The following is a 144,179-nucleotide window of genomic DNA, read 5'->3' on the forward strand; positions in this document are numbered from 1 at the left end:
GGAGTTGGTTGACAGACAATCGATATCAAAGAATAATGTGCATCATTTTATTAAGGAAAATGATATCGTAAACTCAAAATGACACAAAGTTTCATAAGCTCCCAATGCAATGACTCTTATAGGAATCAACCCTTGCATTTTCTTTTTCTTATGCGAGTTTATGAGTGCTTTTGTGCCACATCTCTTCTTTGGCAGTGACACCTTTCAATATGTGTTTTACCACGCCCCCCCCCCCCAAAAAAAAAAAAAAAAAAAAACCATTGATAGCAAGAATTTCTATAAATAAGCATGTCTAAAAAACAAGTTTTGATGAATGGGATCTACTAGTGTAACATTTTACATGCCACAAATTGTGTTTTTACTCAACCTCTTCGCTATACTTTTGTGGTAATCATATCTCCCTATCCTTGTCTATCATGTGTAGGACACTTTGGCCGCTTACCATTCCATGGTTTCATGACCATTGTCTGAATGAAACTACTGGTTGTATACATGCTTATCATCAGTAAATCCAATCCTTACCATAAAAAAAAGTAATCATATCTCCCTATGAAGGGTTTCTATGAACGAGCATTTCCCCATAAAGCTTCAATTTATTAACTATGAAAAGTACAAAGAGAAAAAATGGATAAATGTTGGAGCTGGATAGTTTAATGGATTTGAAAATTGACATGTTAGACAATTAATGGGTTGTTTTATCTATCCTCCACCAATCGAATTGATCCATGCCAGCTCTCCATGTGCTGGAATCATACTAAACATATATTTTTTTTTCAGTTACCGAGCTCTACATTATTTGTATCAATATATATACATATATTTTTTTTTCAAAATCATATCTTTTGTATCTGTTATTGGGATTAAAATGGCTACTCTTTGCCTTTGTAACCATGTACCTTGTGAACTTCAATGCTATAATATTTTATTTGGGATAAGGGTAAAAGATCGCTATCTGGCACCAATGTTGGTTACCATATCTTTTAAGGTGATCCAAAGGCTGCACACATAGTCATATATGAATATGATCAACACTTCAGTCGTAGCTATCAACTTCATTTGGGCCCCACAAGGAGGCAACGAGGACCCACCTACTTCTTGGAAAACAAATAAATGTGGACTAGATGTCGCTAATGAGACTTGAACCATCGATCAAACTCCTAACGTAGGTCTCCCAAGGGAATAGCGAACCACCAGGGCAAACCCTGAATCGACTCATGCACCTATTCGATGGCTAAAGTATTGATCATGTTTCTTATGCAACTATGTATGGAAACATTTCTCATAATTTTATTTGGATTTTTGGATTTTTTTAATTTTTTGGTAAATTGGACTTTCGAGTTAGGTGTGACAAATCTTCCCCGTTTGGATCACCGCATGCGCCTCACACAATGGCATGCATGATGCAACCTCAAATTGCAAGTCAACCTCAAATATTAATTCATTTAATCGAGGAGGACACCAAGTCTGGGAAGTTTCAACTGCAAAAAGAATAATATAAATATCACTATATTATATGAATGGATCTTTCTAGATGTAATTATGCCTAGTGAATTATAAAGTTTTACTATTGTTATTTGGTAGTACAAGGGTTAGTCCATGTGATAAAGAATTGATAGGGAGAAGCAGAGGGTTCTTGAGGGATCTAATGTTACTGCTTCTACCAAAGGACAATGAGAGCACCGACAATTTTAGGATTATGGAGGCCAAAGGAGAGAAGCGAGGGTTCTTGAGGGATCTACTGCTAAACTTTTTTTTCTTGGCCTCCTGATTGTTGGTTTGTCTTTGTTTCTTGAGCCATTGACTTAGCTGTTGGTATGAATAATAGAGATGAGAAGTAGAGGATCTTGCCCTAGGCCCCATCATCGTTACAAATGGAAACCCAGATTAGACCGACAAACATAATGAGAGATGGGACGAATGAGTTCTTGCATTTTTTGCAAAGTGTTCCCCCCCCCCTCCCAAAAAAAAATAATTCTACTTCTGCTCTTTTGAGTTCCAGATATCTAATTCATGTCATAAAAACACATGGACATTGCCAAACATAATTTTTTGGCAAAATTTTTCATTCACATATAGAGTAGGGTTCAGCCACTCTGCCACTATAAAGTATACAGTGATACCCCTTACTACTCTCCTTATTGTATGTAGTTGATAACATAGTTTGAGAACTGGCGAGATCTCGTCGAGTTTCTTGATTTTTGGAAAAATCAAGACGAGACTGCCTACAAGTCTCAAAAGTGTAATATCTCGGCGAGATCTCGGATCTCGGTTTCGACCCATTATTTTAACCCACCTACCACTTAAATACCTTATCTAATTGGACAAAACTCGACATATCTCGGCGAGATCTCGGATCTCGGGTTGACCCAAAGTTGAGGCTTTGAGTTGAAAAAAAAAATGCACCAACTCGACGAGATCTCAACTCGTCTCGATTTTTCCAAGAGTCGAGTTGGTACTGAGACCCAAGTTTTAGTACCTTGGTTGATAATACTCCCACTATAAAGTGATATCTTTTTCACACGATCGAAACCCCTTATCAAGGGATTCACCCACCCTTGGGCCTGGACCGTAGTTGAAGGAAATTTCAAGTGTTTTTTTTTCAAGGCAATAGAAGAGCAAGACAATTGAAGTAAATCTTAATCAAAAGTGCGTATTCGATCTGTGTTCATATCCATTTAGAAGAATTCATATTTAAAAAATAACTATTCGAAAGCTATTCGAATCTGTCCAAATATAAACAGATACGAATACGATAATATCAATATCCGATCGAATTCGATCCGTTTACATCTATAGATTAGTCCACATGAGATTTGGAGTTCGAGATCCCCTGTCCCTCATCTGAGTTTAGGTCCTCAGGATCCCTAAGCCCAAAAACAAATCAGCCTTGGCCATGGAACCAAAATATTCCCTTGGAAAGAATACGATAGTTAGACCTTGGAAGAATACGAAGATGAAGACACGTGGCAAAACCGACAGACGCGATTAAGATGGCAGAAACGGTCGTCCCGGGAACCGACTTCCTGAGGGACTCCCGCTAACGTTCAAAACGGAACTTTGACTAACCCCCTTCAAAAATTTAAAATTTTTCCTTAAATTTATGGAATTTGCCTTTTTTTTTTAATTTTAAACTTTACACAAACCGCCTTTCCATGTGGACCATGTCCCACTAAACTCTTCCAAATTTTCGTTCGAAAGCAACGGCAAAGTCGGTGGGTATGGACTTGTAATTTTGTCTAAGCTCCATGGGTAAAGTAGTATTTTCAAATTGACTGCGCAATCAACTTTCAACCAAGACTTTCATAACCCTCCTCGTTCTGCATTCCTTAACAAGACAACGTTACAAATCTCAAGGTTAATCTCGTCATAAGGTGTAAGAAACCGGTAATGATTTGACTTTTATTAGCTTAAAGACTAAAATGGGTAAAACAAAAAGGATAAACTCAGAAACTTAAGAGGGTAACAATGTACTTAAATAAAGATCGAGGCTTATTTAGTAAATGTGTATATGAAGGATTTCTCAACTATTGAGTTTTTTACTTTTTATAAAGCGTTAAAGGCATATAAGATAACGACTATTAGGGAAATATAATTTTATAAAGGCGCAATGGGAAATAAAAAAAGTATAAACGACTAATTAGAGAGAGAGAGATATATAGAGAGAGAAAGCTTTCTTGAGAAGGAAAAGCAAGAAGAAACCCCAAGAAAACCAAGAAAACCAAGAAAAAGAAAGGATGGGAAAAGATAAAGAGAGTGAGAAACACTAACTAGGCAAACGCACAACTACCCATGGTCCCCATCTCTATCTCTCTCCTATCCCAAGACTGAAACCCTAATCCTAACCTTCGAAACCAATCTTCTTTTTTCCGCCTTCTTCGAACTCTCTTCGTTTTTTTTTTTTCCCGTTTTTCTAAAGAAACCTAAAGACCTCAAGATCAATCTTTTGTTAAAGATCGACAACAAAGATCGAACTATCCTTATCATCTCAGATCCCGGCGAAGATCGGCGAACTAATAACCAGATCTGAGGCACAGAAAGCTTTGATCTGACATCAACTCATCTCAGAATCTTCTTCATCGTCGAGTCGATCATCATCATCATGGTTGTGAACGGCAGGCCTTTGAAGCGGATGAAGAGAAGAGTTACGGCAGATCTATACGACTTCCTGACCTTCCCTGCCTGCTCTGGAGACGAGATCTCCGGTGGTGATCATCCCGACGGGCCGTTCAGGTTGAACGTACGGTCGTTTCTCTCGAAGCACGCACAACTACCACCACCTTCTTCTCTGTTCCCGCACCTCCTCACATGGCAGATCGTGTTCCGGATCGGTGATTTGGTAGGCGGACCTGACTCGTCCCCTGCGGTCGTCGCTCTCGACGTCGTCGAAGAGGACGTCACCAGATCTAGGTCCGTCTACTGCGATCAATGCCGTGTTGTTGGTGAGTATCATTAGTAAATCCTGAACCATAAAACATAAGACCATGGTTTCTGTCTTACATTTACTCTCTAGACTCTTCGCCGGATTCCGGTGCCGGAATTTTACCCAAATTCTAAGCGATGATGCCTTACTATCGTGCTGACGTGGCGATATTTTGGTTGTTTATATCGCGATACATAACTCCCAGGGAACAAGGAGCGCCTTTTTTTTTATTGATTTTCGGCCTTCTCGGGTTTTAGTTATTTGTTTTGGGCCTTTTGTTACCAGAGACGTGTCGGAAGCAGCAATCCCAGTTGTCAATTCTATAGGAGTTGCGATATTTTGAATTTTTCGCGATATCTTAGGTTGGATTGATTCATTTTCTCGCCAGTATCTCTGACTTATTATGCAATTGATGTCGACCGTTCTAGAGTTTATTGGGTCCACCATGTCCACGCCGCGAATAATGACAACCACCGAAGAGTGGTTGCATTGCTTACGATTCGAACACGTGTCCAAACTGTAGTGGTGGGGCCCATATTGGATTTCTTCTACCTAAAATGAGTGGTTGTATTCAGGACTGGTTGAGAGTGAATTTATTATATTATTGGGTGGGGACACGTGTACGGTTGGAAGGCGGGAGGGCTAATTATTTTTTATGACACACTTTTAAATCTGATGGTCCTGAGTGGCATTTCCGCTCCTGATTGTGGACTTCGATGTGGCCATTGCGTATACTGTGTCATCTCTCAATATCAAAGCTGCTCATTTTGTCAACATCTGCTTTTTGGTTTTATTTTTTCCTACTATTTAAACATATGGCTAAGGGTTTCTATCATTCTTTTAGCCGCCAGGGCTACCTACTGCCGCTCATAGAAAATAATTTTTTTATTTGTTCGAGAAAAGAAAAAAATAAAATTAAAATTTTCAATTAAAGGCGTAGGTTACGCCGGTGACTCATACATTCTTCCTTTTATTCAAAAACCCGAATGGGAAAAACCCGAATCCAGAAATTCAATCCCCGAACCCAGGGATTGAGTTGTTTTGGCGCCTACTGTGTTGTGAGCTTTGGTTGCTTTTCTGAACATGGGTTGATCATTTAGTAATGGAAATTGGGCATTTTTGGGTTTTAATTGTTTTTTTTCCTTCTATAATTTGTAATTGGTTGAAGGTTGAAGGTTGAAGGTTGGAGGTGATATGATTTTCTTCTCCTTATACTTTTTGTGATTTTTTTCTGGTTTGCTTATTAGGATGGAGTGGTCATCCTGTATGTGGGAAACGTTACCACTTCATAATACGAGCAGACAATAATTCCATCGACGGATATTACAAGCCCTGTACCAGCTGTGGGGACTTGGTTCATTTGTCAGATCCGAGGTGAGAAATCTTCTGTTCCCATTTGTGGGATTGCTGCTATTTGCAACCATGGCTTAAACTTCTCAGTCCTGCATTTTATCTTTTCTATATTGGTTTTAATCCATTCAACCTGTACACAGCTACTGTTTGACGAAGTAGTTTGTTTTCATGATTTTTGAAGTTGGAATATTTTTTGCTTGGTCAGTTGTCAATGTGTGTAGTGACCAGAGTTATTCCGACCCTTGGCTTCTTTTCATTTAATTACCATTTTCCGCATAGAATCATGGCAGGGATGGAATTTGATGATCGAAAGGTTTTATTTTATTTTCATCTCATTCTGTTAATTTATATTTCTTACTCTTCTGGTTGTAACTGTGATTTTGCTTTGCTAGCTTTATAAATATTTTCATAAGGATGATGTGGTCACTGCTTATTTTTATGGCCGTTTTTAATTTATTTTTTTTGGAAGTTGATTTTGATTTTCTATTTTCTAATGGTAATGTCAGGAAGGGGTTAACAATTATCTAAAAAGCTCGTATCTCTTTCTTGCTTCCTTGCAACAAGGGAGCGGAAGGGGAGTTTGTGGTTAGGAAGTGTCTGTTTCAAACATCTTAGGGCAGTCCCTAAGCTGCATCTGTCTATAAGCTTGGCGATTCAGCCTTGATATTTCATTTTACTATCTAGGGTCTTCCCTGTTTGCTTTTCCAGGGCATTTACCATAACTTCATTTAGTCTATTCCGCCATCGTTTACTTGAAATGTAAAAACAATAGTCATCTTACTTGCAAGTTTTTGGAGGGAATTCCATTTCTTGGCTACGGAACCAGAGGGAAAAGTATTTAGCATCCAATGTTAAGGAACATCCTAGGCTGCCCATTTCTGACCTCTCAGTGGTCTTCTGTTTTTCTTCAGATGAAAAGGTTTCTTTACGACTGCATACTTTTTCATAGGATAGAATTGGTCAAGGTACTAAAACTCGGGTCTCGGGACCAACTCGACTCTTGGAAAAACCGAGACGAGTCGAGATCTCGCCGAGTTGGTGCATTTTTTTTTTTCCAACTCGAAGCCTGAACTTTGGGTCAACCCAAGATCTGGACCCGAGATCTGAGATCTCGCCGAGATATGTCGAGTTTTGTCCAATTAGGTAAGGTATTTAAGTGGTAGGTGGGTTAAAATAATGGGTCGAAACCGAGATCCAACCGAGATCCGAGATCTCGCCGAGATCTCACCGAGATATTGCACTTTTCAGTTTCGGATGCCGTCTCGACTTGGTATTACAAAAAACCGAGAATCTCGGCGAGATTTCGGACTATGGAATTGTTTGAATCACTTAAGTTCACTCAGAACTTGATAGATCCTACAACTACCACATGGGCTTTGTGAATCCCACGAGCCTTAACATAGTTTACACTGACTAATTTTCTTGTATGTTTATGTTCACTTAGGTGCACTAGTTTTCGATATTGATGTGTGGGATATTTCTATTATCACTAGTCTTAATTTTGTTGCTACATTGTCGTAATTGCAGCTGAATTTGAATTGTTGTGTCTGTAATTGCAAGCTCGGGGTCTATTTGGTTGTGGTTAGAACTAGAGCAGCCTATCTATGGAGTGGAGCTTCATGAGTCAATCATGTCTATTGTTGCAAACATTCAGAGAATTGTCTTAGGGTGTTATCAGTGATAAGACTTACAGAATCGCAGAAAACCATTATAATATGTATAAACAAAATATTTCTTAGAAGTCACTGTTATTGGCTAGTCTTGTTAGCCATGTATCTATAGACATGCTTTTCAATTGGGTGCTCATTGCTACTGTGTTTGGCCTTTATTTTACAAGTCACATTTGGTTTTCACTTCGATATTTTTGATATCGATGATTGAAAGTGATGGCAAAGTTTTAGCTCCATGTCTTCTGCCTATAATATTTATTGAAGTTGTCAATAGACTTTTATGCAATTTTTTTCTTGAGATGTTGGGCATCTAAGAACATGGACAGAAGATTCTAGGAGAGTACCCCAATTTTGGTGAATGAAATGGCATAAAGTATTTCTTTGCTAGATGCTAGGAAGTTTTGAAGAACCTAGTTGTACTGTTTGATTTCGTCCACTATTGATGTAACAGTGGCATGTTGTTTATCTTTATATCCTTTACATGAACCTCTATTTGTATTTTTCAGGTGCAAGTCGTGCAACTATGTGATGACTGCAGATGATCTGGAAGACTGGGTCTATCTTCAGTTGGAGGACACCAGTCATCTATTGCATGGTGTTGTTCATTCCAATGGTTATGGCCACCTTCTCAGAGTAAATGGTAGAGAAGGTGGCTCCAGATTTCTCTCAGGATGTGACATCATGAATTTCTGGGATCGGCTGTGTCGTACACTTGGCGTAAGGTGGGGACTCTTTCTTGTTCTGATCTACTTGATGGTTTTTCTTTGTTCATTGAATTTAAAATACTTTGAAGCAAAATCTACAAGTACTGTTACCCAACATCCACGATTTTTTACTTCCATAGTTCTGTTGGTAAAACAGCTATATTATTTTTCTGTATCTTTGCTTCCTGGGAAATGCAGCATTAGTTGAAATTTTGGATTCTCTCGGAAACTTTTTGAACCAACAATTCCTATTTTCTTATTCAGTGTTGACATAAAATTCTCATTAACTTGTACTGAATACCTATTCAAAACTTGGGGAGGGGAGGGGAGGGGAGGGGAGGGGGGTGGGGAGGGGAACAAATCGGCTATGAAGCAGTAGTTGCACTACTGGCAATATAAATTGGTCCTCATATTAAGACACTGTGCTTTGAAGAACTATTGGAGTTGTGGTATTATTCAAATTAAAGGGGGGGGGGGGGGAGGGATAAAAGAAGAAAGCATGTTTATCAAGAACAGTGTGCTTTGAAGAGTTCAGTTTGTCAAGAACATTTTGAGTGACCTTGTGGTGTTGTGGTTTGGCTGTGGAGAACTGTGGGTGTTGCAACCAAAGACCCACTTTGAGCTGGGTCTGTTTGCTTTCCATCCTTCGAACTATATATTGCTTGTTGGTATACATGTCTTTAATTAAAAGAAATAGGAATGAGTTTCCCCAAAATATTCTCCCACCTGAACTACCTCGATTCCCATTCTCACTGTGGCTGAAGGGAATTTGGTCCGATGAAATATGTACTTTTTTGGCCTAGGACTCTGCCCTGCTTTTCCCCAAAGTTTTGTTTACTCTGCATATGCTTGCATAAATATTTTTGCTAGTCTTTGTAAGATATCCATTTTATTGTATTGATCGCATTTTTTATTGCCACTTTTCCCTTAAATTAGGAAGGTGAGTGTGATGGATGTGTCAAAGAAATATGGGTTGGAGTACCGCCTTCTTCATGCCATAACAAATGGCCGTCCATGGTATGGTGATTGGGGCTTTGAGTTTGGAGCTGGAAGCTTTGCTCTAACTGTGGATGCCTACCGGAAAGCAGTTGATACTTTATCTAATTTGCCCCTCAACCTCTTTCTCTCCCAAGCAAGGAAACCTCGCACACGGCTTCAGGATCTAATTTCATTCTACCAAGCCATTTCAGAAAGTGAGCTTGTAACAATTCGAGATCTCTTCCGTTTTTTGACGAAGTTGATTCATGATGCCCACAAGCAGAGAGTGTATGGCACAACCTGTAAGAAGAATGGATCTTCTAGTTCAACGGTGTTATGTGTATGGACAGTTGCTGATATTGAGCGTGTTGAACAAGCCATGATTAAGGTGCTCAGAGCAGTTGGAGCAGGTGGTAATTCTCGCTGGGTGACATGGAATACTCTCAGGGGTGCTGTGAGTAAAGTAGGCCCACCTGAACTCCTTGATTACTGTCTCAAGAATCTTGGTGGGAAATTGTCACGAGATAACATGGCTGTATGTTCCCGGTGCAACCCTGATACAGATGCTATCGAATATAGGTAAGCTATTGGCTCATAGTTTCCCTAAGAGGTTTGAAGGTTCTGGTTATGGTTGTTATTGGATACATTTGGGTACTGACCTTTGTTTCCGTGATTTCCATCTTGCAGGCTAGAACCAGGAAATGTCTTAACAAGTATTCCTGGGGATTCAAACTCTTTGAGCTTAAACCGCCCATCTGAAGAGCATCTTCACCGTGACCTGAAATTTTTATTTGATTCCATTCTCCACCCACAGACCATGGCCATCTATGGACCTCAAATAGTAAGTGACCTTGCACTCAGTTCAGCAGCAAAACTACTCGACTGTAAGCAGTTTGTCAAGGACTATTCCAAGTGCAATAAGACTGCTATTGTGAATCCATTTGTAATTCGCCTATCATGCATAGTGGACCTACTAGATCAGCCTAAAGATTACACAGCGCCACCCCCTGAACTAATTGTATTATCTCTTAATGCAACTGTTGCTGATCTAAAGGTTGAAACCATGAAAGTCTTCCAAGAAGTTTATGTCTTGTTCAGGAGATTCCAAGCAGAACAGTTGCTCGACTATGGTGGTGTTGATGATTCGACCCGAGTCAAGTTCTTAGTTGGAATAAATGGATCTGTTAGGATCCGAGGGAGATGCTTGGCTAATCATGGGCTCCATCGTTTTCGCGTGGAGAGGGGTGTCGAGAACTGGACTGTTGAGTGCACGTGTGGTGCTAAGGATGATGATGGTGAAAGGATGTTGGCCTGTGATACATGTGGTGTATGGCAGCACACGAGATGTGCAGGCATTGATGACTCTGTTGCAGTACCCGCAAAGTTTGTATGTGGAAGATGCGATGTTACCAATTACACTAGTTCTCCCACCCATTCCAAAGGTGGTGGTAGACAATGCAAAGATGAGACCGTCACAGTTGCAAACGTTGGATTTGATAATAAGCTCTCTTCCAGTGTACGATGAATTGGATCTTTTTAATGTACAGTTTTTTGTTTTGGGTCGGTGTCCCAGCCCAAGCTTTTGTGTACAGTACTAGCATGGATTAATGACAAACTCTTATCTTTTTGGACATAACCCTTTTCTGTATGAACCTCAATTGAAAAATAAGATATTTGGTCTCATCAGTTCTTCCTCAAGTCATGTGATTTTCTACTTTCTACAACTTCAGGAACCTCAATTAGTATTGTATGTCGTAACCCCTAAAAAAAAATGTGTTGTATGGTGTCAATCACCATATCGATATCGGTAACAGCTCCGATCTTGAAGGGTGAGAGAATGTCTCTGACGGATAGTTGAGATTCCATCCATATGGGTTCCAATATAGTTGAGATTCCATCCATATGGGTTCCAATTCTACCAATCATGCATCACCGTGTATGGTGCTAAGACTTTACACAAACCGGTTACATAAAGAAAAACTAAATATCATAACAGCAATAAAGAAAGAACTCACAAACCGGTTACTCGGGTCAGGCATCCGGTGTCTGTTGCTGCTGGTGCTCAGGTTGATGATGTTGATGTTCCTGTTGTCCCTCAGGATGTTGATGTTCAGGTTGATCAGGCTGATGATGCTTGACATCTCCCAGATGTGGCAACACAGATGGTTCCTTCGAGAGGGTGAGGCTTCTCACGGACCTGCATAGACTTGAATACTTTTTGACAACATCCTTGTACAAGCTATGCAATCTCTCAACATCCCCAACAGTTAAATCTTCAGGAACTGTTTCCATGAAAGGATAATCTCCTCCATCTGAAATATACGGGCCAAAAAAGTACGCTCTGGTAAGCATTCACAAAATAGGAAAACCATGTAATCAAGCACCTGACTGTCGGCAGGCTGACTGGAATCCATATTAACACCCAGAGCCACTCCAACTAACAACTATAATGCATCTTGAGGTTGTTTCTTTTTTAGTGAAATTATATTATATTCTCTGAACTACTCTTCAAAATATCGAAAATATTCTTTCCTCGACTAACAGACAGAGACTCTCCTATCCTGAAACCTGACAATGGTTTTCCGTTGGACCAACAAACTGAAGATGATGTCTAGGAGATGTTCTGTGAAAACAGGTAATGTTTGACCATAAGCCACTTACAAATGGAAAGAGAAAATATGATTATGGGTCAAGCAACATTCCTGACATTCTAAGATGAAACAATACATGCATATGTTGTGGTTTAGTACTCACCTAGAGTGCTGATCTCCTGACAAAGCTTTCTTGAGAAAAAACCATGATCAGTGGGCTTAGCCGTCACCTGTCTGGGGCACAGATCTATTTGTGTCCGACCTTTAGCCAACCTTTCTGGAAGCATGTTCATCTGGAATTCCAACCTTGCTGCGAGCATTTTCTCTTGAAATTCTGATTCATCTATGGAAAGAGACTTGCCATCCAAATCAATGATAAACGATTTGACAGACATAAGATTTGTAAAGTAATAAGCAACTTCTGAGATCAGTTTTGATTGCCGCCTGAACAGTTGGATGAATTTGAGGTTGGAATGCAACTGCGGGGGATTGGCCTGTCAATTATGCATTTCAGTTGTTAATAATGCTTCAGAATGCATATTAAAAGATAAATAAACAAGTGGCTCTACTTCTGAAAATACAGTGGCAATGACATCTCAAACTTAAAGCGTCTTTTAAGTAAAATTCCAAATGAAATAAAACTTCTTCAAGAAGTAATCCTGCCACAAACTGAGTCACTTGGTAGCATAATGAATAAATCACGGGATCACAAGCTGAACTCATTTGAAGGTTACTGATATTTACCCAGAAATGTACCATTACCATAAAAACGAAGGTTGACCTTCCAAAAAGACCTTTTAGAAAAAGTGAGAAATAAAACATAGGGGAAGGGATTCGTGCACGGGAGGCTCTCTCCCATCAACAATTTGTAAAATAGGGGGGGGGGGGGTTGGGTATTTTGTCCCCATCCAATATTTTGAAAGCCTTTAGCCTAAATATATAATGAATCGATGTTCAAAAGAAAATCTTGCTATATCCCATAAACACATGACTTCCCTTGAATTGTATGGGTAGATATATTTCAGAATTATGGTTATTCAATACAAAAGAACCAAAAGGGAGGTGAAAGAAATTGTAACTTGTGAGAAAGGATAATTTTCCCAAAAAACTTCCTACCTGCAAGGAAAAATATTAGCCCAAATATGCCACATATGAATCAGTAACAGCATATCGAGGTAACAGTTGACCTCCAAATAAACAGATTCAACCAGCAATTAACTAGTACACTTACAACACACAAAGTTTTTTTTTTTGGGGGGGTCAATAGTTCATAAGCAGTTCCAATGGAAGTCTAACAGAGAGCCTACATCAAGGATTACCAACTAGTTAATAGGCCAAAACTACAAAAGATTACAAATGAATCACTTATTACCAAGAAGAGCTTGCCTTGATGGTAACATAAATAAGAACTGGAAGGAAGTCGTCAGCCCCTGCTAGTACATGATTTTCTGACATAGAGACATTGAGAAGCAAATTGCTGATGACCCTGCAACAACTCAAAATGCAGAGAAGCTTCTCACGAGGAACTTTGAAGGCATTCATTTTCTGCAGTTCTTTCTCTGCAAGCTGTGAAAAAGAGAGAATGCTTTCAGGGAAAGGAGATAGTATAATCCTACAAATCATTCTAGACAATAAGATTATAGTAAGTTCACAATCTTGCTGATGTGAAAATTCTGTTTTCATATATATATATATATATATATATATATATATATATATATATATAGAGAGAGAGAGAGAGAGAGAGAGAGAGAGAGAGAGGTGTAATATGGCCCCACGTACAATAACCTCTTGTCAATTGCCCAAGGTCCTCATTTGTCCCATCATTTGATCATTTCATAAACGAGAGTACTTTCAAAGTTTCTTTCATGATTTGGTATGTGTTTAGGGTCATGACTGTAGTATTAGAATTACTTTGTGGTCTTTCTAATTAGTCAAGCATCGTTCAGAACCACTTGTATCCTAACCCAAACTGATTTTACAGAATCTGAGTATGGAACCACAACCAATCCAAGGTACATATCCATCAGAACTATGGGTTAGAAAGGGATACGTATGCAGTTATGCTTCATTTTGAGCATTACCATACAGGTCCCCTCTCATTGGGCCAGTGGTGGTACCACCCTTTTTTTTTTTTTTTTGGGGGGGGGGGGGGTGGGGGTAGTGGTGGGACGTGGGGTGAGGATAAATGAATGATGTCTTAGTTGTTAAAAATGTTTTAAAAATATGCTGGAGCTTGGATCATTCAGGCCAGCAGCTGGCAGCCCAAACAGTCTGAAGGTATAGCAGCATGTCAAGTCCAAGGCCCATTCCAAGATCCGCCCATTGAACAATGGGGTGACCAGGCCAAAACCATGTAACAGCCCATTTATTAGTTGAGCTGTGTTTGGGCAGGCAGAAAACTGCCACTACTACTACAACACAGAATTTTTCCTCTTTTTTTTTTTTAATTTTTAATTTTCCTGTCTTGGGTCATGTTCAATTTAGTTCAGGTTGGCTCTTTTCTATTCTTGTTTGGGTCATATTTATAATGAACTGGGCCAACTACATAGGATCTATTGATTATTTTGGGTATTTGAATTTTAAATCTGCATCTTGCTCTTCGTGCCCCAGCAAGTTTATTACAGTCTGTTCATGGGTACTGCTCATATATACCCATACTCATTCTTAAAAAATGTTCCATGAACCTTACTTCAACTCTACCCTGAACCATGATTTTTTCAACTTTAGTCCTAGTGCTCAATTCACAATGCTAATTACCTTGTCCTTTTCCCCTGGACAGGAGTATATCATCAATTTTGAAGTGCACTCAGACCCTAACCCTTTGCCCTCAAATTGTAGCTACACCTTCTCCACAGACGTATACCATATCCTATTTATTGTACACTTCAACTTCCACTGAGCCGTTTCTTTATCACACCATTTCATTCCACTGTTTTGGCCCACCTTTTTTGAAAACAAACCCGCCAATTATCTTCTTCAGTAAAATGTCCCAGACAGATTCGCTTTGCTTGTTAATAATTCATCCCAGATCAAAATTAAGAACACTCGTCAAACCAAGAACTGAACTAAATTTCAGGAATGATCTTATTTTAGGGTCCAACACCAGTAACGATGGACACAAGCAAGTTAGAGTTATGGGTACAATGGAATTTTTTTTGGGGGGGGGGTGTTTTCACCCGTGCACTTGAGAAGCAGATTGTGGAGTAATGAATATTCTGAAGTAAATAGAAGCCACATTTTACCCAGAAGTTAAGTACAAGATGAGGCATATAAACTACAACTTTACACCTGATTTGAGCAATATTAGTCAGATATAGAAGGGACTAATTACCTAGTTGTATTGCTAATTTAGTGCTAATTCTCCTAACTTTAATATCCGATTTGTTACAAACTGATACCTAATCGTCTTATAAGCTGAACTCTAAATTTCAGGCACTGATAACTACAAAGCTGCTGTTATAGTACTTTTAAGTCTGTTCAATTTCACAAAGTTTCACTCTCGATCCACCCCTACCTAATCAATAACCACAGGCCTTAATTCAGTCTTCATAAACCTGTACTGAAGCTTACAATTCCTTAGACCTAAATACTGCCCGAAAACCACAATCCTATACCTTTCTTTTGGTTTTAAGGAATAAGGATACAGGCATACAGCCATCCTTAGCTGCAAGATCTTGGTTAACAAAACCATCTCACAACATCATGAGTCACTGAAGCTGGTAGAAAACCTCAAACAATGACAGTAAATGAGTGTCTGACGGGTGAAAATACCTGTTAATATGTACATAAGTGAAGGAATAGAGACAGGACTTCTCTGGAATAGTTCAATTTACAACAGCACATGAGATGAAACATACCAAGTTCAATTTGAAAACTAATATAAAGTTAACAAGCTAAGGATCGCAAAAGAAAGATTTTTTTTGGGGGGAGGGGGGGGGGGGAGAGAGGAGGGCAATCAATGGAATAAATAAAATGTAAAATATAATAAAGAGAGAGATAATGCATACCAGCCATGAAGCTTCATTATGAAGAGCTTCAGGTATATCCAAATGTTTAGGTCTAACAAACTTTTGCAACAAATGTATTTTCTCCGATATCTCTTGATCAACCTTAGCATCCTCTTGAGATGAAGCAAATGTACGGGCGTACAATTTTGTCATGACATACTTCTCCAACCCCTCCAAGACACATGGAAAAACATTAACCAAATGAAAAAATAATACATAAAAAGATCAAGGAGGGGGGGGGGGGGGACATCCATAACTTCAAAACAACTTAAGAACAATAAAATAAGTCTAGTTCAAAAAGAAAAAATCTAAAGTACCGGGATGGGACGGGGGTGGGGAGGGGAATTTTGGCACCTTTTTTCCTTTATAAGTTAGTAAGGTTTATAATTAGGACAGAGGCTAAGGTCCACACGAAGACTGGATACAAGTTTCTTTGAGAAACTACATGATTATATGTATTGGAACATCAAAGAACATGGAAGTGTTTATGATGAAAGGACATACAGTCAAACAGCTTATGTTCAGTGCATGAGCAAGCAAGGGGTACAAATCGCTACCAAAAAAGCCAAAAATCAAATTAAACGAATGGGTAGGGACTAGGGAGGACATAAATGCCATATCTAAGGGTGCTAATCAGCTCAATTTCTATTTATCAGTTCGGTTTCTAATTGGTTCCAGCTTTAATGGGCCCAAACTGAAACCGAGGGATTAAATAATCGGTTACAGTTTCTGCAACTAACCCCGATTATCAATCGGTGCCGTTTACATGAGCTTTAATTGGTCCCCAACAACCCTCCACAGCCTCATCCAGATCGTCCAGCCAACCTAGGATAGTTTTGGGCCATGGTGCTCCATACATTTGGAAGAATCGACAGACAGGCATCCGTGACTTCTTGTATTGGTGAAGCAATCCACAGGCATCGCCTTAATACAGAGACCTAGAAGCCAGCGCCGACATATTGCCTACTGGAAACTTTGCCACCTGGGGAGACCCCAGCCACTGGCTCTGCAGCGGCTGGAGCAACAGAGACTGCAGTGGAGACTGGAGAGATCAATGGGGATCAAAGGTACAGAAGCAGGATTTGTGTATCCATTTTTTGAGGCTGCCTTAGAAGTCGAAGCTGAGAGCTCCTTCGTTGTCGTCCATTACTTCACCCTGCCCCGAAGAATTCTTAATTAGGGTTTTCTGAAACCGTGTGTTTAGGTTTTGTGGATTTGCATAGCCATAGAGAGAGAGAGAGAGAGACACGACCAACAAAAGGCTCCACAGACTCTGGTGGAAGTTACAAGGCGTTCTCTGGCAGTTTATGTGGGATCAGAGCACTGGCAATGAGGCATAGATAAGATCATGGAGTCACCATCCACCCCAAAGGCAACCAAGGCCACAGCACCACCGCCGACAGCACCATTGGGAAATGCTTCGGTTCCCTGTCCAAGATCATATATTTCACCAGAGAATCTGACAACAACCACAGGTTCATCACCAAGACAAACAATAATATCCCCGTCATCGTTAGCATTCTTCACAGTGACACCACCTCCTTTTTTTGGACCAGGATAAACCGGTTATAGTTGGTTTTGTCGGTCCTTTAACTGTTCCATTTTTCTCGGACCTTGTTGGTCTGGACCCGAAGGTTTATTAGAGTTCCAACCAAACCGGATACAGTTTTTTTTTACTAAACCCCAAACCAAAACACCTAATAATCAATTGGTTGGTTCTGGTCGGTTTTTTGTTCTGGTTCATAATTCACACCTTACCCATACTTGTACCCAGATTTCACCCGGCCAATACAGGCGCGTTCACTTAAATGCGAGGTACAGTTACCACGATGTAAAATTTCAGGTGGAATTTTGTGGACAAGTAGCATGTTGAATAATACAATTAAACCATTCTCCCAATAATTTTTTCCATCTTATATTACTTGGCTACAAAGGGTAACTGTTGGAATATGCAATCCAGAATACCGTGAGGGTATTCTGGTCCTTTTGGGGTTAGTTTATTTATTATGTTATTAGGTACAGTCGGCAATGTTGGTTTTAGTCCCACATCGCCTAGTTTAGTCTCTTTGTAATTTCCCCTCTATTATAAATAGAGGGACTTACCTATCAATTAATGAATTCAAGTATTTTACAATTTCCATCTTCTCTTTTCTCTTTTCTTCTCTCTAGAGTTACTGGTTACAGGTCCTAGGTTTTCTACATTGTATCAAAGCTGTTGTAACCAGTGATTGATTCTCTTCTGGTTTGCAGTTTTGAGAGTCATTTCAAAGTTCTCCAATTTATGGAGAAACCCTAGTTCATAGAAAGAAAAGAAGAACTAGGGTTTCCTGCCCATTTAATCTTTATCGATTTGTTTTAAATCTTTCACGGTCGTTTGTTGGTCTTTACGGGTTCACGCTGAAGATTTATTCAGTGGATATTTCTGGAATCCTTTCTGGTATTGCTACTGCTATCGTTTCTGGTTTTCTGGAGTCGATTGGATTCCTGGTATGATGGCTTGATCGGGAGGTGTTTACAAATAGGATTTCGGCCTGGTTATCCCCTTGGTTTTCGCCGGATTTCCCTCCAGTTTTTGAAAGTGGGTTGGTATAAACCCTCTTCTCTGATGATATTTTTCTGCCATTGATCGAGTTTGGGGCAGAAGACGACACTGCAGGTGGTGTGGAATTATTTTTCTCCTTATGCGATTCAGCAGATTTGTGATATTATTGCCCTGGTTTGCTGCTGTGCAATTTCCGTCTGGTTGAAGAATCCTACTGTTGATTTCTGATATTTGTGGAATCAAATTCTGCTTTGATTGCTGCTGTCGATTTGTTTCTGTTTCCCTGTTTTCGACTGCTAGTCTGCGAAGGAAGAAGACCCATCGCTGGTTTTGTGAGGAAACTGCTTCTCTTTTCTCACAAAGGGGGTGCTGATTGCGTGAAGAGGAGATCCAATATTTCAGAATGGGTTTCCTTTTATGAGTTGGTATCGATTTGAACTACCAAAGCCTTCTGAAGTGATATTGGTATGGTCAATCCCCAGGTTCTGCCTCTGGTTCAAGCTGAAGATGGGAGACCACTGCTATTCTTCGATTTTCAGGTTTTTTATTACGAATGGGTTTCTTTTTGAGTTGGTTTTCCTGCCATTTGTTTGCTTTGCTGGTTCCGTGACTGTCAAGGAGAAGAAGACAGTCACGTTACCTTCTTGTCTCCTTATGTCCATATCTTTTTAAAGTTAGTTTTCCTCTTTAGCCCCTCACTTCTTAACTTAATCTCCTTATGTCCATATTTTACCATGCCTTCCAAGTATGTCCCCCATCTATAAATATTAATTCCCTCTATGTCCTTTGCTTTTATATATCACATTATCCCTTACTTTTTTATTTACCAAGGGCCCCTTGCAAAATTCTGGTTATTTACGAACTGCCATTACTTTTTAATACATTCCCCTATTTGACTACCCAATTGACCCTTGAAAATTCTTGTTTATTACCAGTTTGCCCTTTGGCTTGGTTTGTATTTAAAAATGGATTTCCACCAAATTACAGCCATGCCATCCTTTTTTTCCAACACCGTTCCCTTTCAATAATTCTAATTCCCTTCATATCCCATACCTTTGGCATATACCCATAAGCCCTTTGGAAGTTAATGGTATTCTCTAATTTGCCATTTCTTCCTCTTTTTTTTCCATTATCCTTAGCACCTCTTAGAAAAATCTAGAATATTATGTTTTTGCCCTATCTCTTACATCATCTCTGTTATGTCTACGTGTACTACACGTGAGGAGGGGATTATGTACAGTACACCTGCAGACATTGTAGAACGCAGAACTTGCAGGAACATTGGTGCAAAACATAGAACATCAGTTTTCTCCACCATTGCCATTAGGTATCCTTCGTTATTGGATTGAGTTTGCCGTAAGGGGGAGATTGAAGTATTGAAGAGTATTGAAGATATTAGGTTGTTGCCTATTTGAGGACTTTCAGTTGGGTTGATATAGTTTTTTCCGCTGCCTGATTCAGTTTGTTTCCGCTGCTTGCTGCTCTAGTTATTTCACTTCAAGATTCTGTGTCACTATGACAATCTGAGATTCATCACTGGATAGCTATTGAAGATCGTTGAAAGCTGTCTTTTTTGGAAGACATTCCAGTCCCGGTTTGCTAATCATGCCTGTCCAAGTTTTGAATATCTATTTTTTCAAGTTCTTGAAGGTTTATTTGGGAGCTGCATTCATATGTCAAGCTAGATTCTGTTGCACCTTAGTTTTTTTCCCATTTTGTTCAAGTTGGGCATTAGTACATTGTATGCGCCAACTTGAGGGGGAGTGTTAGCATTATTAGGAGTTCTTTTTTTCTTTAGTTCAAGTTGGATCTTATTTTTTTATTTATTTGTATAATCCAGCTTGAGGGGGAGTGTTGGAATATGCAATCCAGAATACCGTGAGGGTATTCTGGTCCTTTTGGGGTTAGTTTATTTATTATGTTATTAGGTACAGTCGGCAATGTTGGTTTTAGTCCCACATCGCCTAGCTTAGTCTCTTTGTAATTTCCCCTCTATTATAAATAGAGGGACTTACCTATCAATTAATGAATTCAAGTATTTTACAATTTCCATCTTCTCTTCTCTCTAGAGTTACTGGTTATAGGTCCTAGGTTTTCTGCAGTAACAATTCAACCAATTGATTGAACAATAAACTAACCAAAATAAGCCTCAACATGAAAATCCACTACAATGGTAATCGAAGATCCAAGACTCGACAAGCAAAAAATGGAAGTGTGAAGTGAATACCCAAAAAGAAATATATAATGCAAAGTATGTGAGATGAGTAATCTTATATGTGAAGGCATAGCATCACTTACCTCAATGGCACAGTCAATTTCTTCTTCAGAGGCACCAGACCATAATGGATGATCCCTAATAGAAGTCTCCATTGTTGAAAGGAAGTCTTGTAGCCTTTTGCCATCATTTTCAGAGTTGACAGCATGAAATGAAAAGGATACAATAAAGCTGCAATAAAAATGCCACTTAAGTAATACAAAATCCAATTCACGATGAATAAACAAGTCCAAGAAAATTACGTTATGAAATAGAAAGACACTGCTGAAACATCACCAAAATGTGTACCAAGACACTGAAATGTCAATAGAGATGGGTAAGATGGCAATAAATCAAAATTTTCAGTATATATATATATATATTCTAAATGCAAAAAATCAGACTTGATATCCTAAATAAACTGCAACTTTCGGAAAGGAAGTAAAAATCAATCCAGAGAGCCAGCTCAAAGATTATTTGTCTTAAACAATGAATATAATTACAAGGGGGCCATTTCTGCTACCATGGAAGCAAGAGGTCTTCATGGTGGATAAAAACGCCCATAAACCACTCAAGCCCAATTTCCTAGGGCCACAAACCAATATCCACAATGCCCATGCCTGAGGCTGCTAAAGGATCTTCTATCCTCTTTTCTTTTTCCCCTCTTTATTTTCGGATAGATGATCTTCTTTCAAATTTCAGCTTTGGCTCACACATCTGGGAGAAATCTAATGGGAAGAGAGTTTAGAATAACTAGTAGGTCATTCAAGGTACCTACTCCAGAAACCTAGGCTAGACTCTTGAGCAAACAGAAACACCTAAAGGAGATACTGATCCACCACCAACTTGTTGGTACCTAAAACATCTCAAGAAACTGATACTTTCCATCAAAGACAATTGCTTTATGTTAAGCCATATTTATCATCATTTTCATAGATCGTAGTTTGCTCATAGAGTAAACGTAGACCAGATTTCCATCATCATGCAGTTTTATCCTCCGGCTGCTTGTACATATAAATATTCTTCCAAGAGAAGTACAGGCCAACATTAGCTTTTCAGAATAGAAAGATGATAAAACTTTCTAAAAGGTAGCAATTAGTTTGATCTAATAAGCAGTAATATTAGGCAAAGAAAAATAAAAACTTTCATGTATAGACCACATGTCACTAGGAGTCTATAAACTCAAATCCCTAGTTCCCAGATGATAAAGTGACAGCATCATATCAGTGAGTAGGTACTGGCTGCAAATGATTGTTTCAGCTTAGAAAATGATGAAATGACAAATCTCAATTCTCAACCAAGTTGGGAAGTTCATGACTGCAAATATTTTTTACTTACAGTTTTTTTTTTAATTGAATTACAGATTTTACTAATAATAGAAGAGGACAAGTAGATTAAAACCAATAAGAGAATATACTAGTATAACAACAACAAACACAACAAACTAAACTTGAACACAAAAGAATCCATAGCCAGACTTGTATGTGGAATTTCCATGGGCCCACAAGGATGCTCAAATCAAGGGGATAATGGCAAAACAGAAAAAGTTTCTAATAGAGTGGCAATATGGTAATATTGGAAGTGTAATGGAGAAACACAAGGGAATAAAATTTTAGAAGGGGGCAGGGGTATTATAGGGAGTAACAGAAAATAAGGTGCGAGACGAGAAAAGGGTGGGGTATAATGGGAAATAAGACTTTAACTAGTAAACACACTACGTGAGCGATATAGGAGGGAGGGGTTAATTCTGGCAACAAAAGAAAATAGGCCTAAAAGAGATAAGAGTTAAAAGGGAGGGGCATAATGGGAAAAATAAGAAAAAAAAAGGCTTTAATGATGGAATGGGGTTTGGATGCAAGTTCGATCAGGACTTCAATTCTCTCAGCGGATGGAGTGGGGAGTCAACCATGAAGACGAAAATCAGGTACGCCCAATCTCATCTCTGAAACTCTTTTCCCACCTCTTTTTTGGTTCTGCCTCTCGTTTTTTTCACTCATTCAACCCTAGGGGGTTGAGCGAAGTCACAGGGGAAAAGAAAGAAGCGGTAGGGAAAGTAGTTGGCTGGGGATTGAAGGGATGGGCTGGGATAGGGTTCTCGACTTCTCTGTTTTCGAAAGAGTTTTTTTTTTTTTTTTTTTGCTGTTATAGCGAGGAAGAAGGGAAAGGGAAGGTGGGGTGTCGGGAAGGTTAGGGTTGCTGTGGGTTGGGGTTTCAGTGGAGTTTGAAGGAAAAGGGTAAGTGTCTGAGAGAATAGTAGGGATTTTTATTTAATGGCAATCTAGAAGGGAGTTTGGTACCGCTGGGTGAGTTTACTCAGGGAAGAAAAGAGAAACAATAACGCATTTAGAGAGGAAAGAGAGATTGATGGGGGATAGATTCGGCTCTGATACCAAATTGGTGGAGGGCCGGTAGGGAAGAAGGGAAAACCCTAAGAAGAAATCAGAGTTGCAGAATAGAGAGGAGATCTCAATAGAAAGAGGGGGGGGGGGGGGAAGAAGATCATACATGCAGGCTCTTCACACACACATTAATTTTCCATTCTTCAAATCAGTGATTTCATCCTAATACAAGCTATTTAAAAGAAGAAAACCCAACTAGCAAAGGAAACCTAGTAAACTTGGAAACAAACTTTAACAAGGAAACAACATCCTAAGATTCCTAACCAAAGGAAACCTAGTAAACTTGGAAACTACCTTTAACAAGGAAACAACATCCTAAGATTCCTAACAAACTTTTAACACTTGCAAACGCATCCCACTTTCTAAAATTGACTCAATAAAATATTATTTACCTAAATAAAATGAATTCCTAATATCTTACGAGACCCAATACTCAAACTGGACCCGGTCATCTTCGTCTGGATACCCAACTGGGTTTGGGTCGGTCCAAGGTAGTGTATCTGCATCACCTAGTCCTACATTTTCTTCTGATGGGGACTTTAATTACATTCCTCCTTTCAAGAGAATAAAGAGGTCCAGCTATAAACAATCATGATCATATCAGTCACAATGAGATTCAAAGCTTCACTCTGGAAGAGTTAAGCAGTGAATGGAAAATCAGTAATTTCTGTTAAGCTCGCAAAACACTACAAAAACTCCAATTTAATGGATCAGCAAATTTCTATGGTGGGTTTCTATTTTGGGTATTTTATTTTCTTCTATTTCTTTTTTTGGAGGGGATCTGTTATTTAGTAGGCTAATAGAATAAGTATGTTGATTTGTATCTATAAAAGTAGTTTCTCATTCGTACAAGTAGCCTCTGTTTTGACACTCCTATTGACACTCCTAGAGTATAGAATTGAGTTTTCCTTGGAGAAGGCTTCTTGCTCTCTCTTGCTCTTGTAGTTGTTGCTTTGGAGATCCACACTTCAGTCATAGCTGACAAGAAGGTTACTTGGTTGCAGCTGACTCATTAGGTCCTTGTTTCCATTGAATCCCTCCCTCCCTCTTTCAGATTTCAGTTTCCAAATGTAAGGTTTTGAACCTATAAAAACTAGATGTGCTACAGAAAAACGGATTTATTAGTTGTTTTTGGATTTGAAAGATCAGTTTTGGTTCAATTTCTGACTCTGATGCTTTATTTTATCTTATTTTTGTGAAGAAAGGTAAGAAAATTTTTAAATATTTTCTGACTCTTTTGGGGTCAAAGTTGGAAAATTGTTAAGAGAAGCTAGGGTTAGAACTAAACCCTAAAATTTCATCATGTTTGGACTAACACAAAATTTTCAGCAATTTTTTATTGAACTTTGGTCTGTCAGAGTTGCTGTTAATCAGGGGCAATTCTTACAACTGAAGTCACTGTTCTTTGAATTTTGTGGGCCCACTACCCACAGGATAGTTGTGTTATTTAAAAAGGTCCTGCATCAGTAGGGCTGACAAAGCAATTTGAGAAGGCCCTGTGCATAGCAATCACTACTTAAATATTCCTCCCTTGCAATCTCATCCATTGAGCAATTCCTAGACTTGTTCCTCCACTGGAATGATACATCCAAACCTTTAAATAGAGTTATGGCCTGCCTAATCAGATGGCTGTCCGTATGGTGAAGGGATTCCTTTTCAGTCCTTCCTGACAGCTGCTTGTGATTTGCAACCGTAGCCAAAATTTATAATCCAACAACCCTCCCTCAAAGAGAGAGAGAGAGAGAGTTTCTCCCAAGATGTACCTTTGAAAAGGTTATTGTCCTTGGCTTTCTAAGTATGCTATAATATCTCCTCTTCCAGGTAGAGTCGAGGAAACATCAGAACATGGAAAATTTTACATGCTGAATTCTCCAAATCAGCATTAAACTGTCAATGAAACCTAAACTAAAATCATTAGAATGATATTACGATGCGACATCAAATTTTCCATTTAAAATGGAGATATCTTAGGAGTGGTCATAGAAAGTGTGAATGAGTTCATTTATTGAAAATGATAAAGTCAGTTCATCTTCAATTACGCATATACCAACAATAAATCCCAAGTGTATGTTGACACAGTTCACATACCATTCCTCTGTGGAGACATTAGGAAATGCTAAAAACCTTTGTGAAGGTCTCATAGGAGGAATATATACAAGCTGCAATCATTTCTACAGCCAGAAAGAAAGTTACTGAACAAAATAAAACAATTTAAAGGGGAGGTGACTAATTGGTCCTGAGTCATCTTTGCCATTAACAGTAGAATGCAAAGCAGAGCTACAAGCTAGAAGAATTTGATGAGACAAATACATGTAATGAGGTTTCAATATTTTATAGTATGATCTGGAGGAAAGTATTGAACGTGAAGAACATACATTCTATTAACATCAGAAAAAATTTAAGAGAATTAATCCTTCCAAATCCATCAATGTTAAAGAAACTACCAAGGAAACCTCAACCGAGATCTTTCTTCAGAATGATTGTTTTTCTCCAACATTTAAGCCAGTGATCCAGCCAACCAAAATATTTCTACTTCCTTGGTCTCAATGCAATCAGAGAAGCTATCGCAAGCAGCATGATTCGGTTATTAACACATTTAAAGCAATGAAGCTTCTGTAGCTTCGAACCAATAGAAATCAACTGGCCTTTCTATATTGATATCGTTAAACCCTAAAATACACTCAAATCAAATCCTACTTGTAGCCTCTATCAAATTCCAGAACCGGACACTGTCCGCAATTTACGTTCATGTTGGCATATCTTCATCTCCCCATTAAAACAACGCCTTCCAAAATTTAAAATCATGTCAACTCTGAATTGGACGAACTCAAAATCAATAGACGATCGATTCGTCAACAAGACTGAATTGGACGAACCTGAACTTTTCGAAACCTTTGAAATCAAACACCAACTCCACATACACCAAAAACAAGAATAAACAAACCAACAAACTCGGACCAGATCGACTTCGCACAGAACATAAATGCAAAATCACCACATCTTAAGTAAGGGGGGAAAAAAAAAAAGACGAAGAGAAAGCTCAGACAACGGAATGAAGAGATAAAACGAGTCTCAAGCTCCATCGAATTTAAAATAAAGAAAGAGATAGAGAATTGGAGTACCTTTTGATAGAGCGAACGAGATCGACCGAAGCAGGATGGCGCATTCGATCGAGGAAATCATAGAACGGGAGCGAACGAGAAGAAGAATCCATACAGCTTAGCTTGCCCTAGAATTAAGACAAAACCAGAACCAGAGCCAAAACCACCATATTAGTCTCTTTCTCTGTCTCAAATTAGGGAAACAACAGAGGCTGAGTCTCCATTTATATAATTGAAATAACTCTCCCATGGAGAGGAGGGTTTAGACTTTAAGAGTACAAAGCGAACACAGGAAAACAACGAGAACGAGAGAAAGGGAGAGAGGTCTTCGGTTGGAATGTTAGGTTTGCGCGCGTGTGAGAAGAGCGCAGCAGTACGCCCTACCGCACGAAGAACAAACAGAGGAGCTCAGCCTCAGCCTCAGGAGTCAGGAGTCAGGACATCAATCATCATAAAAATACACAAGACTCGTTCCTTTTTCTTGCTCAAGGGACAAATAGTCTGTTAAAAATCACTTGTTACGTTACAGTTTAGTTTAACAGTTCGCTCGCGCCAATTTATCCTGTTTCTCTAGATTTGCGCTTAGAAATGGACTAAGTCTGTCAATCTGGGACTAAGCCAGCAATCGGATCGAACCAGAACCAGTTATATAAGGGTGTCAATTGGTCTGAAACCGAGTATTCGGTTTGGATCAGGTTCGGTTTCCAAAGAGACTTGGTGTGATCTAGAACCGAATCGGTTTTGAAAATTCGTACTCAAACCGAACCTGTTCGGTTCTGTTTTTGTTCTTATTCAGTTGCGAAAATTTGTTTTGGGTTTGGGCTCTTGCACTTGGTTCATATAATATATTATAGGGAAAATTACAGCACCACCCCCTGTGTTTTCAAATCATACAGCTACACCCCTTTAGTTTTGATGATTTGTTACAGTCAGTCCCATTCCGTTACGTCATTCTCGTTATGTTGCAAGGAGATGGTAATTCATGACCTAAAATGACTCATTTACCCCTAATAGTTATTTGAGTTTCCCACACCCATTCCTGTCCTGTTATTCGAACTAAGGATCTTCTCTCCCGTTTTGATTTTGTGCAACTTCAGAAGAGGGAGATGTATACAGGGAGGGTTCATCGCCATCCCATCCCTGCTACATGATTTGAGAAGTGTGCGACCACAACCTGCGACCACAACCTGAGAACTGCAACGTTGGAAAGCCATCACCGAGATCTGCAACCTGCGACGATAAGGAGGTAATCCCTTCCCTTTTTTCATTTCTGATGCTTCATGGCAGCAAGAAATTTTTAAGGTTCTTATTTGTTGCATCCAAGTATGTCGATTTAGTGTTTTGAATCCAAACATTTAGGGTTTTTTCACAGAACAGAAGAATCGCATAGCACTTCTCCCCCCCCCCCCCTTCCAATCCTCTCCTTACTCCATCTCGGTGGTAGAACAAAGAATTCCTTTGCATCATGTTTTTATACCAATGACTGGTATATGCTTGGTGGGACCATTGCAATTACCAATGTTGTTGACCATTGCAATTTTTGAATTTAAATTCATTATCTTATTTGATGAATTCGACAAAAAATCTTACCCTTATATGGCTCTATTACTGAAATTGTTTGTTTCCCTAGCCAACTACATATAAACACAAATGGTGGGTCCATTGCAATTAAGAATGTAGTTATGTGTAACCCAGATGCAAACTATGATGAATGATTAATGGTGGACCACTTCAAATTCTCTCTTTCTTATTCACATTATAGGCTTGCACTGGACCCCTCTTGGAGTTTGATCCAACTTTTAGCAATTTGTTTTGTTTAATACACATTGTCTTTCTAGATTATGGATTCTAACTAAGTGGTCCACACCTTTCCACATGGGGGAATCAAATTAGAGTTTTTTAGTTCATTCTTTTTGCTGAAACTTATTAAATCTGACCTCCATGAACACTTTATGACAAGAAGGATGAAAGATTTAGGATTTTGATGTTCTAAAGAGCTGAAGCAAGCAGCCTGTACCACCTTATGCTCATCCCAAGGAAATCAATGCAGCCTGTACCACCTTCATTTCATTGGTTTCATCGAACTCAGCTTCATATACCTCCTGGGCTTTCTTTTCTTGCTGTAATGGTTGCATCTCTTCCTGCCTTGGAGGCTCAAAGGGTTCAACACCACAAGCACCCCACATGAGATTCTCATCTAATAACCCGAACCCAGATGGAATTATTTTAGCTGATGAGCCACATGCTTGATGGGTGATGACATAAGGGGAAAAATTAAGGGGTTTAACTGGTTTGAGGTTGCAGGGCTGCAAGGTGTGGAAAGAGTTGCAGACTGAGATGGATTAACTACCTAAGATCATAACTGAAAAGGGGTTCTTTTTCTGAACAAGAAGTAAGAACCATCATTGATGTTCATAGAATTCTAGGCAACTGGTTTGTTTGTGTGATCAAATTCTTTAAAATCCCAACCCATCAAATTTCTCAGCATTTCCGATTTCTCATCACATGGAGTTCCTTCCCTTAATTTATTTATTTTTCACAGATGGGCCCAGATAGCAATGCATCTATCAGGAAGAACAGATATGAGGTGAAGAATTTCTGGAACTCAAGCATTAAGACAAAACTGATTGCACAAGGATTGGATCCAAAAACTCACAATCTCCTCCCTTCTCATCAGTTTACCAGCAATTAAAATATCCCTAAAAATAACAATGGATGCAATAATCTTCATATCTACCAAGAACCCACTTCAAGTTTCTCAATAAATTCACATATGAGAGATGGACCAATGAACACAAGTTCACTTTTTATCAAATTTTGAAATTCGCCTATTTTAGGGTTAATAGCAAATGAGAAAGGAAAAAAAATCCGAGATGGAGTTGCAGTTGCAGGGAGAATAGATGAGGGAGAGAAATAGATGTATACCTGTACGATGGAGTTGTAGTTCACCAATGGAGTCGCAGGTCAGTGATGGAGTTGCAGTTGCAGGTCAGATTGAGGGCCAGCGATGGAGGCAACTTCACATTTGGGAAGAAAACGGTAAAAAGGGTTTTGGGTTATATAATCTTACATCAGGGCAAATATGAAATTTCCACTAAGTTTAAACAATATATTAGACAAGGGCAAAGTTGGTATATAAAATGTATAAATTAACACCATCCACTTACCGTCAGCTGAGGGGGTGTAGCTGCATGATTTGAAAACACAGGGGGTGGCATTGTAATTGATACAAATCTCAGGGGGTGGCGCTGTAATTTACCCTATATTATATTAATCTATACGATTTCTATTCGGTTTGGCTTGAACCGACAATTCCTAGGTTGGATCTAGAACCAAATTGATCGAATTAAAATACCATGTTTAAGAACCGTTAATTCGGGCTGGTTTGGTTTTGGTTTTCGATTCTGATTTCAAATTCACAACCGTAATTATTAATGTCGATCACGACCTAGTTTGACTGAATTGATTAATCAGGCAAAACCATTTATGGGGCGGTAAGGGTGTCAATCTAGAACTGAACCGATTATTTAAAACCGAGACAAACCAAAGAAGAATCAGTTTATTTTGGTTTCAAAACAAGAGATATTTTCTCTATTCGGCTCGTTCCATTTGAAGGGTGCAATTTTTTTGTTAGAACTAAATATAATCTAATTTACTCTAAATTGTATTAGTAATTTAGAGTTGAGGTTTATAGACCGCCACCAAAAGCACTTCGAAAGCCAAGAAAACCACTAGTGCACAAAGGAAAGTTCTGATGAACAATCCCAATTACAATTTCTTCAGATATGATAAAGGAAAGAACCAAATGAGTTTTCAAAGAAAAAGACATAAAGCATTATTAAGTAACATAGGAGCTCATCTTGTTCAAATATGATGAAGGAAAGAACCATTTGCATTAAGAAAGCGTTTAAAACTCATTCGTAATTCCTTTATTGGCCCCTATCAGAGTGCTTTTATACACACCCTTACCATTTATGATAATATGTATATTGCCCAAGAAATGTTACACCAAATGCATACTTTTAAAGGGGAAAAGGGACTCGTGGCATTAAAGTTCGATCTTTGTAAAGCAAATGATAAGTTAGAATGGCCTTTTTGTCGAACGGCTTTTTATTAAAATTAGGCTTTACAGGTCAATGGGTAAATAGGATTATACAATGTGTCTCCACAATAGAGTTCTACATCAAAGTAAATGATAACAGTATCGACTACCACAATGTGGACTCTAGAAGGGCTGTCCTCTTAGGATATGTATGGTAATTTTTCAAAAAATTGATTTTGGTATTTTTTTATTTATTTTGGGGTAGAATTGAAACAAATTATGTATGTGTTGTTCGGTCCGTCTATGTGATTTTTTGAAATGGACTAGGTGATATAATAGATTCTGACAGGGTTTTGACACCGAAATGGTGTTTCTCAAATTTGAGAATCAATTTTACGAAAAATCGATGAAAGAACGTCGACTTAGGTGGCTCAGGGGCATTGATAGAATTTATCATAAAAACATAACATTTCACTCAAACGTCAAACATAAACCCAATTTTATTCTTTGCAATCACACCAGAGCTTCGACTGACCTTTGCAACTCTCAAGTTCTCTTGCAAGGACTCATTGGAATCGGTGACCTATCAAACAATGGAGCAAACTCGAACACAAAAGCGACGTCCGGTGAAGCTACTCCAGAAGGTGAAGTCAGTGGTTCGATATCTGAGTTAGGGCATTTCAAAGAAAAAGAAGAAGAGAAAATCGATCTTCATAGGCCATCGACGGTGAAGGAAGGGAAGAGCAGAGCAAGCGAATTACAACATTTTGGAGAGGACGAGGAGGTAGATGCCAAGGCTGACGATTTTGTCAACAAGTTCAAGCAACAGTTGAAATTGCTGAAGCTCGACTCGTTTAGGCGATACAAGGAAATGCTTACTAGAGGAGCTAAGTGAAGTAGAAATTAAATCTTTTCTTTTTTAGAATCTTAGTTAGGTTCCTAAAGCTGATTTGAACCCTTTTTTCTTCTTCTTCTTCTATTTTGTGTATTATTATGGTTGTAGATCCACCATCATCCATCGCCATTAATGAAGTAATATAGTACAGCTTTTCTCTTAGAATTTGAGGAGGAAAAAGGAAAAAAATCATTTGGGTTATTCAAGTCATACATTTTTCTGTTTCTCTGTAATAGCAGAAACAATTTTTTACCAGTTTTACCATACAACATTTGTTGGTACACAATTACTCCAAAAATCCAGAAACAGAAAAAATCGATTCTGACTCAGAATCAATTTTTTTAAACAGAATGGTTGACATACAGATCCTTAGCATCTACATCTTCATTCTTCGTTAGGAAGCTCTATCATGCAACAACCTTCACCAAACTGAGAAATTACAGACCTTCACTAGTTACCAATTAGTCGTGGTAGCCCTTGCCTGTTGTACCTACTGTTTGTATATGAATCCCAATTCTCTTAGGTTGGGATTTCGAAAGGCCGAGCCCTATTATTTATCACAATCATGATAAATATTTAAAGTTTTCAAAGTGAAATATTCCGGCGCACCTCTTGTTTTTGAAGCCAATAGGCATTCTAATTGATATTTATGGTTATGTATGGGTCACAACTCACAACTCTGCACTTAGGGCACATTACTAGTTCACCAAGGCTCCCTCATATTTGCAAGGTCTCAGATCTTTTCTACAATAGAACCTCTTAGTGGGTGGATCTAGGCCTCTTGGTGGAATATTTCACTACTTCACTCCCTTTTTTCACCCGCTAAGGTTCAAGCCATAACCAACATTCTTCTTTGTTTCACTGCCTGTTAGATCTGTGAATCTGGACTCCTTAGAAAAATGGGAGATTTTCTGTGAGGTCTGCCAATTATACAGCCTTAGATGTTATTATTACCATCACATTTAGGTTGTACTTGGTTTCGCATCCTCGAATGATAAAAATAGTTGTTTTTTATAGTCTGAGAATGTGAAATCGACTTAGAATGCATACCAAACACAGCCTTAGTTTCATTGTTTCTTGATCGGACAGCAAGACTAGATTCTTCATTATTACCACATTTAGCTTCCTTGTATCTTGATCTCACCCTGAATTTTCTTTGATGTTTTGTGCATAATTCAATACACCATCACCCATTTCACTTCAATTCTCTAGTCATAATAATTAGATAAAAATTTTGGATTGAGACCTCAGAGCTATCAAATGCAATGAAAAAAACCTCGCCCCCCGGCCCCCACCCAAAAAATCAGTCTTTCCTCCAAATCAAAATTGTTGGGACCTACAATCCCCGTTTTAAACTATTCCCCTCTAAATTTTAGAGTAGAAATATTATGTAGTTGGCACCTATTTGTGCAATGTCGAAAAGATGATATGTCAATTCTAACCATTATATGCATATAAAATGTTCCACGTACATTACTTGTCAAATTTCATACTCAAATTCAAACAAATACTTTCTTCGGCTTTTTTTTCATAATTCAATACACCATCGCCCGCTTCACTTTAATTCTCTAGTGATAATAATTAGATAAAAAATTTGGATTGACACCTCAAAGCTATCAAATGCCATGAAAAAAACTCCCCCCCCCCCACCCCCCCCCCAAAAAAATCAATCTTCCCCCAAATCAAAATTGTTGGGACTTGCAATCCACATTTTAAACTATTCCCCTCTAAATTTTAGAGTAGAAATATTACGTAGTTGACACCTATTTGTGTCATGTCAATTATCGAAAAGAAGATGCGTCAATTCGAACCATTATATATATATATATATATATATATATATATATATATATATATATATATATATATGTGTGTGTGTGTGTGTGTGTGTGTGTTAGAAAAACATTGATATCAAAAGAAGAGGACAAAGAGATAGCCTGAGTCGAACGAGAACGTTGCTTAAGACAGTATTTACACCCTATTACTACACTAGGTTGCAGCAAATCTGCCTCCCAAGATAAAACATGCTAGATTGATTACTGATTTGTAGAGACAGCAATCACTTGAAACTATCAGAGAATTGAGAATTTGTTAATGCTTAACTGACTGAAATCGTACCACAAAAATTGAATGATTTGGACTGTCCATTTCACCTCTATTTATAGTGGTGGATGTATCCCTTCAAGACACCTCATGGAATGGGTGTGTCCGTTGACATGAGTGGATAGGATTAAAAGATTCTAATCTAAGCACTTACATGTAAGTGTCTCTTGAAAATACCCCATGATGTAGGTGTGTCTCTTGAAGATACCTCATGATGTAGGTGTGTCTCTTGGTTCAATGGATTATATTTAAAAGATTCCAATCAAAGTGCTATGAATGCACCTATACTAAATGGATATTTATCTTTGAAGATAAATGTCCCTTGGATATGTCTCTTTGAAGATACATGTCCCTTAGTCAAAAAATCAAGCCAACATTGAACCCAAGAATGACCCAAAACCGCCCACACAATTATTGAAAAAATTTCAATAATATGCATATAAAATGTTCCGCATACATTACTTGTCAAATTTCATACTCAAATTCAAACAAGTACTTTCTTGTGTATCATGAATTATCCTTAGTTTGAAAGGAAAGAGATCAGACCATTAACAACCGGGCTTGAAACAGCATCACTGAAAAAGAGCTCATTTTAAGGATGTGTCCGCTGAGGTGTCGAATGGTACAGTCAAACACCTCGTATCTCACCATGTACAGTGATTCGAGTACACAGTTGAATAATCCCTCCAAAACATAGTATATTATGTTAACATTCAGTGTGATTCTATGCTTCAGGAGTTTTTTTTTTTGGGTACAAGATAATTTTTTATTAGGACGAAAGGGACACAAGAAAATGGAGATACAAAGCTCTTGAATCCAAGGAGTGGAGATAGGCCAACCCATCTGCCTTAGCAAGCATAGAGTCTTCCTGACCAAAGAGTCAACGGCGCTATTAATTTCTTTAATTTCTCTGGAATGTAAGCAAAAGAAATTGACCTAAACTAAGTACAGAATTGGTGTGATATCATTAACCAATCTCTCGATACAAAATGTAAGTATCAAAGGTTTAGAGGTAGCAAAGATTGGCCAGCCCAGCTGATCTTTGACAATGAAACCCAACCGATAAAGAGCTTTGTCAGAAACTAAAGAAGCATCACAATTCAGGTTGACGAATGCAGGTTTGGGGGATTACCATGTCTCTGGATCTGGTGAAGAAGGTCTATAAGTGTTATCTAGAAACACAATGGTAGATGAAACCTCCAGGAATTCTGTGCAAACTTTTCGGGCGTGAAATAGAATCTCAGATGGACTCCATGAAAATGCACTTGAAATGGGCAGGATGGAAGGATGTGATTAACCAATTCCAATGCATCTCCAAATCTCAGGCATTAAGGATCAATGGAACGAGACGCCGGAGGAGAGCGGAACCTAATATTAAAAAAGAAAGTGAAATATTAAGGTTCAAAATGAATGACCTGATAATGGATGGTTTTGGTCTAGAATTTATTAGTTAGTATAACCGCAGGAATACGTAGGAGAAAACCGCTTCAAAATAGGGGGTGGTATCAGTTTAGTTGGAGACAAATCACACAACTCATCACATCAAAATAATTACCAGGATTCATCATCCCTTGTAGCAAAATCTACACGTTTTGAGAATCAAAAACTCAAAATAACAGACTTGTTAAAAATTTTGCTACGTCCAAATTCCATTCTCTAGAGTTGTAACGGATTCCAGGTTTTTAATTCTTGCATAAGTATGGCTATGTCAACACGCAACCAAGGCAATTCCGGTTGACAAAGCTACAGGTAGACAAGCACTTCTTGAGCAAAGACAAAATTGAACCAAAGAAGCATCAAAAGATCATAGTGTAAAATACACAACTGTTTGATTTGTTAGAAGTTCTGTATTAGGGTTTTACACAACATGGACATGCACTACAAAAGCATAAGTAAACCAACGACCCTTTTTTCCAGGCGCCAAGTGATTCATCCTCTCTGTTTTGCTCAAAGACTTTTTCTGCAATCAGATGGAGATTTGGAGAAAATGGTGGTGCAATCACAATGTCTAATAGAGAAACACATTAATGAAGCACTCTACTCTTCTGATTCAACAGTTCCACCCTTGAGATGCAAGTGCTTTTCCCTCTTCTGGAAGTCCGTCAATCCCTTCCCACTGCCAGTCACACCAACCTTCCCTTTTGGATCCTCCGGAGACTTGAAGATGCTTTCACGCTTGCGTCCCGAGAAGAACCCAACCTTTAAAAATGATTATGCATACAAAATGAAGAGCAGTCAAACATATTAATTGTTTCGAAGAAGAATCAACAACTTAAAATTTACGCCAGAAATGACAGTACTGAGAATGGGGAAGTAATCTTTGTTTTCATATAAAAATCAAGCAGCATGATGAATGCATATGTAGCTCTTTAAGGTACCTTCTTAGCATGGCCTTTGGTTGTCTGGAATTGCTGCCATGCATTCTGTCGCTTATTTTGTGTGACTTCCAATTGCTCAAACCTGTTCTTCGACTTGAAAGCATGTATCTTCTTTTTCTTCGCAGCTTTCTGTAAACATAACAGTTAGTTATGCACAAACATGCTCTCCCATTGCCAGCAAAGAAGCATTAATTCCTCATCTATATCATTCGGGAAATCTATTTTTTAGGGGGGAACTCATACAGTAAGTTGGAACTTCTCTTTTCCTTATTTTTACTCATTCTGGATGGATAAGCCTTTAATGTATCATAGGTAATCTAATAAGATGAAAATGATCAAAAACAGATAAGTTGAGTAAAGAAAGTGCCACATATCCCTTTCCCCAGAAGAAACCAGCAAACAATAGTTCATCAAACATTCAAACCGATGAAATGCCATACTAAGCTTTACATTAGTCCTGAGGTCATAAAGCCAACCACGAAGAATATAGAATAAAGAAGGCATAGTTTAGGACCAAAAAATATCTCCCTCTTTTCCTAGGATCAGTTCCATAAGTGACAAGTTCACTTTAAGAAAACAGTTGTCCGAGAAAGCAACCCAATCCACAGGCTACCCAGGTGTGAAATTTATAGCCTATAGCCTACAGTTTGCAGTTCCCAAAGAAAATGGACTCTGTCCCATCCAAAAAGACAATGAAAATGCCCACCTATTAATGCTATTATGCTACTCACCACATCTTCAGGATCATCAGGATCTATACGAAGCTTTGCTGGTAAAGTTCGTGATTGGAAGTCAGTGGTAGCTGCTTGTGCAATCTTCCGCTTGATGGCCTGTTTTGTGGCTTCAGCTACTCTCTCAGCTTCCACCAAAGCATTGATCACTCCTTCTTGGATTGGCCTTATATTGCTAGGATCCACCTGGAAATCATAAACCAAGAAAAAATAAATCATGCTTGTGACGTTTCAAAGAAGGAAATGAAAAAACAAGAGGCAAGACAAACTTTAGTAGTACCCTCATTCAATACAATATTGAAGCTGTGGATATTACCACATGGCAGCCTGCCCAGCAAGAAAAATTAAAAATAATAACAGTACCACCATAACATACTTGATTTTAATGTTCGAAAACACGCAACATTTCCCACCAACACTTCTATACACATGTTAGCTTGATGATAAGCTTCATATGTTCAGAAAGCAAAAAAAAAAAAAAAATGTAATATTATTCCTACGTCAAATGTTTCATCTACACTCTTTTGAAATGAAGTTTGGGTGGAAGTTGGGAGACAGAAAATATTTCTAGGTTGCTATAAATGCTGGTGCATATTGCAAAGAAGTTGGATCTTGTACAGTTCAATAAAAATTTCTATTCTTATAGCCAGCTCCTTAGGTAATATGTTTGTGCAGTACCTGATAAGTCCAAATTTTATTTAAGCAGTCTAGGTTACCAGGTTAAGGATTGGATTAGGTCTTTCCTTTTTAGTGTAGGAGTCTATTTTTGAGTCTTTTATATAAGGTTGTAAGGGAAGCAAGTATTGGACACAAACTTTGATTAATGAAAAGCTTTTTGCTGCTCTTCTTCTCCATTGAAGATTTTTGTCTTGTGTTTGATCATAGCTGGTGGGATTGGTGTTAGATCCAATCAACACCTTGTGGTGTGAAGCCCATGTGGTTAGTTCTAGCTCGCTTGTTACTCAACACTGTTCACTCTGGTGTTTATTCAAAGACCTACATTCAAACAAGCTACTGCCCAAGAAAGTTTGCACCACAGTATGTTTGAATCATCCCAAACCCCATCCATTCTTCTTCTAATCCTCTAAGCATCCAAACCCTAGAATCCCCTCCATCTTTATACCTTTTTCCCACATCCCATTCACTGCCCAGATTAGCCCATCCATAGGAACAGCCCCATTCTTTGATCGAATCTACCTCTCACCCATTGGGAAAATAAATCCTAGTTTGGACATATTCTGTCCAGCCAAACCCTAGAAATTCTTACTTTTCCCTCCTTCCAAAAACCTAACCCTAGACGCTAAACCTGCTGCCGGTTCAATTCAGCAGTCCTAGACTAATAAAACTTTAACAAGACCTTCACTGGAAGACTTCCCTACATCAACTTACCATAATCCTACCACCAAACCCTAGACCCTACTAAACCCCAACCCTAATTTGACCAAAATCACCTATTTTGACCTAACCGATTTACTGTTCAGATTAGACCCTGGTTATTTGGCTCCTAGTTTAATTATTCAAACCTAGGACTACATTACCCTAAGTCGTATAGTTTCGGCAAATATTCGACAGAGTATTATAAATACCCTGTTTCGAATGTGGCTGGTCCAAATTTCGACCAAACTTGAGCTATTTCGCCTGTTTCGCCCTTTTTCCCCGCAGGAAGAAGGAAAACCTACATTTCAGCCTGAATTTTGCCACCACACCTACATATTACTGGAATACGGTGCTGGAGGTTGCCACGTCGCTCCAATAACATCGTTTGTTGCATATTGGTGAACTTCTTCCCAAAAATGAAAAAGGGCACACACAGTGCACAAGAGGAGGGTCATACTAGGTTGCAATGGAGAAACCTTACCGTTTGCGCAGAGGCCCACCCTCTATTCTTTCCAAAAAATGAACTTTTGCAACAAAAAAAAAAATGACACATACCCGAAAGTTGGTGATGACATTTTTATATGTCAGAAATTGGAGCCCAATCTACGGCCTCACAGTGTCATTTTTTTCTGGTATATATATATATAGGGAAAATGCTCTCTACACTATGGGGGATGGGCAAATGACCGCCCAGCCCCCCCTGAATGACCAAAATGACTGTCCAGTCCCGCCCCATGTGTCTGGGCACAGCCTGCACCCCTGTACGCTCCTGGGCAGAGAACATTGCCCCCATATATATAGAGTGGACCATAAACCAAAACATTTGTAGGATGAAAAATTCTAACTATATTTAAAGAGTCGAAATATATTTAGCTATCAATATCAAAATTGCCGATCCCATTTAGTTGGACTAAGGCTCTGTTGAGTTGAGTTGTATCTATATTGAAATAAGGGAAATGATGAAAGTCAAGAAAGGACCAAGTGGTCACGGGTTCGAGTCTGGAAACAGCCTCTGCGAAAACAGGGGTTATATATATATATATATATATACATATACACTCATGTTTTTAAAAAAATGTATTTTTCTACAACAAAAATGTGAAAAAATTAGTGCTACTATCAACCAAATGGGACTCAATTTTATATATGTTAGACACCGTAGGCCAATCTACGGCCTCACGCAGCCGGATGGCCTGAGGGGGACCACTTTGTACTCATGAATCACCACACAGTATTGTATTGTTGGGATTTGGCTCATTTGGGTCTTATGAGTCTATGTTACATGTACTTTGTACTATATCATAATTAATCAATACTACGTTTCTTTATTCATGGTGCATAATTTAAAGGTTTTACACATGTTTATATACACTAAAATAAGGTTTCCCTGAAGTACCAGAGCTTAATATGGCTGTTTGCCCTCCGAAATGGCCAACCGAAACTCACTGGCATAAAAATGCAATATTTCAGCGAAATTTTGGCCATTTCGGTCGAACTTTTGGATTTCAGTCAAGCCGAAACAATACCGAAACCCGAGTTTTCGAACCTTGGGAGAGAGAGAGAGAGAACTTGAATACATGAAAACAAGAATGAGGAATCCAATTTCTAAGATTCAAGAGCATGGACAAAGAAACCATACCTCTTCTTTATTCCCCCACCCATCATATGAAACATAGTATCCATTTGGAGTATGTGCATCAATCATTGCATCGTACCTGGACATTCAACTAATCAAACATATAAAAGGACAAACTGTAAAACAAATGAAAGATAAAGGAAACAGAAACCCTACAATTTGGATTTCTTTGCACAATACATACCATTCCCCATCTTCACTCCAAACAGCTTGAACTTTTGAGCCAATAGGAAGCTTCTCAAATGGCTCCGAGATGTTGTCTGATGCCTAAAGAGACGCATGATACAAGCAAATAGCAAGGAAAGGTTGAGAACATATTAAAGTAATGCAATCAACAGAATTATTAAAACTAGAGTTCAGCATTTTATTTCATTTTATTTTCAGAATGTACATCTATCTGCACAAGGTCCTTTTCTTTTAATAAGCTTATCTACATAAGCTGCCTTCATACGAGTCCTGCCAAACATGCAATGTATCTGTTCAAACCCTCATCCCATGGGGAGAGAGACAGAGAAAGGATAGATTGAAAGAGAAAAAATTACCATATCATAACCAGAAGTCCCCACAGACTGCTGACCATGTGAAGGCACATTAGCATCATCAATACCAACTTCTGATCCAGAAATCTCACTTTGCTTAGCTGTTGCAAAGAGCTCCTCTGTCAGTGCAATCACCTGCATGCCAAGATGTCTCACTCATGTAAGCAAAGAAAGATCCCAAACCAAATCAATCCACTTGCATTGGAAAAAAAACCCAAACATTGATTTGAATTTCCGACTTCGAAAACTCATCGTGAACATCTGAAATGAGAGGTGAGAAGCAAGTAAGCAGGCCATCACGGAACATGCACCTGCAAAGGAACCAAAGATACTAGTGATGGGCATCTCTCATAGACAGCTCTTATTTTAATTTTTAAATTCTAAATCCCCCTATAACACCTTTCAGAGGAATTCATGGCCTATGTTTTTAACATAACACCATCCTCACCTTTTCAAGAAACAAAAATAATAACAAAAACCTCCATGAGAATTCTCCAGCCATTGTGCAGCCAAATCATGCTGGCCTGCTCGAACAACATAATGATTCCTTGAAAAAGAAAGGATAAAAGAAAATAGCATCCAAACCAAAAAATAATTGCACATACTACAGGTTACACAATCTTGTTATGCACAAGATCAATCAGTATCTGCCTAGAACTCGAACCTCATATATACCATTAAATTATACATAAGAGAACCCAACGTATAGCTTTGATGTAACTGGAAGAAGTAAAAGTATGAAAAAGGACTTTAATAGATTAGCACACCTCTTGAAGCTCTTTTTCCATGTCTGCATACTCAGAGTTTCTTGGGTCATCGGCCAATAATTTTCTCACCTGATTAAAACAAGGGTATAGGTCATTATAAAAGAGGAAAACTTCATAATAGGGTTCTACACAAAACGCATAAACAGGTGCTAAAATACATACTAAGCATGGAAGCAACAATAGATGTCTATAATAGCAAACGCAAAATACTGAGGGTAAGTGCACACCACCCAGAATCTTATGACAATCTGATAAGTAGCCAGCAAGCTCTTTGGATTTATTACCCACCCTGAAGTACAGTAGGTAGTAGAAAGAAAGTACTAAAAAAAAAAAGTAGCAAATATAAAGGGAAGCAACGAAGAAGAAGTTTAGAAAGAGGAAGCAAACATGTAGAAGAAGCTAAAGAAAGAGTTCGGATCTCAGAAAATAGAACCTGAGAGTAGAGTAGCTTGATCGAACAGGGGATGGTGAAGAGGAAGTAGTTTGGTACATGAAGCCAAGCCGGAAGGAACCAGTACTCACGACCAGCAACCAGCAGGTAAGCCTAATCATCAAATTCAGTTCCAATCTGAATAATTGGATGGTTACACAAAATTCTATAAAGATTCAACTAACCCCTAATCATACTCTGAAATAGACTTTGAACCTACTTTGGACTCTAACTTGGACTCAAAAACTGAAAACAAGTTTGAATGCAGCTAAGACTCTATCTTCTACTTGCTATTAACAAATATAATTATCCCTACACCTAACTGCATCAGGGAGGGTCTGAGGTTGTGGTTGTGGTCGTGCTCAGCCTTGTTGGAGGCTGTGGAGCTAATGAGGATGGAGCTGTTGCAGCCCTCGACCATGAAGTCGTCAAAGAAGAGGTAGATAGTGGCAATGGCAATGGTTGGGCTGGTGATCTGTTTGGTGGTGACGATGTCCTGAATGGTCTGCTCCATCTGCAGGCATGTCATCTAGTAGTAGTTTGAGATGGGCTTCACTTCCAACAGGAAGGATGATGGGGAGATGCACATAACTAAGGAGCCAACTCGAGAATGAAAGCGGCAGGGGAAGAGATGGGAGCAGATCAATTCCCATTGCAAGGTAAGACCGATTACTTGTCTGATCCTATAGTTGAAGATCCAAGTAGAGGAAGATCTGAAGGGAACGATGAGTATGAAAAAGACCACAGAGGGTAGCTGACGATGGAGCAGATGATCATTTTTTCACCTGATCCACTTCTTTTTATCGGTTGAAGGGAATTGGCTGATTCCTGCCGACTCTGTCCAATCAGCATCAGGATTGGATCAGAATAGGCAGGAACCGATTCTGTCCTAATTCGAACTCTTTAACCTTGACTGTGACTCTATTCTTGTAATGCTGAAGTGGTGTTGTCAAGTGATTCCACAATATAGAAATGGATTAATCAATATTCTTTCCCATTTTGAGCACTCTTTCTGGGTGAGCTTGGATTATAGAACTGTGACAAAATGTTGCAATGCAAGCGATTAACCAATTAACGTATAAGTTTGAGCAGATTCATTGGCAATGCATCACCCGAGATGCCCAGCCTAAATAAAATCTCCACACTCTATAATCTTTTAAAACTCCAACTTCACTCGGAAAGTACAAAAAGTGGTTACAGTTGTACGTGAGAGATAAGCAGAATAGACCAAAAAGTAGTTGAGATTTCACAACTGACACATATAGCCACCCATTTCGTCAAAAAACCCAGCATAATCATATCAAAACACGAACCCTAGAAAATCCCAACTTATAAATTCATACTGAAAGATCCACACTAAAACGCACTCTATTAATCGACCAGAAAAACCCTTATTCCGCCATTAATTTAACCAAAAACTCAAAAAGATAAGTGTATATAGAAGGGGGGGAAAAAACGCACATAACAACCTAACCAGAAGGTATTCAAATATTTCGAGAAACCAAAAGCTATAATACAAAATTAACATGAAAAAAAGGGATAACCCTATTTCAAGTTAGGGCAAAGAAATCTCAGGAAATGCGTTAACCAAATTCACACAAGATCAGAACAAAACAATTCATAGAAGAAAAAAATATATACATATTGAGAATGATAGCTTAATCGGAAAGGAATCGGGAAAACTAAAAATAAATATTGTAATGATACCTGCTGAAGCTGTTCTTTATAGGTTGACAGATTCGAAGCGAGCTCATCGATGCTAAGTTCGTCGCCTCCTTGCATCTTCTCGGCCTTCTGTCCGTTTCAAGCAGAAGAACAAAAGGTTCGCGTTTAAATCATGATTCTCTTGATATGGTTTTATGGTATGGAAGAGAGTAAACTACAGTCGGCCTGAGAGGCAAATGAGATTTTTTGAGGGATCGATAATCCGATTTCTACTTTCCGATTTAGTTATATGGAAACCCTTTATTTTCATGAATTTGTATAGAAGCCCTTCTATTCTATAATTTTGTTATCTCACCCATGATTTCGGTATTGGGATTGCTATTGGTATCGATCTCAACCGACACCCATATGGGTTGGTCGTATCTAGGCTTGCAAGTTAGACCCTGTCGGCCCGAGCTCATCCTGAGCCTGAATATGGTTTGGGATGAGAAATCTTGGTCTTGAGGGCGGGTCAAGGCCAATAATTTCTGGCCCTGAGTTAGGGTTGGGTCCCGACCTTGTCTTCTTCTTCTTCTTCTCCATGGCCTGGTCCAACCCCTAGATCTCCCTTCCCCATTCCCTGAAAAAGCTAGACCAAAAATTCATATTTCATCCTCCATCAATGTCATCATGCATAATGTTGAAGGCTGACAAGGAACTACGTCATGGGTGTCCACTATGCAGTGCCTTTTAATTTCAATTTCAACTGTTCTTGTTGAATTCTGATATGATATCTCACAGCTTATGATGTTCTATACATATTTCTAGTCCCAAGGGTGGGCATGAGGTGCGTAAAGCTTTTTAGCAGATGTTTGAGTGCCGATACTTTTTCATTTGTAATTGATAAATCCTTTAGGGGGAAGTTTTCATACATGGCCGTGTAAGCATGCACGGTCGTATCCCATCGCACAAAGAGTTGGAAAAGTCATAAACCCCCACCCATTAATTAATGCCTTGAAACGCCCACCCTCTCACATACACGGCTTACACAGACGTGTATGAAAACTTTCTCCAATCCTTTATTTGAGTCCACAAGTTCTAATCAACCAACAAATATGGCGGTTTAGCCAATTCAAAAGGCCTAGATCAATACTCCTTATGCCTAAGGTTGTTTATTGTCAGGGTCAATAAGGGTCATCCTAGCCCAACCCCAAGGGTGGGTTAGGTTGGGTTTTTCATGCCCTAAGGTAGCGCCAAGCTGGGATTGGGCCCAACTAAGGGGATTTAGCGCTGGACTAAGGTTTTATAAACCTGGCCCACCCCGACCCTTTTTTTTTATGAAAGAAATAAAAAGATTGAATTAAGATGACAAATTAGTACAACTGTCATCTACCCAAGGTAAATTAGTAATCAAAGTTTGTTGAGTTAGGGATTTATACCAACTTAAAAGAGCAGTATCCGTCAGATGTTTGAACAAAATGCCTTCCGAACGATCCAAAATCTGCCGAAAATATTCCAATACTTCAAAAGGCCAAGGAGAATGGGATGGAGTTGGAAGAAGTCCAGGTAGCGCCTTGTTAGAGCACCAAACTTCTTTCAGCTTCAAACCTCTCGATTTAGCCGAATCAAAGCCGTTGAGAATGGTTAACAGTTCTGGTTCCATTTCATGTTTGCTTTTAACTCTTCCTGCATTTGACAAAATGAATTTGCCATGTAACAAAATGCCAAAAGTCCATCCGGAACAGCCTGACGTTGTTGCAACCCTAGTTGAATCAAATGATTTTTTTTTTTTCCTCTCTCTCAAATAAATAAGTTTTTGAAGGATTTTGCTCATATTACAAACTGTTATGTTGATACAATCAATCCGGTACCGATATTTGAAACATGATCTGGAGTTTAATCCCTCCAAAATTTCTGAAAAGTAATTTGTTTATCTTCTACTATGTTATGAATATAATTTTAAGGGTTACACCGTCCATAAAAGAACAAAAAATGCACAAAGGTTTAATGAATATTGAGTGGGAATTTTTTTAGATAACTATGTTTTTTATTTTAGATTTATGTTATAGTTTTTTGGTACTTTCATTTTCCATTGGTTATCAACATTGTCAATCATAAATGTGTGAAGAGTTTCTCACACGTAGCATATTTTGAAAAATCTTTACAATTAATGAATGGGAAGCAGTTCTCTGTCCGGTTACGCCAGCACTCCCATGTGTCTATCTCTCTCCTCCTTAAAATAAGGGGACAAAGGTGTCTTTTCACATGGGGAGGAAAGAGATAGACTCATGGGAGTGCTGGCGTAGGCCACACTCCCGGACAGAAAACTTTTTCCCTTAATGAATAGTCAATAAATTTGTTGAGGTCTTGGTTCCACCATATTAAAAAAATGATAACTCTAATAATTAAATTAGGGAAAAGTTTTGTACGACGATAGTGTACTATTGCCCTCACATGGGATATTTTTATTGTTTTCTCCCACCCAACTTGACCATTTAGGTTCATGTAAATGATACATTCTCTACCACCCTTGGTATAATGTGGGAAATTTCTCATACTGGCGTCATGAGAAATTCTTCCCTTAAATTAATGAGAGATAATTCTTTGGGCAAACATCATAATGGAGTGCATTGAGTAGAGCTAATTCTCTGAGCAAACAGCATAGAGGAATGCACCAATTTTCAATCAATTTGCATTTTAAAGAAATCTAGGGATGGCAACCTTAGTAGTTAATGACTTAGCTTTAAAACTATAATAGATAAGGTGAAATGCAACCATATGGACTATGTTGACTCCCTTATTTTTTCAATATTGGTTGTTTATCATAAAAGGAAAAGAGGAAGATTTTTGTCCACGACCATTTTTGTGCTTTTGGTCAATTCGACTAATCGATTGTCACAATCCACGACCTCGTGCACAAAAGCTTTTGCTTGGAAACATGTATATTCTATTCTTCTATAATCCCAGTTGAAGCTACGATACGACTGAGTTATGAGATATAGCTAAACATGCACAAGATTGCACTCACCCTCACAGTGAAAATGATGAAACCGTTTACCAAACGACAAAGATTTCGGTTTTAGCTGAAAATTCTTGCATCAAATCGAATTTAATACAAACTAACCCCAAGGGGCAGCGCAGCTAACAAGGGACGAGGCCTGAGAAAGCTAAAGATCCTGAGTTCGACTCCATCTCCACCCTTGGGTCACCCGCTTGAGAGAAAACTCCCTTGTGAACATGGGGGTGTGGTATCCCCCTATTCGTGTGTGTTGCGGGGTCGCACACAAGCCTTGGGGATTTAATCGGCCTAAAGCCGAATACCTCTTGTGACAAAAAATAAACAAATAAATATTTAATAAATAATAAATAAATAAAAAACAAAATAAAACAAAACAAAAAAATAAAAAAAGAGTCTAATCGAGTCGAACCGTTTAACACTCTTACGCTCAGTTTCCTACTACTCCGGCACGACTGACCTACTGAAACCGCACTTGGTATGCGACTTTTGCAATTTTTCGATTAGACACGACGATTTAACAGTTTAACTAGTACTCTAAAAAATTGCGATTTTGCGACTTTGCACTCGATCTTCTAACGAATATCAAATCCGTTTACTTGGTTTTGGTTTTCATGTAGACGAAGAAGAAGAGCTGGTGCTGGAAATTGATGTCTGAAGATGGCAAATTATGCACAGATTCCGACGAGTTTTGGGCACGAGCTCCGGGCTTGCCTTCGCTGCAGGCTCGTCAAAACTTACGATCAAGTACTTACACTTTTCCTCTGGGATTAGGGTTAACTATCTTCTGTTATTAAATTTAATCGACTTTCGATTGGAACCCTGAAGCTTGTTCACTTATTCCCTTCTGATGGAGGAGTGAGTGTGGACCATCTGATGGCGCTTCTTCTTCGTTAAGTTACAGCATATGAAAGTATTCATACAATTGTTTAACGGAGACTCTCTTGAACTTATTGTTTAACAATGTAGTCTCATGATTGCTCACTTATTCCCTTCTGATGGAGGAGTGAGTGTGGACCATCTGATGGCGCTTCTTCTTCGTTAAGTTACAGCATATGAAAGTATTCATATAACGGAGACTCTCTTGAACTTATTGTTTAACAATGTAGTCTCATGATTGCTGTGTTTATGTTATTTAAACTTATTCTTAAATCTAATTGCTTTTATTTTTTTTCAATTTTTGTTCGTGGTTTCTTTCATTGAGTCTCTCTCTTCTTTTTTTTCGTGGTGATTTTTCAGTTCAGAGAATCAGGCTGTGAAAACTGCTCCTTTTTCGGCATGGACAAAGATCAAGAGCGCGTAGTGGAATGCACCACTCCTAATTTTACTGGGTAAATTTTGTTTTCTTTGTTGTCTGATCCTGTCTTATTCCTGGTTCTCTGCGATCATTATTTCATTTAAATTGTCTAAGGGCCTCTGAATGTGTTTGATGTCGACAATGTTGGCGGATTTCATCGTATGGCTCAAATTTAAAGCTCAAATAGTATCCAATTTGTCTGGGGAGGGGGGCCGATGAAACATTCATCTGTCCTCTCGCGATACTAATTTCTGGGCTAGACTTTTGTTGGTATCTTTAAGCAAGGTTCTAAGACTCGGGTCTCGGTGGCATCTCGGCCAAGCTAGAAACCGAGTCGAGTCGGCGAGATCTCGGCGAGTTGCTCCATTTTATTTATTTTTGACTCGGACCCCCAACTCGGTGGGTTTTACACATATTTTGGGTCTGAAACTTGGTATCCAACCTATTTCAGGCCATTTAAACACAATGGCATGCCCAGATTTGCCAAAAAAACAAGTCCAAATATGAGTTTTACTTTGGAATCCTACAAATAGGTGATGATTCTTCGACTGTTGGAGTTGAATATTCACTTTAGTACTTGAATCTCACTTCAAACAATGCAATCCACCCAAGATTTGAAAGAAAGAGGAAGAAATTTGAGGGAGAGAATTGTTTGAGTGTTTTCCCCTTTGTTTAGAGAGCTACGGACAGAACTATTGATATTTCCGAGTTCTGTCCATTGCCCGCTTTTAATAAAAATGGGCACATGGGTCAAATGGGCAATTAAATGGGTAAAAAATCATGTTCTAACCCGATACTGGCGAGATATTGAACTTTTAAAACTAAAAAAGAAAACTGGAAAAAATGTGTACTGAGACAATACCGAGATCTCGCCGAGAAAGTGTAATTTTAGAATGCGTATGGCATCTCGTCTCGGGATCTCACGAAACCGAGAAACTCGGCGAGATCTCGAACCTTGTCTTTACGAAGGTTTCAATCTTGGAGAGTAAAATGTGCAGACCGGTAAAAAACCACTTAGAGATGGTAGTTACTCCCTTGATAGTGTTTACTGGTTCTGTTCTATGTAATCTCTCAACCTCGTTTTTTTTTTGTTGTTTTGTTTTGTGGGGGGAGGGGGGGGGGGGGAGGTTGAGGGCCCGAGCTAAATTTGTATAAATCACAACCAACTGACTAAATAGCATTGGTCATGCTGATTTCCAGTTATTGACAATGGAATCTTTTATGTTGTTAAGGATCATTGCAGTCATGGATCCAAGTAGAAGTTGGGCTGCTCGGTGGTTGCGCATGGGTAAGTTTATCACTGTACTACATTTTGAAGCTTTTTTTAGGATTCAAATAAATGGATATATCAATTAATGCTGCCTAATTATTAATTTTCTGCTCAGTATTTGTACTTTTTAATAAAATTATACTAGCATCTCTCCTGTTCAGGGAGATTGTCGACGCACAAAACTTCGATAAGTCTCTTGGTGGCATTATTATGGTTATTATATCCTTGTCTTTTTCTATGCAGACTTTAAACCAGACAGTGGATTTGATCTTTGTAATTTCAATTGGATAAAATGTGGCCATGGCGAGCTACTATTTATGTATTCAAGCCTTCTTTGGATCTAAATCCATAGGGTCATAACTTATACCTTTCATGTGCTTTTGTCTTTGGCCATTTGGTTATGTTTCCAATAAGACCAAAATTTTTTAAATTGAGTTGATCTGCAGAACTGGTCAAAATATTGACAAAGATGTTGATTTCTGATGGATTTGAGTCTTCAGATGCTCTATGTTGCTTGCCACCAAAAGAGGGGAAAAAAAGGGTTATACTTTGGTTAGGTCTCCTAGGTGATTTCTTTAATTCTTTCTGTGCAATGGCTGTCTGAGATTTATATGATTTAGGGAATGAAAATTTAACGCAAGTCAGGGTATCTCTTGTTAAGTGGTTGGTCCCCCTTCTATTTGGGGAGCTGATTTAGCCATTTGACTTTTGAATAGGTAGATCACCGCAGGTAATTTCTACATGTCAAAATTTTAAATCCCATGATGCAATGGCTCTAGAGTGGTTGGACCAATATGACCGGCTTTGGAAACACAACCCCAAACGGAACTGAGCCAACCCGGGTTTTTGGTCTAATAAAGTCTGGTAGTAGTTTATTTATTTATTATTTGGATTTATCATGTAATTTTTTTATTTTTTATTTTTTACTTTGGGTTGGCTACGTATTTAGTCAGTCTTTGTTTTGAGTGTAGAGTCTAGAGAGCATTAAAAAAAAGAATAAAAGAGCGTCCCAATGCATGAGGCTCCTCCTACTGTAGGGTCTGGGAGGGGCAAATGTGCACAGCCTTACCCCTACTTCATGGAGAGGCTGTTTCCATGTGTCGAACCCGCAACCTGATGGTTGCAATAGTGCAACTTAACCGTGGTGCCAAGGCTCGCCCACTAGAGACTAGAGAGCATATAAAGCATTATTTCAAACATTATGGACATAATTTTTTAGTATATGCTATGAAACTTTATCCCTAGCGTCCTTGTTTGACATCCAAAATCTTGTTATACTTGGTACTCTTTCTATTGTCCTATGTTATCACCTTACCCAGTTCATTATCTGCAGGTTGGGTCCCATCAAAAGAGCACTACAAAATTACTCCTTCAACAGCTTTGTCTTCCAGTTCTATCATCTATGATCTTTTTTCTCTGCTTGCCACTGAAATGCCATCTTGATGCCTCACCTATTTTTGAACACTTCAAATGTTGACTGTGCTTGCTTACCTATCATGCTTCCTTGAATGTTCCATATGCTGTGTTATTATTGGCCAAAGGGCATGAAACAAGTTGGATATGGATGCGATTAGGGTCTGAATTTGAATTGAGGATTTTGAACTGTTTCAGTCCTGACGTATGGACCCATATCTAGTTTCAGATCTAAGTATATTGTGATTCATGAAGATGGATGAGAAACTGTTGCATTTTGGTACCCCTTTTCTTACACTTTTCTCTTTAATCTCTTTGTTTATGTGGCACATGGCATGCTTTGAATCTATCCAAGTTCTGGATCTGGAATGTAGAACAAATCTGTTTTTAAAATCTTAATGTGAGCAAAATGGTTTTGGATTAGATTGATTGAGTATTTGATCTCCATTTCTGACCAGTTGGTTATTTGGGGCAACATTGGTTTCTTATCGCCCCTTTGTTTCATTGCCTTTACTCCAGCAGCCAACAATAGATATTGTTCTGAAGAAACCATCAATCTTGCTTTACTTTAATTTCCTTGAACTAGATTGAGAGGTTACTGTTATTTTATTCTTCTCCAGATCTTTTTTTTTTTTTGGGTAATAAAATAATTCATTACCAAAAGAAAAAGGAGAAACAAAGGGCCCCCAATAAGGTGGAGAAGGAAAAAAAAACAATAGCGCAATATAAGCCAGCAAAAGCAAATCCCAATCCTCAGGGAGGAGAAGAGGGCTGCAAGATGGAGAGAGGTAATCCCCAGGACAGAAAAATATGCTTATTCCTTGGGGAATTAATACACAGGTGCCCAGATGCAGATAACTTGCTTCTGGTATCAAAGGAGATGGAGTTCCAAATCTACTGTAAGGATCTAGATCCAGATGACCATTTTCTGAGATTATGTTCCATCCATATATGGTTTATGGTTGCACCAAAGGCAAGCTTGCCCACTACATCACAACTTGATTTCCCTGCAAAAGTCATATCCACCCACGACCATTCCCTTTGGAAAGGAAGGATCCTACGGTTTTTTGGCCAACATTTTGCAAGGAGCCCTTTCCAGATGAGGAGGGGGACAAGCAAAAAAGAGATGGTCCACATCTTCCGAAGCATTCCAACAAAGGCAGCAAGAGGGGGAGACAATGATCTGGCGATAAATGACAAAAGACTGCGTTGGGAGGCAGTTGGAAAGGGCCCACCAGATAGTGAAACTGTGAAGAGGGACATGGATCTTGAACCAAACAATCTTACAATAGGGTGACAAAGGATGACAAGATCTGATGAGGTCCCAATCTGCTTTGGAGCTGAAAAGGCCCAAAGAAGATGCTCCAGGCCACACCACAATGTTGCCCCTACCATGAGGCCTTCTGCCCAAGGAAGGCAAGGCATTCCAGACATCAGCTAAGAGGGGAGAGGAAGAAGTTGGAGGGGGGGGGGGGATCACCATGACTAATGATATCGGCTTGTGGAGGCACCATCATCAATTTGGCTAAAAATAGCCCCAAGAGCAATAGGCCAAAGCTTTAAGATTTTGCGCAAGATCCAGGAAGTGTCAGAAATGGGAGTAGTAGTCCGAATGGAATAATTACGGAGAAGACCCGAGTAGACCCACTCGACCCAAATACATTTCTTCCTAGCCTCAACCTTCTAGATCAGCTTGAGAATGCCGGCTGAATTAACATATTTGATTCTTTTCAAGCCAAGACCTCCTTCATCCTTAGGAAGACAAACAGTGACCCAGCTGGTAGAGCCGAGGAATCTAATGGAATCAGTTCCTTTCCAAAGGAAGGTAGACATAAGGGACTCCAAATCCTTGATGGTGGACCAGGGCAAACCAAAAATACCTGACCAATAGAAGTAAGATGACTGGAGGACTGATCGAATAAGCTCCAAGCGCCTCGTAAGAGAGAAGCTTGCCTTTCCAAAGCTAAAGCTTTCATACGAAGGAGATCTAACATAGGAGTGCAGTGATGAGCTGTCAACCTGCCCTCCAGATCTATTATAACCTTAAATCTTATTAATCAATTGTGGCTTTTCCTTTTTGTTCTTTTTTGTTTTTTGTTTGTTTTCTTTGTCCTGATCCATCTAAACAGTTACTTGGCATTGAACCCATTCATTTTTTCATCCCACTTCTATTATCATTTAGTTTGCTTCTTAGATAATTTGGCACAGGTGTCCTTATTAACATCTAGGTGAATGAATGTGAGGTTCCCATTTTTTTGCAGGAAAATTTGTTCCTGGTTGTTACACTCTTGCTGTCTCAGAAGCACTTTCAGAAGATCTGCAGGTTAGACTTTTCATCTGTCTTCCATTTAAATAAATTGGATAGCATCTACATTTTTTGATTTCTGTATTAATCTACCAAGTCGATGAGTTCTAGCATGCACTGGTTTGCTGATTGCACATCACAACTGATGCAGTAGACCTCAGGTTATTGTGTGGGTGTAGGTGTATTAATAGAATGGTATATGATTTATATGCACAACTCTTATTTGAAAGAGATGGCCTGCTGCCCCATATCATGTGCATTTAGATTAACCACTTCATGATGGTGTTCTGTGGTACTAACCAATTTCTCAGATGTTCATCGTCATGTCATGACCATCTATTTGATCGGCCCTTTTTTTGTTTTGTTTTGGGTGTTGCTTGGTTTTAAAGTTTTTGGCAACCCCTACCTCAATGCCCTAAAATTGCTCCAAGCGATCCTACTCTTGAATTTGAGCAATTAAGAAAAATTTTGTAAAGTCTTACCCTTGATATGATGAAGATATCATAACTCTCATTGCTAAACATGAAATTTGATAAATAGCTAAACAAAAGGAATGTTCTGCTCGGGAGCCAGTGATCTCCTTTGCACCAACTAACGGGTGGCCCAAATCGATGTTTTTAGTAAAAACTACTTTAGGAAGTGGGAAAATGCCTCCCAAACCCCCTATACCTTCCCCCATTCCTTGGATATGAACTCATTCTTCCCCTTTTGTTTCTGTTTCCTGAGTGCGTTTAGCGCCTTTTGTATAGTGACTACACGGCAAACCAGCCCTTTGGAAAGACAGAAGGGACTCTCACAAGAGAACTGTTACTACTTGAATTTCTGGTCCATTATGTTCTAGTGAGAGAATAAAGAGCTACAAGAGATAGAAGTACAAAAACCACAAGAACATAAGGCAAGGACCCAGCCCATAGGAAGGAAACTACTAAAACACAACAACAACACAAGGTCAAGGGCCAAAGCACTAGTAAAAAACTGCATGATGGGATAAGGGCCTTGGTACAGTGACTGCCTACTCGTCCCTTTCTAGCCAAGTCATTACAAAACATGAAATTACCATAAGAAAGGAAAAAATTATTGTGATATTAAAAATGTACGTATATACATCATTAAACAGTGATGTAGTAATTACAAAAGATAAAATGGAATTGAATGCACAAATTTCCAACCTGTGAGGCTGTGATATGTTCCACCAGCTATCTCCCTTATCTGCCCTCTATCATAGTAAGGTGAAATATACTTGGCACCCATGTTTGTGAGAATACATGTGGCACTGGAGAAATTACCCCTATGAATTATTGAAGTTCATATGTGCTGGCAAAAATGTATGTCTGTCATCTCCTTTGCTTCCCCCTTTCTCTCTCTCTCTCTCCTGCAACTCCATCATCAGTCTCTCTCCCCCTTTCTGTCTCTGGTGATCTCTCTCCCCTTCTGCCTCTGGTGATTTATCTCCCTTTGTCTGTCTGGAACTCTCTTTGCAACCCTGGCAATTCCTCTCCTCCCTCTCTTTGGCGATCTTTCTACAACTTCTGCAGCCTGGTTCATGGAGTGGCAGTAACCAGGTTCAAACTGGGGCTTAAATTACAGATTTCAGATTTAGATTTTAATCGTTTAAGGTTCAGGTTTCATAGCATTTCTGGTGGAATCGGTAAATCACCGACGAAGAAGAAGAGAGTAATGAATGATCCGCATGAAGATATTTGAAAATGGATGGTCCTGATCTGTCTGTGGCAAAAACAAAATGTCACCAACAGCGGTAACACTTATCGAACCTTCTTTTTAATATATTTTGAGACATTGGGATCTAAAGGGCTTTTTTAGTGTCAAGTAAAGCTTATTTGTTTGCAAGCACAATATCAGGGTATCTCATTTCATTGATTTCATCAACGCAGCAGTTGTATGAGTCCTTATTTGGACCACAGATCTTGGAAAAGAATTGAAGTGGTCTGAGAGAAAGCCGAAGAATGGATGCGTATTTGGTGAGCGAGCAATTTATACTTTATTTTTTGTGATTGACAACAGAATCTATCTTGGATTCCAGTAAAATGATCTCCATACCAATCTTATTATGGTAGTGATCTTGTCATCATGGAGAGTATCAGTTCCGGTCCTGGAAGCTGCTGGGAAAGAGAAATTTTGTGATGAGGATCTTTATTTGGCACTGTTCAGGTGAAAGATTTGCTTTGATCAAGATGAGTTGTAGGAGTCACAAAGTAGCTCTAATGGCCCAAATTTGCCAGAAAACTCCCTACAGGCTGTGTTGGTTCTGTTGGACATCTTGAACACCTGTTTTTCCCTGCTTTTTTTAAAAGGACTCCATTGTTGAATGCAGAGACAGACGGGAGGTTTGCCTAGAAGAAGCTACCCTTGAAAGAGTGCGTAATAGGTCACTGATCGATCGCTTTTCAGCTGAAGATGAACTGGGCTAAGCGATCATCTTGAAATGTGTAGAGGGAACTTGTGGAGTGAGAAAGGTACAGATAAAGTCCATATGCTACAAGAGGTGGAGACTTTGGACTGGAATTTTTTCTCCAAAAAAGATGAAGAAATATTAATAAAAATTGATGGTATTTGGTCCTTGTGATAAAAGTTAAGACATCTTTGACAGATGTTGAAAGATAAAGCAGCTAGCCAGTCAATTTAGGGCTTTGAGGAAGCAGGTGGGAACCAAATTTAAAACTGGGAAACTTAAAAGTAAATGAATCTCACCTGGTATGTCTGCATATCTATTGAGAAGATCATGGACTGGCAGACTGAGGCTTTCTTGCTGTCATTTTGGGAACCATAGCCCGAATACATTGGCAACCACCATACTGTTTTTTATTCATGCATGGGTAGTTCCAATTGGAGCCTATGTTAAGAAACTTTTGATTGGATCTGGTTTATTTTGTTTACAGTTAATTCATTTCATTGCTTGAATCTGCCTCTCCGAATTCATTCTCTTCCACCTTGCAGGCCATATGTGAGGAGGAACATGTGCAATATATCCCACCAAAACGTGTATAGTGCCTTTCTATGGCGGTGACGGCACATGCCGATATTTATGGACGTGCACCCTGAGATACGGCTCATGAACTGGCTCTTTGAAGGAATTACTGTCGAAAGTCTCTGTTGTGACCTTTTTTGAAGAACAGGCAGTTTGTACTCTATCTGGAGAGGCCAAATATAGGTTTCTTTGTATGGAGTGGAAGATTAAGAAAAAGCTATGTAGGCTATGAAAATAGGATATATACATCACCAAGTAAGACATTAATGTTTAAATGAAAGTGGCACTGTGCAATGCTTTTCCAATGAAGGTAATAGTGTTATTTTACATGTATACTCGAAAAATATGATTGACAATAACACTTTTGATAATGATATAATGATATGTCACTCACAAACTATTTTTGAAAATTCTTTTAGGGAGAGCGTTCTCTGTGGGGGAGTGCAGGGGCCACACGCATTGGCATCTTAGGGGGTGGAATTTTCGCCTTTGATGGGGGTGGGGCCGTCGTATTTCCCCCAATTATGTCTGGGCGTGGCCTGCGCCCCTCCCCTTCCCCATCTTTCAATAGAGAACATTTTCCCATTCTTTTATACCTGTCTTAAAGAACTTTTAGGTAAGGGTTCAATTTAGAATCGAAATCGAAACCAGCCATTTAAAATTGAGTCAAGCCGAATTGAAAAAGAATTGGTTTGGTCGATTTCAAGAATTGAAAACCAAATTTACTATTTCCAAACCGGACTAATAAAACTCATATACATATATGGAAAGTTCCATATGGAACAATCCTATTTATATTTATAACTTGTTCAAGTATGGCGCAGGAAAGAACCAATTGAGTTTTCAAGATAAAGGCCTAAACACATCATTAAGTTACTAGCAAATTTGGGACATTTATTGGTCCAAAATTTTTTTGGGGACATTTGTTGAATATTCATTCTTATGAATCAAAGTGATTAAATATACACTATTAACTTTGAATTATAATTTCTTTAATTCTTTCCAAAACAAGATACTTATCCTCTATTTTTTTTCTATAGATTATTGGTGAAACGAATAAAAATCGAATAAGGAACCAAATAAAAAACAAAAAACGAATCGAATTATATCAGTTTGTTTTTGAAAATGTATTCCTATTTTTTATTCGATTAAATTCACCTATAGCAATGTCATTAGATGCACTCTCTATATTTTATTAGGATGGGGGATTATAATCAAATCGCATGGCCCTTGTCCCCAAACACGAGGGTGAAATGACCACCCCGTCCCATGAGCCCACCCTTGTTGAATGCCTGTGTGCATGCTCCCATTTGCCCCTAGCTCCTTGCCCACGTTGATGCAAGGGCCACATGACCCGACAGCTTTTATTTTTTTTTTATTTTATCAAACTAATATTTTTTTTATTGAAAATGATTAAACTATACTAAGCTAAACGTCGACATGAAGATGATTTGCTAGTTCCAGTGGGAGATAAACCATCTGGAAAAAAAGAGAGGGTAATTTACACATACCACCCCTGAGGTTTGACGAAAGGATGATTTTACCCCCCAGTTTTGGAAAATTCTGCGTACCCCCCTTAGGTTTACAAACGGTAACAAATAAACCCATTCTGTCAGTTTATGACTAACACTTAGGGCTGTAAACGGATCGGATTCGGCTCGGATAGTGCTATATCCGCATCCGATTAGCTATCGGGCGGATTCGGATAGTGCTAAACGGATACGGACACGGATACAGGTCGGATATTTTATCTGTTTAAATGTAAATATAGCTTTTCGGATAGCTATAGCCTATCCATATCCGCATCCGTTTAGCTTTCGGACGGATTCGGATAGTGCTAAACGGATACGGACACGGATTTCGGCTATTCATTTACACCCTTACTAACACTGTTAAAATCAAAAGGTAAAGTGACAAAAATGCCCCTTAAAAAAAAAAAAAAAACCTTGCAACTCATCTTCCCCAAATCGATTGGGGAAAGATGAGTTGCAGGCTATAGATAGAAGGTCTGTCCATTAGAACAGCAAGCCCAGCTTTATCTCGACAAGGGAGCAACTTCAACCAGGGAGTTAGGTTCTTAGTAAAAACAACCTCCCATGGCAGAGCACCATATCTAAGGGTACCCGAGAATGATTGAAAGCTCCAATGTGGAGGAGCATAAGCAGTAGATGATTCCAAGCCCAAAAGCAAATACATCTTTCATTTCCGAAACCCCATCACCGACCCTCTCTCAAAACCCATCTCTGCTAAAACCGCCATCATCTCCACTAACCCCTATTTCTCCTTTCATCCCTATTCTTTTCTCTTTATTTTTTTATCATTTTCATTCTAAAAACCCTCATCCCACCATCACCGCTTCTCCTCTCCATTACTTTTCACTTCTAATCTAACCCACATCCTTGTCTAAACAAAACCCCAATCTGAATTCCAGCATGACCACACCCATCCTCAACTAATTTATCATTTCTGATCCCATCATGTCTTTGATTTCCTTTTCCATTTTCTCTCCCAATAACCATCGGATCCCTATTTCTTTTCTTTTATTCCCATTTTTCCAAACCCAACACACAATCAGAATCCATTGGCTACCATCATTTTTTTTCAAGCTCTCTGGAATCCATTGTCGGTTGTGGTACAAAGAAATGTGGAGCAGAAAAAATAGAAGAAGATTAGGAAGAAGATGAAACCTGGGCGGAGAAGAAGGAGATGGGGAGGAAATTGTGTGGACATAGAAGTTAATCGAAGCACAAAAGAGACCCGAGAAGGTGTGGGTTAGATTTTTCCAGGTTGAATCGACCTGATCTTGGGGACATCGAAGACAACCCACAACTCAACTCCGGGAGGTTTCGCATTTGCGCTTGATACAGGATCAAATCCACCCCATCGTTCTTAGTTCCAGCGACTTTGCGTGAATGACAACTCCATCTCACGAATCCGGAATTTTTTAACCTAATCAAAGCAGCATAAAGTTATTACTCTTTGAACTTAAACTGCAATTTTGAAAACGGTAACAATTAACAAACCCTAGATTCTGAATAGAAATAAAGTTGATCGTAGAGTTAAAAGCAAAAGTTAGAAACACAGATACAAATGGGTTAAAACCTAAAGCAAATGGAAGAGGGAAAGGAAGGAGAGTGAATCAGGATAGGTTCCATGGTGTTCCCTACAAGGATACCTGCAACTTATCTTTCCCAAATCGATTTGGAGAAGATGAGTTGCAGGTTTTTTTGGTTTTTTTTTTTGAAGGGGCATTTTTGTCACTTTACCTTTTGATTTTTACAGTGTTAGTCATAAACGGACGGAATGGGTTTATTTGTTACCGTTTGTAAACCTCAGGGGGGTACGCAGAATTTTCCAAAACTGGGGAGTAAAATCATTATTTCGTCAAACCTCAGGGGTGGTATGTGTAAATTACCCAAAAAAAAAAACTCAAAATGACTTAAAATTATATTTAATTCCATAAATTATGATTTTGAGATTTAATATCTTAATATATATAAATTTATTGAGAACTTTTGTGTGTCCCTTTCTTTCCAGTCATATCATTTTCAAGTAAGGCGTGTTGTTTTTGTGTCTAGATGAGTTATCGTATCTAATAGGTGTGGTGTTTGTGCCAACCTTTAAAAAAATTTAAGCCGTGCTTATCTCGATATGATTAATTTTCTGGTCGTGTCCTAGTTGAGATGCTTTTGACACAACACGACTCTCCCGACCCATTGCCACCCATAACTATATTCACCATTTAATGACTTTCTTGTGATAATTTTGTATTGATATGGTGGTTGGACATGCGTATATGTCCACGGGAAGGTATTTGATAGAATTTAGGATCAGAAATTTGACAAATGGCAGTTTTGGGAAGATTGGATTATCTGTGTGTACGTGCATGTGAACGTACATTTCAAAGTCAATCATATGTTCATTTTGTTTTCATAAATATTCTTCGTTTTCTTGTAAATGATAAAAATATTACAAATGATTGTCTGTCACATGTAAGTGCACGTACGTGTAAAGGAGCCAAACTTTGATTTGGGTCCTCTCTATCTGTTGGAAGTTTCTTTTTAAACAAATACATTGTCTTTTGTGTAATTTTTTTTAATTTCCACATGGGTGTTTTGCTTTTGAGAACTTTTGTCCTAAACTGCTTAAAGATGAGTAAGAAGAGAGGTATAATAATAAGAAATAATTTTATAAATAAGTCCTTAAAAGAGAGACTTTCCATTTTCCCATGTGTTTAAAGTGTTTTTTTCAAACATGCGCGCCCAGTTAAACCAGGTTTGGCTGAGCCTTTCTTTTTGGATGACATATTTTTTGGATATGAAATTATGTAACTTAGATTCATTTTTAATGGACTGCTTGGGTGTTTTTTTAAACGGTAAAAAGATAGGTTCCTTTTTTTCCGGTAAAGATAGGTTCTTTTTTTGAGACATGTCCATAAGAAAGGGTGTGCTCTAAGGCATAGGTTCAAAATTTTTTATATGAGATTGAATCTTCACTATTGCTGTCCATATAAATGTACCACTTTTCGAATCTGCATAAATCTCAAGTGATAACAGGGTTTTAGGAATCAATATTGGATCAACTGTATCAGTATCGACCAACATCGATATTAATACCTAGCCAATACCTGATCAATGGCATTATACAAACAGAGAATCAAATAGTTAAAATAATATTGGCAACGAATGTCTTTAGAGGCAAAACATTCTATGCAATTGATATAAATCAATACATATTGATATAGATTTTAAAACTGATCAATAGCCGAACCGATACGGGGGTAAATCATGAACTAAATCCATGGAAGGTAAGAAGTGTAACAAACGTGCTCCTCATTTTAATGCATAGCAGAAAAGAAAAGAAAAGAAAAGAGAAAAAAAAAAAAACCGTTTTGATTGGTGTGGTGGTTTTATTTCACGAGTTAATCGTTTTTTCTCGAAATCTGAGCTGATGGTTTAATATAATCTGGAATGGTCAAATGCCAGGTCGGAAAGAAGGTTCCCTTTTTTATTTGAAAACTCAAAGAAAGTTCCCTCGATTACAGTCCAATTGGCTAGATCAGAAGAAGAAAAGATTTGATTGGATAAACTGAAGAACTGTGGGTCCCACAGTTTATGTAATCTAATCTGAATTTTATTTTATAAAATTTGGGTGCTTGGTGGGCCCACAGTCTCACATGACAGTCGTGTCATTTCTGTACTCTTCTAATAACCACGGGTTCCACGACTTTCAAAAGCTAATAAAGTGACTGTAATGTGGTCACGTGATGCTCATCGCTGTCTGATCGCGTGGACAAAAATAGGATTTTTAATTTCACAGGGGAAGGGTGATCACTTCATGCTACTGTGACTAGGCGCAGGGGGTAGTGGAATTGTTATCCTCTCCTATAATTGTACGGTGCTGTATTGAATCGTGCAGTGCAGCAGAGACCATATGACATAGCGGGCCCCACATGATGCACATGGCCTTTATAGCTACCGCATGATGCAATACAGCACCGTGCAGTTACTGCATAGGATAAAAATTCAGGGGTAGTGAGTCACACCACTAGGCCAACATTATTTTTCCCATAATATAAAACTGTATAGGAAAAATTATGTATACATTGCAGTAGTACACATCCTCCTACATTCTCTCTCCTCTTTATTCTATTTGACATTTTCTCTTATTTGTATACGAATCCTCAGGCACTCTATTTCGTGAGCCTATTGCCTTGGCGTGGGAGATGTCAATACATGTAGCTGGTGTGTAGATCTCTTCCGTGACTTTTATTATAGAAATTATCTATATACATTTGAATTATGAAACAGTGGTTAGGTTGCAGATCATCCTTTGTCGATTCTGATCCGATTCACTTAGACAATCGGTTGGAATCGGCCATTACCACTCATCGATCCATTTTTTGGATTGTTCAAAGAATCAGTTTCTTTTGTTAATAAAAATGAAAAAGAACTCTGTCTGGGAGTGTGGCCTACACCAGCACTCCCACAAGTCTATCTCTCTCCTCCCCATATGAATAGATACTTATGCCCCCTTGTTTTGAGGAGGAGAGAGATAGACACAAGAGAGTGTTGGCGTAGGCCACATTCCCGGACATAAAACTACTTCCCTAATAAAAAATAGAACAGACATGTATCTTTCTCTCTCTCTCTTGCCCCCATTCCTTGCAATGCTCTAGCTCTCTCCCAAAGCCCTAAGGGTATTAATTAGTTCGGTTCAATTATATTTGAGATGTACAACAACTCAACCTTGTCCCAACTAAATGGGGTCGCCTACAAAGATCCTTGTCCTTAAATCAACTCTATTTGAAGTCATACTTGATACAAGGCCTAAGCTATGCAAGTCTTTCCTCATTACTTCTCCTAAGGTCATTTTAGGTTTCTCCCTGATTCTTTTAGTTCATTCAATCTGAATCAAATCACGTCTTCGTACTAGAGTATCCAAAAGCCTCCATTGAACATGGCTATGCCATATCAAATGACTTTCTCATAACTTATCATGTGTCAAAGCTACTCCCAAATCAGCTTTAATATGATCATTCATTAATTTATCTTTCTTGGTTTTGCCATTTATCCGTCTCAACAACTTTATCTCTGCTACATTGAGTTTATCCATATGATGTTCCTTAATTGTCCAATATTCCACACCACACACCATAGTCGATGATATGACTATCCTATAAAATTTTCCTTTTAATGAAACCATATTACATCTCCCTCTCTTTCTTGCTTCTTCCATAAACTTAGACGATGGGCTTCCACATGTATAATCTTAAGATTCTTGGATAGGCCGCAACGATTGATTCAGAGTGGATTGGATTGAGAGAGAGAGAGAGAGAGAGAGTAGCTCAAATGTTTTTCCCTAAAATTTTAAATCCTATATTCTTATTTTCAATGTGATAACTTCTTGAGAGTTTCGGTAGGTTCTTTGGAAAATTCTTAAGGATTGCCATTACAAAAGCTCAGCTGAACTAATACCTGTGAATCCTGCATAATGGAACACCACCGAATGTAACCCACTTTGCACGGCTGGTTTAAGCACCAACTGAAGGGCTGATGCCTCACCCCTACACAAACAATCCCAAACTTGTTAGTCAGATCTTGCCTGTCCAGTTTTATGGTTTTGTTTTTTTCTATCTAAATTGTTGTTCCTTGCTCAAATTAATTGGATATATAGGTGGCCATTCTCATAAGTGGTTCTAACTTTGGACCTTTGTAATTAAGCATCCCTTTCCCCAACTTGGAATAGTCTACCTCTTTCTCTTTTCGGTGCCCTACCTTCCAACATCTAGTGTCTATCTCTATCATTCATTTCGTTTGCAGCTTCCGCCTAAGAGAGATGTGCGACCAGCTTTACAAATATATCGAATAACTAGGTCCTCGACCCTTCAATTACCATGGTTATTTTCTTCACCAACAACTGTAAGAATTGAAACTCGTATAGAAACATTGGTTTTACTTCCGTATAAGAAAGGTCCAAGTCTCCCAATTCATTCGAACATGGAGTTAGAGCAGTACTTTACAACAAAAACCAAGCAAAACTAAGCAACAACATAGCAATAAGAGTGTGAAGAAGCTCATGTGGGAGTAACCCCACTTGTTTTTGTATGCCAAGTCACTAGATCGGCAAAACTGATTCTCCCAAGGTCGAGCTTTCAAAGCCGGATTGTTCCAATGTACCAAGAGTTGGGAGAGTATGCGGTAATGACTAGATTTTTTTTTGGTGGAAACGGTAATGACTAGATGACTGGTGAATATGCACAAACATACAAAAGATACATTCCAATACATGAGACAATGCACATTTATTTTTAAGGAAAAAGGAGTCTGTCCGGGAGCGTGGCCCCTGCACCTACACCTCGCCAATGGGTATGTGCATGGGAACATCGAAGGGGGACCAAGGGGCACAATGGTCATTTTGCATGCCCTTGTCTAGGCACAAGATCCACGCTCCCCCACAAGGAATGCATGAATCGTTATCTCTTCCAATTCCTCCTCACATGGGGCGAAAATGACCACCCTACCTCTACACGAAAACACTGCCCAAGGTGGGGTCCACTCCCCCCTATTAGAGGAATTGGAGGAATTGGAGGTGCCCGCAAATTAGAGGTAATAATCATTCAAAAATGCACACCCTTTTTTTAAGTAACAAATTCCACCGGATATTTGATTGAATGTCTATCTCCTTACATCAAATGGCCATGCTGCCCTCCAATGTAGGATACTGTAACATTTTATCGTAATTTGATACTCTTGAACTATGCCGCTTGCTCAGAGAACCTTCTCCTTTGATTGTAATAAATTATGGTATTTAACACATGGTTAGACTACAAGTGAATACATCATCTGCCATGTCCAGGTGGCAAAATAGGTATCTTGTAATATTCGAAAAAAAAAAAGAGGAGAAACCGACGCTTCTGCAATAAAATTTTCGCCATTGAAGAAAAGCATTCCATTCCGTTGTTTTAATTTAAGAAGCCTTCGGTGTTCTTATCGCCTGAGTTTCTCTTCGTTTTAAATTAAACAAGCTCTGAGCGAGATGAGAGCTTCGCAAGGATGGAGATGTGTGGATGGTGGAGTTCGGAATACAAGCTCGGAAGCTAGGGTTTTTTATTCATTTATAAAGCGAAGCTGGTGCTCGAGTTCCGTGGAAATACCCTAAAATTTTGCCGTGGCAGAAGAGATTGGGCGGTAGCTGTTGTAGGGCTTTTGTTTGGAGGAGATCTACCATCAGAGGTCATGGCGTTCATGATAGGTTTCTGAACCGCGTCTTTGGAAATTCTAGATATACTTGGAGTTCTGGAACAAAAAATCAACTACAGAAGTTGATGAAATGGCGGAAATCAAGGCTCGAATTTGGTCACAGATGTATGGAGATGGCTGGAAACTTAGTTCATCTTCTAAGATATTAAGGTGACGGCCCCTCTTATCTTGACTTTCTGATGTTGTAGTATATGTATCAACCAAAGAAAAAAACAAAAAAAGAAAGAAGTTCTAATGTATTTTTGCTGTTAGAGAGAAGGGAAACTTGAGAAGAAGATCTGTTGAAAAGGTTGCATTATTCTTTTACTTTGATATAATTTGCTACCGATTGTTGAATATCTAAACGTAGAAACGGAAACGAAAAGGGGTTTTGGTTCCGAAAGTTTATTTTGGGTTTTAGTCAATATTCTCAGACTGAGCAGATATGGGTGAGCAGAGGACTGTGAGGGGGAATTTTTGGTCTAATGAAGAAGAGAAGGCCATGGCGCAAGCAATTTTGGGTTTTGAAGTCTGCGACTTTTTGACTTCTCCAAGTTATGTTTCGCCCGACTTGGTTACACCCGGTGGCTACAGAAGTGTGCAGCAGGAGCTCTGCCAGCTTGTTGAAGGCTCAAGCTGGACCTACGCCATTTTCTGGCAGGTCTCAAGCTGTAAGTCTGGTGAGTTGGCCTTAATATGGGGAGATGGGCACTGTAGAGAACCCAAGGGAGACGAAAGAGAAGAAGATGGAACTTCGACGAGTTTCGAATCACAGAAGAAGCTTGGAGAGGAAGAGCAAGAAATGAGGAAGCAGGTGCTTCAAAAGGTTCACTCATTCTTTGGTGGATCAGAGGAAGATAACTACGCAGCACGGTTGGATTCTGTTTCGGATGTGGAGATGTTCTACCTTACATCCATGTATTATTCGTTCAAATATGATGCCCAGGCTGGTCCTGCACGTTCATTTTCCTCCCATAGACCAATCTGGGTTGTGGACCAAAACGTTTGTGCAGATCATTATCAGTCGAGATCTTTTCTAGCAAGATCAGCTGGCTTTCGGACCCTGGTTTGTGTTCCGATCGATTCAGGGGTGGTGGAACTTGGCTCTGTTAAATCACTCCCAGAAGATCAAAATGTCTTGCAGATGATTAAAACTTTACTTGGGGATTCGAGTACTCATCAGTCAACAGCAACGGTAACAGCAACAATGACCCCGAAGATCTTTGGTCATGACCTTAGTCTAGGCAGCTCGACACCTCATTCAATTGCCATTAATTTCTCTCCAAAGGTGGAAGAAGATGAGGGTTTCCAATTAGAATCCTACAAAGTGCAAGCAACAGTACCTAGACATGGTAAAACCATAGCTAGGAGCAAAGATATGGGTACTAATCTAGTTGTTGGAACTTTTCCCAATGGGTGTAGAAGTGAAGAAAATAAAGTAAAACTATTTTCACAGCCAAATCAGATGATTGTTGGGGCTCTAACTCAATCAGGGGTTGTTGAACAACCGAAAGATGATACATTGCCTCGGTCTGAAGAGCGCAAACCTAGGAAAAGAGGGAGAAAGCCTGCCAATGGGAGAGAGGAGCCATTGAACCATGTTGAAGCAGAGAGGCAGAGACGGGAGAAGCTTAATCAGCGGTTTTATGCATTAAGAGCTGTTGTCCCTAACATCTCCAAGATGGACAAGGCCTCGTTGCTTGGAGATGCCATTACCTATATCACGGATCTCCAAATGAAGATTAGGGTCTTGGAAGCTGAAAGAGAGATGTCGAAGGGCAACCAAAAGCATTTACCTGTTCCTGACATTGATGTTCAGACAAGAAATGAGGAAACCATTGTTCGTGTGAGCTGCCCACTAGATTCACACCCTGTCTCTAAAGTCATTAAGGCATTTAGAGAAACTCAAGTTATGGTTCAAGAATCTAATGTTTCAACTATCGACAATGACTCAGTTCTTCATACATTCTCCGTCCGTACTCAAAATGGTACAAGTGAACATTTGAAGGAGAAGTTGGTTGCTGCTCTCTCAAGATGACCTGATTGTAAAATTGTACTTGTAAGATGAATTTCAGTGAATCTCCTCTTTTTTGTCAAACCTTTTGTTTTGTTTTTAGCTTTTCTGTAGGCAACTGCAAAGTGGCAATTCCTGATATTGGAATAATTTGCATTCTGTACCATGAATGAAGTTTCTATCATCTTAAGATATGTGTTCAGACTTCAGACTCTACTTGAGACTCTTATAAGTTTGAATAGGCATAACTATATGGCTGCATGTGTTTCCTTGTTATTTTGTGGTTTGACACATTTGCTCTGTAGGATTCAAATTTTTGCTATCTTATAGTTTCTGCTTTTCCTTATCAAGAAGGCTAGGATCTTAGTTTGATTTTGATATGCTTTTTAGGAATATCCCCCCTCTATCAAAAGTTCGATGCTTGAATGAGATGGATAGCTTCTTTCCAATGTGTAATTGATATTACACAAAAATCGGAGCTAGAAAGGTAGGTAGGTTTAATATGAAAGTATTCTGTCAGGGTAATTATGTAATTTTGTATCGTATAATAAAGAAATCCAATAGTGTATGTGCTCCCCAGAAACATATGGCTACTCTATTCCATGGATCGGGAGCAATCAGAAAAGCCAGACCAGTACTGTATCTCTTGGAATCCTAACCTAAATAGGGTGCTACCAACAATTATACTAATCTACATATGTCTCTCCCCACTAATCGGTTTGAATTGATGGAATGGAAATTCCTGTGTTTATTCGATCAAGAAAAAGAATAAAGATCCCCATTGGGAATTAGATCCCACTTTCTGTCCTCCTCTTCACATAAAATGGAGAGAGAAATTGATGGATTCTTCAAATATTAGGTCAGCATTGACGGGACTCGATCCCGCAGCTTCCGCCTTGACAAGGCAGTGCTCTGACCGATTGAATTACAATCCCACAGATTGGGGGTGTACAGCATACATATTCTTATGATTTTATTCAAACCATTTCTGTTTATAATTGCTGTCTTGTAATAGAGACACGAGTGATATATTGATATCCACATAGATATGGACTTTAGTGAGAGTGACACCGATTATCCAGTATCTTTGGGTTATTGCCCAATCGACAATCCAAGAAGGCCGTCCCGTCCGTCCCTTATTCCATTCCTTCCTCAAGTCAGGAATGGCGGGTGCGTACTGGGTCATGAATCATCTTTTTGTAATCAACTCAAGTGTGCTTGCCCTTAGCCTTACTATAAAATAAGATATTATTTTTTTTGTTTTGTGTTCTTTTTTCTTTGGAGATGGAAAACTCGTCCACACCGAACAAGCTGTACCGTACCATACTGAGTAAAGGTAGAAAGAGAAAAGGAATGTGAACTCTCTCATAGGTGGTCTTCCTGTACTGAATGACTGATCGACCCAATGATCGAGTGACATTGCTTCTTCGGTCCAAACCAAGGAATCCCTTAGATATGATGCAAAATGGATCTTGTTCTATTGTTGATCAGAGATTTCTATATGAAAATACGAATCGGAGTTTGAAGAAGGGGAAGAAGCCCTTGATAATCAATCTTTCAATGAAAAAAGACTCTTTTTTGTTTTTTCTTTCCTTCCGTCCCCATAACTGCTCGGGCATCGACCTAGGAAGAAACAATTCTAGGTTTATTGATAATCTATGATCCAACTTATTTTCTTCAAGAATGTATGCTTCACGGGCTTTATTTTGTGCTGACCATCTGTGTGTGTGTGTAATGAAATAACAAAAATTTTATTGGGCATCTAGCCAGTAGAAATCAGAACATCTCAAGTCATATTCTCCAAACAGTATGATCTTTCTACTAGTGAAGCTACTTTGTGTACAAGCATAGTTGTCAAGGTGTTGCCTAGGTGGCCGCCTTGACAACTAGTGTCGCCTAGGCGGGTGTTTTTTATGTGGACAGGTTGTAAGGGGTCAGATCCATGGGCCTTTGGGCCAACCAGCCATACAGCTGGGTGTTTTCTGGTTCACTCAAAACCAGATCGTGGGCGACAGATCAGCAGAGATATCAGGTGAGATTTTATTCTGTTTTATTTACTTTCTATTTTGTTTCATAGCTCAAGATTTAATTAGCTTCGTGTACAAGTCTCAATATTACCTTGCAAGAGACTTTCTATTTTTTAAGTAGGCAGCTGCAGCTATATGTATTCGAGACCATAGAGTCTTCCCTCCACAATTTATGAATGAGATTGAATTTGGCTTTGTGCCAATGGTTGTGTGATACAGTGAGGTGAGAGACCTTATAGGTGAGATACCTAGGAGAGTGAGAGGTTCGATCCACCCTAACCCCTTCTACCTTTTCTATCTTCTTTTTCTTTCCATTCGATACCCTGTGTTGTGGTTACTGTTCTGAGATCTTTTGTTCAACTGAGATTCTATCGTGGGTGTTGTGTTACTTCTGGAATTCTATGTTGAATGTTACTGGAGTGCTTGGGATTATAGTTGCTGGTTGGAGAAGACTGAACATTACCTTGTGGCTCACTGGACTGAGTTGCTGGAATTCTATGTTGAATGTTACAGTAGTGCTTGGGACTATAGTTGCTTGTTGGAGTAGACTGAACATACCTTGCGGCTCACTGGACTGAGTTCTCTCCTGCAATAAAAAAATTTGAGCCCCAAGATCTTCCAATCTGCCCATCGGTTGCTGGCTAACTTTTGAGGTTCAAATCAACACCCCAGCCCTGCTGTACGACAGTGATTTCAATGTCATCTGCTGGTCCATCAACCCTGTGGTAACTGGTTACTAAGTCTGGTCCTTACTTTCTATTTCTGAGACCTTTGAATATCTCAGCATCTAGCCATTGTTTGGGGCTGAGATGTGGGGGATTTATTCAACCCTATTAGACTCATAATCGATGGGAATATATGGCCCAACCAACATGTAGCTACTGTTTCTGAAGTTGGTTATTTTTCTGGTTGTTTGGTCTTGTTCCTGACCTGCGGTAGACCTATTATGGATGTTGGTTGATTTTTCCTTTGGCTGGGATCCTTCTAAATCCTTTGCTAATTATTATTAGAGTTGTGGTGTTGATATACTTTACTGTCGTCTACCTATTGTTAGGTGATTGTTTGATGTAGTGTCGCTGAGGTTGGTGTTGAGTATTCTGTTTGCTTGTAATTGAGATCCTGCTTGGGGGTTAGGTCACTTGTGACTTGGCCATATCTTGAGACACTTTTAGACCCAAATCCCACAAATATGCAACTCCAACATTGGATGCCCATCACTTCCCATCGAAATCTACAAGATGAAGTGAAAGTAGACATAACTATCCTTCATTCGACCCTTCTCAGAATAAAAAATCTCTTCTGAGAAAGTAAACTTGATACTTGATTGTATTTCTGAAGATTGTTCGAGGCTGTTTCTTAAGTTGGAACTCATGCTTATGGACTACCAGACACATGTTTGACAAACTGTCAGGCCAAACAGATAGGATTTCGTATTGGTCGTGCAGATATGGAAAGAAGGATCTCTCTCTCTCTCTCTCTTTCTCTCTTTGTGGGGTAAGTAGGAAAGATCCTGCTTTATTATTGGCAGTTCCATGCAGCATGTTTCCTCTGGCGTTTTTGAAGGAGATAAATTTTTTTTTAATCTGGGGGATTTTGTTATTTTAGAGCCTTAACCAGAAACTATAATTCATTTAGGCTACCCAGCTGGCTTTACTCCCCCAGTCCCCCAGTATCTTGGCTGATCAAAGCCTCGTATTCTGTTAACCGCTGGCTCAAATTCAATTTGTCCTTGTCGTACTTCAAACTGTTTAGTGGCAAACTAGAAACTGAAGCTCTGGGATTAGAACTCAAGGTCTGACCTACTAAAAGGATCTTCCTAAACAACAGAGAATGAACCAGAAATAATATTGAAGGAGAAAATTCAGAACTAAAGATAAAAGGACAAATTTAATAACTAGCAAAAGAGAGATCAGAATGGATTGGAATTGTGGTCAAATAGCCTACTGGAACAGCGCTTCTTGTTAACAAAATTTGAGAGAATTCTGAGATCAAATAGCGGGTGCGATGACGGAGTCCTAGTGTCACTAGGATTGGTATGCACCAAAATTCAGAGATTCAGAACCAGAACTTGAAGAATAATACAGAAATTTCAGAGAAAATAGCCACAATAGTGATCTGGTGTGTAATTTCAGGTTAAACAGAGTAGGAACTAGAGAAATGTGATAGGTTAAAACTAGCAGAAAATAACCAAAAAACAGGGGAATCACAGGGTACTATAATAGGGAAGGACTGACCTGAAAATTTCTAGAAAATAAATAAAAAGAGATTGGTACAGGAATCCACTTGAGGTCAGTCCATAGAACCCACCAAGTACCTGCTGAGAATCCACAGCTCTTTCAGTTAAAACAAAAAAACTGAATTCTATTGTTTTTAAAAACATGGGGATGGGGTGTATCTCTTATAACTATTTATAGAACTCAGAAATAGGCACTAATATTATTTGGAATTCAACCTACTGCTTGGATAGCCAAAACAGACTACTTCTTGACACAATTTAATTTTGAAAAAAGAAAAAATAACTCCTAAACCTAACCGCACGATCTGGGCTGGTTGACTGAAAATAGAACTCCTACAGCTATAGGGAGAAAAAAATGTTATCCCTTTCTTCTTCTCTTCCTTGCATTTGCATCTGCATCACTCGCCACTCCTCTCTCTCTCTCTCTCTCTCTCACACACACACACACACACACACACACACACATTGATGGGTTTCTAGAAGCCTAAGGGATTAAGTCCAACAACTTGATTTAAAACCATAAAAAGAGATCTCGGTTGAAACCAACCAAAACCATCAAGATATCTCAGTTTCTTGAGAAACCGAGACGAGTTAAGGTTGGAGTATAAAAAATACAGGGTTTCAGTTGGTTTCGACTAGTATCAACCATATTTCGCTAGTTTTGACCTGAATACCTATGTAATTGTCACTTATCCCCATTAAAACTTGAGGAAACTTTGTTAGAAATCAGGACAGACACTTATGCCAAAAACCAGACTAGATACTTATTTATGCCTAATATCCTTTAAATAAATATTTAGTATTTTATTTACTTAAGATATTATTCATAAATAAGCAAATACACCGTTATTTGAATCCAATAAAAATAGTTAAAATCAAATTCCTAAAAAATAAAAAATCAACCCTCTAGTTCAAGAACAAAAATTGAATTTTCGATGGTAGGTAAAATTTTCAACTTTCTAATGCTGGGGTTTCTTAAATCTAAAAATTTCATAAATCTTAATATGGTAAAACATTGCTAAAAACCAAAAGTGCGCTAAAATATTCAGTTGTTGTGATATCTAAAAAAATATTTTCATTCAGAGTGATTTTAAACAGCATTTGCGCATACCAAATTAAGTTTGACCAGAACATAAATCCTTCAATATAAATCAAATTTAAGCAGTGTTCAAAGCTTTTCAATAAATCCAGTTAAAAAAAATATTTTCGGTTTAAATTTTAAAATCATTAGTTGGCTCGGCAAGAAATATGTAAATTTGTTTTTGGTAAAAGAAATATGTAAAATTGCGTGTGGTTAGTACACATCTTACTACTTACCGTCTTGCCCTGTGAAGTCGTACTTAACTACAGCTGGCGCGTATCACTAACGCCACCTCCTCTATGTAAGTATTTTCCCTTGACCGTTTTTTCTGTTCCCTCCCTTTCAAATTAACTCTATTTTCTCTTCTCCCTCTCATTCTTTCGCTCTCTCACACGCTCACTCGGATGTAAGCACTCTGCGCCTGTACAAATTATGGAAAATTAGTTATCTGCTTTAAGTATACATTACGTTCCTCCATATATATACATTCTAGGAAATTAGTTTTATCTAATCATGAGATCAAGATGATTTTGTAAGTATACATTACATTCCTCCATATATATACATGTACATTATTCGAAAGGACCAACCCATATACATCCTATCCAATCAACCCATGAGGCTATGACCTATTTCTTGTTTATTTGTAAGGTAATATTTCTTGTTTATTTGTAAGATAAAAGGAATTTTCACTTGTGGCCTAACAAGGTAAAGATAAAGGCAAATCTTTATCCTACCCAAATGATGTAAAGTAAAGATATTTTGTATCCCTTAAATGGGCAAGGTGAAAACCTTCTATAACCTTAAAAGAATGTTTTCCTTCAGCCATCGTCAAGGGATTCTCTCTTGATCGAGGGGATTCGATAGTATTCGTAGGGTATCAACAATAATAAAGATATTTTCGACCATTCATAAATAGAGGGCAGACATAGACAATCATCAATGCTTGTCTATTTCCTTCATGCAACGCGAAAGATTACTTTCCCCAAAACAAAATGGAACTCTAACAATTCACAATAAATAAATAAATAAATGATTGGAAATGCAAACAAAAACACCAATACATTATGGATGCACATGATTAAAGGGAAGTACTAATTGCATGCAAAGCATGTGGGAATGCTCTCCAACAATGCAAGAGTAACCCATGGGAAAATTCTATTGCTCTGCATGCAAATGGCACTCACTTGTAATTGGTTTGAGCTCAGAAAATTACCATGTGGCTAATGCAAACCATGTCTTATCCCAACTCTAGTTATTTAAGGAATGATATATAGATTGACCAAATGACAAAAGGAGCGAGATAGATACAATACCCCCCTTATATTGGCATCAGATATGCTTAGAGACGAATTTTAATGGGTTTCAAGCCATACATAAGGAGACCCACATCATTCAATTAAGAAGAGGAGAAAGAGCTTATGAGGGGGCATGTACATGGTCACAAGGCCACCTTTTTACAACAACTACTCAGCTTATCATAACTAAATTGGGTCGACTACATGTTTCACCCACCTTTTTTCCTTACAGTTAATTCCAGATTCATTCTCACTTAGTCTCTCGTCACTTTCAATCATATATAAATAAACACACCCTATTCAGAGGTTCTAGAATTTCAAAGCTCTATTTTTAAAAACTTAACATATGAGTAAAGGATCTTTGTTTGGGTTGAAATTATACACAGTTGGGATATTGAGTTATATTTGTCCACAAATTTTGGGCTCCACACAGACTAGTTGCCATCGTTCATGAAACCCAACTGATAAAGATCAACCGACATTGTTTCAAAAATTGGAGTTGGATTGGTTGAATTGACCAATTAGATATGTATTGACTGTGATTGATCCTGACATCCAGTTGATCTAGGGTTTTAGGACCAAATCATTGAGTTTTTGGATCTAAAGGGTCAATTCTTGGGTTTGTAATATAGGTTTGATACTTAATTTGGAATTTAAAATCATTGGTGTGTGTAGTACACAAATGCTTTTTGTTCCTAGGGTGTTTAGATCCATCAGCTGAAAAGCAGATGCCTACCAATTCTAGGGCTTTTAGGACCCATTCTTTTGTTTTTCAGTAAAATTAAGGATCCATTCAATATTTCAAAGACACCGATTTCCAGTTTAAAATCCACGTGGTGATTAGGCTGATTAACAGGTGATTTTGAATTTTGATAGTTATGGCGGGACTTAGGACCAGATTTGGAAGGAGAATACTATATTACAATATTATTATTACATTTAGTGGGACCCATTAGTATCTTTCAATTAATAACTGACTCGAGATCGATATCTTTTTTTTTTGGTAAGAGACTCGATCGATATCATTGACACGATTGCCCGCATGTCTCTACAGCTGGCGTGTATCTTTGACGCGACCTCCTTAAATATCTCTCCTCGACCGTTATTTCGTTTCCTCGCTTTCAAAACAACTCCAAATACTTTCCATTTTGTTTCATAGCTCAAGATTTGATTAGCTTCGTGTACAAGTCTCAATATTACCTTACAAGAAGAGACTTTCTATTTAGTTTATTTTCTATTTTCGAAGTAGGCAGCTGCAGCTATATGAATTCGAGACCATTGTCTTTCCTCCGCAATTTATAAAAGAGATTGAATTTGGCTTTGTGCTAATGGTTGTGTGATACAGTGAGGTGAGAGACCTTATAGGTGAGATACCTAGGAGAGAGTGAGAGGCTTGATCAACCCTAACCCCTTCAACCTTTTCTATCTTCTTTTTCTTTCCATTCGATACCCTGTGTTGTGGTTACTGTTCTGAGATCTTTTGTTCAACTGAGATTCTATCGTGAGTGTTGTGTTACTGCTGGAATTCTATGTTGAATGTTACAGGAGTGCTTGGGATTATAATTGCTGGTTGGAGAAGACTGAACATATCTTGCGGCTCGCTGGACTGAGTTGCTGGGATTCTATGTTGAATGTTACAGGAGTGCTTGGGATTATAGTTGCTGGTTGGAGAAGACTGAACATACCTTGCGGCTCACTGTCTTTCGCTCACTCACAGCCTCACTCACAGGTAACCACTCCGAGACAGTATAAATTCTAAACTGCTAAAACCCTCACCGGAAAATATCCTTAGAATAATGAGACGAACTCTGTTAAGAATCGCTCCCCTCTATACTCGCCTTAATTTGCTCTCCCCTCCGAATTGCAGAAGACCAAACCCTTTTTCTGCTTCCATCTTCAATATCACTTCAACTCCTTCTTCGAAGCTGAGGAGGTGGTTCTTCTCATCCATCAACGAAAGCCCTCCTCCTGTTCCCAAGACCAGGTTAACCCAACCACAGAAGAAGAAAGCAGTTCCGATCAATTTCGAACATCAGAACCGAACGTAGAAGAAATTGATTAAGAAAAACAGGCCTGTCCTATGCATCTTCTTCTGCCCCCAATCCCTCCCTTAGTATAGCAGCCATCACAGTGGATTCTTCTATATTTAATTGCTTGCAATTTTATAATCTCTGTTCTTTTCTATGGCGCAGTGTTCAAGTTCTTATTTCAGTCCGGGGGGAAATTACCTCGTCGCTACTTCTTGGGACAACCGGGTTTTTTGATCGCTGCCTCAATAGAATTTCTTCCTTCTTCCTCTTTTCTCTTCCTTATTTTTTAGTCATTCTAATTTGTGCTATTTTGAAGTGACAATCGTAATCTACTCTGTGCTTATTTCTCTTCCCCTGTATATGATGGTTATAATGATGCATATCTTCTTTGTTTGCTGAACATTTAATGTAGATAATAGAAAGCTGAACTAGGTTTCTGGAAAATCGTGTATAATAGAAAACTGATTTGAATAACCAAATGAAGTATATGGTTTGTCCTACCTGAGATAGCATGTTCAACTGAGGCCACTTTGGACCTGCTGATAATCCCATGTTCTCTCCTTCTTCTTGTAATTTGTACATGCACCACATGAGCAGTATGTTATGGGTTTTTAGTGATGGCCTGCGATTGCGGTTAGAGAAATGTGTTTTAAAGGGAGTTGCGTACTTATGCTAAACTTCTAAAAAGTTGCTTGGTATTGCAACTTATTTAAATAAATAAAAAGCTGGGATTATAGTACTTTGATTTTGTAGATCAAAAGTAAATTCAATCAGCTATCTAGTTCAGTTGCCCTATAAGAAAACTTCTTTGATCTGACGTAGTCTGTTGGACCTATGGAAAAGCCGTGTGTACTGCCTTACAGAAAAAATGATCTGGAATGTCCGAAAATTGACCACTCTGTCCTTTTTTTTTCCCTCTTGACTGTTGCAAAATTACATCTTCTGATCCTTACAAGGGTGTGGGTTGGTGCAGCTGCAATGATTTACTGAACAGAAAATGGAATATCTAGGACTGAGATGTCTATGGAATTACTATTCCTTTGTTGTTTTACCTTTTTTAGGGTTATTCTGCTTTGCTCTTGTTGGGTCTTTATAAAATTTCTTGTTATTTATCTCTGGGTGGGTTGTCATTTCTTTGGTTTTTGCTATAAAATGCATAATAATGTGGTAGTGGAGTTATTTTACTCCCACTTGTATTATACTTCATTTATTAGATACAGTGGTTGCTCTCTCTCTCTCTCTCTCTCTCTTCCCCCACCCCTCCCAAATGACTTCTATTCTTCACTGATTTTGTCTTGAACAGTTATCCTCATGCTTAGTAATTTTTGCAGGGAAAAGGAGATGGTTCGCATCTTGAAAGAAGTGGTCTTCATGACAACTGGGACGATGCAGAGGGTTATTACAGTAAGTCCTTCGTCAAACCTTTCTTTGTTTTCTTTGATCATATGCAAGGAAAAGAACTATTATGTCTCTTTGGTATCAACTGGATTTCGGGTTGACCTATCATTTGCAGGAATTGTACTTTGATATCTTCTCTTCACGGTATTCACATATTCTCTGTGCAGGCTATCATTTGGAGAAATACTTGACAGTAGGTATGAAGTTACTGCAGCCCATGGAAAAGGCGTTTTTTCGGCAGTAGTTCGTGCAAAGGACCTCAAGGCTGGGAAGGGTGATCTTGAAGAGGTGGCAATAAGCAATAATGACACTATGTGAGTTGATGTTACTCTTTTTGCCCTCAGATTGCTTTAGTTCTAGCTAAATATTGATTTTAACTGGATAGTGCAAGTTACTGTTGACTGTATTTCAATGCACAGGTACAAGGCAGGTTTAGAAGAGCTGATAATATTGAAGAAATTAGCTGGTGCAGATCCTGAGAATTGATGCCATTGTGTTCGAATTTTCTGAAGTTTCAAGTACCGAAATCATCTTTGTTTGGTTTTTGAATCTCTTCATATGAATCTTCGTGAGGTACTAAAGAAGTTTGGTCGTAATATTGGCCTTAATCTGGGAACTGTAAGAGAATATGCCAAACAGCTTTTTATTGCATTAAAGCATCTGCGGAACTGTGGGGTCCTGCATTGTGACATAAAGCCAGATAATATGCTGGTGAGTTTAAATTATTCTTCCATTACTGGGGTGGTTTCTTTTATGACTTTCTAACATATGTATGTTGTCCCATTCAGGTAGATGAGACAAAAATGTGTTGAAGCTTTGTGATTTTGGCAATGCCATGTTTGCCGGAAAAAATGAGATCACTCCGGATCTTGTGAGCCGCTTTTACCGAGCTCCTGAAATAAGTAAGTTCTTTGTTTCATATCCCTTGATTTTTTATTTTTAATTTTTTTTGGGGGGGGGGGCAGGTTATGTGTTTGTTGAGATATTGTTTTATTTTTAATTGGTTTCTGTCAGTAAAATATTGAATTTTCTTTTCCTGCTGCAGTTCTTGGCTTGCCATATGATCATCCTATGGATATATGGTCTGTTGGTTGCTTTTTATATGAGCTTTATTTGGGGAAAATCCTTTTTCCAGGCCCATCAAACAATGACGTGTTGCATCTCCACATGGAGTTGAAGGGATCTTTTCCAAATAAGATGCTCCACAAGGTTGAAATTTGATTTTTGTTTTCTTCAGATTCCCTGCAACCCTCATGAGGGGTGTTTAAACCCTTTATTTTTTGCAGTTTTGTTTCCATGGTCATCAATATCTTTAGCTTATTATTTTAGGTTATTGAATGGAAATACTATGTTATGATTCTTATATTTATTGCTTGTGCTGATTTCAACATAGGGTGGATTTACCAATCAGCATTTGGACCAGGATTTGAATTTTCATGCTACTGAAGAAGATCGTGTTACAAAGAAGGTGAGAAGTTACTTGTCAATGAAATCTGTAGTGATTATGTTTCAGTGACTGTTTCTATTGTTTTCCCTACTACAACCACCCTCTCCCCCCCTCACCCCCCCCCCCCAAAAAAAAAAAAGAAAAGAAAAAGGGGAAGCATCAATGCCCTCATTTTAATTTAGCCTTGTAAACTATGTCTGCAGACTGTGAAGAGGCTGCTTCTCAATATTAAGCAAAAAGACATTGGTTCCTTAATTACAAGCTCCCCTGGTGAGGTTCCGAAGATGTTGGCAAATTTCTAAGATCTTCTAGAAAAAATATTTGTCTTAGATCCAGAGAAGAAAATGACAGTATCTCAAGCATTGAGGCATTCATTCATCACAGGCAAGTGACCAAAGATGCTGATTTTTGACCCCAGAAATGCTGGTGAGCTAGATACATGTACATTATGATCTCAATTTATTTTTAGCTCTCTAATCATTGGGAATTTCTCTGTCTTTAGAGGATTGACACAGTGTTATTGGCTTGGATGAAATGCGAAGAAGATGATGTTTGGTCTGAAGACCTTCCTACATGGCGGTTCTTTCAGTGGGATGGCTTCTGTTTCTATTGTAAGACAACTCACGAAAGGCGTTTACATCTCTTGTAATCATTCTTAATGATGGGCGTTGAGAAGATTTATCACATTTATCCCCCCCCTTGAAATTTTTGTTTGAAGTTTGAAAACAGTGTGCTGCAACCTTTTGCAGGCTTTAGTGCATTAGAAAATTCACACCAATGCTAGTTACTAAATTAAAATCAATGAGGTTGTGAAAAGTGTTCCTATGGCTTTTGGAAAAGATAGACTTGACAGAATCTTTTCCTTTCAGATAGCTTCCATCTTACATTGGATTTCATCTTTCCAATATTTAGTGGATACTTGGATATTGCATTTTTTTCATTTATCCAAATCACTTGGGTTCTGGAGTCTAATTCTATTTTTCATTCAGGGTTTCATCCTAGGCTATGACGCAACCAATCAGTGCTTTACATGCTTAAAAGGCAACCAAAAGAAGGTACCCTGGTTTGTTTTTTAGGCAGCTTATCATGAAACCCTTGAAAATACTTTGCATGTTCTTAACTAAAAAATTGGGCTCCTGAACTGTCTTCAGACTTGGAGGAATTAACTAGAAGAATTTTACAACCTGAAGTTGAATGGTCCATTTCTTCCTTGGCTATCAGAGCTCTCATGCCTGTTTGCTTGTACATGTTCCTGCTTTGTGTGCGTGCGTGTATATGTAGAAATAGAGGTTCAATTTCTGTAATATGGAATATTTTAATTTTATTGGTAAATCCTACAAGTAACAAAAAAAGAAAAAGAAAAAAATAGATTCTTAAGGTGAATAATCATAGTTTATATTCTGGTAGTGGCTAAATTATGATTAGAAACCTTTGTTCTGTTTGCCCTCATTATTTTTTGTGAAACTGCATTACATCTGATCTAGGTTTGGTGGTTCTGGAGGCTTTTGCACTGGCGATGAGAGGTTGCAGTGTTGCAGTTAATGTTCAAATTGGTTAGTAGTTGCATCCGATTTTAATTTTCTTTTCTTTAACATGATCCATGAGTTTTAACTTATTCATGTTTTCCCTGATAGGAAACATAGGTTTAGTGTTGTCTCTTCATTCTGTGGTGTATAACAATGCTTTTTGGTTTTTCTAGGACATAGGTGCTAAGTTCATGGAGTTCCAGTAAGTTCTTCATCTCTAATCCTATTACTCCATTTTGTCATGGTTCTGGTTGTTTCAGGTATTTCGTTTCATGCATATTTATAGGAGATCATGTAAATGTTGTTACTTGTATGGTTGATCATACTCAGGAAACCTTGGAGATTTGCACATTTAGTTGGATGCATTCCTCATCTTGCCTCTAGCCTGCATTGCCCTTTTCAACGTCAGCCTAGAGTGGTCAATGAGATGGCTGATGAGTTGACCAAGCAAGGCGTTTTACTTTTGAGATTCTGTTATGGGAATACCATTCCATTATGAGGTGTGGGCTTTTATAGGGGGCGGGGGTGTAGTTCTTTGTTGTTTTTTATTTTCTGTGCTCTTGCCTCCTTGGAGGCTTGTTATACCATATTATCTTTCTTTTTATAAAATTTATGTTAATGAAAAAAAAATATTGTTAGTGTTACCAATTAAAAGGTTCCATATGTTTCAGATATTCTTTTTTCGTTTCAAATCATATCCCTCATAGATATCTTCTGAACTTTTGACTCATGATGAGGTTTGATTTTTCTTTTGCTTGATATACATTCAGAGCTTGTCTAGGTATCCCTTATTCATGTACACCATACTTTGCAAAATCAGGTTCTGATGGTGCTTTCAATTTTTGGGACAAGGACAGTAAACAGATACTTAAGGTTTGGTTACCTTCTGTTTTATTCTTATCTAACCCCAATGGTTGTTGTTGGTTTCATTGAATGGCAATTATTTTTATATGATATTTCACTACTAATTACCAGCCTGTTTGTGGAGGATAAGCAAATTCTTAATGAGAAGATGGTGTAGAGAAGATTCACCAAAATCCGTGGAATATGAGTTGGAACCTAAGAAAAATGCTCACTTTGGATAATTCTCCTGGTGCATGGTCTGAAACCCAACCCTAAATTGAGATTAGGGCAGAATTTGCAAAGGCTCTAAAAGGACAGTATAGGCTAATTAGGAAACAAGAAACACTTGACTACAGGAACTGGGTAGGCCACAGAAACAACATATATGATTAGAAGATTAAAAGAGAAATGAAGGAAATCGAAAGCTCATTAACAGAATGGGGTATATTTTGTTACTCAAAACTACAGACCTTTTGAGCCTGAAACTTGGGTTGAGTAACCCTTTAGATCAAACCTATCAGTCTTTAAAACAGGACAGATATCTCTGTTAATAATAGCAGGGTGTGATCGAGGCTGCTATGGGAACTAACAGAAAGAGAGCAGGAGTGTGGAAAGTGGTAACAGCAGGTCTTAAAGTAGTGTTAGAAGATCAGAATCAATAGAGAATGAGGGGGGCTTAATTATGATTAGAAACCTTTGTTCTGTTTGCCCTCATTAATTTTTGTGAAACTGCATTACATATGATCTATGGTTTGGTGGTTCTGGAGGCTTTTGCACGGGCGATGAGAGGTTGCAGTGTTGCAGTTAATGTTCGAATTGGTTGGTAGTTTTAACTTTTTCATGTTTTTCCTGAGAGGAAACATAGGTTTAGTGTTGTCTCTTCATTCTGTTGTGTATAACAATGCTTTTTGGTTTTTCTAGGACATTGGTGCTCCATCAGGCAAAACCTCAATAAAAGTCCTCGTCCAATACAGCGAGGCCCACTGTTACCTGTTGGCATTTTCATTGGTAATTTTTTTCATTTTCAATTTCAATTTCAATGCCTCGCTTCACTTTGTTCTATTGAGTTAATTTTATTTTACTTATTTTGTTTTTGTTTCAATTGCTATGCTTAGGTTATTCTCTGTATCCCTTCTTTCTTATATTTAAAAAAGAAAGATAGCCATTGAAGAGAAAGGAATTTTTTCAATAATGATTAATAACTCTCGTCTCTCTCTTTTTTCCCTCTAAATAGTTGTGTGTGTGTACAGGAGGGCATAATAACCCAGCAGTTACGTTTGGGCTTTTCTTAGCCCATAAAGTGTCACTAATCCGTGCTGTGATGTACATGGTGGCACAATTCTTGGGTGCAATGTGTGGTGTAGGGCTAGTAAAGGCCTTCCAAAAGTCTTACTATGTGCAGTATGGTGGTGGGGCGAACGAGATCGCCGATGGCTACAGCAAAGGTGTGGGTTTGGCAGCTGAATTTATTGATACTTTCATCCTTGTCTACACTGTTTTCTTTGCTACTGATCCCAAGAGAAGTGCCAGAGACTCCCATGTCCTTGTAAGTTCATCTTGGTGGGTGGGACAACCAGGTTTTTTTATCGCCGCTACAATTGAATTTCTTCCTTCTTCCTCTTTTCTCTTCTTTATTTTTCAGTCATTCCCTTGCAGTGCACATTCTAATTTGTGCTATTTTGAAGTAAAGCATTTAATCTAATCTTTATGCATTTCTTTTATGTGTGAAACTTGATAGGGTTTTTAGAGCCGATTTGAGTTTAAAATCCTTAGTTGGCCTGGAAGATGTATGTAAAATTGCGCGTGGTGATTATTCAGCTTAAGCACATGAGTCGTACGAAACTACAGCTGGCACGTATCTGTGATGCCACCTCCTCTATATAAATATTTTCAATTGACCGTTTTTGTTTTGCAGATGTGACCAATATAAAGTTGGAGCTGTGTCCGTTTAACATCTATTTAGCTAATATAATGAAGAAGCTTAATTCTATTCATGTGGTAAGCTAGGTTGATTCTAACAATGTTTTAGGCTGGAGGTCATGGGTAAGAGATTCCTTGACAACATTTGACATTTTAGAGAAACCAGGGGGGTAGATGGCTGCATCAACTGCATCATTCTTGGGTTTCCCAACTTCTACTAATGATTCGGTGGACTCCCTAGGCAAAGATTGGTTTTTTTTATTTGGGTAAATTACACGGCGACCCCCTTAGGTTTGCCCTAAATACAGTACGATCCCCTTTGTTTCTAAAATATACACTGTGACCCCCTGAGATTAGGTTACTTGTTACACTCAACCCCCGTCTGTTAGATCATTCCCGTTAGTTGCTGACGTGTTGGTGATTGATGCCTTAAAATGACAAATATACCTAATGGGGTGTGAGCTTATCATTTTGCCCATAGGGCAGCCTGAACTTCACACAATTGTCTCTGCTTCTTTTTCTTCTTCTCTACTTCTTCTTCATCTTCTTCCTCCTCCTGCAAAGTCATCTGCCCCCACCCTTTGCAACCCCATCTTCTTGCTTTGCTTCACTTCCTTTACCTGGATTGTTACCGGATGAAGAGCGGGCACAGGAGGAGGAAGAAAAACTGGTGGACAAAAAGGAGTTGCAGCGACGAAGCAGGGCTTTGGCACTTTCAACGTTAAGAGCTTCAGCACTAAAGGTGATGGACGAAACGGCAATAGCAAAGTAATTATGCTTAATTCCCATTCTTTTTTCCTCTATAAATAATTTATTCTTCTTCTTCTTTTTTATCTTGATAAGTTTTAGAGATCTTTAACCTTAAATTTCTTTCTAACTAACGCAGGCCTAATCGGCAGCATGGAAAGCAGCATGTGGATCTTCAGGTTCTGTGAAGCTTTTCATATCAAAAGGAACTTTCTTACTCGGTCCCGTTAAATTCGTTGGTCCCTGCAAGACCATTGATTTGATTACCGTTCAGATGCAGGTTATCATCTCGTTTCTTCATTTCTTTACTTTGCTTTCTTCGCATACAGATTGAATTTGTCCATTAATATGTCTACTAATTTTCTCTGCAGGGTTTCTTGAAGGCAACCACAGATCTGAACAGGTATGGTTCTTCGGATGATTGGATCGAGTTTGGATGGGTGGAAGGATTGACACTGGCCGGATGGGTGGAAAAACCTGGTTGCAAGCTCAAAGGGCCAATCACAATGATATAATTGATCTCATGGGAATGAAGAATCTCCATTCATCTATGAATCATTGGGGAAATTGATTCAGGAACTATAAGGAAGAAAGCTTAAATCTTTCAGCTCTAAGTGAAAAATAAGGGAGAAATCAGAGAAGACCCATTACCTGGTGGCTGGTTGAATCCAAGAACATCATATTGACACCGCCTCCAATCTCCTTTACCGCATTTGATATCGACAGAAACATCTTTAAGGACTCCAAATCCTGGAATAGTGAGGTCTCTCTTCTCTTCTTCATTGATCAAAACTAACCTTTCTTTTCCTTTACAGAACTTCAATCTGAATCAGAGGTTATATCAAACCCTTTCCCTAAGCTGCTCAGTGCTCTCTCCACAATCCCAACATGAACATCACTTATCTCTGAATCTCTGAGTTTCCTCACTCTTATGAATCTGATGAGAAGAACAAAGATGCAGAGAAAGAGATAAGAGAAGAGGAACAAATGTGAAGGGAAAAGGGAAGGTCGGTATCTGTAAATTGTAGGAAGGAAAGTTCCGTTTCATTGTTTCTGTTCTTGATGAGCCACAATTGTAGGAAGGAAAGGTGCTGCGTCTTGGCCCTTCTCTTTTCCGGCCTATGGGATCCTCATTAGATGGTCGCCGGAGTTTGCGAAGCACTCACCGGTGCTGGTATAGGACGGCGTCAGACCTTGAGGCTTGCACTGCGGATCCCGTAACCTCCCTGTGGCTGTTAAGGTCTCCAAGAGGGGGGATTTGGAGCTGTTTTAATTGAAGGGCAAAATTGGCATTTAAATTTTATTCTTAACACCGTCCACTTAAAGGTGCTAAGTGTATATTTTAAAAACACAGGGGGTCGTACTATATTTAGGGCAAACCTCAGGGGGTCGCCACATAATTTACCCTTTTTATTATGATCCGAGTTTTCATCGTTATTCCTATCAGAAAAATTGCTGTTATCAGCCTGTTTCTCTTTTTTAATAAACTCACTAGTATTTTAAAGCAACAGCCGATCAATGGTTTACTCAGTATTCTTTTTCTTATTAAAAGAAATTATGCCATATGTTTGCCTATTCTATTAGGTCTCAATAGCATCTATATGTGAAATATTATTTTCCATGCTCTCTATAAGCTCTGAAGCATGATGGAACTATTCAATTCTTCCTTTCTGATATTAATTCTGTGTTATAGTTCTCTTTATGTTTGTCTCATTTGACGGCAAGTTAAGTGCAAATTGTTCTATATTTTCTCAATTGATAGATTGAAACAGCTGCGTCTTAAAGGGAGCAGTTATTGCTTGTGAAAAACTCAGAGCTTGAAGCCAGGTAGATCATATTGTGAATCAAATAACTGGGTTGAACCTTCATATGTGCATATTATCTCTTTCTGTTGGACTTTGTGTTTGCTTGTCCAAATGGACCAAGAATCTGAATTACAAACAAGACATCAAAGTGATTCTGACATCTTTCACAAAAGAAAAAGGAATCTCTCTTTCCTCTTATATATTTACTTACCTTTTCCTTTGATGTCGGATGATTAATCTAACTGATGAGGTAGCTGAGGCAAGGTTGAAACATTTGCAGGTAAGTGGCTGAGGAAGGTTCCTTCTGAGCTATTCTGAATTGAAAGGTACCACAAGGTTTTGTGATAGAAACACTGACTTTCCCAGATAAAGTGTATTTTAAGTTGAAAAAATTTGATTGAATACCCATTTTGCTATACTGATTCAGTCATAAACTTATAAATTTAGAGGGAGGGAGGGAGAAACACTGACTTCTCCAGATAAAGTATATTGCTGGACTTAATACCCATTTTTCTGTATTGGTTCATCAGTCATAAACAACATGAGAGAGAGAGAGAGAGATGGGTGATGGTGTTTTCAATTGGAATTTGAACTGGGCAGGTGCAGAGGAAGAACTTTGGGAGTTTTATTTGATGGCTGTATTCCGTTCAAGCTGAAGGTGAAGTTTTATGGATTTAAGAACATCACTGCTTTTCGGAGCTCAATGTTAGGAGATGAAAAAAAAAAAACGTAAGGGCGGACGCGGACGTGGAAGAAGAAGAAGCCGTTGAGGAGGGGGAGGAGGAAGAAGCCTCATCTTCAAATTCTGTACTGCTAAAACCCAGACCGGAAAAAATCCTTAGAGTCATGAGACAAACTCTGTTAAGATTCGCTCCTCTCTATACTCGCCGCAATCTGCTCTCCCCTCCGAATTACTAAAGACCAAACCCTTTTTCTGCTTCCATCATCAATGTCACTTCAACTCCTTCGAAGCTGAGGAGTTGGTTCTTCTTATCCATCAACGACAGCCCTGCTCTTATTCCCGAGACCAGGTTAACCCAACCACAGAAGAAGAAAGCAGTTGCGGTCAATTTCGAAAACATCAGAACCGAACGTAGAAGAAATTGATTAAGGGAAACAGGCCTGTCATATGCATGTTCTTCTACCCCCAATCCCTCCCTTAGTATAGCAGCCATCACAGTGGATTCTTTTATATTTAATTGCTTGCAATTTTATAATCTCTGTTCTTTTCTATGACGCAGAGTTCAAGTTCTTGTTTTAGTCCCGAGGGAAATTACCGCGTCGCTACTTCTTGGGACAACCAGGTTTTTTGATCACCGCCTCAATTGAATTTCTTCCTTCTTTCACTTTTCTCTTCCTTATTTTTTAGTCATTCTAATTTGTGCCATTTTGAAGTGAAGATCGTAATCTACTCTGTTCTTATTTCCTTCTTCCTCTTTGGCTTTGGATTTTGGGTTTTAAATCTTAGTACTGTTCTTAGTCTGAGTTTTTCATAATTATTTATGGAAGAGAGGGAGAGAGAGAAGGAGAAGGATCGGGACTGGGATAGGGAGAGAGATAGGTACACGCATAGGGAGGGGGAGGGAGAGAGGGAAAAAGTTCGGGATAAAGATAGAGGTAGGGAGACTGAGAGTGATTGGATGGGTAGACATCTATATGATGGTCATAATGATGCATATGGTGGTCGAGATAGGTCGAAAGACTCCGGGCATTTGAAAGATGAACCGGATTACCACTACAGGAACGGAAAAAAAGATCCAGTAAAGGTGCCCACCATCATGGATGATGATCTGGAAAGGCGTGAAAAGAAACCACTGAGGTATACAATGTCATTTAATCATTGGATGTATCCTAGCTTACTTCAAATTTATCTTATATGCTGCTCTATGCTTTTAGAGATGAAGAGGTAGAAGAAGATTGTGAAGATAGGGTTTCATTACAACTAGCGGAACAAGAAGAGGTGGATGTTGACAGAATTAAGGAGGAGAGCAGGAAATGAAGGCAAGCCATACTAGAAAAATATGAACAACAGCAACAGCAGTCACAAGAGCAGGTTGTACCTCATGGTCAAGCCTCAACTAAAGGTGTCGTTCACTTCCAAGCTAATTGTGTTTTCTATATTTTGATGTTTCGGAGTTTTATTTATAGTTTATGACTGCTTTCTTTGTGGCCTTTATTCATTGTTCATACTAAACCGTAAATGCTTTGGATCAGAGAATGGTTCTCTCAACGTCGACAAGGCAGCAGAACTGAAACTTCCTCCAAATGCGGTTAATTCTACATCTGTTGCTTCTGAGGGTAGGAATGATAGTCCCGAGCCTACATTTTCTGTATGGAAATCACCTTCACGTAATGGAACTTTGGCACATGAAAGCACTTCTGGTGTTGGGGGTTCAGGGGATGGGACTCCAAAGGTTTGTAGATGACCAATTAACAATTAGATATTTTTTAAATTTCTTGCATACGTGGGTAAGCATGATTTGCATGAATTATCCCCAAGCTTGTCTACCATGGTTCTTTTGATTCCTTATGTGACCTTGGGTGGTTTATTTTTAATTTTTTGAGCCTGGATATAATAACTGCGATTACTTTAAGATGTTAATTTTCACTGCTTCATAGCCATAATTTCACCAATTTGTGCAGAGTGAGAGATCAGCAGATATGTTCTGTGATAATATTTTCGGAAAGAGACCTGCTGTAGTTCATACAACTGTAGATGTCGTTCTATTTCCTCTCCCCTCTAATAGCATTAAGCTCTTGCATTCTCACATTCAAAGTGTTGGCTTTCTTCTTTCTTTGCTGAACCTTTAATGTAGATAATAGAAAGCTGAACTAGGTTTCTGGAAAATCGTGTATAATAGAAAACTGATTTGAATAACTAAATAAAGTATATGGTTTGTCGTGCCTGAGATAGCATGTTCAACTGAAGCCACTTTGGACCTGCTGATAATCCCATGTTCTCTCCTTTTTCTTGTAATTTGTACATGCACCACATGAGCAGTATGTTATGGGTTTTTAGTGATGGCCTGCGATTGCGGTTAGAGAAATGTGTTCTTGCATTCATGGATGCTTTCCATAGTAATGTATTGTAATCCAACGATTGACAGAATATTTCTTTTATATGTTGCCATCTATTGTTCTTATAAATTTGTTATTTATTGTGACTTTGTGAGATTGAGAAAGGTTTCATTGGTGAACCATATCTAGAGACTTCTAGGACTTTATCTATAGTTGGTTGAATGTGATCACGTCTTCATGAAGATATTGATAGAACACAAAATCCATCAGTAAAGCAATAGTATTTTTTAGTAACTTGCTAAAGAAAATAGTTAAAAATCTCTTAGGGAGTTGCCTAGTTTGGGAGTTTTATCGTGTTAAAAAAATTGAGTGCCACTCTAGATTTAGGAGTCAAATACAACAGTTAACACCTAGACTACCCTGCACTTTAATATGAATAATAAATTAAAGTGGATGAAACTTAAATCTGATTCCAAATTAACATCTGAACAATTAAACAATCTGACACTATCACATCGAGCAAATTAAACTTGATGAAACTTAAATTTGATTGCGAATGAACATACTATGCTAATTTTAAAGGGAATTGCATACTTATGCTAAACTTCTAAAAAGTTGCTTGGTATTGCAACTGATTTAAATAAAAAAAGCTGGGTATTATAGTACGGTGATTTTGTAGATCAAAAGTAAACTCAATGGATCTAGTTCAGCTGGCCTATAAGAAAACCTCTTTAACCTGACGTAGTCTGTTGGACCTAAGGAAAAACCATGTGTACTGACTTAAAGAAAAAATAACTAGGAATTTTACTTGAGTTCTTGCAAATGGTAACATTTACCGAGCTGATTATGAAGATCTTTATTGTATCAACTGTGAGGAGTATAAGGTGGTACCCGTCTTTGATTTTAGGAAATCTTTGTTGCTTTATCAACTCTTTTACCAATATGTGCCATGTATGAAGTGTAAAAACTCCTAGGTAGACACATGCAGCGGTTCTGCCAGCTGTGCCCAAGCACATGTAGAGATGAGATTCACTATTCAACCAACCTGCAATTCTTGCAAAGAACAAAAAATTTGATCCGATAGAATGTGTAATGTTGATCACACAATTATTTTTGTAGATATGCCAGACACAAATGTCTGTCATAGAATTGATTTCTTTGGAGTACATATTGTGCCGTATTGGTTTATGGCCATCATTAAGAATATAATGGATGGGGAGGCTATAATCATATTTTCGGTGGAGGATTGTTCCTTGGTGGAAGCCAATCAATTATTGGCCCTTTCCCTTGCATTTGTACCATATGTATTGATATGGTTTTATGTATAGGCTGTCCTCATTGTCTAACTGTTAACTATTATTTCTATTTGCATATACTATTATTTATGTTCTTTTATTTCATTCCTAGACCTCAGGGAGGTTGAATATTGTGTCCACTGTATGTCTTTTCTATTGGCATTGATTGTGTGATTGAATAGAGTATAAAGAATAACCACTTTTGGCATTTGCTGGAATCTGTCATTACTACCTTTTAAAGACTTAATTCTTCTAATAATTCCCTTGGATAGTTTGATGAAGAGTCATGTTTACATTTTCTAAACACAAAATTTCCTGTATTTTGCTCTGGTTAAAAATGCAGGATGAGAAGGAATTACTTGAAAACAACTGTTGCCCCAGGCACCTAGAGCCTTGCATATGAGAGGCGGACAACTTCTTCTTTGCCTTATCGAAGTATCAAAAATCCTTGGAAGAGATTCTAAGTCAAAATTCAAACTCCGTGCAGCCTTCTTTTCGTTTGAATGAGGTGAGGATGATAAACTTCCCCCTTTGGTTTGACTGAATTGTTCACTTTTCCCTCTCTCTGTGTATTCAATGAATGCTAACATGAAATATAGATAATGGTTTTCAGCAGTTGATTGGGTTAACATTTTCCCCCATTCCTTTAATGACTAGATTATTCTTCTTTTTTTTGGGGGGGGGGGGGGTGGGGGAGGGCGGTGTTGGGGGGTGTGGAGCAGGAAAAATAAGAAAGAATCAATTTCTTTTGAGGCAAATAAATGTTTCTTCAGAGCATGAAACCTCCGTGGGATAGAAGGTTACAGAAAAATATGGAAGGTGGATAAGTTTAAGTTTTCATTTATTTTTTTTTTTTTATCATAATTGTATTTGGTGGAAGAAAATGTAATTTTAGTATGTCGGGCTCAATGTTCTTGTTTTGCTTTGGATTTTAGGTTTTAAATCTTAGTCCAGTTCTTAGTCTGAGTTTTTCATAATAATTTTTAGAAGAGAGGGGGAGAGAGAAGGAGAAGGAGAAGGAGAAGGAGAAGGATCGGGATAGGGACAGGGAGAGAGATAGGTACAGGAATAGGGAGGGGGAGAGGGAAAGTTAGAGGGAAAGAGTTCGGCATAAAGATAGAGGTAGGGAGACTGAGAGTGGTTGGATGGGCAGACATCTATATGATGGTCATATTGATGCATATGGTGGTCGAGATAAGTCGAAAGATTCTAGGCATTTGAAAGATGAACCGGATTACCACTACAAGAAAGGAAAAAAAGATCTAGTAAAGGTGCTCAACATCATGGATGATGATCCGGAAAGGCGTGAAAAGAAACCACTGAGGTATACAATGTCATTTAATCATTGGATGTATCCTAGCTTACTTCAAATTTATCTTATATTCTGCTCTCTGCTTTTAGAGATGAAGAGGTAGAAGAAGATTACGAAGATCAACTAGCGGAACTAGAAGAGGAGGATGTTGACAGAATTAAGGAGGAGAGCAGGAAAAGAAGGCAAGCCATACTAGAAAAATATAAACAACAGCAACAGCAGTCATAAAAGCAGGTTGTACCTCATGGTCAAGCCTCAACTAAAGGTGTCGTCCACTTGCAAGCTAATTGTGTTTTCTATGTTTTGATGTTTCAGAGTTTTATTTATAGTTTATGACTGCTTTCTTTGTGGCCTTTGTTCATTGTTCATACTAAACCATAAATGCTTTGGATCAGAGAATGGTTCTCTCAATGTCGACAAGGCAGCAGAACAGATACTTCCTCCAAAAACGGTTAATTCTACATCTGTCACTTCTAAGGGTAGGAATGATAGTCGCGAGGCTGATGTCCCCGAGCTTACATTTTCTGTATGGAAATCACCTTCACGTAATAGAACATTGGCACATGAGAGCACTTCTGATGCTGGGGGTTTAGGGTATGGGACTCCAAAGGTTTGTAGATGACCAATTAACAATTAGATATTTTTAAATTTCTTGCATACGTGGGTAAGCATGATTTGCATGAATCAACCCCAAGCTTGTCTACAATGGTTCTTTTGATTCCTTATGTGACCTTGGATGGTTTATTTTTAATTTTTTGAGCCTGGATATAATAAGTGCGATTACTTTAAGATGTTAATTTTTACTGCTTCATAGTCACAATTTCACCAATTTGTGTAGAGTGAGAGACCAGCAGATATGTTCTGTGATGATATTTTCGGAGAGAGACCTGCGGGAGTTCGTAAAACTGTAGATGTTGTTCTATTTCCTCTCCCCTCTAATTGCATTAAGCTCTTGCATTCTCACAAGTGTTGGTTTTCTTCTTTGTTTGCTGAACATTTAATGTAGATAATAAAAAGCTGAACTAGGTTTCTGGAAAATCGTGTATAATAGAAAACTGATTTGAATAACCAAATGAAGTATATGGTTTGTCCTGCCTGAGATAGCATCTTCAACTGAGGCCACTTTGAACCTGCTGATAAACCCATGTTCTCTCTTTTTTCTTGTAATTTGTTCATGCACCACTTGAACAGTATGTTATGGGTTTTTAGTGATGGCCTGCATTCATGGATGCTTTCCATGGCGATGTATTGTAATCCAGCGATTGACAGAATATTTCTTTTATATGTTATCCTCTATTTTTCTTATAAATTTGTTATTTATTTTGACTTTGTGAGATTGAAAAAGGTTTCACTGGTGAACCATATCTAGAGACTTCTAGTACTTTATCTATAGTTGGTTGAATGTGATCACATCTTCACGAAGATATTGATAGAACACAAAATCCATCAATAAAGCAATTGTATAGTTAGTAACTAGCGAAAGAAAATAGGTAAAGACCTCTTAGGGAGTTGCCTAGTTTGGGAGTTTTATTGTGTTAAAAAAATGAGTGCAACTCTGGATTTAGGAGTCAAATACAACAGTTAACACTTGGACAACCCTGCACTTTAATATGAATAACAAATTAAGGTAGATGAAACTTAAATCTGATTCCAAATTAACATGTGAACCGTTAAACAACCCGACACTATCGCATTGAGCAAATTAAACTTGATGAAACTTAAATTTGATTGCAAAGGAACATACTATGCTAATTTTAAAGGGAATTGCTTACTTATGCTAAACTTCTAAAAAGTTGCTTAGTATTGCAACTTATTTAAATGTATTATCGTACGGTGATTCTGTAGATCAAAAGTAAACTCAATCAGGTATCTAGTTCAGTTGCCCTATAAGAAAACCTCTTTGACCTGACGTAGTCAATTGGACCTATGGAAATGCCATTTGTACTGCCTTAAAGAAAAAATGATCTGGAATGTCTGGAAATTGACCACCCTGCCCTTTGTTTTTTCCCTCTTGACTCTTTCAAAATTTTATCTTCCGATCCTTACAAGGGTGTGGGTTGGTGAAGCTACAATGATTTACTGAACAGAAAATGGAATATCTAGGACTGAGATGTCTATGGAATTGCTATTCCTTTGTTGTTTTACCTTTTTTAGGGTTATTCTGCTTTGCTCTTGGTGGGTCTATATAAAATTTCTTGTTATTTATCCCTGGGTGGGTTGTCATTTTTTTTATTTTTGCTATAAAATGCATAATAATGTGGTACTGGAGTTATTTTACTCCCTCTTGTATTATACTTCATTTATCAAATAGAGTGGAGTTATTTTACTCCCACTTGTATTATACTTCATTTATCTGTTTTCTTCAGATTCCCTGCAACCCTCACGAGGGGTGTTTAAACCCTTTATTTTTTGCATCTTTGTTTCCATGGTCATCAATATCTCTAGCTTATTATTTTAAGGTTATTGAGTGGAAATACTATGTTATGATTCTTATTTTTGTTGCTTGTGCTGATTTCAACATCTCTTGCTTTTTCTACTGAGTGGATTTACCAATCAGCATTTTGACTAGGATTTGAATTTTCATGCTACTGAAGAAGATCCTGTTACAAAGAAGGTGAGAAGTTACTTGTCAATGAAATCTGTAGTGATTATGTTTCAGTGACTGTTTCTATTGTTTTTCCTACTACTGCAACCACCCTCTTCCCCCCCCCCCAAAAAAAAAAAGAAGGGGAAGCATCATTGCCCTCATTTTAATTTAGCCTTGTAAACTATGTTGCAGACTGTGAGGAGGCTGCTTCTCAATATTAAGAAAAAAGACATTGGTTCCTTAATTACAAGCTCCCCTGGTGAGGATCTGAAGATGTTGGCGAATTTCTAAGATCTTGGAAGTGACCAAAGATGCTGATTTTATGACCCCAGAAATGCTGTTGAGCTAGATACATGTACATTATTATCTCAATTTATTTTTAGCTCTCTAATCATTGGGCATTTCTCTGTGATTGCCTAAGAGGATTGACAGAGTGTTATTGGCGTGGATGAAATGCGAAGAAGATGATGTTTGTTCTGAAGACCTTCCTACATGGCTGTTCTTTCAGTGGGATGGCTTCTGTTTCTATTGTAAGACAACTCGCCAAAGGCGTTTACATCTCTTGTAATCATTCTTAATGATGGGCTTTGAGAAGATTTATCACATTTATCCCCCCCCTTGAAATTTTTGTTTGAAGTTTGAAAACACTGTGCTGCAACCTTTTGCAGGCTTTAGTGCATTAGAAAATTCACACCAATGCTAGTTACTAAATTAAACTCAATAAGGTTGTGAAAAGTGTTCCTATGGCTTTTGGAAAAGATGGACTCAACAGAATCTTTTCCTTTCAGATAGCTTCCATTTTACATTGGATTTCATCTTTCCACTATTTAGTTGATACTTGGATATTGCATTTTTTTCATTTATCCAAATCACTTGGTAATGTAGTTCTAGATAGGGTAAAGCCCTACTAGAAGCCAATTAAACCAGGACCAATAACAAGGAACAAAGGGGCTGCTGGTTCTGCAGTTTCAGTAGGACAGAATTGCAGTTTTAGGTCAAATCTAGGGCTTAGGTTTGGATAATGGAAGGGGGGCTTAGGGAGTATGGCTAGGCAGGTTTATAGGACTCTAATAATGTAGGTATTATAGAGTTTTAAGTGTTTTGAAAATTCTGTAAAACTGGGCAGCAAGATCTAGGGTTTAATGGAGTTAGGGTTTATGGGATTCAAACAAAATAAAGGGGATCAATTGGGGGAAAGGATTAGAGGGTTAGAAGAAGAAATTGGGTGTCAAACTTACTGGAGATGCCACTGGCAGCAGCTTGAACAGATGTGAAGGATAGAACCACCTTCGAATTGAAGAAGATCCTCCCAGCCGTCACGGCGTAAGGAGTCAACCGGATTCCACCAGTCCCTTTCCACCTTGATAGAACCACAAGGATGCACACTCAACAGAGCAACACTCAACAGAGCAGGGCAGCAGCTATGGCAGCAAACAAAAAGCTTTTCATTAATCAAATTCGTGTTCAAGGCTTTGCCCCCTTACAACCTTATATAAAAGACTCAAAAATAGACTTCTACTCTAAAAAGGAAAGGCCTAACCCAATCCCTAACCTATTAGGTAACTTAAACTGACTAGGAAACTAAAATAGACTCAAAATAGAGTCCTAATGACTTAAAAACAACTTAAACTACTTAAAATAAAGAAGATTCCCTATTAGCCAATAGGATATAAGAACCTCTTAGCCAATAGGATCACTTCACTTAAATTAGACCAATTGAACCAATTGGATGCGACCAATTTAAACTGGTTCAATTAAAAACATAAAAATAGACTAAATATTGGGCTAATCCCGTATGCAACCTATGTACCCCTCTTTTAGGCCCAGAAAAGTGGCATATTACATAGAAAACCCATGGGATCAAAGGCCCAACATACATATAACCCAACCCTAGACTTATTTCTAAAGAAATAAGCCCATTTCGGTGACGAATCTGCATCACTTGGGTCCTGGAGTCTAATTCTATTTTTCATTCAGGGTTTCATCCAGGGCTATGACGCAACCAATCAGTCCTTTAGATGCTTAGAAGGCAACCAAAAGAAGGTACCCTGGTTTGTTTTTTAAGGAGGTTTTTGTGAAACCCTTGAAACTACTTTGCATGCTCTTAACTATAAAATTGGGCTCCTGAACTGTCTTCAGACTTGGAGAAATTAACCAAAAGAATTTTACAACCTGAAGTTGAATGGTCCATTTCTTCCTTGCCTATCAGAGCTCTCATGCCTGTGTGCATGTACATGTTCCTGCATTGTGTGCGTGCGTGTATGTGTAGAAATGGAGGTTCAATTTCTGTAATATGGAATATTTTAATTTTTATTGGTACAACCTCCTACAAGTTACAAAAAACAAGAAGAAATAAATAGATTCTTAAGTTGAATAATCATAGTTTTTATTGGTACACCCTCCTACAATTACTCCATTTTGTCATGGTTTTGGTTGTTTCAATTATTTCGTTTCATGCATATTTATAAGGAGATCATGTAAATGTTGTTACTTGTATGGTTGATCATACTCAGGAAACCTTGGAGACTTGCACATTTAGTTGGATGCATTCCTCATCTTGTCTCTAGCCTGCAATGCTCTTTTCAATGACAGCCTAGAGTGGTCAATGAGATGGCTGATTAGTTGACCAAGCAAGGCGTTTTACTTTTGAGATTCTGTTACTGGAATACCATTCCATTATGAGGTGTGGGCTTTTATAGGGGTCGGGGGTGTAGTTCTTTGTTGTTGTATATTATCTGTGCTCTTGCCTTTTTGGAGGCATGTTATACCATATTATCTTTCTTTATAAAATTTATGTTAATTAAAAAAATATATTGTCATCCCTGCCTTGGTCAGCCCCAACCAATCTACCTTCATAGAGGGTAGAAGCATTGCGGATAATATTATCCTTTGCTCAGAGATTGTGCGTGGATTTGACAGAAAATCCCACTCTCCTGCTGCCCTTATGAAGATTGACCTTCACAAAGCTTTTGATTCCCTCAGATGGGACTTCATCGGTGATGTGCTCTCCCAGATGGGATTCCCCCCTGCTTTCATTCGTTGGGTCCATGCCTGCTTATCCACCCCCTCTTTCTCGGTTATTGTGAATGGCTCCCCGGCGGGGTTTTTCAAATCTAAAGTTGGTAGTCGTCAGGAATGTCCTCTCTCTCCTTTTCTATTCTCTCTGGCCCTGGAAGTCCTTTCTAGGAGCATCCAAGCCGATCTCCACCTCATCTCCCCAATTCCCAAATGCAAGCATCTGAACCTCACCCATTTGGCCTTTGCTGACGATCTTATGATCTTCTCCAAAGCTTCCCCCTCTTCCATCTTTGAGATCATGGCTTCCCTTAACCTCTTCGAGAGTCTCTCTGGTCTCCACATTAATCTCCTTAAATCCAAACTCTTCCTCTCTGGTGTCTCGACCCTTGACCGAGACTACCTCCTCCGTCTCACTGGTTTTTCTTTTGGCTCTCTTCCAATGAAATACCTGGGTCTTCCCCTTATCCCTGTTAGGCTCTCTAGTCATCACTGCACTCCCATGCTTGATAATATTCGCAAGCTTCTTCAGCTCTAGAAGGGTAGACTCCTATCCTATGCGGGTAGGCTTGAATGCATCAAATCGGTGCTTCAATCTTCTTATATCTATTGGTGCAGCATCTTTGCCCTTCCCAAAGCCACCATCAAAGCTATGGAAGCCCTTTTCTGTGCTTTCCTTTGGAAAGGAAAAGAATCCCACAGATTCCTCCACCCTCTCAGCTGGAAATCCATCTGCCTCCCAAAATCCGAAGGAGGTCTGGGCATTCGCCGAATCCGTGATTACAATACCGCGGGTATTTTGAAGCTTATTTGGAATATCTCCTCTAAGCATGACTCCATTTGGGTCCATTGGGTCTACTCCCACTTCCTCAAGAATGACTCCATTTGGACTGTATTCGTCCCTGCGGATTCTTCTTGGATCTGGCGCAAGATCCTTCTTCTCCGCCCTTGGCCCTTAGAGCCATCTCCTCCTCCATCATGGATGGATCCTCCACCTCCCTCTGGCTTGACCCCTGGCATCCCTTTGGTGTTCTCTACAACTTCTTTGGAGCCAGAACAATTTATTCCTCCGGCATTCCAAAGTTTGCTCCCCTCTCCTCCATCATTTTTCAGGGTTCCTGGTCCCCCCCTCCCTACCTTCCTCGCCCTCTCCTTGATCTAGAATTCCCTCCCTACCCTTCCTCCCTCCCCCCATGCTCACGCGGACAAGGTTATTTGGCTCCCCTCCACTAATGGCCTTTTCAGCTTTAGATCTGCCTGGAATCTAGTCAGAACCCAAGCCCCTCCTGTCCTATGGCATAAGTTAGTCTGGTTCAAAGTCCACATCCCTCGACATAGCTTCCTTGCTTGGAGAACCCTTAACCTTTGCCTCCCTACCCAAGCCTTCCTCTCCCACCGCAGAAGCCACGTCCCCACATCTTGCATCTTCTGTTGGAATGGTTCAGAAGACATTGACCACCTTTTTTTTGCATGCCCCTTTACCTCTACCATTTGGAAAAAAGCCCTTTCGTTTATATGGCCTCGCAGTAGGAGACATCTCCCTTTCGCTCGAGAGTGGCTGTGGCTGGTCATGACTTACCCTGGATGCTCGATCTGTGACACTATTGGCAAGCTTGTGTTTTGCGCTTCTCTTTACCACATTTGGATGGAGAGGAACCTTAGGAGATGGACCTCTAAATCTTGCTCTTTTTACTTGATTTGGAAAGCCATCTTCTGGGATGTCTCCACTAAGCTTACTTTTCTTCCTACCAAGGCTGTTTTGGACTCCCCAAGGAACAGGCATATTGTTGTGTCCTGGGGTTTAGATAGTGTTCTCTTAAGATCCCTCTCCCCCACTTAATTGGGCCTGGGATCTGCTCTCCCCCCTCCCCCCCGTGTTCCCCTCTTTGTACATTCCACCCCCCCTTTTTTTTCGGTTCTCTTCTCCTTTTCGCCCCCCTTGGGCTATGGTAATATAATTTTTTATTCACCAAAAAATATATATATATATATATTGTTAGTGTTACCAATTAAAGTGTTCCATATGTTTCAGATATTCTTTTTTCCCTTCAAATCATATCCCTCATAGATATCTTCTGAACTTTTGACTCATGAGGAGGTTTGATTTATCTTTTGCTTGATATACTTTCAGAGCTTGTGTGGGTATCCCTTATTCATGTACACCATACTTTTGCAACATCAGGTTCTGATGGTACTTTCAATTTTTGGGACAAGGACAATAAACAGAGACTTAAGGTTTGATTACCTTCTTTCTGTTTTATTCTTATCTAACCCCAATGGTTGTTGATATACTTTCAGAGCTTGTGTGGGTATCCCTTATTCATGTACACCATACTTTTGCAACATCAGGTTCTGATGGTGCTTTCAATTTTTGGGACAAGGACAATAAACAGAGACTTAAGGTTTGATTACCTTCTTTCTGTTTTATTCTTATCTAACCCCAATGGTTGTTGGTTTCATTGAATGGCAATTATTTTTATATGATATTTCGCTACTAATTACCAGCCTGTGATGCAGAAGCCGAAACCATGATTGATTTGGCTGTTCTTTGATTTTTCATTGGAGCCTTTTTATTTGTTTGTTCTTTTAGCCTAGGGTTAAAACAGTCTTTTTCATGGTTTATTTTCTTAGTTCCCCTCCACGATTTTAGAGGGATTAGTATTTATTTTATTTGTTTTAGTTGTTTACACTTATACTCCTATTTAGAGTATAAGTCTATTTTATGTTTTATAATTAGGATTCAGATTAGGAATCGCAACTCCTAATCTGATTAGGATTGCTCTAGATTGATTATTTGTAAGGCCTTTTGGCCCCCCTTTATTATTATAAATAGTAGAATCGTGGGAGGCTCCCCCACCTATTATGTTTGAAATTTTGTTTCTTCTTGCCGCTGCCGCCATGACTGCTGCTGCTTCTCTGTCTTGTGTGTCATATCAAGACCCCTTGTGAGTTATATCAAGGGCTAGGGTTGGAGAAATCCCGCAACTCCTTGCATCTCGCAGATCGGGAGGTTCTTCTTCTTCTTCAATCAAGCTCTTCGAGTGCTGCCATTGAAGTTCTTCTATTACAAGTAAGCTGTTACAGAATTCTGCAATTAACTAGTTTCCTTCTTATTCCCTAACCCAGCCCTACATCCTCTATCAATTTCCATAACCCTAATCTCCATTAAATCTGCAACTCCTATTTTAACTAGGATTCCTTCGTAACTACAGATCTGACCATCAGTTTTCATTAAACTTCTAACCACAGATCCCTCACAGCAGCCCTTCCACTCAACCTAACCTGCAGCCTTCATCTCAACAGCTAAACCCTAATTTCCTCTCTTCTCCATTATACCCCAACAACCCTAAATACTGCCCAGCCCTAACCAGCCATCCAAATCATCCCATACTTCAGCCGAACCCTATTCCCTACCTCTGTGACACGCGGCCAGAAGCTCTTGGCCTGATTCCCTCTAGAAACCCTAGATTCCTTTATCCTCTTTATTCCTAAAACCCAAAACCCTAACCCTAATATTCTGAATTTCTATTTCTTATTTAAACCTAGTTAGATCCTATACTAATAGACTCCTAAAAACCTGCAGACCATTACCCAATAAAACCCTAACTCAATCTCCCATTCCTAACCCTAATTGTGCCCCATTCAGCCAATCCCATTACACAACCTGGTCCTAAGTGAGATCTATTCCACCTAGGCTACATCAAATTGGTATCAGAGCCATGGCTGAACATGGCAGCCCTGCTATGGATCCCACACGACCACCCCAACCTGATTCCCTTGCTGCAATCATGGCTATGCTGCAGAAGATCTCAACAGACCAGCAAGTTCTTGGTGATCGAATGACAGCCATGGAACAAAAGCAAGCTGCGCCTATTGTAAACAACCCTCTATACGTAGAGGAGGATAGACTCCAAGTCCGTTCGGAAGTCCATGGAACTCTGGGAAGGGATGAACATCACAGAGATCATCCCAGACGTCACAGGGACCACAGAGATCAGTCTAGACATGACCGAGACTACAGGGATCGACGTAGGTATGACAGAGATGACTACAGAGAAGACAGGGACAGAACTACTGAAGCACCTCGAAGACCTAACTTTGAGGAATATTTGAGGTCCTACTTCACTGGAGATGAAGCTACTAACCGGCGGTTCGATACACAGAAGGTCAAGCTAGAATTGAAAGAGTATGATGGGCATGGTGATCCACACAAATTCTATGACTGGCTTGCTGCCCTAGATGTCTACTTTGACTGGTATGATTTGCCTGTAGACCGAAAGATGAGACTGGCACGCACTAAACTAATTGGCTCTGCTCGAGAATGGTGGCGCAAGGCAGAGCGGGACATGGAACGTGAAGGAAAGCACCTACCAACTGGGAGGATATGAAGTATGATTTGAAAGAGAAGTACTTACCAAGACACTACACCGCTCAGATGCATGATCAATTCAACTCCCTTCGTTAAGGGAACATGACTATATCCGAGTACATGCAAAAGTTTGACTCTCTCTCATCTCGCACTGACACAATAGAAAGTGCTACTCAGATGTTGTCCCGATTCCGGTTGGGATTGAGATCTGATATTATTAGAGTTATTGGAGTTGTTGATGTTCTGGACATCAAGGACTGTTTTGAGAAGGCATTGAAGGCTAAAGAATTATTGGTTGGGAATAGAGGATTTGATTCTTCCACTGAGGGTACTGTCAAAATTTTTTCAGCATTCAAGTCTACTACCACTAGTCACAATCGAACTGGAAATTCTACTGCTGGTCCTACTCGATCAGGCTACTCCGCTGGTAGTTCTTCCCGTCCTCCACGTGCTGATCATAAAGGTAAAGCTCCTATGGACAACAATGAACCCCACAAGTGTTTCCATTGCAATGAACTTGAGCACTATGCCAAAGATTGCCCACAAAAGCATAGACCTGTTAATGTGGCTGCCAAGGCAGAGGAAACCTCTGAAGAGCACGATGAGCATGGCATATAAGCACTACCCCCTGATAGTGATGAAGACTTAGACTGTCACCTTGAAGATCTAGATGGTGGTGCTCAAGGTGTCCATACAATTGCTAAAGTTCTCATGGATGGTGCGGTTGATTGTGACAAGGTAATTGGGAACATTTCATAGGGAGACAGTATCAAGCAAGTTGCTGTTCTTGAAGAGGTGGGGTTGAATGAGAAGGTTATAAATATCGAGGACCCTATGGAGGTTGAACACATTGACTTTGTGATGCCCCCTTGGTTCTTTGAAGAGAAGGTCCCACGACTTGAAGACCATATTCCCACTGTTATAACTTCAACAGAATTCTGCCAGGGAAGTGTTGAAGCTGCTGCCCACATGTTACTTCCTCCTCATCACAAGGTTCGTGGACGAGTTTCTTCACACAAGCGTGGTACTTGGACTCCCCTTCATGAAGTCAACCAGCTCAGCCCCAAGTTGCTAGAGTGTCGCGTGGATTTCACCCATTCATCAGAGATGAATGTTTCTAAGTCGGGGAGAGTTGATGCAGAAGCCGAAACCATGATTGATTTGGCGGTTCTTTGATTTTTCATTGGAGCCTTTTTATTTGTTTGTTCTTTTAGCCTAGGGTTAAAACAGTCTTTTTCATGGTTTATTTTCTTAGTTCCCCTCCACGATTTTAGAGGGATTAGTATTTTATTTTATTTGTTTTAGTTGTTTACACTTATACTCCTATTTAGAGTATAAGTCTATTTTATGTTTTATAATTAGGATTCAGATTAGGAATCCCAACTCCTAATCTGATTAGGATTGCTCTAGATTGATTATTTGTAAGGCTTTTTGGCCCCCCTTTATTATTATAAGTAGAATCGTGGGAGGCTCCCCCACCTATTATGTTTGAAATTTTGTTTCTTCTTGCCGCTGCCGCCATGACTGCTGCTGCTTCTCTGTCTTGTGTCTCATATCAAGACCCCTTGTGAGTTACATCAAGGGCTAGGGTTGGAGAAATCCAGCAACTCCTTGCATCTCGCAGATCGGGAGGTTCTTCTTCTTCTTCAATCAAGCTCTTCGAGTGCTGCCATTGAAGTTCTTCTATTACAAGTAAGCTGTTACAGAATTCTGCAATTAACTAGTTTCCTTCTTATTCCCTAACCCAGCCCTACATCCTCTATCAATTTCCATAACCCTAATCTCCATTAAATCTGCAACTCCTATTTTAACTAGGATTCCTTCGTAACTACAGATCTGACCATCAGTTTTCATTAAACTTCTAACCACAGATCCCTCACAGCAGCCCTTTCACTCGACCTAACCTGCAGCCTTCATCTCAACAAGTAAACTCTAATTTCCTCTCTTCTCCATTATACCCCAACAACCCTAAATACTGCCCAGCCCTAACCAGCCATCCAAATCATCCCATACTTCAGCCGAACCCTATTCCCTACCTCTGTGACACTCGGCCAGAAGCTCTTGGCCTGATTCCCTCTAGAAACCCTAGATTCCTTTATCCTCTTTATTCCTAAAACCCAAAACCCTAACCCTAATATTCTGAATTTCTATTTCTTATTTAAACCTAGTTAGATCCTATACTAACAGACTCCTAAAAACCTGCAGACCATTACCCAATAAAACCCTAACTCAATCTCCCATTCCTAACCCTAATTGTGCCCTAATCACCCTAATCTGCCCCATTCGGCCAATCCCATTACACAACCTGGTCCTAAGTGAGATCTATTCCACCTAGGCTACATCAGCCTGTTTGTGGAGGATAAGCAAATTCTTAATGAGAAGATGATGTAGAGAAGATTCACCAAAATCTGTGGAATATGAGTTGGAACCTAAGAAAAATGCTCACTTTGGATAATTCTCCTGGTGCATGGTCTGAAACCCAACCCTAAATTGATATTAGGGCAGAATGTGCAAAGGCTCTAAAAGGACGGAATAGGCTAATTAGGAAACAAGAAACACTGACTACAGGAACTGGGTAGGCCACAGAAACAGCATATATGATTAGAAGATCAAAACAGAAATGAAGGAAATCGAAAGCTCATTTACAGAATGGGGGATATTTTGTTACTCAAAACTACAGAGCTGTTGAGTCTGAAACTTGGTTGAGTAACCCTTTAGATCAAACCTATCAGTGGTTAAAACAGGACAGATATCTCTGGCTAATAATAGCAGGGTGTGATCAGGGCTGATATGGGAACTAACAGACACAGAGCAGGGGTGTGGAAAGTGGTAACAGCAGGTGTTAAAGTGGTGTTAGAAGATCAGAATCAATAGAGAATGAGGGGGGCTTAATTATAATTAGAAACCTTTGTTCTGTTTGCCCTCATTATTTTTTGTGAAACTGCATTACATATGATCTATGGTTTGGTGGTTCTGGAGGCTTTTGCACTGGCGATGAGAGGTTGCAGTGTTGCAGTTAATGTTCGAATTGGTTAGTAGTTTTAACTGTTTCATGTTTTTCCTGATAGGAAACATAGGTTTAGTGTTGTCTCTTTATTCTGTGGTGTATAACAATGCTTTTTTGTTTTTCTAGGTCATAGGTGCTCCATCAGGCAAAACCTCGATAAAAGTCCTAGTCCAATACAGCGAGGCCCACTATTATTTGTTGACATTTGCATTGGTAAGTTTTGTTCAATTTCAATGCCTTGCTTCACTTTGTTCTATTGGGTTAATTTTATTTTCCTTATTTTGTTTTTGTTTCAATTGCTATGCTTAGGTTATTCTCTGTATCCCTTCTTTCTTATATTTAAAAAAGAATGAGTCATTGAAGAAAAAGGAATTTTTTCAAGTAATGATTAATAACTCTCGTCTCTCTCTTTTTTACCTTGAAACAGTTGTGTGTGTGTACAGGAGGGCATAATAACCCAACAGTGATGTTTGGTCTTTTCTTAGCCCATAAAGTGTCACTAATCCGTGTTGTGATGTACATGGTGGCACAATTCTTGGGTGCAATGTGTGGTGTAGGGCTAGTAAAGGCCTTCCAAAAGTCTTACTATGTGCAGTATGGTGGTGGGGCGAACGAGATCGCCGATGGCTACAGCGAAGGTGTGGGTTTGGCAGCTGAATTTATTGATACTTCTGTTTTCTTTGCTACTGATCCCAAGAGAAGTGCCGGAGACTCCCATGTCCCTGCAAGTTCATCTTGGTGGGTGGGACAACCAGGTTTTTTTTATCGCCGCCACAATTGAATTTCTTCCTTCTTCCTCTTTTCTCTTCGTTATTTTTTAGTCATTCCCTTGCAGTGCACATTCTAATTTGCGCTATTTCAAAGTGAAGCATTTAATCTAATCTTTATGCATTTCTTTTTATGTGTGAAACTTTTTTTTTGGGTGAATAAGAAATTCATTACCAAGAAGGAAAAAAGAAAAACAGTGCCCTCAAAGGGGAGCAACAAAGCAAAAAATAAGAAAGGCCCCGAGCCTCAGCTTTGCGGGCTGGGGGAAACAAGAGAGATAGAAGAGAGACCCCAGGAATCAACAATAAGCCTGTTCCTTGGGGTGTCAGTACAAAAAGAAGGAGGAGCAGACGATAACTTCGCCATAATTTCAAAAGAAATGGAATCCCAAATCTACCGGTAAGATCTAGAGTTGGAGGTCCATTTCCTTATATTATGCTCCATCCAAATGTGGTTCAAGGTAGCACAAAAAGCAAGCTTCCCAATAGTATCACATAAAGAGCGACCAGAGAAAGTCATGTCAATCCAAATCCATTCCCTGGAGAAGGGAAGGATTCTTCTGGGAGTAGGCCAACATTTAAGCAAGATTCCTTTCCATATCGCTGTTGCAGTAGGGCACTCAAAGAAGAGGTGATCCGTGTCTTCTATGTTGCTCCAGCATAGGCAACAAGAGGGGGGGACCGGGATGTGGCGGTGCCGGAGAAAAGCTTGAGTTGGGAGACAATTGTTGAAGATCCTCCAAATAGTGAAGCAGTGCCTAGGGATATGGTGCTTGAACCAAAGCAACTTTCTCCAAGCGACTAGAGGACCCTTGTGCCGAATGATGTCCCATGCAGATTTGGAGGAGAAGAGCGGAGGGCTGTTTGCCATCCAGTTTACACAGTCTTGATTCTCAAAAGGCCTCCTGGAGATGGAGGGGAGGTCATTCCAGATGGAGGCAAGGTCCTGAGAGGAAGTAGGAGGGGGGGCCCGGCCGAACTGATGAAGGATGTCAGCCACCAAAGAGAGCCTGTGGAGGCCCGAAGCATAAATAGTCCGAGGAGTAATCAGAGGGAGGAGAACTCCCCTCGGGTGCCAATGATCCAGCCAAAGATAGGAAGAGAGCCCATCCCCAATCTAAGATTTGATGACATGTTTGACCAGGTGTCGAGAGTCTAAAATTTTGCGCCAAATCCAAGAAGAATCCGCCGACAGGGAGGCTGTCTAAATGGAATCATGCCGAAGGTACCCCGAGTAAATCCAGTCCACCCAGATGCTCTTTTGCTTAGAGGCAATCTTCCAGATTAACTTGCAGATACCCGCCAAGTTTACTTATTTGATTCTTCTGATGCCCAAGCCTCCTTCATTCTTCGGCAGACAGACTGCAACCCAGGGAAGAGGATGAAGAAATTTGGAAGTCTCATTACCCTTCCAAAGGAAAGAAGCCAGCAAAGATTCCAAAGACTTTGTGTGAAACTTGATAGGGCTTTTAGAACCGATTTGAGTTTAAAATCCTTAGTTGGCCTCGAAGATGTATGCAAAATTGTGCGTGGTGATTATTTAGCTTAAGCACATATGAGTCGTACGAAACTACAGCTGGCATGTATCTCTGATGCCACCTCCTCTATATAAATATTTTCCATTGACTGTTTTTGGTTTGCACATGTGACCAATATAAGGCTGGAGCTGTATCCGTATAACAATGATTAACATCTATTTAGCTAATATAATGAAGAAGCCTAATTCTATTCATGTGGTAAGCTAGGTTGATTCTAACAATGTTTTAGGCTAGTGGTCTTGGGTAAGAGATTCCTTGACAATATTTGATAGTTTAGAGAAACCAGGGGGGTAGACGGCTGCATCAACTGCATCATTCTTGGGTTTCCTAACTTCCACTAATGATTCAGTGGACTCCCTAGGTAAGGGGTTTTTTTATTTGGGTAATCTACATGCGACCCCCTGAGGTTTTTCCTTAAATATAGTACAATCCCCTGTGTTTCTAAAATGTACACTTGACCCCCTGAAATTAGGTTACTTGTTACACTCAAACCCAGTCCGTTAGATCATTCCCGTTAGTTGCTGACGTGTTGGTCATTGATGCCTTAAAATGACAAATATACCCCTAATCGGGTGTGAGCTTACCATTTTGCTCATTGGGCAGCCTGTACTTCACACGATCGTCTCTGCTTCTTTTTCTTCTTCATCTTCTTCCTCCTTCTGCAAACTCGCCTGCCCCCACCCTTTGCAACCCTATCTTCTTGCTTTGCTTCACTTCCTTTACTTGGATTGTTACCGGATGAAGAGCGGGCGCAGGAGGAGGAAGAAAAACTGGTGGACAAAAAGGAGTTGCAGCGACGAAGCAGGGCTTTGGCACTTTCAGTGTCAAGAGCTTCGGCGCTAAAGGCACTGGACGAAACGACGATAGCAAAGTAATTATGCTCAAGTTCCATTCTTTTTTCCTCTATAAATAATTTATTCTTCTTCTTCTTTTTTATCTTGATAAGTTTTAGAGATCTTTAACCCTAAATTTTGTTCTAACTTACGCAGGCCTTCACGGCGGCATGGAAAGCAGCATGTGGATCTTCAGGCTCTGTGAAGCTTTTCATACCAAAAGGGACTTTCTTGCTCGGTCCCGTTAAGTTCGTTCGTCCCTGCAAGTTTATTGATTCCATTACTGTTCAGATGCAGGTTATTATCTCGTTTCTTCATTTCTTTACTTTCCTTTCTTCTCATACAGATTGAATTTTTCCTTTAATGTGTTTGTTAATTCTCTCTGCAGGGTTTTTTGAAGGCAACCACAGATCTGAACAGGTATGGTTCTTCGGATGATTGGATCAAGTTTGGATGGGTGGAAGGAATGACATTGACCGGATGGGTGGAAAAACCTGGTTGCAAGCTCAAAGGGCCAATCACAATTATAAAATTGTTCTCATGGGAATAAAGAATCTCCATTCATCTATGAATCATTGGGGAAATTGATTCAGGAACTATAAGGAAGAAAGCTTAAATCTTTCAGCTCTAAGTGAGAAATAAGGGAGAAATCATAGAAGACCCATTACCTGGTTGCTGGTTGAATCCAAGAACATCATATTGACACTGCCTCCAATCGCCTTTATCGCATTTGATATACAGAAACATCTTTAAGGACTCCAAATCCTGGAATAGTGAGGTCTCTCTTCTCTTCTTCATTGATCAAAACTAACCTTTCTTTTCCTTTACAGAACTTCAATCTGAAATCAGAGGTTATATCAAACCCCTTCCCTAAGCTGCCCAGTGCTCTCTCCACAATCCCAACACGACCATCACTCATCTCTGAATCTCTGAGTCTCTTCACTCTTATGAATCTAATGAGAAGAACAAAGATGCAGAGAAAGAGATAAGAGAAGAGGAAAATATGTGAAGGGAAAAGGGAAGGTGGGTATCTGTAAATTGTAGGAAGGAAACTTCCGTTTCATTGTTTCTGTTCTTGATGAGCCACAATTGTAGGAAGGAAAGGCGCTGCGTCTTGGCCCTTCTCTGTTCCGGCCTATGAGATCCTCATTAGACAGTCGCCGGAGTTTGCGAAGCACTCACCGGTGCTGGTATAGGGCGGCATCAGACCTTGAGGCCTCCACTGCGGATCCCATAACCTCCTTGTGGCTATTAAGGTCTCCAAGAGGGGGATTTGGAGCTGTTTTAATTGAAGGGCAAAATTGGCATTTAAATTTTATTCTTAACACCGTCCACTTAAAGGTGCTGAGTGTATATTTTAAAAACACAGGGGGTCATACTGTATTTAGGGCAAACCTCAGGGGGTCGTCGCGTAATTGACCCTTTTTATTATTATTATTATTTTTATTTATGATCTGAGTTTTCATCGTTATTCTTATCAGAAAAAATGCTGTTATCAGCCTGTTTCTCTTTAATAAACTCACTAGTACTTTAAAGCAACAACCGATCACTGGTTTACTCAATATTCTTTTTCTTATTAAAAGAATTGTATGCCATATGTTTGCCTATTCTATTAGGTCTCAATAGCATCTCTATGCGAAATGTTATTTTCCAATGCTCTCTATATGCTCTGAAGCATGATGGAACTGTTCAATTCTTCCTTTCTGATATTAATTCTGTGTTATAGTTCTCTTTATGTATGTCTCATTTGACGACAAGTTAAGTGTAAATTGTTCTATATCTTCTCAATTGACAGATTGAAACAGCTGCTTCTGAAAGGGAGCAGTTATTGCTTGTGAAATCTCAGAGCTTGAAGCCAGGTAGATCATATTGTGAAACAAATAATTGGGTTGAACCTTCATATGTATGCCTCTTTGGCTTTGGATTTTGGGATTTAAATCTTAGTCCTGTTCTTTGTCTGAGTTTTGCATAATTATTTTTGGAAGAGAGAGAGAGAGAAGGAGAAGGATCGGGACAGGGATAGGGAGAGAGATAGGTACAGGAATAGGAAGTGGGAGGGGAGAAGGAAAGGGAGAGGGAAAGAGTTCGGGATAAAGATAGAGGTAGGGAGACTGAGAGTGGTTGGGTGGGCAGACATCTATATGATGGTCATAATGATGCATATGGTGGTCGAGATAGGTCGAAAGATTCCAGGCATTTGAAAGATGAACCAGATTACCACTATAGGAAATGAAAAAAAGATCCAGTAAAGGTGCCTAGCATCGTGGATGATGATCTGGAAAGGCATGAAAAGAAACCACTGAGGTATACAATGTCATATAATCACCGGATGTATCCTAGCTTACTTCAAATTTATCTTATATGCTGCTCTCTGGTTTTAGAGATGAACAGGTAGAAGAAGATTGTGAAGATAGGGTTTCATTACAACTAGCAGAACAAGAAGAGGAGGATGTTGACAGAATTAAGGAGGAGAGCAGGAAAAGAAGGCAATCCATACTAGAAAAATATAAACAACAGCAACAACAGTCACAAAAGCAGGTTGTACCTCATGGTCAAGCCTGAAGTAAAGGTGTCGTCCACTTCCAAGCTAATTGTGTTTTCTATATTTTGATGTTTTGGAGTTTTATTTTTAGTTTATGACTACTTTCTTTGTGGCCTTTATTCATTGTTCATACTAAACCATAAATGCTTTGGGTCAGAGAATGGTTCTCTCAATATCGACAAGGCAGCAGAACAGAAACTTCCTCCAAAAGCGGTTAATTCTACATCTGTCGCTTCTGATGGTAGGAATGATAGTCCTGAGACTACATTTTCATTATGGAAATCACCTTCACGTAATGGAACTTTGTCACATGAGAGCACTTCTGGTGTTGGGGTTTAGGGGATGGGACTCCAAAGGTTTGTAGATGTCCAATTAACAATTAGATATTTTTTAAATTTCTTGCATACGTGGGTAAGCATGATTTGCACGAATCAACCCCAAGCTTGTCTACCATGGTTCTTTTGATTCCTTATGTGACGTTGGGTGGTTTATTTTTAATTTTTTGAGCCTGGATGTAATAACTGCGATTACTTTAAGATGTTGATTTCCACTGCTTCATAGTCACAATTTCACCAATTTGTGCAGAGTGAGAGATCAGCAGATATGTTCTGTGATGATATTTTTGGAGAGAGACCTGCTGGAGTTCATAAAACTGTAGATGTCGTTCTATTTCCTCTCCCCTCTAATTGCATTAAGCTCTTGCATTCTCACATTCAAAGTGTTGGCTTTCTTATTTGTTTGCTGAACATTTAATGTAGATAATAGAAAGCTGAACTAGGTTTCTGGAAAATCGTGTATAATAGAAAACTGATTTGAAAAACTAAATGAAGTATATGGTTTGTCCTGCCTGAGATAGCATGTTTTACTGAAGCCACTTTGGACCAGATGATAGTCCCATGTTCTCTCCTTTTTCTTGTAATTTGTACATGCACCACATGAGCAGTATGTTTGGGTTTCTAGTGATGGCCTGCGACTGCAGTTAGAGAAATGTGTTTTGGCATTCATGGATGCTTTCCATACCGATGTATTGTAATCCAGCGATTGACAGAATATTTCTTTTATATGATATCATCTTTTTTTCTTATAACTTTGTAATTTATTGTGACATTGTGAGATTGAAAGAGGTTTCACTGGTGAACCATATGTAGAGATAATCAATCAATAAAGCAATAGTATTTTTTAGTAACTAGCTAAAGAAATTAGGTAAAGACCTCTTAGGGAGTTGCTTAGTTTTGGAGTTTTATCATGTTAAAAAAATGAGTACAACTCTGGATTTAGGAGTCAAATACAACAGTTAACACTTAGACAACCCAGCACTTTAATATGAATAACAAATTAAAGTGGATGAAACTTAAATCTGATTCCAAATTAACATCTGAGCCATTAAACAACCCGACACTATCGCATCGAGCAAATTAAACTTGATGAAACTTAAATTTGATTGCAAATGAACATACTGTGCTAATTTTAAAGGGAATTGCATACTTATGCTAAACTTCTAAAAATTTGCTTGGTATTGCAACTTATTTAAATAAAAAAAGCTGGGTATTATAGTACGGTGATTTTGTAGTTCAAAAGTAAACTCAATCAGGTATCTAGTTCAGTTGCCCTATAAGAAACCTCTTTGACCTGACATAGTCTGTCAGACCTATGGAAAAGCCTTGTGTACTGCCTTAAAAAAAAATTGATCTGGAATATCCGGAAATTGACCACTCTGCCCTTTTTTCCGCTCTTGACTCTTGCAAAATTACATCTTCTGATCCTTACAAGGGTGTGGGCTGGTGAAGCTGCAATGATTTACTGAACAGAAAATGGAATATCTAGGACTGAGATGTCTATGGAATTGCTATTCCTTTGTTGTTTTATCTTTTTTATTTTAAATTTTTTGGGTTATTCTGCTTTGCTCTTGTTGGGTCTTTATAAAATTTCTTGTTATTTATCCCTGGGTGGGTTGTCATTTTTTTGGTTTTTGCTATAAAATGTATAATAATGTGGAAAATCCCGGTGCCCTCTTCCTGCATTTTTTGTTGGAATGGTACCGAAGACATTGATCATTTTTTTTCGCCTGTCCCTTCACCTCTACCATCTGGAAAAAAGCCCTGTCATTCATCTGGATTTGCAGTAGAAGACACCTTCCCTTCGCTCGAGAATGGCTCTGGCTTATCATGATTTTCCCTGGCTGTTCTATCTGCGACACTGTAGGCAAGCTTGTGTTTGGTGCTACCCTCTATCACATTTGAATGGAGAGGAACCTGAGGAGATGGACTTCCAACTCTCGCTCTTTTGACTTGATTTAAAAAGCCATCTTTTGGGATGTCTCCTCTAAGCTTATTGTTGTTACTCAAAAGGCTTTTTTGGATACCCCAAGGAACAGGCATATTGTTGTATCCTGGGGTTTAGATAGTACTCTTTTGCTTTCCCATTCCCGCTCTTAGTTGGGTCTTGGGTCCCCCCTCTCTCTCTCCCTTGTTGTATATTCCCCTCCCCCCTTTTCTCCTCTCGCCCCCCTGAGCTTTGGTAATATATTTTTTTATTCACAAAAAAAAAAAAATGTGGTAGTGGAGTTATTTTACTCCCACTTGTATTATACTTCATTTATCAGATGCAATGGTTGCTCTCTCTCTCTCTCTCTCTCTATCCTTTCAAACCTTTCTTTGTTTTCTATTATCATATGCAAGCAAAAGAACTATTATGTCTCTTTGGTATCAACTGGATTTTGGGTTGACCTATCTTTTGCAGGAATTGTACTTTGTTATCTTCTCTTCATGGTATTCACATATTCTCTGTGCAGGCTATCGATTTGGAGAAATACTTGACAGTAGGTATGAAGTTACTGCAGCCCATGGGAAAGGCATTTTTTCGACAGTAGTTCATGCAAAGGACCTCAAGGCTGGGAAGGGTGATCCTGAAGAGGTGGCTATAAAAATCATACGCAATAATGACACTATGTGAGTTGATGTTACTCTTTTTGCCCTCAGATTGATGTAGTTCAACCTAAATATTGATTTTAACTGGATAGTGCGAGTTACCGTTGACTGTATTTCAATGCACAGGTACAAGGCAGGTTTAGAAGAGCTGATAATATTGAAGAAATTAGCTGGTGCAGATCCTGAGAATAGACGCCATTGTGTTCGATTTTTCTCAAGTTTCAAGTACCGAAATCATCTTTGTTTGGTTTTTGAATCTCTTCATATGAATCTTCATGAGGTACTAAAGAAGTTTTGTCGTAATATTGGCCTTAATCTGGTCTCTGTAAGAGAATATGCCAAACAGCTTTTTATTGCATAAGCATCTGTGGAACTGTGGAGTCCTGCATTCTGACATAAAGCCAGATAATATGCTGGTGAGTTTAAATTATTCTTCCATTACTGGGGTGGTTTCTTTTATGACTTTCTAACATATGTATGTTGTCCTGTTCAGGTAAATGAGACAAAAAATGTGTTGAAGCTTTGTGATTTTGGTGATGCCATGTTTGCCGGAAAAAATGAGATCACACCATATCTTGTGAGCCGCTTTTACCGAGCTCCTGAAATAAGTAAGTTCTTTGTTTCATATCCCTTGATTTTTTTTTTGGGGGGGGGGGTGTTATGTGTTTGTTGAGATATTGTTTTTTTTTATTGGTTTCTGTCAGTAAAATATGTAAATTTTCTTTTCATGCTGCATTTCTTGGTTCATCCCATCGATATATGGTCTGTTGGTTGCTGTTTATATGAGCTTTATTTGGGGAAAGTCCTTTTTCCGGGCCCATCAAACAATGACATGTTGCGTCTCCACATGGAGTTGAAGGGATCTTTTCCAAAGAAGATGCTCCGCAAGGTTTGTTTTCTTCGGATTCCCTGCAACCCTCACGAGGGGTGTTTAAACCCTTTATTTTTTGCAGCTTTGTTTCCGTGGTCATCAATATCTTTAGCTTATTATTTTAGGTTATTGAATGGAAATACTATGTTATGATTCTTATGTTTATTGCTTGTGCTGATTTCAACATCTCTTGCTTTTTCTACAGGGTGAAATTACCAATCAGTAATTTGACCAGGATTTGAATTTTCATGCTACTGAAGAAGATCCTATTGCAAAGAAGGTGAGAAGTTACTTGTCAATGAAATCTGCAGTGATTATGTTTCAGTGACTGTTGCTATTGTTTTTCGTACTACTGCAACCACCCTCTTCTCCCCCCCCCCCCGGCCAAAAAGTAAAAAAAGAAAAAAAAAGGGGAAGCATCATTGCCCTCATTTTAATTTAGCCTTGTAAACTATGTCTGCAGACTGTGAAGAGGCTGCTGCTCAATATTAAGCAAAAAGACATTGGTTCCTTAATTACAAGCTCCCCTAGTGAGGATCCGAAGATGTTGGCGAATTTCTAAGATCTTCTAGAAAAAATATTTGTCTTAGATCCAGAGAAGAAAATGACAGTATCTCAAGCATTGAGGCATTCATTCATCACAGGCAAGTGACCAAAGATGCTGATTTTATGGCCGCAGAAATGCTGTTGAGCTAGATACATGTACATTATGATCTCAATTTATTTTTAGCTCTCTAATCATTGGGCATTTCTCTGTCTTTATCTCTCTGTGATTGCCTAAGAAGACCGACACAGTGTTATTGGCGTGGATGAAATGCGAAGAAGATGATGTTTGGTCTGAAGACCTTCCTACATGACTGTTCTTTCAGTGGGATGGCTTCTGTTTCTATTGTAAGACAACTTGCCAAAGGCATTTACATCTCTTGTAATCATTCTTAATGATGGCCTTTGAGAAGATTTATCACATTTATCCCCCCTTGAAATTTTTTTTTGAAGTTTGAAAACAGTGTGCTGCACCCTTTTGCAGGCTTTAGTGCATTAGAAAATTCACAGCAATGCTATTTACTAAATTAAACTCAATGAGGTTGTGAAAAGTGTTCCTATGGCTTTTGGAAAAGATAGACTTGACAAAATCTTTTCCTTTCAGATAGCTTCCGTCTTACATTGGATTTCATCTTTCCAATATTTAGTGGATACTTGGATATTGCATTTTTTTCATTTATCCAACACTTGGGTCCTGGAGTCTAATTCTATTTTTCATTCAGGGTTTCATCCAGGGCTATGACGCAACCGATCAGTGCTTTAGATGCTTAGAAGGCAACCAAAAGAAGGTACCCTGGTTTGTTTTTTAGGCAGCTTATTGTGAAACCCTTGAAACTGCTTTGCATGCTCTTAACTATAAAATTGGGCTCCTGAACTGTCTTCAGACCTGGAGGAATTAACCAGAAGAATTTTACAACCTGAAGTTGAATGGTCCATTTCTTCCTTGCCTATCAGAGCTCTCATGCCTGTTTACATGTACATGTTCCTGCATTGTGTGCATGCGTGTATTTGTAGAAATAGAAGTTCAATTTCTGTAATATGGAATATTTTAATTTTTATTGGTACACCCTCCTACAAGTAACCAAAAAAAAAAAAAAGATTCTTAAGGTGAATAATCATAGTTTATATTTTGGTAGTGGCTACATTATGATTAGAAACCTTTGTTCTGTTTGCCCTCATTATTTTTTGTGAAACTGCATTACATCTGATCTATGGTTTGTTTATTTTTGTTAAGAGTCCTAGTTTGATTAAGAACTTCAATCACAGCTGGTCGATTGGGGGTTTCAGAATCTATTTATGTTTCTGTTTTTTATTCCTTCTCTGTCGAGGATTGGTTTAGCCTTTCCTGTGTGGAGTCTTAGTGAGTCTAAAACAAAGTTATAAACACTTGTAAAGGGCTACAGCCCTGCCCATCAATTTTTATGGATGAAGAAGCATTGCTGGTAGTCTGGTTCAGACTAAACTGTTGTGGATTCAGTAGGGAAGACCTGGTGGATTCTAGGTAAGGCTTTGGCGGGTGGGATTCCAATCCTGCAGATTGGGTGGGGTTCCTAATCTGGTATTTCCATCCATCTTCTATCTATTCCCTATCAAATTTGCAGGTCAGAAATTCCTTAACTTTACACCCTGCGATTATACTCTTCTACTAGAATTTTAGTTTCACGTTTGTGCATAAATTAAGTTCTAGCCACTGAATTGAATAGTGATTAAATCCTGTCATAGTTACTATCGATTGGTTTTCTAGTTATCAGATTTCAGCTTCTGTTTACAACCCATAATTTTCCATCTATTTTCAAGTTTCGGAGTACAACTAAACTTCTTCAAAAATTCTGATTTTCTGAAACTGAATCACTCTTCTTCTGAATCTAATCACTGTTTACTGGTTTATCATTAATTTTGATCAGTTCTTTAATTTCTGTTTTGAACTCTAAACTCTAAGCATTGATTCAGATATTCAGTCTGATGCAGAAGACAAGCTGTTTAGCAAGCAATATGCTAGAACCATACACAAGAAGAGCGCTGGTTCACCAACCCATTGGGCCATAGGGCCAACCAGCCTTGAGCTGGACCAGCCCTTTTGGGTTGGGAGTTGCTAAGTCTTTCAAACCCAGATCGTGGGGGCAGAATAGAATAGTCTTTAAGTGAAGGGTATAATTGCCTCTTTGGTCCTAAGTATTTAAAGGCTACTTGCAAGATATCGATGGAGCCATATTTACAGGTGGGGACCACCAATAAAGAGAATTGCTTCATCCTCCATCCTCACTCTGGTCGAATCTCATGAAAGCTAAGTATTTTCCCTCTTCTACCTTTTTTCAAGCTAAATGCCCCTCCTCTTCCTCATGGGGCTGGAAATCCATTTGTTCTTCTAGAGAGCTTCTCCGCAAAGGATCTTTCTTCCAGGTGAGAAATGGCCGCTCGATACATCCTTGGCTCGATTTTTGGATCCCAAACCTCCCTCCCTCTGAAGCCCCTTTTCCTCTCCCTTCCAATGCCCCTCAGTATGTTGATCTTTTCATTGATCAAAGCTCCAATTCATGGAAAAGGGAGTTGATTTTCCACTAGTGGCCCCCAGATGTTGCTTTCTTAATTCTTCCCATTCCAATTTTCAACTGTGAAGATCGGCTTGTTTGGAAGGGCACATCTTCAGGTAAATTTTTTTTTTGGGTGAATAAAAGAATTCATTACCAAGGAAAGGAAGAAAAACAAGGGTCCCCAAGGGGGGAAAACAACAGCCCACGGCTAAACAAGCTATCAGCTTGAGGCTGTTGAAGCAGAAAAAGAAACATTTGGGACACCCCAGGAGACAACAATAAGCCTGTTCCTTGGGGTGTCAGCACAAAAAGAGGGAGGAGCTGACAACAATTTGGAGGAAATTTCGAAGGAAATGGATTCCCAAATCTGGTGAAAAGACCGAGAATTGGAGGTCCATTTCCTGATATTTCGCTCCATCCATATATGGTTGATGGCAGCATAAAAAGCTAACTTCCCAACAGTGTCACATATAGAGGTGCCTCCGAAGGTCATATCTACCCAAATCCATTCTCTAGAGGAAGGCAGGATTCTTCTTTGGGCAGGCCAGCACTTAGAAAGGATACCCTTCCAGATGGCTTTAGAGGTCAGGCACTCAAAGAACAGATGATCAGAGTCTTCAATGTTGTTCCAACAAAGACAACAAGCACTGGAAACTTGGATGTGACGCCTGAGCAGGAAAACTTGAGTAGGAAGACAGTTGGTGAAGACTCTCCAAGTCGTGAAACAATGCCTAGGGATGTGATGCTTGAACCAGAGAAGCTTCCTCCAACCAGCCACCAAGCCTTTGAAGCGGATAAGGTTCCAAGCAGCCTTGGAAGAGAATTTCCGTGAGCCATCTGCTGTCCAGAGGACACAATCGCCCCTAGAAGGCAGCCTTTTTTGGATGGTCTGAAGATCATTCCAAAGGAGAGAGAGAGGCTGTGAAGAGGTAGGGGGAGGGGCCCAATCATTGTGATGAAGGATGTCCGCAACCAGAGCCATCCTATGAAGACCTGAGGCATAGATCGTCCTTGGGGTGACAAGATGCAATAGAATTCTTTTAGGGTGCCAGTGATCCAACCAAAGGGAGGTGGAGAGGCCATCTCCAATGTGGGATTGGATGAAAGGGAGCACAATGTGGCGGTATTCCAGGATCTTGCGCCAGACCCAGGAAGCATCAGAGGAGCCAGAAGCAGTCCAAATGGAATCTTGCCGAAGGGGGCCCTAATAAACCCAATCAACCCAAATGCTTTTCTGTTTTGAAGCTAACTTCCAGATCAGCTTGATAATACCAACCTGGTTGACTTCTTTGATTCTTTTAATGCCCAGACCTCCCTCCTTTTTTGGGAGGCGCACACAGACGCCCAAGAAGTGGGGTGGAGGAATCTGGAAGATTCAGCTCCCTTCTAAAGAAAAGAGGCCAGCAGAGATTCCAAGGTCTTTATAGTACCTTGCGGAAGCCCATAGATTCCGGTCCAATAGATATAAGAAGCCTCCAAGACAGATCTGATAAGGACCAGCCTACCTGCATAAGATAAAAGCTTTCCTTTCCACAACTGCAGTCTTTTCCTCATGAGATCTAACATGGGGATACAATGATGAGCACTGAGCCTAGCCGGAATCAAAGGAAGGCCCAGGTACTTGACAGGCAAGTGTTCCTCTTGAAAGCCAGATTTGACAAGGAAGTCCCCTTTGTGTTGCTCCGAAAGACCCGCAAAGAAGATAAAGGACTTGGAGGGGTTGATGCGCAGACCCAAAAGCTCATGGAAATGCTTCAGGCAGAGCAAGATGCAGTCAAGGGAGGCAATGGAAGCCTTAGAGAATATCATCGTCATCAGCAAATGCAAGGTGAGTAAGCTTCAAAGCTTTGCACTTGGGTATAGGAATAATGAGCTGCTGATCAGTACAGGTCTGCAATTGCCTAGAGAGGACTTCCAAAGCCAAAGTGAATAGGTAGGGGGAGAGAGGACATCCTTGCCGAATTCCCACAGAGGCTCCAAAGTACCCCGCAGGTCTGCCATTGATAAGAACCGAGAACTTTGGGGAGGAAATGCAACAGCTAATCCAGTGAACAAAAGGCATAGGGAACCCCATCTTGAGCATGACTTGGGAGATATAATCCCATCTCAAAGAATCAAAAGCCTTATGGATGTCTATCTTCAGAAGGATAGCCGGGGCATGATTCTTCCTCTCGAAACCTCTAACAATGTCATTGCAGAGCAAAATATTGTCAGAGATGTTCCTTCCTGGAATGAAAGCCGATTGGTTGTCACTGACCAACAAGTCCACAACAGTCTTGAGTCTTCTGGCTAAAATCTTAGCAAGAAATTTGTAAAGGATAATGCATAAGGCTATGGGCCTGAAGTCATTCATAGCTGAAGCACCCTCCTTTTTAGGGATAAGGCAAAGGAAAGTATGGTTGACTCCTTTGATCTGGCTGGGGTTGAAGAAGAAGCTTTCAATGGTATCAACGAGGTCCACTTTGATGATGTCCCAGATAGCAAGAAAGAACCCCATGCTGAACCCATCAGGCCCAGGAGCACCTGACACTTTGAGAGAATGAATAGCTTTCAAAATCTCATCTTCTTTGGGGATAGAACTCAGAGCATCTATGTGGCTGGCAGGCAGGAACTTGTTGAGCAAGTGGTTTTGTAGAGGAGCATTTCCCATCCAAGGGGCATTGAAGATGCCAATAAAGTGCTGAACAGCCAGGTCCTTTATGTCCTTTACAGTAGTAACAATAGTACCATCAATGGAAGTGAGCTGAGTGATGGAGCTAGCATTGACATTGGCCTTGACTGATCGGTGGAAATAAGCTGAATTTGAATCCCCCAAATCAAGCCATTTGATCCTTGATTTCTGCTTTAGGAAGCTCTCTTCCCTGGAGAGTAAGGAGGAAAGCTCAGAGGTTGCCTCTTATGGCTTGCAGGAGTTAATGGAAGTACCATTGAAACAGCATAAGTAGATCCCATTTCTCTCTCTCTCTTATCTCTGTTCCACATGAGCAGTATTGAAGGTGATGCCTCTAGCACGCTCTGCAAGGGCGGTATTGATGGTCATGCCTCCTGGCTCCTACTCGTTTTCATTTTTCCTTTCAAGAGGAAGTTGTAGTGGAAGAGGAGGATCGTTTACAACCGTCGGATTGGGCTTTCAGCCGTTGGATTTAGCTTCCAGAAGATATTTGTCACACTTTATTGCTCAACTTCAGGGCCACTAAAGTGAGCTACTGTTGTCTAACCATCTCTCTCTAATGGTTAGCACAGTGAGCTAATGATGCCTTTTCCATAGACCTGCTGTCCCATGTGGACTTTTGCATCAGCTTCCATTGGTGGAAGCATTGGTTTGAAGGAATATTTTTGGCTTATATTTGAGCGGTTCTTGCCAGTTCGACTCTGTGCCACAAGAGATTTGTCTGTGAATATGATGGTTCCCTCCTTAACACCAACCTTGTGGACAAGGTTGTTTTGATGGGCCGTGGAATGTTATGATTGGGGTTATTTGTTAATTAGTTAGATTTGTAGGTTGTGTTTGTTAATTAGTTAGATTTGTATTGTCCCTATAAAAGGGATTTCCTTGTATTCATTGAGGATGAAAAGAATGAAGAAAATAGTTTAGTCTCTTCTCTCTGTTCCCCTTTCTTAGGAGTCCCTCACTGACTCGAAGAAGTGAGATTTTCTCTGTTAGGGTTCTTGAATCCCTTTCTCAGATTCTAGAATCATAACATGTGCGTTGAGTGATGGAGCTAACATTGACATTGGCCTTGACTGATCGGTGGAAATAAGCTGAATTTGAATCCCCCAAATCAAGCCATTTGATCCTTGATTTCTGCTTTAGGAAGCTCTCTTCCCGGGAGAGCAAGGAGGAAAGCTCAGCAGAAATGTCCTTCTCGGTCTCAGCAAGGGAAATATTGTGCAAATCTGCCTGCAGCTGGAACTGAACATTGGCAAGCCTTTCTTTACAATCAGTGACTTGAAGAGATATATCACCAAAGGTGTTCCTATTCCAAAGCTTGAGAGCTTCCTTGACATTGTGAAGCTTTCGGGAGAAGGCAATAAGGGGAGAGGAAAAAGCATGCACAGGTTTGGACCAAGCCTCCAAAACCATGGGTAGGAAGGAGGTATGAGCTGACCACATGTCAAAGTACTTGAAAGGTTTGGGCCCGAAGATGTAAGGCTGTATGGCAAGGTTTATGGGGGAATGGTCTGAAATGTCTGGGTTATCAAAGGTTGCTTGGGAGGAGGGGAAGGATGAAAGCCAAGCTTCATTGACTAAAACTCTATCCAGCTTGCAACTGATACGCTGGCTGCCAGTTCTTTTATTGCTCCAAGTAAGAGGAAAGCCTGTCCAGAGAAGATCATTGACCCCAATGTCATCGATGCAAGCATTAAAATTGTCCATTGTCTCCAAATCAAGGTAGTTACCCCCTTGTTTTTCAGAGCTGAAACGGATAACATGAAAATCACCTCCAAGACCCCAAGGAAGATCTCCAATGCTGCCAGCAATGACCTGCAAATCATCCCAGAGAAGGGACCTTTGGATGGGGCAGTTGAGGGCAAAGATGGCCGAGAGAAGGAAGGAAGAGTGGCCAAGAGGATCAGAGAAGCTAAGGTGGATGAATTGCGAGGAAGAGGAAAGGAGGGAGATGGATATTTTTCTAGGATCCCAGATAACCCAGATATGGCCATTCGGATGGGAGGAATAATTGGAAAGGAGAGACCAACCTGGAGCGATGGAAGAGAGAATTTTAGCAGAGCTTTGCTCGTTGATGTGAGTTTCAAGGAGACAGCAGAAGAAAGGGTGAGAGGAACGAATCCTTGCACGAACAGAGGCTTGCTTCGAGGCAGAATTGAGGCCTCGGGTATTCCAAATAAGGCCTTGGATCATTGAGGAAGAGGGAGGAGGGGCAGAAGGGACTCCAAGAGTCGAGCCATAACAGATCGAGATCTGGTAGCACTGCGGTGCCTTCGCTTGTAGGAGCAATGGTGAGAAGGAAGGGCAGTTTTGCTGAGTAGCAGGGGTATCGGGTGAAGGAGAAGAAGAATCTAGGTTAAGGGGTAAGGATGGGTTGGGCAAAATACCCGACCCGATTACAGAATGGGTTAAGAGATGGGGTAAAGTTCTGGCTGGCCCGAGAACCGAAGAGGCTAGAGAAATATAGGCCGAGATAGAAGGGACTACATTTGAAATACCCTCAGTAGCAGTGGGACCCAGAGAAGACGAAGGCAAGAACCTTGACGTGGCATTTATCTCTAAAAGGCCTTGGATGGACGAGGCCCGAGAAATCAAAGCAGAAGCAGAGGGAGGCAGATGGAGACTTCCTAAGGGGAGCAGCGAAGGCAGAGCTTCAGTCACGGTAGAAGAGTCAGCGAGAGAGCTAGAAAAGGGGGTGTTTGCTGCTGGGGTTTCCAACATCCTGGATCTGTTGTGAGGTAGGACATCAAAAGAGATCTTTTCGGGGCAATCAAGGGTCTCAAAGTCATCATCGTCAGCCAAAAGGATGAATCTGTTTTGAGTCAAAGCAGCCTGCTGGGAATCCCTGATAAGCTCAATTCTGCCATTCGCCTACGTCGCCGGAGCTTTCGTGTTCCGGTGGTTGGATCTGTATCTTCTTCTACCCCGAGACCTTTGACGGTGGTGGAGAGAGCTTTGATGAGGAGGAAGCATCTCGCCAGCAGTCATTGACGAAGGCTGAACATCTGTATAGACGATGAAGCTCCAATAACAGAGGGCTTGACCGAGGGAGGGGAGCAAAGCTTGGAGTCGTGTCCAAACGTTTTACAGACAGAGCACTGGGGAGGCTTCCAATCGTAATGGATTTCTTGCTCGAAGGAGTAGTCGTCACCTTCTCTGATAGTGATGAAGGTGGAGAGCACATCTTGCGCAGAGACTTCCACGCAGAGCCTTGCATAAGCCAGGTGGTCTTTGCGCCTGGTCCTAACATCTGAGAATAAAGGTTTACCCAAGACAGATCCCAGAGAGCTGAGTCCATCGGTGCACCAGTAATGAAGAGGCAAACCAGGCAAGGTAATCCAAAGGGGGATCGAAGTAAGGTTCGGTCGCCGGAGTTGTAGATGGGGATGCCATTGCCGGAGAAATATTGGTTTCTTACCAATCATCCAGGGACCCCCTTCTAAGGCTCGAAGCTTGTCAGAAGCAGAGGAAAACTTGAACAGGAAAAAACCATTGTCCAACAAAGAAACATCCAAGGATCCTTGAGGTCTCCACTGCTTGGAGAGAGAAGCTTTGACGATGTGGAATGGAGATCGCGAGCCAAGAAAATTACCTACCAGGCTATTTTCCCAAAGCTTAACTTCGTACTCCAAAACAGCAGCAGGGCAAACAGCTACCTTGGTCGAGCCATCCATGGCAGAAGAGACAAAGTGGAGAGGAAGGCCATCGGATGAAGGAGCAGAGTCATCGTTGAGGATAGAGGCCCAGGTAGCAGTAGAGGGGAGCTGGGAGGCAAGGGAGATGGGGTCAGGTGAATGAGGAGGAGAAGAAGCGGGGTTGGGAGAGGGAGACGACATCTCAGAAAGAGATGCAGCCGGAAGCACGGCCAGTCAAGCCAGCTAGGAGGGCCGGCGGGGGAACAGGGAAACCATCAGATCAACTTTCTTTTACTTCCGAGAGAGACGAGAGTTATTAATCTTCAGGTAAATTCACTGTGGCTTCGGCGTATAACATTGCCATCAATGGCATCTCTCATACCTTGAATCTCTTGTGGCTTAAAATTTGGCACCTCCCTACTGTCCCAAAAATCCAATACCTTTTATGGAAAATCCTCCATAAAAAACTTCCCCTTCCAGACTTACTTAATCCGAGAGGTTTTAATCTCAACCCAATATGCTTCATCTGTCAGCAACATCTCCAATTGGCTAACCATCTCTTTCTTGATTGCCCACTATCAAAAGCATTTGGCCACAAATTGGTTTGATTAACTTCTTTCCCACCCAAGACATCAGATCGGGGATCTCATTTTCAGACAATCTCCATTTAATCCAAGAGAAATCACTCTGAGAGCTATTGCCAATGCTAAAGACCATGTGCATCACTCTCCTCCTCACAATCAAAGATTTCTTCGACTTGTCAAATGGATCGCTCTGACAGAATCTTTCTTCAAGTTCAACGACGATGGAGCTAGTCAAGGAAATCCAGGAAGAGCTGGTATTGGAGGAGTATGCAGATCTTCATCCGCTTCCTTTGTTTGCTGTTTCTCTCAAGGCATTGGCTGGAATTATGCCCTTGTCGCTGAGGCGTTAGCTTTTCATCAGGCTTTGAAAACAGCTTTTCATATGAGATTGAAGAAAATAATCATTGAGGGCGACAATCTCTTGATTATAAATATCCTCAAAGGCACAACTCAGGCCATTCCGTGGAAAATCACATCCATCATCAACGACTGCTGGATCATCTCTCGTTCATTTGAACAGATTATTTTTAACCACTCTCTTAGAGAAGTAAATGTTGTGGCTGACTGTTTAGCCTCATTGGGTGCCTCTTTACAATCTGATCTTTTTTGGCAGGATTCTCCTCCTTCATGTATTAATCTTTCTTTGTTTGCTGACTTTTTTGGAACTTTGTTCCAACGTTAATAAAATCTTTTTATCAAAAAAAAAAACTTAAAAGTGGGGTCCACAAGAAGCAACCATTGGCTGGAAGATTTAGAAGACTCCTAGTTGCTATTTTTGAAACATAGCAAGTTAAGTTTCTATTTTTCTTGTAACTTGAGAGGTAAGTATTGCTCTCTATATATTTGTAAGGCTTTTAGAAGCCTTCCCACGATTAATGAAGATGACTTGAGATTGCTTATGCAAGTTTTATTGCCCCAATTGTGTGGATGAAGGGCTGAGAGGCCTGGCAGCTGGCTGAGAGAGCCGAACTCCTTATCCCTTCTCTATCTCCTTCTCTCTTTGTTTTCTCTTCTCTCCCAATCAAGCCACACCTCCGCTGCTAGTTGTAACTGAGATTTGTGTGCTGCTGCCATTACCGAGAAGGTACTGGAACAATTCCCCAACAACTCTCTAGGTTGCTGTTGCTGCAAACCATCAATTGAAGGCTGCAGCTGTTGCTCCCAGCGATCTGATTAAGTTGCTGCAACTTCTGGGTCTTATATCTTCACATCCACTGATCAGAACAGGCTGAGATTTGGAGGAGTTCTACCCTGCTGCTGGACCTCCACTCGATCCCAGTTTCAGACCCTACAGCTGGCTGGATTGCTCTACAGCACTTACCTTGTAATTTGAAGCCTACTTTCTAATTTCAGCCTTTTCCTTTTATTTTGTGTTGTGGGTTTATTTTGGGCTAGGTTAACCCTAATCTAGTCTTACATTACAGACTTGATTTTTAGTTTCCCAATTAGAGGGGGGAACCTCCATAACTTGAGATCCAGACATCAGATCTGGATCATACTCCACAGATTGCCTTTTGAATTGACCCTTCGACCTATTCAGACTCATTTGATTCGTTTCGATTGAGTTATTAAGTTTTATCTATTCTGGCTTTAGTTCCTATCCTACGATTCCGGAATTTTCTGGTTTTCTAATAACCCAAATTTGTTAGGTGGTTAGATAACCCATACCCAAAATAAGGAAGAAAAGTAGTATTCAACTTATGGAACAACACTTATTTCTTATTGATCTTACTGATCTCAGCCATAAGAAGAGCCATGCCCTTCTCATCAGACCTCATAAGTGGTTTCTTGATTTCTTTCTCAACTTTCTCTAGGGCATCCATCATCATATCCTCCTTACCAAATCCATCAATGAAGTCTTTCCTGTAGGAATGCATATTCAAGAATATGAATAAGTAATGAATTGGTCTCTATAAACCATGTAAAGGAGAAAAATATGATTACATAGTTATTACGATTCAACATGGAAGGGTAATTGGAGATTGGTAGGCAATTTCCAATAAAAAAAATGGAAACCAATTTAACAAGGGTGTAAAATCCGCAATAAATTTGAATTTTTGGAACTTGTGTGATTTCAGGTTCCAGTCCTGTGTCGATGCTTGCTTCAATGTTATGGGCTGCATCGGTCGAGGTACTAGACCAACCATCTGACACACCTATGGAGGATTCCGGGGAGGAGTCTTCTCAACCTGCCCTTCTAGAGTCAGAGAACCCTGGTGGGGTCCCGCATCTGAGCTACCTGTGTCAGATATGCTACCTGGAGGGGATGCAGAGCCTATCCCTTAACTAACTTATTGTAAGTATGAACTTATTTGTGTATTCGTATGCCGATTATATGACCAATTAGACTTTTAGGGGTATTCTGGTCATTTTATCCTTGTGGGACCCACATCCCCAGTGGAGATTCCAATTCCAAGTAATTACCCGTACCCAGTTTACCCATGATGTCATGTGACATCATTCTATAATTACATTAAGGTAATAAGTACAAAATTCTGGTTAAAAACAATTTTAAAAATTAGTTTTAAAAGCTGATTTTACATTAAAAGACCAAACATGCCTTAAGTAACTTAACCATTATAAATAGAAACTAGCTTCACTATTCATTAGTGTAAGAAGTTAGAAATCAGTTTTAGAAATATTTAAGACTCAAATTACTGTCCTACCCCTTAGTGCTTAAGTAATATATATACATAACCCCTTTTACTATTTCTACTTCTCAATCCTACCTAGACATAAGGAGAATCGAAACTTCAGTCTTAAGAGAATTTTGGGGAGAAAATAGAGAAGGGAAGAAAGGAAAGGAGAACCAGACTTGGGAAGCATCGAATTGGGTCTTAGTTGAAGCTGGAAATCCTCATTTGAGAAGTTTGGAGCTGAAATTGAAGGCTGCACTTCCAATCCTTGCTGCTACATATCTAGGTAAGCCTTGATTCTTGCAGTCCCCATCTCTTCTTGCCTATTTCTTCCCTAATTTTCCCCAAGATTGCAACCTATATGTTGCTGCCATTAAAGCCTGCTGACTTAAGCTTATACCACAGGAAATTCACTTACACAACCTGAAATTAGGTCAATTTTATTCAGTTATACCTGAAATTTCAGGGCTGTTTCTCTGCTGAACCCAATTTCAGGTTCCGTGAACCAATTTATAAGCCTAAATCATTAATCTGAGAAGCAATTAACCTAAATCCCTAATTTTAGTGTTTAGATTTGAAATTCAACAAATTAGTGAAATGACCCACCTTAATTATTATTTGAAATAAAAAATTGGGACTGTGCATGTTAAGATCTGCCTATTTAAAGTAAAACCCCCAATTCTGCCCCTTGAACCGGACAGCCGGTTCAGCCGGTTCAGCCATTTGTGACCAAAATACCCCTGATGCCTTTGACTGATCTCTGGATATGCTCTAACCTCCAAACATTGCTGATTTTCTGCTGATAGGGACTGTTTCCAGTCTATTCTTGCTGGTTTGTCTGTTTTGCTGGGCTATTTTGAAGGGTAATTATTGAGACCTTACCTACAGAGACAGGTAAGGGAATTCTGACCTTAATTTTGGAGTGTTTATCATTTTAATTTGTTTTGTTCTGATTGCCATGTCATACATCATCAAAATTATCCTGTTCATATAGTTTATTAGCTTTTATTTATTGCATTAGAATCTGCATATGATTTAGGTTGCATTGGCACATTGCACTTGCATTGATATCTACTTGTTACTGATGACTATTATTGGAAAAGTATTGTTCTATTAAATTCAGTTATACATACATGTGTTATCACGCATAGATTGCACTGGGCTAGGCTGTTTTATCATAACCCAGTACTACGCCCCTTACCAACAGGGGGTAAGGTGTTGGACAACCCGTGGTACAGCCGAAGGGTATGCCGGGGTACCATTCATTGTCCCATGTTAGCGTGTGTACTCCGCTGTGGGAACAAACAGTAGGGTTGGTCATTGAGGGTCTGTTGGGTTAGCTGCCTGGTGATATGCTTTCCTGGCGGGTCCTCACCGTGGTAGAATGGTTTCGCTCGGGTGACCGATGTCTGGAACTGCCTAGTGTCATGTTTTCCGGTTGGTCATTGGGGGTCTGTTGGGTTAGCTGCCTTGTGTCATGCTTTCCTGGCAGGTTCTCTTCGAGGTTAGCATCTACTACAGTAGTACTTATACCACATGTGACTTAGTATCCATGTTAGGACATGCTACTTAGGACATTCATCATAATTGCTGCGATATGTTTGCATGCATTCCCTTATTGGGCTCAGTTGAGAGCTTACCCCTCGTGATCACTCTATTTTTTTTACAGATGAGACTTCTATCGCTGCTGTTTGTGCTCCTTTGGGGACTCCTACTGTTCAGGATTCTCCTGTTGATCGCGGAGCTGGACCTTATGTTCTGGTGGAGCACGATGCTTCGTGCTCCTGCGACGACTGCTCATTCTCCCGATCTCCCAGACTAATCAGGCTCCTCCCTTCTTTTTGTTTATATTACTTTTTGTAGTACTTATGTATATAACCTTTTTGGCTTAGTTAGTGTTACACCTTCTGTGAACTAACTGTGTAACCTTGATGTAAAAGCATGTTCATATATATATAAATACAACTATTATCACTAGTTTCCTTTAATTACTGCCTTATTTCATATTAAATTGCTTCCGCTGCTCTTAATTTAATTATATTGTGACTGAAATTGCGAATAGAGAACTGCATGGTGATCTTGGTTGGATGTCAAGGACACCCTGGCACACTTGGCCCTTATGAACCGGGCCGGGGCGTGACATTTAGGGTGCCAAGGAATTCTTCAAGCAGAAGAAAGCGTAATGTAACAATATCGGCTATCTTTCGAACACCCTTTTGGATACAAATCACTGTGATCAAAGATCTAGTGTTTTTTGACATCTAATTATGCTCCAAGAAAATTAAAATGCAACCAGAATTAATATTTATTTGATAGATAAAACAAAATATTAACACCAGAGAAAGCACACACTTGACTCTTAACTCCTGCAATGTGAGCAGATATGTTCGAGCATCTGGAATATCCTTGGTCAGAGAATAAACGGTACACTGAATCCGTTGGGAGTCTGCCCTGCATGTGCAACAATATAAAACATGCAAATGAATCATTGACGTATTGCCATGAAAGAAAATGTAAAATTGGAAAACAAACAAGGATAAATAGTGTGAATAGGCATACATCAAATCCATAACAGAGAAGAGATGCTATAATCTATTCCTCCTGTACCGTACAACCCAACAGCACAACATACCTATCATCCTCCTGCATTGCATCGATGCTCTCATGCTTCAATATCTCTGTTGTTGTTTGCCCCTCTATAGAAATGGTATTAGTCGAAGAAGCCGCACGAGATGTTAGGTCTGCTTCATACGTCTCAACACCTTCCTTGAGCTTCAACGCTCTTTTGCTCAGCTCATAATCTGAGCAGAAGAAGCAATACTTTTGACATGGTCCACTACTCCTTTGCTGAGCATACATGGTTCGTAGGTTGTCAGTGTTGGATAGAGCACATTGGACTTCTCTGAACCAGATCTTTGCCTCTTCTGAGGCTTCAGCCCCTTCTTTCTTCTTTGCTTCTTCTACAAATTCTAGCTCGAATTTTCTCCTCGCATCCAGCTTCTGTGTTGCCTTTTCCATTTCTTCAATGTTCTCCCTAAGGTTCCGTAAGACCCGAACCTAGCTCTGATATCCATGATGATTCACACGCGGACAGAGAGAGAGAGAGAGAAAGAGAGAAAGGGTTTTAATATCAATTGGGTTAGAATTCATCAGCAAGGCAACAGTATATAGTTAATAAAATTTGAGGATATCTTACCTTAATCTTAGATTACATACTAAATATGAGGTTATAAATAAGCTATTCTCCCAGCCAACCAGCCAGCTCTCTTTCCTTATATTGTCTCCTACTATATTTCTTTCTTCTTTCCTATTTTTTCTATCTTAAGTATTCTATGTATCACCTTTATCTAGGCAATCCCATTATCAATGGGATCCTTGATTGCTTGTAATCTGTGTATATACACTCACATACGTAATGAAAATATAAGGAAAGAGAGCTGGCTGAAACCGCAGAATTAATAAACCCAAGTATAGATCTGAAACAGAGTGGTGTCAGGTAAGAAGAATCAGGGAAAAAACAAGAAGATCAGATTTTTAAATAATCGAATCTGGTAAAAAACGGTAAGATCCCCCCCTTCTGGCTAACAAGAAGATCAAATTTTTAAATGGAATGAAATATTACCTTAATCGATTCTGGTAAAAAACGGTAAGATCCCCCCCCTTTGGCTAACAAGAAGATCAAATTTTTAAATGGAATGAAATATTACCTTAATCGATTCTGGTCAAAAACAGTAAGATCCCCCCCTTTTCTGGCTGATTTGAAACCCCAAACCTATAAATCACAGCTTCAAAGGCTCCACAGATAACTTTACTCTTGCTCTCTCCCTTTTCAATCGATGATCTTCTCTCTCTCTCTCTAGTCTCTAGTTTCTCTCAGGGGGTGGCCGGAGGGATACTTTCAGATCTCCATCAGAGAACGATCAAAGAAAATCATCGTCACAACTATCTTTGCTGGTTTGTTTTGTCACACCCCGGCCCGGTTATTAAGGGCCAAGTGTGGCGGGATGTCTCTGACATCCAACCAATCCCCAAGGATCACAAGTGCAGTACCCTATTCACAATCCTTGCTCACAGATACAGTAATCAGAGGCAGCGGAAACAATTTAATTAATAGAGATAACATCATTAGTAAGAGAAGTCTAAATGATATTTCATTTATATAAATGATAAGGCTTGTGATACAACTATACAGTTCTCAAAGGCAGCACAGAGTAAAAGTACACAAGAAACTATTCTATAACTATGTAAAACATTTATAAAACATAAAAGAGTGGGGAGGTAGCCTGGACTATCAGGCCAAGATCAGGAGGTTGCCCAATCATCACGTGTACACGAAGTATCGTGCACTTCAAACCCACCGCAAATCCAACATTAAGTAACTAAATCACCTGAAAAATAAGGATATCCACAGGGTGAGCTCTCAACTCGAGCCAAGAAGGGGGGTACAAGCATACAAACACAATAAATCCATGATGCATATGCTAAACTAGCATGTTCCAAAGACAGATACTAAGTCTCATGGGTATAAGTACTACTACTAGTGGTAGATGCTAACCTCGGTCCGGAACTAACCCTTCTCACCCGAGCGAAACCATTCTACCACGGTGAGGACCCGCCCGTTCGGAACTAACACATCGGACCCCGACAGACCCCAAATGACCAACCCCGCTTGTTTATTCCCACACCAATTAGGGACCCGCTAACACGGGATGTAAGATGGCATCCCGAACTAACACATCGGTCTCTCGCCACGGGTTGTCAACACCTTTCCCTCGTTGGTAAGGGGCGAAGATCGGGTAATGAATATCAACCTAATTATCAGCCTAAAATACGATGAGGCAAGTGATCCGAGTTATAAATTACCGAATTCCATCATCATAAATTCACATCATATAAATAATCAATGCAAATGCAATGCAAGATGCTCAGGTAACCTATTTTACACGCATCTAACGCATTAAATAAAAGCTAGAAAACTACACGCCCAGTATAGAGGTAATGATGCATACGAGCACGGCACTCAAAGATAAAGTTGAAATTAATGTGATAAACACGCAGAAATTAAGGTCGAATCCCCTTACTCGTAGTCAGTAGCTAGCCTAGGTGAATAAACTCCAATAAGCAAGAATAGAAGCAAGACCCTAAATATGAGACAAGAATATTATAGATTAGTTATAAAAGGAATTCTGTGTCGCTTACCCACCAACAATCCAACAAACCGACTAGAACACAAAGAGAAAAAATTTCTAAACAACATACCAAACACCACGCAATAGGTTCGGGATGGTCCAAGGTCAAGTCCCAAGGGGTCAGGTCATAAGGGCACAAAATGGGGGAGCCGGATGCAGACTTCCAGGGAGCCGGTCAACCGCCCCTGGGCCTGCAACAGCATCCGGGTCAGTGTCCGAATTTGGGGGTTTTGCTTCAATTGGCCAGATCTTTGCATGTATGGCCCAAATTAGGAGTTTTAACATTAATTCAAGGTGGGTCAATCTATTTTGGGTGTTCAATTTCATAAATAGTTAGTTAATTTAGGAATTTCTTCAATTAAACCTAAATTAGCTAGGTTAGGGTTTACTATACAAGTAATAGCTTCAACATTGAAGGTTTGATTAGAGTTTAACACTCAATTTCAGGTCTGATTGGGCTGGAATTAGTTAGAACAGCCCAATCTCACAACAAAATCTAATTATTCAAGCTTAACTTTGAAGCTTTAATGGAGTCCAACCATCTCAGGTGTATTTAGACTAAAAATAAACTAAACTTAGAGGAGAAGGAGAAGGATACAGCAAGGGTTCTCAGGGCTTACCAGAAATTAGAGGCAGAACAGGTGCTGGAAGCACTTCTAATGGAGATTCAAGTTCGTGTTCGGTTGTGGGAGGTAAGCCTTCAAGAGCGTCTTGTTCTCTCTTCTTCTCTTCTCTTTTCCCTTTTCTTTCTTCCTTCTCCAAGCTGGAACGAATTTTTCAGCTTCTCTAACTTGTAATGTGTTTTGTAAATAGTATAAGAGAAGTTATATATATATAGGATACTTAACCACTAAGGGGCAGAATGGTCATTTGGTTATAAATTATTTCTAAAATTGATTCTTTTGTATTTATTAACTTATTCCAGCTAGAGAATGATGTCATGCGACATCATGGATGATCCAGATACGGGTAACTGTTCGGAATTACAGTCCCCACTGGGGAACTGGGTCCCACAGAGTCAATTTTACTAAAATACCCTTCTAACCCTATTTGGTTGTACAAAACGTTATATAAATATATTTATATTATACTTACATTGAGTTTAATTATGGGGGTCCTGCACTGTCGGCCAACAGAACCTAATTGCATGTAGCTCAGTGCGGGGTCCCACAAGGTAAAAATTACTATTTTGCCCCTAATACACTAATTAATTAAAAATACAACATACATACATATAAAATGGGATTCTTACCTGGGATTCGGCCCAAGACACAGAGAGGCTTCACATGCCATCAATCCAGCATGCCAAGCTTATGTGTTGTCTTCCGCTAGACACCTCAGACTCATTTAAGGCCAAGGTAGTTGGCTGATCGGAATGCCTTTACAGACGAGTCATGAGATAGGTCTGAATTTCTTAATCAAGACGGCCCACAACTTAGAGGCTAGTATGGGCAAAGTTGAACCAGAACTTGAAATCACACAGATTCTAAAAGTTCAAATTTATTATGAAATTTGACCGGGTTTCACATGTTTTGTTTCCATGGAAGCCGAAATAGTGGTTTCCCCACTAGTGCAGGAAATGCTAGATAAATTAGCCTCCCCTCAGCTACTGGAATTTGGATCACATTTTCAATTTCATCACGCCATTGCAAATATAATTCATCAAGCTCCTTATTCTTCAAATTGGCTTCCTTGGCCTTAAACCTATTAGAAATGCTCTCCAGTCCTTAAATATGAAGTCTTCCTTGAAGATTCCATAACTCTTGAAGGTCTTCGACCTTAAAATCACTGCCCTGATGCAACCTAAAACGTGGCAGTGTTTTAAGTAAATGGAGTCTTCCAATTCCAGCTGGAAGATTAATCACATTGGTGTCATTCATCAAGATGTGTTGTAGGCATAGTTTGAAATCTCGCGATATCTCGGGATCTCGGGCTGGTCGAGATATCCGAAATATGGTATTTTTTCTGCCATATTTCGGCACTCCATCTCGATGGGTTTTTGGCCATATTAAGGTCTGATACTTCATGTACACCCTTATTTAAGTTAAATAAATACATTTAAACCTTCATATTGCAAAAAAATGAACTTAAAGTGGTGTTTTGGGTTTACACCCTTGATTGACAGTATACGGTCAGACCCTGATGTACAAATTGTTAAATATACATTGTTCAAGTAATATACCAAAATTTGGACTTTTTTCATTTCGTATGGTCATCTCGTCTTGGCAGTGTCGAGGTATCCGAAATATAGGCGATATATCGCGAGTTTTTGAACCATGGTTGTAGGCTGAAAAGGTTTCCCAAATTCTTTGGTAACTCAAGAAGAAATCTGCAATGGTTAAGAATCAAAGTTTGCAAAAGGAAAAATTTACACAATGATTCACATAACTCCTTAATACATGTCCGACTGAGATCAATGTATCTTAAAAGCTTCAGATTGCCTTTAGATCCAGGTAGCTTCTTGACATTACAACGACTCAAATCTAGCACACGTAAGCATCTAAAGTTTTCAAACAAAGCAAAGGGGATCTCTCCATGAATAGGCTCAACAAAAGGGTTTATTACTAAAAATGTGCATAAACTCTTACGCTCATAGACTTCTATATCTGCTGAATCCAGATTAGCAGTAAATAATGACATGTGGCGAGCCATCTGCGAGATATCAAAAGATGTGTCACTCTCTATTCATCTAGCAAAATCAGTTTCAAGGTATCTATTCTGCAGAATAGATACCTTGAAACTGATTTTGCTAGATCGTGGATGAGGTTATGCATCACGTATTCCCCTTGGAATGATTGAGCATTATTTTTCTTTTGAAAGAAAAATCCATCCAACAAATCATCGAAGTACTTGCTGCCTACATCTTCCATTCTTTGAACCTGTTTAGGTGAAACAAATCCTTCTGCCATCCAGAGTAGAACTAAATCATCCTTTCTAAATGAATAACATTTTGGAAACAAGGGGCAGTATCCAAAACAAAGTTTCAAACGTAGTAAGGATGAATCGCCACTCCCTTTCAACAGGCTTGTCACGTAGCAGGCTTCCTAGTGCCTTCAATGCCAAAGGCAACCCATCATATTTCTCAACAATTTCCTTGCCAATTTCTACCAATTTTGGATGTGCCCTGTAGTTTTCATCACTAAAAGCCCATTTCTTCAGTAACAACCAGCCAACTTCATTTGTTAAACCTTACAAGGTAAGAGTTTTGATAGCCCCCAAGAAAGTTGGAACCCGTTGGCTTTGGCTGGTTACCAAAATTCTGCTTCCCATCTTAGAGAATCTAAATGGAACTTGCAAGGACTCCCATTTGTCGGGATTCACACTACTCAAATCATCCAAAACAATTAAAAATCTCTTCCCAGCTAGTCTACATTGAAGTTCACATTGGAGTGACCGTAATTCCTTGAGATCACATGCTTTCATAGTCAATATTTCTAGCATTGAAGTAGTTAAACTTCCAGCATCATAAACTTCAGGAACAGAGACCCATAACCTAACATCAAAATATTTTTTAAGTTGTGGATCACTGTAAGCAAGCTGTGCAAATGTGGTCTTACCTATTCCTGCCATGCCAAAAATTGCGATGACAGAATCCTCCCTTTGATCATACTGATCCGACAACAGCATGTCTTTTAGACAACCAAGATCATTGGCCCGACCTAAAATTGAGGAATCTTGCAGTAAAGAGCTACTGATTTGCCTCCCGCCTCTTAATATATTAGTTTCAGGTGATCCTTTCAAGTAGTTGTTAAGAGTACTTAGTTTCAGGGGTATATTTGTACTTAGACACTTACTTATGTATTTTATGTGCTATTTGTATTAGGCTAAGGGCCTGAGTGTAATTAGATATTCTTCTCAATATAAGGTTGTTTGTCTCAAGTTGAGAGATATAACACATTACACCAAATCGTGTTTGAACTTTGCCTCCCTTGGAGCTTTTCTCCTCTCTTCTCTTTCTCCTCTAAAACCTAACATGGTATCAGAGCACTTTCTTCCTGGAGTTTGAAGGTTGTGTGGAAGGCTGGAGTGAGCTGCAATCCCCTTGTTCTTGCTGGTTTACGAAGGAAACCTTGGGGTATCTTCACCAAGCTTCTCCTTCCTTGTTTGACAACCAAATAGGGAGCAACCAGATGCTCTAGCATCGTTTGGAAGTCTTCTTCCCTATCATTTGATCCTCTCAAGTCTGCTGGTAGCATCGGAGGAGAGAATCGAGTTCGGCCAGACAGCTTTTTCTCCCGGTTCCGCCGATGAGCTCTTGGAGTGATCCAGCTCTTAGTGTGAGCTTTGTTTGCTGCTTTCTTTGGGCCATACAGCATCATTTTTGGGTAAGGAAGACTTACCCTTGTTGCTCCGTGCTTGTTTCGCTTCGTTTGGGTTTTCAAGCCTTTTTTCGAGTTTTTCTGGTCTCTGTTTTTGCTTTTACTGCTTGTGTTCGAGGAGAGCATTCGTGGTTGAAATCTTGTTGTTTGGACTTATTAAGCATTTGATTTGAGTTAAATATGGGTGACAAAAATGAGGAAACAGCCTTGCCTTTGTCGTAGACCCACTTCTGCGCATCATCCTCTGTCCCTTCATATGAGAACACCAATGTGCGACTTCCCATTGTCAAGTTGGACAATACCAATAACCTAGATTAGTCTCGATCCATGAAACTGATCCTTAGGTGTAAGGGAAAGATGGGGTACATAAATGGCAGCATCAAGGCACCTCTTCCTACCGAGCAAGGGTATTCCAAATGGGACACCGAGAACTCATGGTGATGGCTTGGCTTCTTTTCTCAACGGCTTCTGAGATTGGACGGAGGTTTATGGGTAAAGAGACCGCAAAGATATTTGGAACAGTGTAGCCCGTATCTTTGATCGTGTTGGAGACTCTACAAAGGTGTACCAACTTCTCCAACAGATTGTTAGCCTACGCCAGGGTGATAGAAGCATCTCTGACTACTATTGTCTTGTTGTGGGCCTGTGGGAGGAGTATGATCACTATAGAGATCTTCAGTTGTGTCCTGATGATGAAGTCAAGGTACACAGGTTGTTTGAGAAGGAGAGGGTACTATTTCTTCTTGGTGGCCTGAATCCTGAATTTGAGCATCTAAGGGTACAAATCCTTGGCCGACCTAGTCTTCCCTCACTGGAGGAGGTGTGTGGATATCTACAGAGTGAGGAAACCCGTAGGGGTGCCATGGAGACTAGTATCAACACCACTATTGAGCGCTCTGCTCTTGTTTCTTCCATCCCTCAGGACTCCACTAAGGGAGCTGATAAGGGGTCTTCGAAGAGCCGATTCTTATGTGACCATTGTGGTAAAACTGGACATACGAAGGACTTCTGTTGGGATCTCCATGGGAAGCCCCCACCTGGTTCCACTGGGGATCGAAGGGACAAGGGAAGAAGGGGCCTAAGGCTCATGTTGGGGTCATTGAAGCTGATTCATCCTCTCTTTCCCAGTGACATTCTATCTTCGCCGGGTCAGAGCCCACCTGGACAGTTCACCTGCAGCTCCTACTTCTCGTACTACGTGCCTCTTCCTCCTCCGCATCACACCTGGGTTATTGACTCGGGCGCCACGGATCATATGACCGGTAGGTCCCACCATTGTATAATTCCTACTCGTTTGTTCCGGGAAAGATAAGGTAAAAATTGCCGATGGTACATTCTCTTCCATCTCCTGGTAAGGGAGATATCCAGGTTACACTCGCTTACCCTCGAAGTCTGTTTTTCATGTTCCCAACTTTGCTACTAACCTTCTTTCCGTTAGCCAATTGACTAAATCTTTTGAATCGCTTTGTACCTTCTTTCCTACCCATTGTCTTTTTCAGGATTTGGCATGACGAGGAAGGTGATTGGCAGGTCATCGTGGTTGATGGCTTATATGTTTTGGAACCGGTGCTTCCTCTCGTTGACAACCTCAATCCTATGTTTGTGGGCTAGAAGGTGGACGTACTCAAGAGGATATTTTGCTTTGGCATCGTCGGTTGGGACACCCTTCTTTTTTCATGAGGAAACAATTACCTCACTTGTTTACTTCCTTTCCAGTCTCTCATGTTTTTCATTGTGAACCTTGTCTATTTGCCAAAAGTTGTAAAACAGTTTATACATCCAATGGTAATAGATCGACTTCACCTTTTCATCTTATACATACTGATGTTTGGGGGCCTTCCCCTGTTACCTCTTTGCGTGGCTTCCGCTACTTTGTCTCTTTTATTGATGATTATTCTCGGGTTACTTGGGTGTACTTGTTGAAACATAAAAGTGATGTACATGTTGCATTTACAAATTTCTATGAGTTAGTGTATACCCAATTTCAAACCCGGATCCAAATTGTTCGTTCTGACAAAGGTGGGGAGTCTATGTATAGTGGTTTGGAAACCTTTTTTTCTGACCATGGCATTATTCATCAAAGTGGTTGTGTTGATACCCCACAACAAAATGGGGCGGCCGAAAGAAAAATCGCCACCTTCGGCTGCTAGGTCCCTTTCGTTTACCATGCATGTTCCCAAAACTTTTGGTCCGATGCTCTACTCATCTTGTCTTTCTTATTAATCGCATGCCGTCTAGTGTCTTACAATTTCAAGTTCCTCTTGCTGTCCTACCCTCACGGTCTTCTTCATTCTCTCTCCCTCCAAAGGTGTTTAGTTGTATTTGTTATGTACATGTTAGCAAATCTGCCCGCACTAAATTGGATCCTAAGGCTCTGAAGTGCATCTTTCTCGGGTATTCCTCTACCTCCAAAGGATATAAATGCTATCATCCTCCTACTCGTCGGTGGCTTCTCTCCAGAGATGTCCGTTTCTTTGAAACCATACCTTTTTTGATCACCTCTTCGGGGGGAGTGTTTATCGCGTAGTGGTATTGCGGTGAAGAGGTTCCCGAGTCTGTCTCACTTCCTATCTCCTATCCTCGCTCCTATTTCACCTTTTCAGATTGACAAGGAAAGAGAAGTTCGCTGAGGGGAGCCTCAGATAGAGAATGTAGTTCGAGGGGGAGCACCCTTGTGTACAGGGGAACAAAGAACAAGGGGAGCTACTGGTGTATACGAAGGAAAGGAGAAATCCCGCTCATGGCTGCCTATAAAGAAGACCGCCAAAATCCTTCTTCATCACCTCATCCCGAGTCTCCATCCATCGAGACAGTATACCTTCTTCTTCTCCTATATCCTCGACTTGGACCTTCCTATCGCCCACCGTAAGGGAACTCGGGCATGTACTAATCCCATTGCCAAGTTTGTTTCCTATGATTCTATTTCCCTTACAGTTATAGCCTTCTCTGTGGCTATCTCCTCCATATCTATTCCTAAGAATGTAGCAGAGGCTATGGCAGATCCAAAATGGAGAGAAGCAATGAACACAGAGATGTTGGCACTTGAGAAGAATCATACTTGGGACCTTGTTGAGCTCCCTAAAGGAGAGTCCCTGTTGGGTGCGCAGATGGGTATTCACACAAGTTCAAGTCCGATGGTACCGTGGAGAGATATAAGGCAAGACTTGTCGCTAAGGGTTATACACAGTGTATGGCATTGACTTTCAGAAACCTTTGCCTCCAGTGGCCAAGCACAACTCCATCCGGGTACTTCTCTCAATGGCAGCAAATCTTGATTGGCCTTTGTACCAACTGGATGTGAAGAATGCATTCTTACATGGTGACCTAGAAGAAGAAATGTATATGCATCCTCCTCCTAGGTTCAAGCATACTAGTGACAGTGGGAAAGTGTGTCGTCTTAGGAAGGCTCTTTATGGACTCAAACAGTCTCCTAAGGCTTGGTTTGAAAGATTTAGACAAGCTTTCCTGCAAAACAGATATACTCAAAGTCAAGCTGATCACACATTGTTTATACAAAGGAAGGACAGCATTATTACGGCTCTCATTGTTTATGTTGATGACATTGTGGTCACGGGAAATAGTGAAGCCGAAATCTCAAAGCTTAAACTTTACTTGCCTCGACAGTTTGAGATCAAGGACCTCGGTCCATCAAGTATTTCCGGGATTGAGGTTTCTAGATCCAAGCAAGGGATCAATGTTTGTCAAAGGAAGTTTGTTCTTGATCTCCTTACGAGAGACAGCTACTGGGATGTAAACCGTCTCCTCCCCATCGAGCGTAATCACGACTAGGGGAAGATTGGTAAACCGCTGTGGATGCTGAAAAATACCAGAGATTAGTAGGCAAGTTAATCTACCTTTCCCTCACCAGACCTGACATTACCTATGCTGTGGGAGTGGTGAGTCAGTTTATGCATGCACCCAAGGTGGGACATCTTGATGCAGTTTACAGGATCCTCAGGTACTTGAAGTCATGTCCTGGAAAGGGTCTTCTCTTTTCTAGGAATGGTAACTTGAGAATTGAAGTATATACAGATGCAGATTGGGCCGGGTCTATTTCTGATAGAAGGTCCACCTCCGGATACTGTACATTTGTTGGAGGAAACTTAGTCACCTGGAGAAGCAAGAAGCAACCTGTGGTAGCTAGGTCAAGTGCTTGAAGCAGAATTTAGGGCCATGGCTCATGGTGTGTGTGAAATCTTGTGGTTGAAGAAACTTGTCCAAGAATTGGGGTTTGAGACGACAGAACCTATGAGTCTATACTGTGACAACAAGGCAGCCATAAGTATTGCACATAATCCGGTCCAACATGACCGGACAAAGCATGTTGAGGTTGACAGGCACTTCATCAAGGAGAAAATAGAGTCTAAGACTATTTGTACCCCTTTTGTGAAGACAAGTGAACAAGTGGCAGACATATTCACCAAAGGACTTAGTTCTCATCACTTCAGTTTTATGTTAGACAAGCTGGGTATGTATGACATATACCACCCAGCTTGAGGGGGAGTGTTAAGAGTACTTAGTTTCAGGGGTATATTTGTACTTAGACACTTACTTATGTATTTTATGTGCTATTTGTATTAGGCTAAGGGCCTGAGTGTAATTAGATATTCTTCTCAATATAAGGCTGTTTGTCTCAAGTTGAGAGATATAACACATTACACCAAATCGTGTTTGAACTTTGCCTCCCTTGGAGCTTTTCTCCTCTCTTCTCTTTCTCCTCTAAAACCTAACAGTAGTATGGTTCCAATTCCTTTTCGTAGAGAAATAATTTATTTCTGACATCATCAATAAACTTTGGAAGAACATCACGACTAAGAGTTGAAGTACTTGAAGAGGCTAAGGAAAGAGTGCGTACCGGATTCTTCTTCAGCTTCTTTAGGGATTTGAAAGCTTGGCCTGCGTGCCAGGGTTTTTTCCGTTCTTGCTTTAAGAACTTGATAGTTTAGGTCTTCCAACACATTATCAGCATAATAAGCTGTAGCTCTGAGATTTCTTAAGACAATCTTCAGCAACCAATCGTTTCTTTGCGCCTGCTCCACAAATCCGACCATAGCATGGATTCTCGCCAGTGTGTTGGAAAGATCCTGCAAGAAAACCAAGATAAAGAGAATCAGAATTCATATCTTTTATTTTGAGAATGGAGCAGATTCTTCTCTTTTTGTCCAAATCAGTGTTTCTGCTGAAGTGGATTTCACTCTTGGAGAAGTTAATTTCTTGTCCAGTGAGGTAGGAGAAAAGCTCAAGTGCGGATTTGATAGAAAGGATATCCTCCTCAGTGTTTCTGTAGAAAATGAAAGTGTCATCTGCAAAAAGAAGATGTGAGATCTCAGGTGCTCCTCTTGCAAGTTTGATGCCCTTGAAGGCACCGGTTTCCCTAAAAGCATCCAATAACCAAGAGAAAACTTCCATGGTAAGCAGGAAGAGATAAGGGCTGAGGGGGCAGCCATGTCTGAGGCCTCTGGAAGGTTTAAAAAGACCAAAAGGACTCCCATTAATTTTGAAAGAGGAGGAAGTGGTCATGAGGGAGTTGACCAGGTGAATCCATTTCGCTGGGAACCCCAAAAACTGAATGATTTTATCGATCATAATCCATTCGACTCTGTCATAGGCCTTGGACATGTCTAGCTTGATAGCTACAAAGCCACCTTTCCCTTTTTTCCTATTAAGGAAATGAAAATTTTCCTGGACAATGGTGATGTTGTCCGAAATTTGTCGCCCAAGGATGAAAGCCGCTTGGTGAGGGGAGATAAAGAGGGGAAGGAAAGTCTTTAACCTACTTGCCACAATTTTAGCAATGATTTTATAGGAGACATTACAAAGACTGATGGGTCTAAAATCCATGACAGTAATGGCGTCATCCTTTTTTGGGATCATACATAAGAGTGTATGGTTGCATCCAGCAGGTAGGTCCCCAAAAGTGAAGAAAGTATTCACAAATTGGCACACGTCCTTGGAGAGTAAGTCCCAAAATGTTTGATAGAAACAGGCTTGGTATCCATCAGCACCTGGGGCTTTGAAGGCCCCAATGGAGAAGATAGCGAACTTAATCTCATCCAAGGTGGGGATGTCAGTGATCAGAAGATTGGCTGATGGGTCGAAGACTTTCCCAAACAAACATTCAATGAAATGGGTGTCAAGAGGGTTTGAGGTAGTGAAGATCCTTGATAGGTGCCTAGAGAAAACTCCAGCAATCAAGATTGGGTCATCAACTTTCTGGCCTTCCTCATTGAGAATAGAGTAGGTATGTCTTTTCCTCAGGTTTGCTTTAGAAATGGAATGGTAGAATTTGGTGTTTCAGTCACCATCATGGATATAAGAATGTCTGGATTTTTGTAGCCAGTAAGCTTCTTCAGCAGCAAAGGTCCAATGTAATCTAGAAGCAAGGGCATGTAGATCCTCAGGTCCCAAGTCATCCATGGGTCCATTTTCAATGAAGTCAAACTGGTCAAAGTATTCTTTTTGTAGGAAAAGTGAATATTTCCAAAAACTTCTTTATTCCACTTGGAGAGAAGGTTGCTCAGGGCAGTCAATTTGGAGTGGAGGTTTGAACTAGGGAGAGAAGCCCAATGGTTGGAGCAGAATTTTCTGAAATCAGGGTGATGGGTCCAGGCATGTTGGAAATGGAATAACTTCTTATAGGATTTCTTGTCCAGAGAGGTGGACAGGTTGAGTGGGTTATGATTGGATCCAACCGAGGGCAGTTTGTGCAGGTTTGCCCAGGGAAAAAGCAGAAGCCATTCAGGGGATGCAAGCGCACGATCAAGGCATTCCTTTATTAGCATGGGGAGCTGTTGTTTGTTTGTCCAAGTGAAAGGGGAACCGGGGAGGGGAAGATTTTCCAAAGAAAAGTCATGGATGATAGTGGTGAGAGAAGGGGTGAATAATGGAGGGGTAAAGGGTTTCCCTCCGAGTTTTTCAGATTGTGAAAGGAGTTCATTAAAATCTCCAATTAAAAGGAAGTTGGGGGTAAGGGTTGCTAGATAGTCATTTAAAGCGGTCCAAACTTTCTTCCGTTCAAAGACATGAGGGGGGGCATATACGCAGACAACAACCCATACCGATCCAGATGGTTCAGAGATTAGTATGGAGATAAAAGAAGGGTGTAGAAGCAGAACAGAACAGTTGAAGGAGGGAGCCATCAGAATCCAAAGGCCTCCTTTTAAGCCTTTCAGGCCTTCACTTCTTTGAGTCACAACAGTGATGTAATGATCTCTCAGGAATTTGCAGTCAATTTTATCATAGTAAGATATTTTGGTTTCACAAAGGAAAATTAACTCAGGTTTGACTTTCTTAAGGTGATGCGATAGGCAATTCAAGGTGAACCTGTTATTAAGGCCACGAACGTTCCAAGATTCAAAACACAGGAAAAACTATACCAGCAACAGAAAAGAAACAAATAGTAAAAACACAAGCAGATAACAAAGAGTGGGGGGGGGGGGCACAGCAAATGTAGAGCAACGTAACCAAAGCTGTTAGAAGGGAATCAAACAGAGACCTTGGAGGATAGAAACCTCTCTTAGTAGCCTTTTGAGAAAGGAGGAACCAGGAAAGTGATAACTCATAAAAACAATAAAGAAAGAAGTAAAGAAATTAAAGAAATCTTCGAAAAGTTGTAAGGGTGAGGGACTTACCTGGGGTGGTGCATAGGGTTCATCCGGGTCACTGACAGAGTACGCAGGAAGATTAGAAACTAGTGCAGCAGGGGAAGAAGATCCATCCAGTCCAGACACAGAGATAGCGGCAATCCAGTCTTTAACCATAGAGAGGAGGACCTGGGGATCAGCCGAGGAGTCCAAGGATTGGGCTAGGAAGGACTTAATCTTTTCAAAATCAGCCATAATGGGGGTAGGTCCATCCGGGAAAATAATTTTACTTTACTTAAAAACAGGGAAAACACTCGGGTTCCCGATAAAAACATCACAGGAGTGGAAAGCTCTTTGAGTAACATGCTGTCCAGAGAAGCCGAAGTCAGAGAAGGTTGCACTTTGGAAACAGTTGTTGACAGCAGTCTGGTGCACAACGGGCGTGGGAGAGGCTGCCGAAGGTGGTGCTGTGGTGTGAACTGCAGTGTTTAAGAAGAGAGGGGATAATGGGTCCACAAAATTTTAGTTCCGTTCACTAGCCACAGAAAAAATAGTTGGTTGAGCAGCGGAGTGAGTCAAATTTAGATCAGGGAGGTTTAAGTTTTCAAAGACACCCGGAGGTTCAAAGGGTCCAGAGAATGCATGTTCCAAAGGCACAGTGGAAGAGGCATCAGCAGCCTGATAGGGGCAATTAATTTCAGGTTGGGAAGGTTGAAGTCCAGGGACTTGAACCTCAGTTCCAAAAGAAATCTCCATAGCTGAGCAGGAGTTGGAGTCAGTATAGGTTATGCCTTGATTGAAGGAGCCAGGGAGGACGTTAATCAGAATCGGTGGGATGGCTGCCTTATTTTAGAATCCCATGGGAGGTAGATTGGGGTCAGGTGGGCCCTTTAAGAACGGGCAGTGCGAGACATCATGGCAGATTCGTCCACAACAAACACAGAATAGAATAACTTCATAGCATATCAGGACAGGGTAGCTGACACCGAATCCGTTCTTGATTTTGGAGGAGATACAAACTGTCCACTTCTTTTTAAACGAAATCTTTACCCTGGCCGTGCCTTTAGGCAATCCCAACTCAGCAGAATTCAGTTGAAAATCCATCACTTTCCCCGCACGGGAGATGACTTGCCGGATGAAGGCAGCGTTGTAGTAGCAATCAGGGATCCCACTCATTTGGGTCCAAATTAGAACCGACTCCCTCTCAGCACGGAAAAGGGGGTCATTATGAGGGTACTAGAAAAGTTGAAGAAGGCACCTGTCAAACCACCATGGGGCTAGGTCCAAAATGTTGTCTCTCTGGTGAGGGGAGCGGCATTCAGCAGCAAAGCAAGCTTTATCAAAACAGCGAACAGAGATAACTCCCAGTGGTTCCCATAACAGCCCGAGATAGTTGCAGAGCATATCCCGTTGGGGTTTCAAAAAATCGATAGTGTACCCATGGAACATTCTGTCTTCCAACTCAGCAGGGGAAGGAGGGCCAGAGGAACTAGCGGCGGCGGAGGAAGTCCAACTAGAGAAGCAGGGTGCAGAGTTATCTGGGCAGCGAGAGGCATGGCGGTCTTGAAGCCTGTGATAGGGGTGAAATCGGGAACCCGAGTGTCGAGAAGTTCGAAGCGGTTTGCAAAGGGGCATTACCAGAACAAACAAGAAGATGGAGCAGAGACAAAAAGGGAAAATAGAGACAAGAGGAGGAAGTAGAGAAGGAGCGAGAAAAGAGGGGGATGGAGCGTCGCAGTGCCAGTGACCTTTCCAGAACCCTAGTGTGCTTTCCCAGGTGAAGGAGAAGACTAGGTGAGATGAAACGTTAGAAGAAAACTAAATAAGAAAAGGACAGTTGTAATGTTAAGATTGGAGCAAAGAGAAGAGAGAGGGGGGAAACGAGAAGGTGTGTTTCTGTCACACCCCGGCCCGGTTCATAAGGGCCAAGTGTGACTGGATGTCTCTGACATCCAACCAATCCCCAAGGATCGCAAGTGCAGTACCCTATTTACAACAATTATCACAATACAGAATTTAAACACAGCGGAAGCAATTTAAATAATAAAGATAATGGCAATAATAGAGAAGGCTAAGTGATAATGCATTTATATATAACAACTGAAGTTTGAGTTACATTGAACGATTCACACAGTAACCCAAGAACAAAAAGATACAAGATCTATATAAAGTTAGGTACACAAAAGTGTTTTATAAACAAAAGAGTGGGGAGATAGCCTGATCTGTCAGGCACTAAGAGAATGCACAATCATCACATGAGCACGAGACTTCGTGCTCCACAAACAGTGGAGTATCAACTCCATGAGCAGTAGGAGGGTCCTGAGCGGATGAAGCTCCCACAGATACAGCAGCAATAGTAAAAGTAGTACCATCTGAAAAATATAAGGATCCACAGGGTTAAGCTTCATTGCGCCCAGCAAGGGAAACACACAACCATATGCAG

At 39.7% G+C, this 144,179-nt stretch overlaps 6 protein-coding genes, 1 long non-coding RNA gene and 2 pseudogenes across 12 annotated transcripts; 6 read left to right on the top strand and 3 right to left on the bottom strand.

The window, feature by feature from the left end:
• Positions 1-3,831: 3,831 nt before the first annotated feature.
• On the top strand, positions 3,832-10,682 carry LOC122641493 (PHD finger protein At1g33420-like). The gene is made up of 5 exons (XM_043834753.1): positions 3,832-4,439; positions 5,668-5,794; positions 7,950-8,165; positions 9,084-9,704; positions 9,813-10,682. The coding sequence occupies exons 1-5, from the start codon at positions 4,100-4,102 to the stop codon at positions 10,648-10,650; spliced, it is 2,142 nt and encodes a 713-aa protein (XP_043690688.1). The 5' UTR covers positions 3,832-4,099; the 3' UTR covers positions 10,651-10,682.
• A 474-nt stretch (positions 10,683-11,156) lies between these two features.
• Positions 11,157-26,363, bottom strand: LOC122648762 (vacuolar protein sorting-associated protein 9A-like). The gene is made up of 6 exons (XM_043841982.1): positions 26,044-26,363; positions 20,567-20,714; positions 15,727-15,897; positions 13,103-13,282; positions 11,880-12,210; positions 11,157-11,437 (listed from the first exon to the last, which is right to left on the bottom strand). Exons 1-6 carry the CDS (start codon positions 26,133-26,135, stop codon positions 11,157-11,159), a joined length of 1,203 nt encoding a protein of 400 aa, XP_043697917.1. The 5' UTR covers positions 26,136-26,363.
• An 8,546-nt stretch (positions 26,364-34,909) lies between these two features.
• LOC122648986 (survival of motor neuron-related-splicing factor 30-like) lies at positions 34,910-42,809 on the bottom strand. Of its 3 annotated transcripts, none has more exons than XM_043842322.1 (9): positions 42,628-42,767; positions 40,491-40,559; positions 39,944-40,034; positions 39,727-39,858; positions 39,369-39,451; positions 39,188-39,263; positions 36,172-36,357; positions 35,441-35,569; positions 34,910-35,261 (listed from the first exon to the last, which is right to left on the bottom strand). In XM_043842322.1, exons 2-9 carry the CDS (start codon positions 40,538-40,540, stop codon positions 35,100-35,102), a joined length of 909 nt encoding a protein of 302 aa, XP_043698257.1. In that variant the 5' UTR covers positions 40,541-40,559; positions 42,628-42,767; the 3' UTR covers positions 34,910-35,099. The 3 variants fall into 3 exon arrangements, with proteins under 3 accessions (XP_043698257.1, XP_043698258.1, XP_043698256.1); XM_043842323.1 differs by lacking the exon at positions 42,628-42,767 and adding an exon at positions 40,172-40,247 and having other exon boundaries at positions 40,491-40,562; XM_043842321.1 differs by lacking the exon at positions 39,944-40,034 and having other exon boundaries at positions 42,628-42,809.
• On the top strand, positions 40,845-54,920 carry LOC122648987 (transcription elongation factor SPT4 homolog 2-like). Of its 3 annotated transcripts, XM_043842325.1 has the most exons (6): positions 40,845-40,856; positions 46,210-46,327; positions 46,820-46,911; positions 48,110-48,165; positions 51,822-51,883; positions 54,821-54,920. In XM_043842325.1, exons 2-6 carry the CDS (start codon positions 46,241-46,243, stop codon positions 54,869-54,871), a joined length of 348 nt encoding a protein of 115 aa, XP_043698260.1. In that variant the 5' UTR covers positions 40,845-40,856; positions 46,210-46,240; the 3' UTR covers positions 54,872-54,920. The 3 variants fall into 3 exon arrangements, with proteins under 3 accessions (XP_043698260.1, XP_043698259.1, XP_043698261.1); XM_043842324.1 differs by lacking the exon at positions 40,845-40,856 and having other exon boundaries at positions 46,200-46,327; XM_043842326.1 differs by lacking the exon at positions 40,845-40,856 and having other exon boundaries at positions 46,200-46,327; positions 51,822-51,876; positions 54,814-54,920.
• On the top strand, positions 48,395-65,811 carry LOC122648985 (transcription factor bHLH3-like). 2 transcript variants are annotated; one of them, XM_043842319.1, is made up of 3 exons: positions 48,395-48,405; positions 48,675-48,688; positions 63,836-65,811. In XM_043842319.1, exon 3 carries the CDS (start codon positions 64,038-64,040, stop codon positions 65,628-65,630), a length of 1,593 nt encoding a protein of 530 aa, XP_043698254.1. In that variant the 5' UTR covers positions 48,395-48,405; positions 48,675-48,688; positions 63,836-64,037; the 3' UTR covers positions 65,631-65,811. The 2 variants fall into 2 exon arrangements, with proteins under 2 accessions (XP_043698254.1, XP_043698255.1); XM_043842320.1 differs by lacking the exons at positions 48,395-48,405; positions 48,675-48,688 and having other exon boundaries at positions 63,331-63,995; positions 64,027-65,811.
• Positions 65,812-75,603: 9,792 nt separating this feature from the next.
• LOC122654223 lies at positions 75,604-77,515 on the top strand (annotated as a pseudogene).
• Positions 77,516-89,404: 11,889 nt separating this feature from the next.
• LOC122654297 lies at positions 89,405-112,902 on the top strand (annotated as a pseudogene).
• LOC122659685 lies at positions 92,670-102,597 on the top strand. Its single transcript, XR_006332531.1, has 3 exons — positions 92,670-92,706; positions 94,154-94,219; positions 102,540-102,597. It is a non-coding gene; the product is annotated as an uncharacterized LOC122659685 (long non-coding RNA).
• Positions 112,903-120,774: 7,872 nt separating the features above from the next.
• Positions 120,775-121,626, bottom strand: LOC122654455. The gene has a single exon (XM_043848585.1). It carries the CDS (start codon positions 121,624-121,626, stop codon positions 120,775-120,777), a length of 852 nt encoding a protein of 283 aa, XP_043704520.1.
• Positions 121,627-144,179: the final 22,553 nt, after the last annotated feature.

Source organism: Telopea speciosissima, chromosome 1 (assembly GCF_018873765.1).
Source record: "Telopea speciosissima isolate NSW1024214 ecotype Mountain lineage chromosome 1, Tspe_v1, whole genome shotgun sequence".
Classification (NCBI taxonomy): Eukaryota; Viridiplantae; Streptophyta; class Magnoliopsida; order Proteales; family Proteaceae; genus Telopea; species Telopea speciosissima.

Bases quoted from the DNA above. Each gene is read 5' to 3' on its own strand.
- LOC122648986 (XM_043842321.1), bottom strand. From the start codon at position 42,702: ATGCAAGGAGGCGACGAACTTAGCATCGATGAGCTCGCTTCGAATCTG. The intron at 39,264-39,368 runs GTATGTATTGTG...TTGAATGTCCAG, and splicing joins TGGAGTGAAGATGGGGAATG to GTACGATGCAATGATTGATG. The intron at 35,570-36,171 runs GTGAGTAGCATA...TTATGTTTACAG, and splicing joins CTGATGATCCTGAAGATGTG to AAAGCTGCGAAGAAAAAGAA.
- LOC122648987 (XM_043842325.1), top strand. From the start codon at position 46,241: ATGGCAAATTATGCACAGATTCCGACGAGTTTTGGGCACGAGCTCCGG. The intron at 46,328-46,819 runs GTACTTACACTT...GTGATTTTTCAG, and splicing joins TCGTCAAAACTTACGATCAA to TTCAGAGAATCAGGCTGTGA. The intron at 46,912-48,109 runs GTAAATTTTGTT...TATGTTGTTAAG, and splicing joins ACCACTCCTAATTTTACTGG to GATCATTGCAGTCATGGATC.
- LOC122654455 (XM_043848585.1), bottom strand. From the start codon at position 121,626: ATGTCGTCTCCCTCTCCCAACCCCGCTTCTTCTCCTCCTCATTCACCT.
- LOC122648762 (XM_043841982.1), bottom strand. From the start codon at position 26,135: ATGGATTCTTCTTCTCGTTCGCTCCCGTTCTATGATTTCCTCGATCGA. The intron at 20,715-26,043 runs GTACTCCAATTC...TTTTTATTGCAG, and splicing joins CTCGTTCGCTCTATCAAAAG to CTTTATTGTATCCTTTTCAT. The intron at 12,211-13,102 runs GCAAGCTCTTCT...CATAATTGACAG, and splicing joins TTATTTATGTTACCATCAAG to GCCAATCCCCCGCAGTTGCA.
- LOC122648985 (XM_043842319.1), top strand. From the start codon at position 64,038: ATGGGTGAGCAGAGGACTGTGAGGGGGAATTTTTGGTCTAATGAAGAA.
- LOC122641493 (XM_043834753.1), top strand. From the start codon at position 4,100: ATGGTTGTGAACGGCAGGCCTTTGAAGCGGATGAAGAGAAGAGTTACG. The intron at 5,795-7,949 runs GTGAGAAATCTT...TGTATTTTTCAG, and splicing joins GTTCATTTGTCAGATCCGAG to GTGCAAGTCGTGCAACTATG. The intron at 9,705-9,812 runs GTAAGCTATTGG...TCCATCTTGCAG, and splicing joins ACAGATGCTATCGAATATAG to GCTAGAACCAGGAAATGTCT.